Source organism: Budorcas taxicolor, chromosome 3 (assembly GCF_023091745.1).
Source record: "Budorcas taxicolor isolate Tak-1 chromosome 3, Takin1.1, whole genome shotgun sequence".
Lineage (NCBI taxonomy): Eukaryota > Metazoa > Chordata > Mammalia > Artiodactyla > Bovidae > Budorcas > Budorcas taxicolor.
The window spans coordinates 110,315,932-110,444,532 of NC_068912.1; the positions used below are offsets into that span (position 1 = coordinate 110,315,932).

Here is a 128,601-nt window from a genome sequence, read left to right on the forward strand (position 1 = left end):
TCCTTTAGGAAGCCTTCTAAATGAATATGTCTTCCCAAGTGGCTCAGTGGTAAAGAATCCTCCTGTCAATGCAGGACACGGAAAAGACACGGGTTCAATCCCTGGGTTGGGAAGATCCCCTGGAGCAGAAAATGGCAACTCGCTCAGTATCCTTACCTGGAAAATTCCATGGACCGAGGAGCCTGGCGGGCTGCAGTCTGTGGAGTCGCAAGAGAGTCAGACACGACTGAGCACGCACACGTGTGAACATGACTCGGGGTAACTAGACACAGAACCCAGGTAAAATGTGGAGAAGTCACATTACGATCAGTGAGTGATTTTGCTTATGGCTTCTGAGGAGAGGGATGTTCTTCATGGTTTGCTCTTCGGGGGCTCCTCAAAGTTTCCTGGTTGCAGACTCTATCCCCTTTCTTGTCCGGGACCTCCTCACTTTCTGAGACATGGAGGTGGGCATTGCCAATTGCCCACTCTCTGCAACACATGCACACATGTAGGGGCCTGGAATGTGCACAGGGTCCATATGCAGACGCTCCTGGACACACAGGGCACACAGCATGACAGAGACACTTATGAGAAACATACACGTGGGGACACAGGATGTATATTGACACGTAGGTATGCATGTTCAAACAGACACAGACTCACATTTGGCGTACTAGCCCTATTGCTCTTCTCACAGGCTTAAATCTTTCCCTCTCTTTTCAAAAAGTGAGTTTGCAATAGGAGTTTATGTTAAGAAAGGACTCAGGCCTGCCTCCTTTATTGTTAACACAGCCACCCTCCTGCCCACCTTTGACAGCCTTCTGCTCTTGGCCTGGTGGTTTGCAGGGTGGGGGAAATCAGGCACAAGGAGATACTCAGGCTCCACCTGGTGGTCAGACCTCACAACTGCAGCTCACGTGCCCCCTTCTCCCTTGCTGCTGAATTGATTACCAGGAGCAAGCAGTGTTACTTGGCAGCCTAGCCCTCCTCGCATTCCAGAGTCAAGAACTCTCTGACCAACCCTCACCAAAGTACAGACTCCAGTCTGCCTTGCATTTTGAACATTTCTGCAGGGTTTGTCTTCTCCACCACACGAGGGAGAGTATTTGGAGAGCAGGGAACAGGGGCAGTTGCCCTTGGCTTTGGGGTGCCCTTCCCTTCTCTTTTCACCTCCCCAGATGATCTCAGTCACTTCCGTCACTTTAAGGACTGCTGATCCCGCCAACTCCTGAATCTGTCACTTGCCCAGGCCTCTCGCCAAGCTCCAGACTGCAGAGAGACACTTCCCCCTGGATATCAGCAGTGCAAATCCACCATTTACCAAGATGAGCTTACATTTTGCACAAACCTGTTTTTCTCCCCATGACAGTGAATGGCCCCATTAGTCACTCACTGGCCCAGAACAGGAACCTGGGAGTCATCCTTTCTCTTCATCCCTCTTCACTTCCAGTTAATCACCAAGCCAATTAACTAACGCTGACCACCCTTACTTTCTCCACCCTCATGGCCACTAGCTTAATTCAGACTTACTACCTCCTCTCCAAGTTCTCTGCCTCAGTTGTCCCTCTTGCAGCCAAAGTCATCTTTCTACAACGCAAACAGAATCACACTCAATCTGCTAAAAAAATCTACAACCTCAGCATGATCCCACATCTAAGCTCCTTGACATGGCACACCAGAATTTGTTAAGATCTGGCCCTTGCCCATGGGTCCAACCTCATCATCCACCACTGCCCACTGTAGCAGTCATGACCTACTTGCAGTTCCCAAGCTCCTGTTCTTGTTTGTGCATCTGGCAAGCTCCTTCTCCCCTCAGGTCTTGCCACAGATAGCTCCTCTGAATTTTCCTGGACTCATTCAGCCAGGCTGAGGGGATCTCATATTCCAGCCACACTATACAGACCCCCTCACAGAAGCAACTGCTTACATCTTTAGGAGTTGCCCTTTGCCTTCTCTGTTTCCCCTCTAGACTTTAACCTGCTTGGCGGACAGGGTCTGACTTCATACTTTTCAGGGATTTCAGGGACTCCATGCCAAGGACATGACTTTGAGTACATTCAGTAGATAAATCAGTTTGTTATCTATGCACAGCCCACCACAGGTAGGTACTTAGAAAATACTCAATGAATGCTTGTAGGCTTGAGGGCCTAGGTGGAGAAGGGTCTGTAGAGTGTGGACCTGGGACTGGTCTGGCTCCAGCCTTACAGCTTTGGTTCCGGCCTGGGGAGGCAGTGGGTGCTCCAGTCCAGTCCCCAGTGAACCTCTCAGATCTTTCCCCTTCTCACTTGGCATACAATGGAAATGAACAGCTGGCTGCCTGAAAGTCACATTTGGCCTGCAGATGTTCTGTTGGGGTAGTGATGATTTAATTAAAAATATCAACATTCAAAATCAGATTTCACATTAAAAACAGATTTTTGACTTCTTTTTAAACACTGGAGGAGGTGACAGCTAACTTGGCAGCAACATGCTGGCCTGGAGGGGCAGCACTTCATTTGGACAAAAGAGCACAAGTTTCCCCTCGCCCATCCAGGCCTCACCACATCAACATGAGTTTGCCACCTGCTCTGCCACTGAAGGGTGTGGGCTGAGAAGTTGGATGGCCTGGATGGAGCCCTGGCTCTGGGACTTACTGGCTGCAACACTTTGAGCAAATCACCTCCCGGGCACCTGCTTTCTTAGAATCGGGATGACGCTTGCTTCATTGGATTCTTGGGGGAACTGAATGAGACGACACTTATGAACTGTGATTAGCAGGGCATGTGTGTTGTGAGCTGCTGGGGCCCGGAGGGAAGAAGGTGCAGGACAGACCACACAGGAGCCGTCTTGTCACCAATGAACATTTATTGAGTGTCCACATTGCACAGCTTTGAACTTGGTGATCACAGAACTCACTGGGGGAGGGAAGAGGGAAGCAAGGGGTCAGGCTGGGGTGGGGGTCCCCTGGGTTCGTAAGAAAGGTAGTCCCTGCTGGAGCCGCCAGTCGCGTCTCTCGGCAGAGAGCAATCATCAGCAGGGGTGGGAGTGGAAGCCAGGCACCACGATGGCGATGGGGTGCAGTCACTAGGGGAACATGCTCATTCTGGGAAAGCATCCTTCCGGCTCCTGGCTCCAGCCAGGCCAGATGGCACCGAGGGGACAGGGATCAGGTGCTCGGGTGTCCAAGCAGGGATAAGGACAGGCAAAATAAATAACTCCCCAGCCCCCACTGTCACTCTGCTGCAACACGACACAAAAGCTTAGAGACCAGGGCCCAAGGGCTCCTGGGTCTCCTCAAGGAAGCTCACATGGAAGGAGGTTTCCCGACCCCCCACCAGGCCTGTCTGCCCCAGGTTCCCCCGGAAGGTTGGGGCAGTTCAGACCCTGGGTCACTGAAATTGACAGGAAGAACTGCGATGTCAACGGCCTGAGCCTGCTCTCTGCCCAAGGGGGCCAAGGGCAAGAACCAAATGGCCAATTTAAAGGACGTGGACCTGGGAGGCCAGAGGGGCACCATAGTCTTGGGGAGCCCACGCCCTGGCCGGCAGGGCGCATGGGCCGAGGCAGCCAGCTCCTGCCAGCCCTGTCCCATTTGGGGGTCTCTCTCTTGCGAGGGAGCCAGACATCGGGCAAAATGACACCTAGTGCCCCCCCACTCTGGGGGCTGCTCCAACCTCCCCCGACCTGGCGGGGACAGCCACGCTGATTTCCAAGTCAATCCCTGCCCCGGAGTGGGCCCAGGGGGCGTGACGCAGGTTCCTTACACTTGAAGGGTGGGCGCCATGGCCTCACCCCTCGGAAAAGCCAGAAAGCTGGGGTGTTCGGGGGGGAAGTTTGGGGAGGGGGTCTAATTGGGGGGCTTCAGGGGAGATGCCTCCTCCCTCCTTCCCTCGCTGCCCACCCCCAGGTCTGTCCCCAGTGGATGCCCCCTCAGGGCTCAGCCAGGCACTGCTCCAGGGCGGCCATGCGGTAGTGGCTGGCAGTCTCCTCGCCGGCCTGCAGCCTCATGGCCTCCCGGCACAGCCGGTTGGCTCGTGCCAGCTCAACCAGGACTCCCTGATAGGCGGCCACCATCTCAGGCTTGACAGAGTTGGGGCTGACGCTGCCCAGCAGCTGCAGCAGCTCCTGGGGCCAGCGGGAGCGCAGGGCGGCAGGGGCCAGCCAGGGAAGCAGGGGCACACAGCCCGTGAAGGCCTGCATGCCCAGGAACCAGAGCTCCTGCAGATCCGCCCAGACGCCCTCGTAGTCGGGGGACAGGGCCAGCACTGCCTGCTCTGAGCCAGGCGTGGCCCGGGCCACGTGGGATTGCGACAAGAAGAGGATGGCGGCCGCAAAGAAACCTCGGGACGCGGGCGTCCCCTGCAGAGCTGGAAGGCAAGCAGGGAGGGGGGCATGAACCAGAGGAGCTGGCGGCCTCACCCAACCCCCCTGCCCTTCCCCCCTTCCCGGTGGGCACACTCAGGAACCTCCGAGGCGCAGCTTGGAGTCAGGCTGCCTGGGTTCAAACCCTACCTTCACGGTGGGACCTCAGGTAATTCACTTTCTGGGTCTGGTTTCTTCCCATGAGTAAAACGGGGCCAATCGTGCTAATCTTAGAACTCTTGGCATAAGAATGAAATGTAATAATCTTGGGACTCTACCTCGTGGTTGGACCCTGCTACAGTCTGAGTGGTGATGGGAGGTTCTGCTGGGCCAAGCCCTTCAGCAAATGAGGGGGGTGTGGCAATTTGATTCTTAGGCCAGAAGAAGGTGCCAGAGGGGACCACGGGCCTGGCTCACTGGCCCACAGGGCTACTATGCCCCTTGTACTGCAGATGCTCTCCCGAGGCTGTCGGGCTAACCAGCACTGGTTCTCTACTCAGGGGCTGTGGAGACGCAGCCTGGATCTGAGGGAGCTCCGGGCGAGAGGGTCGGGTGGGTTGGGGTGAGGCTCCTGATCCACTGGGACATGACCCTCTTCCAGCTGCCAGGCACCCTACTGGGGTCCCCCCGCACAGGGAACAGAGGCTGCTGAGGGTATGGACTCATTACACTCTGTTCCCAGGCATCTGTGCAGCTCCTCCAACCTGACAGATGGGGAAGAGGGAACAGGCGGGGACAGAGGGACCCAAGCAGACACCCACTGCCAAAGTGGGAGACACAGAGCGCTGGGAGGGGGCTGGAGCGGATGCGCCCCCAACCCGCACACAGCCAGAGTGAGGTGCGGGTGGGGAGGGAGGGACATGCTGAAAGAGCACTGAAGCCTGTCATGAGGGAGGTGAAGCGCTGAGCAGAGAAAAACCTCAATGGAGAGAAGTGGTGTTACTGACTCAGGGCCTGGGTGGGGGCGGCTCCACCTTGAAAACACGGAATTCAGATTCCTCAGGCTGCTGGGGGTTCCAGGTGCTTATGCCTTTGCCTGAGAGCAGGCCTGTACTTACACCCACCAGGCCTTGCCTTCAAAGTCTTTAGAAGGAAGAAGATGTTATTATCATTCGGGGAAGAAGGGTGGGGCGGGGCGGGGGATGGAGGTGCACTTCAGAGATTGATTGGAAAATTCTGTAAAACCATTTTCAACAAATGACTTGTGCCCAGAACACAGTCTGGTCTTCTGCGTCCACCCAGGCCTTCCATCTGTTCGGACTGGGTCCCCAGGGGCTTACCTGGAGAGGTGCTCAGGAGCCGGGCCATGAGGAGGCCCAGGGTAGCCACGTTGGCAGCCAGAAGCAGCCTCCCCTGCTGCTGAACTAGTGAAGGCAGCGACGCCATCAGGGTGTTCATCAGAGAAGTGAAGCAGGCATCCCGCCTGGGGAAAAAGGGAGGCAAAGACGGGAGGCAGGGGATGAGTGGACCCAGACCAAGCCCTGGGGCAACCTGAGCTCCCAGTTTCACCAGGCCAGGGTTTGGTAAGGAATTAGGCAGCATGGTGAACAGTTAACTGTGGGCCCCTTCTGCAGCATCTGGGCAGCAGAGACTGGGTTATGGCCGGAGCAGGTAGACATACACGCCCAGGGGGAGTTCCACACATGCCAAATCCCAGTATGGGGTGGCTCTCTCTATTCTGAGGCCCTTTCATTCTAACGTTAACAGGAACCCATGGGTCCAGGGAAGCAGAGGAGGCGACTGAGACTGCAGGCAAGCCTGGGCAGGGTCCCTGCTGCCTCCAACCTCCTCCCCAGCCTCACTTGATCAGCCCTGGTGCAGTGACCACGAGGTTGAGGAAAATGTGGCAGCAGGTCTGCAGGCCGATCTCCACACTGTCAGGCAGCACTGAGGTGTCGTGGCCGGGGGAGGTGAGCTCCCACTGCTGCAGGAAGTACTTGCACAGAAGGGAGGGGGCCCCCTCCTTGATCAGGATCTCCCGGGGCCCATCCTCGACGGTCAGGTGGCACCAGCCGGGCAAGAGGAGCCTGGGGGTGCAGAAGGGACAGAAATGTGGGGGGTGAGATGAAGGCACCAGGGTTCCCTTCGGGGGGGGCACCCCATCAAAGACGAACAAAAGTCGGGGAGAAGGAGAACACGTCCTTGTAGGCACTGTAGAAAGAACACAGACTTCGGAGTTGCACAGGCCTGGGCTCAAACCTGGGCTGTGAGTGTGGGCAAGTGACTGTAACCTCCGGGAATCTCAGTTTCCTCACCCTGAAGACGCGGATGAGACTCCTGGCCTAGGTGTGCTGGGAGGACCAAGTTTTGGTAAAGGGTGAAATAAAATGCCTGGCAGGCAGCGGATGCTTAATAAGCTGGAGTTCTCTCTCTACAGAACAATCTGGGCTTGGCAAGTGAGACTTAGGAAGCCCAGGTGTCCTGTGGGAACAATCCCCCTCTACTCTCCCCAAAAGAAATAATACCAAACCCCATGCCCCAGTCAGGAAGCCCAGTATAGCCGAGTTTGGGGAGAGAGGAGGTGTCCCTGTTACAACCCTTCCTTTAGAACATTCTGGCTCAACAGACCATAAGCACAAACTTACCGGAGCGCGTCCCCGGGCCAGGTGGGCCCCGGGGTGGTAGGGGAGATGGCCAGGGTGGCCACTTGCTGGGAAAGGTCGTTGGCTTCCTCGGCGTCCTCGTAGAGGGTCTTGGCATAGCGGACGAGGAAGGGCAGCAGCTGGCAGACCTCCTTGCGCAGGGACGAGGTCTCCTCGGCCAGCCAGGCACCCAGGATCCGCACGGAGGCAAACACAAAGGGCTCCTTCTGCTTCTCTGGCCCTACCTGTTACCAAAGGACCCCCCCTGAGATGGAGCAGAACCAGAGACCCCCCCCCCCTGGCCGGCCAGCCTAGGAATAACACAACTGGAAGGAAATTCTGGCCTGCAAGCCCTGCAAAGGCCGGCCCTATGGGCCCAGAACACAGCACATGGTTGGGACACAGCACATGGTTCACTCAACAGGGGCCCGGCACAGAGCAGGCCCTCCGCGCAGGCCTGCTGAGCCAACTGGACTCCAGAGGACACGGCCCTGCACTCACTGGCACTCAACCTCAAGGCGAGGACACCCATGGGTCCACGGCTAGATAAACACTCCCTCTCGGTCAACAGCCCGCTCTGACCAGGGGTGATCGCACATACCTCGTGAGGTGGGAGGTATGGGGGGGAGGCCAGGCCCCAGCTACTGTGGAAACTGGTGGCAGCGGTGCAAGTGGTGGGAGAGAAGCCCCGCTCTGGGCTAAGTCAGAAAGAATGGGGCCGTGAGGGAGCTTGGCCAGCTTGGCCGTGGTAGCTGGGAGGTCGGGGGGCTGGACTCTCGGACAGGAGCGGGGAGGGGTGTTGGGGGAGGTGATCGGATGGGAGTCGGGCAGGGAGGTCAGGAACTGGCAGCCGGGCTCCCGTTTGTGTGTGTGGGCTCCAGTTTGTGTGTGTACGTGTGTAAGACGACGCTGCAGCCTGAGCCAGGACAGGCTGCTTCACTTGAGTGTGTGTGGATCGGGGGGAGGGTTGTGAGTGGGAGGCCTCTGTGTTGTGTGTGCGTGTGTGTACTGTGATGTGAGTGCACATATGGTGTGTGGTGTGGTGCTTGTGTGGAGGCTCAGGGAGGGAAGGAGGGAGGGAGAGGGAGGCTCGCCACACACCACTCCCTGGAGTGCTGCAGGACCAGCCACACACCCAGGGCCGGGGTTCCCCTCCTGCTCTCCCTCTCCCTCGCTCTGGCTACCCGCTGCACAAGGCCCCCTCCCCCTCCACGGCCCCCTCACCCCCGCCCTCACCTGCTGCAGGTAGTGGATGACAGCCCCGATGGCCTCCTTCATGATGCTCACAAGCTGCACTTTCTGAGGCTCCTTAAGCAGCGACTGCTCACAGCGGGTGCATTCCTGGATCCCCAGCTCCATGAGGGCGTAGCAGGCGGTCACCACATCCTCTTTCACCTCTGTGCCCGTCTCCTCCAGTGCCAGCCGCACCTCCACGCATGCCAGGTTCACCAGCAGGGCCAGGAACTTGCTCCCGGAGCTGCCTGCTGGGATCCAGTCGGAGCCGCAGGCGTGTGCCAGGCGGGCGGCCAGCTTCAGTGCGGGGTTGCGCTGCCAGGAGCTCAGCTTGCTGCCCAGGATGCGTGCCAGCCCGGCCTGCAGATCCCGGAGGCACTCAGAGGGCACGGTTGTCGGGGGCAGAAAGAGGGGCAGCAGCTGGCAGAGCTCAAACTTGCTGGCATCCTCAGCTTTCTGGAAATCTTCGCTGAGGCCCCGCAAAACAGCCAGCAGGTCGGGCTCCGCCTCCTTCCAGCACTGTGTCTCAGCAGCAGCCAGCAGCCCCACCAGGAGTGCCAGGGCCTGGTCAAAGCCGTAGCCGTGCCCTAGGTACGCCTGACACAGGGCAGACACGGTGCCTCCAGCAATGAGGTGTCGCGGACCACGGGGGGTGCCTGCCACAGCTGTCAGGCACTGGTAGGTGTCATCGACCATGGAACGGCGGGCAGCATCATCAGGGTCCCCCCGGGCTGTGAGGAAGGTGCTAAGGATGGGGATCTTGTTCAGGACCTGGGGATGGGCGGCTAGTTCAGGGTCACTGCAGAAGCAGGCCAGCAGGGCCACGCCCAGGGCCCGGAGAACGTGGTCGGGGCAGCCATCCGGCGCCTCCTTGGTGGTCAGGAGTCGATTGGGAAAGGTGAAACCGACGGCATCAAAGATCCGCCGCCGAGTTTTGGCATCGATGTCACCTGCTTTGACTGCCTTGGTCACCTGCGGGAGGTATGTGCGATCAGCAGGATGGAAGGAAGGGCTGGCAAAGACTCTGCCCTGCACTCTGGGGGTGGACCATCAGCAGAACTAGGTTATGTAACAGGACTCACTCTGGGGTCAGGAAGCCTCCCAGAGATCACCTTATCCAGCTCCTTCCTTCTCCCCTGAGGCAGACAAGTGCGGCCTCTGGGATCCCTCCTCTAGGATCCTTGCAGAAGGAAGGTCCAGTCCTCCTCAACTGTTCTTTCTGCCATGTCGTTACCCTGTTAGCTGGAAAGTTCTTGATGTCTGAGCTAGAGGCCCAACATCTGAGTTGCAAGAGGTTGGAACTCAGTGTTTAAAATTCTCCAAGGACTTGGGGTCCCTCTCTAATCACTCCCTCGAGAAGTCTCTCATCCATTCCCGCCACCTTCTCAGGGGAAATGGCTCCTGTGTCTCGCCGCTCTGCCTGTCAAAACATTTCCCCTTACATTTCACCTAAACACCTCCTCTGCTGCAGTGTGAGCCCTTGACTCTGGAGCCGTCTCCCTGTTGCCATGGCAAACAAGCAGGCTGTACTCCCTCCTCCCTTCACCCCCCACACACCAGCCCCCCCTTCCCAGCACTGCAGCTCCTGTTCTGCTGTCCCCAGCTTGGGTTCTTCCAAGAGGGCTGAGCCCCAAACCAGCTCCTTCATCCCCAACCTACATACCCATTCTGGCCATCCCCAGGGACCCTTTCCCAGTCACTTCCAGTCCTGCGACTCTCTCCACCTCCAGAGCATGCATCCGCAGCCATCAAGTATTCTGCACTAGTTACTACCTGCTGCTGTTACCCTATGAGTCAGCTCCCATCTGCTCTGGGACGCCCCAAAGGGCAGACCCAGGCAGCCTCCTCCAAGGCTCCTAAGGGCTGCAAGCTTTCTTCACCCTTAGTTCCCCCTTTGCTCCCACATGCAGCGGGAGCAAAAATGAGTCCACAGGTACGTGCCTTGGACCTTCTTTGGTGCCTCTAGGTTTACCAGCGGCACCTACATATCCTTGGGGACTTGTTGACCCCATTCCTAGAGGGCCCAACCACCCAGCCCTTCCCACCTCCCAGCTGTCAGTCAGTTCCTTACTAGCAGCAGGGCTGCAAACTGCTCGCTGTCATTCTTGGCCTCACGGAGGGCTCCCAGGTAGCGCTCCAGGGTGGGGTTTCGGCTCTCTGCCTGGTTCAGAGCTGGCTCGCAATCCGAGGCCATGATGCCCGCCTTGCCCAACTGTGAACACAAGAGGGACTGAGCATCCCTCTGCAGAGGAGGGGTGGGGGTGGGAGTGGAGGAGGGAGGGAGGGATTAGCACAGAGGGAGGGGAGGATCAGGAGGGATGGACTCCTCAGGACTGACCTCCCGTGGGGGAGCCCCTTTAAGGGGCTGGACCCTCAAGTCCTTAGGGATGAAGAAGGGACCCTGGTCCAAGGTCACCTCTGGAAAGTGGGAGAGAAGGACCATGCATCCTGCTGCTCAGTTGGACAGCTCTCCTCAACAGTCTCCTGGGGGCGGGAAAGGGCTGGCCCCACTGCTCCGCTGCCCCCTGCACCAAAGGCCAGGTTTTGTTTCCCTCCACCAGGCGTACAAGGAAGGAGTGGTGAAGACGGACAGGGAGGAATGGAAACGTACATGGTGAAGTTCGATTATCCGGACTCAGGCTGACATGAGGGAAAAGGGCATGCTAGGTTTCCTTTCCCCTCCCTTCTTCAGAAGACACAGGACACAGGCTTCAGTAGAAGTGAGGGCGCAGGGCACTGACCCAGGGAAGGCTCAGAGGCCCCTCTGGGGGACGCCACCCCTCCAGCCAGGGCTCTCAGTCGCCCCCGCAGGCTCTGTGCCTCCTCTCCTTTCCCTCCCTCGGGCAAAAGCTGCAGCAGCAGCAGCAGCAGCAGCAGCAGCAGCAGCAGAATTAACCCCCTGCGCTCCCTCTCCTCACCCTCCCCATCCGGCTACCAGCCTGTGGATGCCTGCAGGGGCTGGAGAAGCAAGAAGGGGTCCCGGGTAGCTCCCAGGACAACGGGTAATCCAAAAGCCGGATAATCGAAGCGGGGCCGCTGAGATGGGGAGATGAGAAGGGGAGGAGGGTTTCTGGCGGTCACCACCTGTCCCGCCGCAGCCAGGTCACAACACGACATTGATGAAGTCACGACAGGGCGGCGATGAGATCACACTTCACGATGGCGCGGTGATGTCACGGAGAGATCACGGCAATACCACGACATGGGACAGCCCCCAAAGATGACAGGGCAAATTTTTTTTAAAAAAAGATATAGCTATATGTTGAGAAGGGCTGCGACAAAATGGAGTCTCGACAGGGCACGGTGATGTCGCGATAGGGTCCCCAGGGTGTGTCGGCATCGATCCGCGCCGGCTCGGAGCGGCCCCGGCTGGGATGGAGGGGAGGGCCTGAAGGGGGCTGAGCTCACCAGGCTGCGGCCCCGAGCGGCGAAGTCTTCTCCGAGCGCGATGCTCCGGGAGCCTGGGGCCGCTGCTCACGCCGCGTTGCCCACTCCAGGGGCCGGGGTGCTGCAGCTCCACCCCTACCCCCGCAGCGCTCTCGACCAATCCGCGGCGGCCTCACTCCAGGCTCCAGCCAATAGCACGGCTGGGCGCTAAGCCGTAGGGGGTGCTGCCGCTGCCGCCATCTTGCTTGTGGGTATTGCCCGAGTCTGGGGCCTGGGGCTCGCGCCCGGCGGGCGAAGGTGCACACCGCCTCTGGAGAGCAGGAGGCGACAGCCTGGGGACCCAGGTTCCTTCGCTCGTGCGTAGTTCGACCCTCCAGCACTGCCCCTCCTCCCACGCGGGCTCGCGGCTAGAATTGAGCTTCCGGGGGGGTGGGGGCCAGGAGGGCTTGTTTAGCATGGAGAGTGTGTTTCCGGGTTGAGACCGCGAGGTGGGAGGGGGCGGCGTTTCCGGCCATCGTCGCGGTCCAGGGCAGCTGAGGCGAGAGCGAGCTGTCCGGGTGGGGAGCCCGCGTTCGCTTCTTCCTTTTCCTCCTCCTCCGGGTGAGGGGAGCGGAGGTTGGGACCCCGACCCCATGGACCGGGAGGAGGCGGAGGCCGCCGAGAGCCGGGGTCCCGCTGTGTGGCCCTGAGCCCCGGTAGGTGGCCGGGGGCGGCTGGCTGCCGGGCCGAGGACCACGAGCCCATGGGAGGGGCGAGCGGGAAGGGCTATTTCTGGGGGTGCGCTGGCCGGGTGTTGGGACCCGGAGGTGGCGCTCCTGGCCCGGCTAGGACAGCCAGCTGCTTCTGGCTTTGCAGGTGCCGAGCTGGAGTCCCAGGCTGAGCCCTTTTTTGGGGGGGCCCGGGCCTGGTCCTGCTATTCCCTCCATCCCCTGACAGACAGACAGACCGACCGGCCCCGAGACGCTACTGGTCTCCTTCCTTCCTCGCCCCTAGTTACTGTCTCTGGTGTGTGTCCTCCCCACCAAGACAGCACGTTGATGCTGAATAAGGGGGGCGGGGCTGAGCACTACTTGTACATTACGTTGCGAAACCTGCCTTATTCAGGACACGGATAATTATGCCCCCCAGAGGGGTCCTATGGTGGTTGCAGTGAGCACAAAGGTGAAATGAAGGAAGTCGAGAGAAAAGCTTTGCTTCCGTTCACCTCACAGTGCTTGTGTCCAATTGACGACAGATGCAGTGGCACCCCACTCCAGTACTCTCGCCTGGAAAATCCCATGGACGGAGGAGCCTGGAAGGCTGCAGTCCATGGGGTCGCTGAGGGTCGGACACGACTGAGTGACTTCACCTTCACTTTTCACTTTCATGCATTGGAGAAGGAAATGGCAACCCACCCCAGTGTTCTTGCCTGGGGAATCCCAGGGACGGGGGAGCCTTTTAGGTTGCCGTCTCTGGGGTCGCACAGAGTTGGACACGACTGAAGTGACTTAGCAGCAGCAGCAGCAGTTAGTGAAGAGTATTAACTGACTCTCCTTGTGCTTTCTGATCTGATTAACAGACTGGAAGCTAGGGAACAAGTTGGAAGGATGACCTCCCAGAACAATCTGTTCATTTTTCCAGCTATTTGGGAAACAATGTCTGCAAATATAAGCAAAGCTATTCATGGCAGTCTGTTCTGTAACTTTCCTAAATATCTGAGACTTTTTTTTTTAAGAGCTTTATTCTTGATTACTCATACTAGCTGAATAGGCTGTTTCAGACGTGCTCTGTCGTTGTTCAAACATCTTATCGCTGGGTACATAAATGGAGTTCCACGTATGTAGCTGACAGACTGAACTATGATACATCCCCCATCAACCTGAAGTATTAAGTAAACATTACCCCCTGCTCTGTCTGAACAGCTGCTGCAACAGAGAGTGCTTTTATTTCGGGTGTACTTGTAACGCCCTAAATGCCAGAACTCTTGCTTGCTTTTCTAGATTTTCATTTGTCAAGTATTGTGGGGGTGTGTGTTCTCTCCCTGGGCTGTTTCCCTTTGATTCTGTAACAAGCCATTTGGATCTTAGTGTTGTGTTGTTGTTCCTGCCTCTGGTCAGCAAGGCTTTGACTGGACCCTAGCAGTGATTTGTGCCCTTAAGCAATTGTAGGTTTCAGAGGAAAGACTGATTGGGAGTTCACAAGAAAATAACTGCCTCTGTCTCCTGCACGATTTGTGAGACCTTGCCCTTCTCTAATCAGCTTGCCAATCCAGTGGTGTTTATTACTCCCATTTTCAAAACCTATTCATTTCTTTTATGCTTCTGTCGCCCACCTGCCACGCTATTGATGACAGGTGTTGAGTCACCTTGAATTTAAAATCCTTTTGTGGTAGGCAGTAACGTGTTGGGTGAGATTCATACACACACACTCACGTGCACATTCAGTCTTTCCATCTTGGGAGGCTAGGTTGCTGGATATACTTTCTAACTTAGGCTCCACTTCATAATCCCTTGAGCATGTGTCTGGCCTGCACACCTTTCTGTCCCCTTCCCCCTAACATACAATGACAAACCACTGGAAGTAGGAATGGATGGAAGTGAATGAGAAAGAGGATGTCCTTCAGGTGCTTAAGGCTCAGTGAACACTTTTTCTTGGGTGGGCTGTACCTTAGTTTGGCAGTTCTGTGTGCATGTTTGTCTATTTCCTGATATTGATAACCAACCTAGACAGTGCTGGGCTAGGATTGGGGGTTATCAGTCTGTGCCATTTTCTAGATGTGGATGACAGGTGCATATTTAGCACAGAAGAGTTTTGAATTGCTTTTTCAGAACTCAGTCAACCCTCATAATGCTGCCGACATTTATATAATAATTGATACAATATAGGGAAGTTGTGTAAGAAGAAACTGATGGAAAGTTATTTTTTTTTTCTTCTGAAAGGGACCTGTCATTCAACCTGTAGATTCTGGATGTCTAGTACAAAATAGGGGTTGTGTAAATACTTGTTGAGTGGATATATGAATTTAAGTCGGGAATTGCTAATGATTCTGAGGATCCTGGAGGTGACATCAAAGCGTAAACTGGATAGATTTTAAAGATAAGAGTGCTGGGGACAATAGAAAAGTGGAGAATGCCCGCCTTAGCTAATGACAGTTACACGGAAGCTTTCTAAACACATAGCTAGAAAAACCTCCGGATCAGTTCACCTGTGATGCGCCGAACTCTCCTCTTCACAGATAAGAAAACAGTATTTGGATGAAGTCACAAAGCTGTTAGCAGAGCTAGAACTGAAACTCAGATCTTTTTTTTCAGTTGGGTCCACTTTCCACTCTTTCACATAGATGATTAACTGTCAGATTAGAAAATAATGGAATATAAAGTGTTGCAGCTTTACAGTGGATTCATTTCATATCCCTTGCTATGTTTTTATCCTGATAATTACAGGCTATGTCAAAGCTCAAGTTTGAGGTTTATAGACAGGTATGAACAGTGAAAGACAAACTTGAAATTTCTCTTCTCCCTAATCTGTCACACTGTCTAGCACTCTGCATTTCGAGGAATCAATTATTAATTACTTGGCATATAATTTCTTCTTTTTCTGTCTTTCTAGTGGACTGGTTCTGCCTGTCTGGAAGGCCATGGAGAAGCTGGGAATCAAGCCAAGCCGTACTTCTTGGATTTTATCAAGATTTTGTTGGCAGACGTTTGTGAAGCAGTTCAAAAGCTTGTACCTGTTTTATATTTGCTTCTGCTTCAGTGCTCTGTGGTTGTCAACAGGTACCATTTTCTTTAATATTTAAGATTTTTTTAAAAGGGTACTTTGTGTGAGTCTGTCAGTTCATTTTAAAGACTAGTAAGAGCCAGAAGAGCTAATTGATAGAAATGGTCACCCTTTTGGTGAACACTTAGTTTGTTGGGTTTATTTTTTTGTCTGTTTTGTTTTAGACCAAAATTTAAATTGGGTTCTTTCTCTTTTTTTATTTTTTGGAAAAAAAAAAAAAAAATTTTTTTTTTGTCTTGTTGCCACGTGGCATTCAAGATTCTTAGTTCCCCGACTGAAGATGGAACCTGCGCCACCTGCAGTGGAAGCGCAGAGTCTTAACCACTGCACCCCGCCAGGGAAGTCCCTGGGTTCTTTCTCATAAAAGAGGATCGGCATGGTCATTTTGAGATTTCATGAAGATGTAATGAAAAGATAAAGGTTTCAGAGTTAGACCTGGGTCTGAGAGCTGGATGTTTCTTTCCACTTAATAACTACAAAACCTTGAGCAAGTTACCTATTGTCTGTAAGGAAGGATAAGACCTACGTCACAACTTGATTTAAAAGATAAAGTAATTAAAGCGTATAGTACAGTGCTATGAACATAAGTGATACTTTGCTTTCTTTCCTTTTCTGACAGAATCTACCCTCTATACTTAGAAGGAGAATATACCTTTTTCCATAGAAAGGGGTTACACTGATAGATTTTTAAAGTATGGTTTCCTTCTAGAGATTATTTCACCAGTCTTATACCTCTTGCCAGGAAAAAGTGCCAAAAAGGCTAAATTTCAAAAAGTAGCCCTTTTTTTCCTGTCTTCTTTCCTTTGGTTCTTTGTTGACATTGTTCCTTTTAGAGTATGGAAGTGAGAATGACTTGTGCGTATGCTGCTGTTCTGGGCAATGACCAAAAGACTTCTGTTGTAGAAACCACTGTCTGGGGCAATTAATCAGTCTTTTGATCCTATAATTACCAAGATTTCTATTGCTTTCCTAAAGGAGTTGGTGGCCATGATCTTGAGACTCAAATAATTACTGTATTTAGCAATTTCAGTGACATCAACTTTGGGGTTTTTGTTGTCTTGCAATGATGGTTGATGATTGCATAATTATAGCAGTGGAAATTGCATTTGACAGAAAGCTGACCTAAATATTTTTTACCCAGATGATGCTTTGCTGGGACAGCTAGCTATTTCAGGTCAACATTTTATGTAAGATTATTTGAATTAAATAAGTAACTGATTTACCATCATCAGAGTAGGAAAATCACATTTTTTGAAGTGCACCTATTGTATACCAGACCCCAGGTTATAGACATTATGTATTTAATTTAATCTTTACAGTAACCCTAAAACAGATTTATTTTTGAAATTAGGAAATTGAGGCCCAGGGAAGCAAAATGACTTGACTAAGGTCACACGGCAAGAGCACAGCAGAGCTAGGAATCTAAATGCAGGTTTTTCTGCTCTAGAGCTTATACTCTTTTTCTTCTGCTTTGCTGCCTTCCAACCACAGGTGATCTTTTAGAGGACCAAAGGCAGCTTTTTTTGCCCTGAACCAGAATGAACAGCTTGTTATTTGAGGGATTCTGAGTATAGGGGAGGAAGAAGCTTTTCTGAGTGTTTTTTTGTATTTTCCAAGCTAGTTAGTTAAACAGAGCGCTGCGGGTTCATTGGGCTAGTCTTTAGTATCCCTGGTGAGTCTGGTGCTTAAAAACAGCACCCTAAGGAACACATTGAGTATAAAGCTAAAGAGGTGGTACTTGGTAGGAGTGGCTCTGATGGGAATTAGATTGTACCAGTTCCATTTTAGAAAAGTTTGGAGCTCTTACCATGGAAGAACCAAGACCCATGTGTGTTCAGACTGAAAGAACGTGCAGGCAATATCTGACAGACAGGTTTTTTGTGTGTTTTAATTTATCAGAGCTCTTTTAGATCAATTTTTTAAAAAAGCACCATGTCCTAATAGCAAAAGTGAATAATAGACATAAATAAGAGTATCACAAATAAGGAATTAAAATGATTTTATAACATTAAAAAATGTTCATTCTCATTACTGACCAAAGAGCTGCAAAGTAAAATGAGAAATCCTTTTTAACCTATCGTATTGATGAAGATCAAAGTAGAAATACCTGGTGCTGCCAAGGGGTGATGTGGTTGCTCTCCTGTTGTGCTTTTGAATAGAGAACTTTTTGGCATAAATCAGGATCCTTAAAAAGTTCATGTTCTTTGACTTAGTAATTCCCCTTTTAGGAATTTACCTCAAGGACATATTTAGATGGTTGTGAATGAGAGCATCCATCCATACTCATTTATTCTGTGTTGGAAAACATTACTGCTACCTGCCCCACAACGGGAGTTTGGTGAAATTATGGCCTGTCCACATGGTGAAATATTATCTCACTTAAAAATTCACATTTTAAAAGAATGAGTACATGGAAAATGTTCCTGATGTTAAGCATGAAAAAACATGATACACAATTGCATATTCATGTTCAAAATTGCTGTCAGTTTTGTGAAAAGAAAAATATTTTTGTATAACAGAAAGTCTGAAATGATATATATATATATATATATATATGTATATTTGAGTAGTGGAATTATTATCTCTCTCTCTTTTTTTTTTTTTGACAGTGTAAACCCTAGCTTTATTGGTCCAGTTTTTCACAGTGAAGCCTCAGAACCAAAGGGCCAGCTAATGGTGAGGGAGAGTAGTATCTTGAGCCTTGCAGAGTCAGGGTTTGCAGGATACCCTCAGCCCAACACATGTTCGCTGCCCTGGCACCTGGGAGAAAAGAGGGAGGTGGCTCTCTGCAGGAGAGGTGGGGGTGTGGATACAGGGTCATGTAGTACAGGGCTCAGGGTCTGTTCTTCACAGTGGGCAATAGAAGGATCACATAAAGTTCTTTATTACAGACCTATGAAAAATGAGAGAATTATATATTTTATTCTCACTTGTTTGGGTTTCTTTTTCCTTCTTTGTCTTTTCACAAAACAGCAGCAGGAATGGAAATGCAGGAGGCAAATGAGCCAGGCACTAGTATTCCGATCAGAAGGGAAGAGGGAGACAGGACTAAACCGTTACTGCAGGCTGGCCCCAGGGCTCTGTCCCAGCATCCTTAGCGCAGGGCCAAAAGCCCTGGAGGGAGCAGACAGAGCCAGGGTTGGGGGGCAGGGGGGAGACGACTCTCTCAGCTGGGCAGCAGCCCTGTCCCTCAGGTGGCCACCCTGGCCTCTGTGTTTGGAGGCTTGGTCTCCAAAGCTTGGGACCAGACAGAGGGAGGAGGCAGGAAGGGCCAGCAAAGAAAGGCTGTGAGTTTTATCAGGGTTCCCCTGGGACCATGGGGCCTAGGTGGGCAGGGGCAGTCAGGATGCTTCCTGCTTGTCCGCTGGTCAGCTTCTTCAGGAGGGTCTCCAGCTCGTTCTCATCATTTGATGTCCACGAACTTGTCCACCACATCCCCATTCTTCCTGGCCAGGACGGTGGGCACAGCTGACACTGCCCATCGTGTTAGCCTACCCTACAACGAGGTCTGTGTGGTCATCAGTATCCACCTAGGCCATCCCCTCCTTCCTCTGCTGCTTGGTCACCACTTTCTCTAACCTTGGCCCCTGGATCTTGCAGGGACCACACCACGGTACATGGCAGTCCACAACCAGTGGTGTCTCTGTGTTGACAACTTGGTCTTGAAGGTCAGGTCCATCCTGGATGTTGGAGTTTGTATAGACACTGGTGGTGTCTGTCGACCAGGCGTAGCTGGGTGTTACTGTCAGGTTACTAGGACTGTGCTGTTGGGGTCTACAGTGCCCTGGAGGCGAGGGCTGCCCACCCATCCTCAGAGGGCTTCCCGGAGATGACAGGTCAGGAACCTCCGTAGGAGAAGCTGCTGAGCCATCTCCCTGCAGTGAGAGTGAAGGGATGCACAGCATAGCCCTCGCCACTGGTTATTACTCTTTATATTGATTCTTTTCTGTGTTTTCCAGGGTACATGTTAACTCTTCTTATAAGGTGGGGGTAGACCCTATTTGAAAATGCAACAACAAAACAATAGTAGCAAAGTCCTGTTGTTGGTAGCCTGAATCAGTATTTATCTACTTAAGAATTTGTTTGGTTTTTACCTGAGCTATTAAGTTTTCTCTGATAAAATACATTCCTGATGGTTTGTTGTTGTCTTTAGTTCATGGATTATAGAAATTATTTTTGAAAAACTAACCAAAAGAAAGCAGCTCTGCAGTTACTCATTCCCTTTCCTGTTTATCACTTAGCAGTTCCTTCGTCTCTGGGAGAACCCCAGGTGTGCATTGACTTACGTATAATGGGCTTCTTTTTTGTTTCCTTCTTGGGTTCAGTGCCGGAACCCAGTGCTAGGAAGCAGTGATAACAGTTTGATAAAAGATGCTCTGTGTTTTCCTCATGAGCCATTGAATCACTATTTTTCTAATGTTATTGTTAAATGGCTTAAAATAGCATTTTGGACGCGGGGATTATCAATATCTGGAGACAAATGTGAAGTGACCCCAAGAATTTGCAAAGTCCTGCGATAGTTTGTCAGCTTCTTGAGAGCTGAGATTTTGCCTGTGTTGCTTATGCCAGCTATTCCTAGCAAGTACCAAGGGCTTGGCATATCGTACATGCACCATAAGAGTATTTGTTGACTGAATAATAAATTAGCAATAAGGGAATTGTCCCTTGAAAACTAAACATTAAAATCATTAAACATTAAACATAAACTAATTAAACATTAAAATCAAAGTCTATCATTGGAGAGTGAAAGCTTAGAATGAACACAATCAGAGCAGAGATGTGTGAAGGCACTTTAAGGAGACGTAATGCCTTTGAGAACATCATGATCTGATTAAGATATTGACAAATAGTGTGAGTGAGTGATAGTTGCTTAGTTGTGTCTGACTGTTTGCGACCCCATGAACTATAGCCTGCCAGGCTCTTTTGTGTGGAATTGTCCAAGCAAGAATACTGGAGTTGGTTGCCATTTCCTTCTCCAGGGGATCTTTCCACCCAGGGATCGAATACGGGTCTCCTGCGTTGCAGGCAGATTCTTAACCATCTGAGCCACCATTCTTTACTATCTGAGCTAAGCCTACTATTAAGAGACATTTCTAAATATAAAGATGGGTCAACTTAAAAAGTATCAGCAGATGCATACTTGACTTTATCTTATAATCTGTAGACAATACATTAGAGTATGTAATGAATCCATACACCTTTTCCAAAGAAATACCTGAGACAGAAGTAGCGGTACAGTTATAAATGACAGTCATCAATCAGATGAAATAATTTAACTGAAGCTTATCTCTCTCAAAGAGATGGGAACTGGCCAAGTGGTCAGAATGGAAATACAATGTGCTTTTAACTTTGTGTGAAAAATAACGTTCAGTTTCATGTTGCTGTTTTTGCCAAATAAATCCCGTACTTCACATTACTGCCCGAATGCTTTATTAAAACTCCGCTTCTGGGCTTTGTTTTGGAATCTGTTACTTTTGTTGCCACCTCCGGATTGCTGTCCTCTGAAGCTTCTACTTTCCCGTTGTCCCCTGACACCTTGGCTGCCCTCGCGCTGTTCCCTGAAGCCTCTATTGCCTTCTCATTGTCCTCGGAAGTTGCAGTCTCCTTCCCGTGGTGCTTCTAGCTCTGGTTGCTCCGTGGCCTCCGAAAACTGCCAGGGGCGTGAATCTTGCTACTCCTCCTCTGCCTCTGTTGTCGGTGCAGTAGGCGCATCAAAGCAAACACCCTGCTTTCCTTTGAGAAAGACCGTCCCCTTCACTTTGAAATCAATATCCTCACCCAGTTGCTCTTTAAGTTCTTTCCAAGCATACCTAATGGTTGGCATTTCAACTCACAAACGTGTTAACCTTTTAACATATATAATAACAATTCAAAAATATGTTAACATTTAAAGGGCCAGAACCAGCCTTGGAAAGCTAAACCAAGATGAGTCATTGAGGCTAATATACACCTGAAGCTAACAGTTGGCTGTGAAAATGTTTACTGTTGTTCCCTTGCTTCTGGGAAATGGACTACAGAGTTAGTAAGTATTTAGAGTACAGAGAAAAAAGATTCAATTCAGAACCAGTTTTTTAGAACTTAGTAGGATTATGGTCCTGGACGAAGCACGAGGTCAGTAAAGATGAGGATGGTGCAGTTCCTGCCCCGGAAGAACGGCTCGTTTAACGAGGGGGATAGATGTATAAATGCTGTGACGTGGCAAGTGAAACGATGGAGGGGTGCAGGGCCCAGAGTGCTGCTGCAAGCAGGGACGCGTTCAGCTTGGAGAGGAGCGGCAGAGCTGAAGCCTTCTCTCCAGGGAAGCTGATGCCTGACAGAATGTTGAAGGTTGAATTTGAAGGCGATTCCCAGGCAATGGGATCGAAAGAGCAAAAGCACAAAAGTGTGAAACAGCTTAGTAAACAAGGAGACTCTGCGCAGATTAGTGTTGCTGAAATAAAAAGAGCAAAGCTGGAATGGTGACCTCTGAAGAGGTAGATGGTGGCCAGATGATGAAGGATCTTATATACCATAGAAAGCGGCTTTGATTTTAATTGTTTAAGGCAGATGGTCTACAAATTTTCTTGATTATGCACTCATATCCATAAAAAAGTTGAGGATGTGCTCCAATTTTTGTTTATACATTGTAAATAAGCACCATTGTGCTAAAGTCTTATGTTTATAAGAGATTCCAAAACAAAACCTTAATAAGATCAACTAAAAACAAATATTAATAGTTTTAATATTTTCTTTTCATAATTCCATAATTTGTCTTGTGTACCTCTGGTAAGCCAAAACTCTAGTTTGGAGAACATTGCCTTAGAAAATTGGGAGCTATTAAAACTTTGAGCAGAAGAGTAATACTGGTACATTCCTGGAACATTTTTGCTAAAATATAGAAGAATGGTAATGACGCAGATGGGAGAAAGATGGCAAGGGGAGGAAGATGAGGGCTAGAGGTAAGGATATCTGTTAGGAAGCTAATAAAATAGTCCAGGAGAAAACTGTCTTCAAGGAACCTCTCTCTCACTGGAAAGAGCAGTTTTACTTGGTACAAATCAGTAGATATTGGGCTAAATAGATAGGTAAAATTTAGGAGTTCTGTAGTGAGAGCTTAGAGGTATTTTTTAATTGAGGTATAATACCATTATTTAATTCCAGAACCTTTTATCTCCTAAAAGAAACCTCACACCTATTAGTAGCCATTCCCTATTTCCCCTCCTCTAACCTACTCTCCGACTCTAGGAGTTTGCCTTTTCTGGACATTTAATTAATTGGATTCATACAGTAAATGGCCTTTTATGTCTAGCTTCTTTCACTTAGGGCCATGTTTTCAAGATTCATGTTGTAACCTGTTTCGGTACCACTTTCCTTTTTACAGGTGAATAATATTTCAGGTATAGATTTTGTTGTATATAGTAGAGTTGCTGAATCATATGCTAACTGTTTAACTTTTTTTGTTTACTACGGCAGCTGCATCGTTTTACATTTCCACCAGCAGTATATGAGGGTTCCAAAACGTTTCTCCATGTCCTCACCAACGCTTGTTATTCTCTGTTTTTTTGTTTGTTGTAGTGGAGGTTGTTAAAGGTGAGAAAAATCAGGGAAGGCTTTGTGGAGGAAATGGAACTTGGCTTGGGCCTAATACGTATCCAGTTTGCCAACAGACAAACCGACACAGTAACAAACAAGGGTTAGTCAAACAACCAGATGGGTGCAGATCATTTATTTGTTTTATTTTTTTAATGATTGCTTATTCATTGCGCAGATATTTATTGAGCCGAGCATTGTTCTTTGTGAGGGATCTCTGGCCAGGTTCCTGGCTTCGTCTTTCCCAGCCAGGGAAGCTTTCTGAACAAGCATACTGCATTTGTTGTCTCTGTTTTCCCACCTCTGTTCTCTTCTGAACCAGTGAGGTCTGGCTTCTGCCTAAAGCCTGGCTTTTACCGAGGTAACCATGACCTCCCTAGCTTGACACCTTTACTTTTTACTTAACACCCCTGCTGCATTTGGCACCTCTGGCTGCTTTCTTGATGCCCTCTCCTCAGTTGCCTTAAGTTGCAACCATGCCTTTCTTTGTTCTCCTTTTAGCCGATGGATCGCTCTTTCTAATTATTCTTCCCTCAGTCTCTTCTCAGCTTGTCCCTTAAATGTTCTGTTCTTCAGGGTTCTGTTTCTGCTCTTTCTTGTGTGCCCACCCTGGACAATCTCATTTTTTCCCTTAGTTGTAACCTCTTTGCTCACTGCTCCCAAATCTATATGTGTTCATTCACTTCTCTGCTGGACCGCAGGCCATGTAGCCACCTGTGTGTCACCTATCTCCAACTGAATGTATCAAGACTGAACTCCTCATCTTTCACCCCTCTTCCTCCTTTATTCCCTGTAGCAGTACAAAGACCGTGTATGCCATGAGGCTCCTCCGTGAGATTTTCCTGGCAAGAACCCTGGAGTTGATTGCCGTTTCCTCCTGCAGGGTGTCTTCCCTGCCCAGGGATCAAATCCGTGTCTCCTGTGTCTCCTGCCTTGCAGGTGGGTTCTTTACCACTGAGCCACCAGGGAAGCCCCCAGTGCAAAGACCACCTCAGCTCGTTCTCCGAGGTATATGCGTCCCTGAGTCATTCTGTGCTCCCTTTTCTCCTCCACTTTCAACTCGCTGTTTGCAGAGTGCCATCTCGCGTTTCCACGTAGAGTGCTCTGTTCCTCTGCCTGTGCCGTTCCCATTCTGCCTGATGCGTTCTGATTCAGGTAAACATAAACTCCTCTCTGGTGCTTTCCCTGACGCCTCTGATTTGAGCTTTTTCTTTAGTGTTCTCATGTTCTCTATACATTGCTCTGTTTTTATGCCATATTGCACTGTGTGGTTTTAGGCTTTGAGAGGAGACGTTCAGAGTAGGTCTTGCCCTTGAATGTGGTCCTTCCTCCTAAAGGCCTTTCTAGTGCCGACTGGTATGTGTTGCTAGTGTGATTTCTTCACTTTGGCAGAGCCGGAGTTCTATAGCGCTCCTCATTCCTACCCCAGCACTGCGCGACCGCTAGTGTTTCTGTCTGCTCCTCATCGCCGCAGCACCTGCTATATGCGGGCCTTTGTGGGCCTCTGTGTCCCAGCCCTCAGCCTTTGGGATTTCCCTGTTCTCGCAGCTCCCTGTCCAGTGTCCCGCCACTCAGATCCCGGCCACACTCAGAGCTCGGCCGCTGGGCCTTGATGATACTCTGTACGGTTTGGGTCCCAGTTTTCTGTGCTGTGGTTGAGAAACTGTTCCTTAAAAGAGAACTGGGCAACTTTGGGGCTCACTTGAAGTTTCCCTTCTCCCAGGGATTGCAACCTTACACTCTTATCTCCTGATGGAAAGCAATTGTGTTAAGTACTCTGTCCAGTTTTATAGTTATTTATATAGATGATGAGTCTTGTACCAGCATGCTCCATCATAGCCAGGAGCAGAAGTCTGCTACACGTACTTATGTGTCTACTTCATGAAGCTGTCTTACTTATAATTAGTTACTTGATATATAACGTGTAGTAGGTAGCAATAAAGGTTTGTTGGGTTAGCCTAAAGATAATGTTTGAGATAGGACCACTTTGGAATATATATGTTAAGGAGAATCAATCTTTCCTATGCTGTTTTTTCAGTCTTGGTCCATTAAGTGGACACTTCACTTCCCAGGAAGATTATTTTTTTCTTTTCCCCCGACCTTTTCTGATTCTCTCCAGGAATGGAAAAGTGATTTTTCTGATTAGTGATACTGGAAAAGAATTCTGTTGTAGGGAATGGCTAATCTTCAGAATTTTCATGTGTTCTCTCCCTGCCATGCTCTAACTGGTCTGCCCATCGCAGGGCAGCCTATATTTGTCCAGTTGATAAGTTTTAATTCAGTGTAGGAAAGTATTAGGAAACGCATTTGTGATTGTATATCTAAGCTGTGTTCTCCAGGCACCTTATCCCTTATAAAGATATTTTGTTCTCCATGTACCTCTAACCGCCATGTTTTATTTTTTCAGTTAGTCCTAAACTCTGGGTGGGAGAGATTAATTATGACCCTCAACCCCCACAGAGGCTGCAGATGGGACTCAGGCAGCTTCTGGCTTAGCGAGAGGCCTTCCCCCACCGGTTGCCATCCCCATTTTGCTCTCATACCTGCTTGCATTTGCCCTCGGCGGACAGAAGGTGCCCAAGCTCACTTCCTCCTCTGCCCCCCTGTGTTCGTTGTGTTGTGCTTTGAGAGCTGTAGCTCCTGGTGTGCCAGTCAGACCAAGTGGTGTTTTTTTCCTTTAAGAGAATAATATATTTCTCTTTTTTATATTAGAGAAAAGCATTTTCAGGAGACTTTTTAGGTGGCACTATATTGCTGCCCTTCTTGTATCTACTGGGCACCTGATTTAAGGTGAATGACTAATGGACTATATACCTCATAGCAATGAGCCTTCAGCAGCAACTTTTTCCTGCCAAACTGTCCTATATTCTTAACTACATTGCAGTACAGGAAGATAGTAAATTATTAATCCTAAATCTGTCTCCTCAGATTATGATAATGACTTGAGTACATGGTAGCTGGGGGAAGGTAGGGTTTTCTGGCTGTTAACATAAACCATACAAGCTCTTTGATTCTAAAATTCAGCTAGCATTGAACAAGGCTGTGGCATCTTTTTACATCACAATTTAATTGACCTAAGTAAGACCAGTCAGAAATATCTTAAGTTAGCCTCTCTCCCCATGAAATGAAGTAATTGTCTCTTGCCTAAGTACTCCCCAGTAAAAGATAATCATCTTTTTTGTCTTTTTAACCTTTTATTTTGTATTGGGGTATAGCCAGTTAACAATGCTGTGATAGTTGCAGGTGAACAAAAGATAATCATCTTAAGTCCTCTCTCACTCGGAAAACTGTAAACCTGGTGGGTTCTATTTGCGCTTTGTGCAGACACAAACTTACTTCCTAACTTGTGTGACAAAGAGGGTTAAGAAAGTGGTATAATTAGGCAGTAAATCCACTTCAATTTAAAAACTGTTTTAAATTGACTCGCCTAGAAATTCCTCAGGGAGGAAATAATAAAATAGTGGAGGAATTTATAAAAACAGAATAACAAATACAGGACCAAAATATGGTCTTTTGGCTTATTTTGGAGGTTGTATAAAAGTCTTACTAATTGGAACAGCTTGCAATTCAAAGCACTGTGTGGAATGAGCAGGAACGTGATCAAAACTGTGTGTGTGGTTACTCTTTGGACATCTATACTTCAGTGAGTAGTGTTGACTAAAAAAGATGCACAGTGTGAGAATTGTGAGTTGTTTTATTTGGGGCAAAATGAAGACTGCCGCCTGGAAGGCAGCACGTCAGATAGGTCTGAGAGATTGCTCCAAAGAGGCATTGAGGGGAGAATCAATAATATATAAGATTTTGGTGAAGGGGGAGTTCAATGCAATCATGCACTTAACTTTACAAAAGGTTTTCCGCTGGTCAGGAGGAGCTTATGTCACCATGAAGGGTGCTTTTCTAGATATGAAGAGATGGAAGGATTGGGATCATAAATCAGTTCCTGAAAATATCTAATTATCTAAAGACCTGTTCCTCCAGTTTCCCTGGAGCAGAGTGCTTCCCTCTCCACCCTGAATTCCTCTCAGGGGTTGCTGGAAGTCAGCAGCTGCAGCAGCAACAGGACTCCTTCTCCACAGAGGCAGATGGCAAATGCCTCTGTTCAGCCTCTGGCACATGCTCTTGGCAAGTGCCAGCTGTAGCTGACAGTAGTGAAGGGTTTGGGTTAAAACGCACAGCTCTTGGTTTGAGGGCCTGCCCTTTGAACTTTCTTTCTCATCCTCCATCCAGGAACTGCCTTGAGAAAAGTCAGCCCATGTTGTTAAGATCTTTTAGCCGCTTTTGATTCCAGATAGTGCTGGATATGTTTTAGAGAGAAGTTGTAAGAATTGGTCTTGACCACCTACCTAGTTCATCCGCTGAGTAAGAATCAGGAGGCAGAGTGGTCAGGACCCTGGAGCATGGACTTGGGAGTCAGACAAGCCTGAATCTGAGTCCTGCTTCTCTTATATACTGGGTGGTATTACTGAAACTCACCTTTCATCAGGTTCTTCATCTACAAAACAAGAATGACAGTACCTCTGATACGGTTGTTAAGAAGATTAACTGAAATGTTCGTGCAAAGTGCTTAGCTTTCTCCCGGGTACATAAATAACAATTTAGCAAATGTTAGCAGTAGTCATTATGATATAATGACATAATAAACCCTGACTAGTTGGATTCTTGTCTCATCCCGAGATGACCCAGTAGGCGGTGGATTTGAGGTTTCTATTGGCTTCTTAAACCTCTAGTGGGACATCAGTCGCCACATTTTTTGAAGTATACTGTAGGCAGCTGGCCTTTCTGCATCGTCAGGAAAAGTAGGCCTCCATTCAGGCCTGAGGTTGGCTGAAGCCCATGACAAGGTGAACTGTTTGTATTTCCTATAACATAACCCTAAGGAGCAAGACTGGCTACTTGTTTGGTCCTTCAGTCAGGGATCCTTTTCCTCTGGAAGAGGGCTCTGCTCTGCTGGTCCTGAGCCCTGGTTCACTTCCCCCAACACTGATGATCTGCCCATGTTTGGCAAACTCTTGTGCTAGGCCAGGTTGGTTCTTGTAGTCAGGGCAGTGTTTTGCCTGGGGCTACTCCAATAGCATTTTTGGATTTTATGTCAGAAGTAGCTTGCAGAGTTAGTTCCTTCCTTCAAAACGTATTTATTGGGTGCCTGCCATCCTAGACATTAGAAATGCACTGGTGAGGAAGGCAGACATGGTCTCTGCCCTCTTGGAGTTTGCAGGCTAGTGATTCCTTGGCGATTACTAGGGAAAAGAAATTCTCTGACAGGGGTGATGTTACTGCTATCAAGGTTTCCTTCAAAGAGACTGAGGTCTCCCTAGGGTCTCAAGGTAAAATTCAATGACAAGAGAGACCCAGTTTTACTTGCAGAATCCCAAGAGACTAGAGAATGTGATGTCTCAGGCTGGTCTTAGTAGAGGAACCTTCTGCTGAGAATTATGTAGGTGAAGCCCCTGCCTATTAATACAGTATATCCAGCTTTCCTTTCAACCCAGCCCACTCTCTCCACCATTAATAACCCACATCCCTGAATAAGCAGTGAGGGTAGTTATCTGGAGATTACGAAAAAGTGTGACAGCTGCAGCCCTTGCTCCAATTTGGAAGTATATGTATGTCTTCTGGTGATTTCATGGGTATTAGATATACCCAACCAGTCAGCTCTTGAAAATCCTTTTTGCATCAGGTTTGTTACTAGGCTTTCAGGTGAACAGTCCCTGTGCAAGGGAAACACCACATCTTATTTATTCCTAAACTTGTCTGGTCAATCACAAAAGAAAACTGTAAAATACCCAGGTATGATAAGGAATTATGAATGTCCCTGAATGATGAATTAACAGGCCTTGTTCTAGCAGAAACAGAAGCAGAGAGGAATGCTAGCCAAGGCCTATCCAACTCCACCAGCTGCAGACTCTGCCCCTAAAGATGGATGCCCTGTGTGGCTCATCCCATTTCCTTTTTTAACACTCTCCTGGCAAATGACAGGAGTTTAGGAATGCTTTCTTTCTTCCAACTGGCTTAACGTTATACTTTGATTCTGATCCAGCAGCAATTTAAAATCAATGCTTATGGATTCTCTCACTTTTAGGTAATAAGGGGAATTACCAGTCCTGGAAGATGAGGCGCTTATACTGATTGGGTTTTACTTCTGTACTCTAATTTCAGATTTAGGCTTAAAACTTTGAAGGGACAGTCATTCTGCCTATTAAGAAAGAACTCTGTTTCTTCTTCTTGTTTTTTTGATACAATTCAGTGCTTATTGTCCTTAACTGAGGGCAACCTGAGTCAGCTGGAAGCTTATGGAAGTTGGCCTGGTAGAATGAGTGAGTGTTAATCAGAATAAATGAAGCAACCTTGTAGAGAGATGGTAAAGAGCCAGGTTCCACTTCAGAAAGTTGCATCCTGCTGGGTCAGTCTGGCTTTTGGCCTGAAGCAAAATAGCCCCCTGTGCTGAAGCACCGCCAAGTTGCTCTTCTAGCCGTGCATTCCCCTTCATCAGTCTCTCTAGCTGCTTGGTTTTTGTTTGATTTCTTTACCTGTTTCTTTTTTGATTATAAAAGTCATGCATGCTTAATGTAGAAAGTTTAGAAAATTATTATTCCAGATAGAAATAACTACTACCTGTGAACCCCATTGTGAACCTGCAGATGTGGTTTCAGGGACATCGCAGAGGAAGTTCTGTCTGTGAGGGCCTTGTTCGCCTTGCCCAGTCCCCACTTACTGGAGGCCCCCGTGGCCCCAGCCACCCCTGGACCTGACGGAGGGGGATTTTCTGCCCTTGTGGAGCCCCTGCCCCAGCCTGACAGAAGCTTCCGGCTCTTCCTTTCCTCCTCAGTTTTCAGAATTGCTCTCAGCTGTGCTCTCCAGAGTATGGTCATAAGCTGCACCCTGGCGTTTCTCATGATGCACTTTTCAGATAATGGGGTGAGTTTTCCTATGACCTCTTCTGTAAAAGGTTAAAGGGAGGGCTTGGTCCCTAAGCGCAGGTAGGTAGACCTAGAGCAGGCCGATTTGCCCAGGGTAGTCATGGCAGAAGAATAGGTTTCTGGCCTTTTCATGGGGAGTTTCGCTGACAAGCACACCCTCCTTTCCTTCCCCAAGCTGTCTGATTGAGCTGTTTCGCCCCCACTTCTTCATATTTCACGTGGGGGTTGCTGCCTTGGCAGCATGGCTGCCTCTGTCATTAGGGAGGAAGAGTAGAAGAGTGAAGGCCTCCACAGTGTGTTTTCAAGGGCTTTGTGTGTGTCTGTGGGGAGTGTGTGTATGTGAGAGAGAGCAGGAGGCCAAGGGGCATTTGGATATCTTAATTACCCTGCCTAGAATTAGTGTCACTTCGAAGCCACAGAGAAATATTGCCATTTTACAGATGAGCATAAGGAAAGGCTAGTCTCTGTGGCTAGATAGAGTCTGTACTAGATAATTGGGTAGGGAGGAATGTTGACCATTTTGCACCAGTTTTTATTTCTGTCTGTTGAATGTGAGAATTACAATCAACTTGAAAATGGAAGTATAGGAGAAAAATACCTATACACACACACACACATTTATATATATATATTTATGTGTGTATGTATGAAGGTATCATAAAAATGAAGTTATTGAGAGCCACACATCTGCAGTAAATAAAAACCAAACAATACCAAACAATATCTGAATGTCAGTACTACATAATGTTAATGACTCTAACTAGATTACACTGTTCTAATATACTTTTCTAATATTTGTGATATCTGGTGCTTTATATATATTGTTATACACTTACTGCATTTTTAATACTTCCCTAGGATGCTTAATTCAAATAATTAATGATAATATCTAGATGGTAAGTATATACTATAGATACATACAATTCATGTCAACAAGCGCTGTCCCTGGCTAAATAAAACCCACTTCCCTGCCATCGGAGTGTTCACACTATGGAGGCAAAGGAGGATGTAGAGACATAAGAAAGCATGACAAATTCCAGGATGTGTTGTGGGAGCACAAAGAGCAGAGCAGGGAAGAGCTGAACCCTGCTCTGTAGCGGGCTGGTGAGAGAAGTGACATTCTAATCCCTTTGACCTTCTCTTAGATCCGTTTGACGTGGCTTTTAACCTACAGAGCTCTTTCACTTCTCTGTTGCAGAGGAAAGGGTAAAGGGAAGAATATGTGCAGCTCTGTAAAGTCTAGAGATAGAGAATAAGAGCCCTAGGAAGATTATTTTTATTTCTGTACAGATACAGATAAGCTTTGGTTTAATTTAAATAAACTGGCTCTTAAAAATTCTAAGAATACTAACTACTCATACAGTTTTGCTTTCATTTACACACCGATGAGAAAGCATCTGTAGCTTTGCATTTTATTTGCTATAAGCAAAAAGTGGTTTGAGATATTTAAGAATCTGAAACTTGGTAGTATTGAGTCCTCGCATGTCCCATTTCAGCCCACTGCAGTTTTTTTTTTATGAGACTTACATAATACTCCAAAAAGAGAGATTTTTTTAATAGATAAATTGACATAAAATTTTCCTCTATTGGCCATATCTGCTGAAGTAACACTTCATGGTTTGCTATATTATTTCCTTATTTCTTCTCACGCTTACTGCTGTTTTATTTAATTTACATATCTCTGCTGCAACCCTCTAAATGACCTCTTTAAAAACAACAAAACCAGCCAGCAAAAAAAGAGAAAAAGGGAAAAAAAAGAAAAGAAAAGCAAAAAAAGAAAAAAAATCCCAAACCCACCAAAACCAAAAAAAACCTTCCCGTGAAACAAAACAGTGCTCTGATTCAAGGTTCATTGTGTGGGTTTCCAAAGAAGATTGGTATGATTGTGAATGCAAATCATTTATCAGCCCTGCAGTCAGAGACAGCAATCAGCTGCAGGTTCTTAACGATAACATCTACAAGTGGGCTGTATAGAGAATTTCTTGATTCTTGGCATCATATCCTGCAGCTTTTCTCTTTGGGAAAAAAAAAGTGTTTCTTCTTAAGACCACTTTTATTCACAGGCCGAAGTTTGTCTATTATCATTTGATACCTGTGCTTTTTGAGTATGAAGACAGTGTTACACAGAGAGATGTGGGCTCCTTCCCGCTGTGGCTTGGAGGCGTGCTCTCCTTGCTGACAGCATTCTCCAGAGTCTTTTAGTCATAAGGTGGTGGGAGAAAAAGCAAAGCAGGAGATTCTGAGTGTATGATACGCAGCAGTGTAACCCCCCGTTACAGTTTTTCTTAAATACATGGTTTAATCATTTGCCTTCAGTCTGCCTCTAAATATTATAAAGCTCCTGATGACTGGCTCTTTTCTAAGCAGGTGACTTTATGGTAGGAGAGCTATTTTCATCTATCCCAGGATTTCGATTCTTACTCTCACTTATGACTTGGTTGTGAAAATGGCTTTCAACTAAATCTTAACAGATACATCTTTTGAAACTTTATAGCAACCTTATCCAATTAATGCAAACTTTGACTTTTTAAAATGTATCAGGTAGAGACTAAAAGTGATAGAATTGTGGTAGACTGGTTTCCATTCACCTGGGTGACCAGAGCTAAAATGTGTCCTTTTCTTTTTCTTTTCATCATTACTCAGGTGAAGGGAAATTGAGTGGATCTAAATGTCATCGGTGATGGATGACTGTTTGCCTAGTTGAACTGGGAAGCTGTTCTCCACCGATGCTTTGCTCTGAAAGTTCCATGGTGAAAGCCTGTCTTGCCTTTAAGTGAAGTGGAGTGGTCTGAAATAGACAACTCAGGGAACTGGAAATCGGTTGGTCCTTTCATGAGGAAAGATTGCTTTGTGATTTGAAAAGATTTTTCAGTTCACTGTTTAGGCAGGAAAGGCTGTATTCCTAGCTGGTTATGTTAGATTCCATTATCTCTCTTTTAATCCATTTGGCTTTTTAGTTTTTCATTTTGCACGTCTCTCGTCATACCTGCCATTCATTGCTCTCCCCAATTTAATTCAAAAAGCTCTTTCTTATTTCTTAGTGAACTGAGAACGTTGGTTTTCTCTCCTATCCCTCCCTTCTTTTAGCTAAGGAAATGAAATAACGTTAAGAATCTGACTAAAACGTAAGTAATTCCATATTAGAACTGACATCTTTTGACAGATATTGTTAGTTAAGAAAATAACATGATTTTAAAAGTTTATCCAATATTTAAATTTAAAGATAATTCTTTTGCTCTGTCAACAAATACTGAGAACGCGCTACAAATACAGAGAATGTTCTGCAAGAGAACACACTGGTCATAGCAAACACCCTCTTCCAACAACACAAGAGAAGACTATACACATGGACATCACCAGATGGTCAGTACTGAAATCAGATTATATTCTTTGTAACCAAAGATGGAGAGGCTCTATACAGTCAGCAGAACAAGACCAGGAGCTGACTGTGGCTCAGATCATGAACTCCTTACTGCAAAATTCAGACTTAAATTGAAGAACGTTGGGAAAACCCCTAGGCCATTCAGGTATGATCTAAATCAAATCCTTTATGATTATACAGTGGAAGTGTCAAATAGATTCAAGGGATTAGATCTGATAGAATGCCTGAAGAACTGTGGACAGAGGTTTATAACATTGTACAGGAGGTGGTGATCAAAACCATCCCCAAGAAAACGACATGCAAAAAGGCAAAATGGTTGTCTGAGTAGGCCTTACAAATAGCTGAGAGAAAAGAAGTTAAAGGCAAAGGAGAAAAGGAAAGATACATGCATCTGAATGCAGAGTTCCAGAGAATAGCAAGGAGAGAAAAGAAAGCCTTTTTAAGTGAACAATACAAAGAAATGTAGGAAAACAATAGAATGGGAAAGGCTAGAGATCTCTTCAAGAAAATTAGAGATACAAAGGGAACATTTTATGCAAAGATGGGTACAGTAAAGGACAGAAACAGTATGGACCTAATAGAAGCCGAAGACATTAAGAAGAGGTGGTAAGAATACACAGAACTATACAAAAAAGATATTAATGACCCAGATAACCATGATGGTGTGATCACTCACCTAGAGCCAGGCATCGTGGAGTATGAAGTCAAGTGGGCCTTAGGAAGCATCACGAACAAGCTAGTGGAGGTGATGGAATTCCAGCTGAGCTGTTTCAAATCCTAAAAGATGCTGTTAAAGTGCTGCATTCAACATGCCAGCAAATTTGAAAAACGCAGCATTGGCCACAGGACTAGAAAAGGTGAGTTTTCATTGCAATCCCAAAGAAAGGCAATGCCAAAGAATGCTCAAACTACTGCACAATTGCACTCATCTCACATGCTAGTAAAGTAATGCTCAAAATCCTTCAAACTAGGCTTCAACAGTATGTGAATGGAGAGCTTCCAGATGTACAAAGCTGGATTTAGAAAAGGCAGAATAACCAGAGATCAAAATGCCAACATCCTTTGGATCATAGATAAAGCTGGAGAATTACAGAGAAACATCTACTTCTGCTTCATTGATTACAATAAAGTCTTTGATTGTGTGGATCACAACACACTGGAAAATTCTTCAAGAGATGGGAATTACCAGACCACCTTACCGGCCTCCTGAGAAACCTGTATGCAGGTCAAGAAGCAACAATAGAACCAGACAGGGAGCAAGAGATTGGTTCAAAATTGGGAAAGGAGTACGTGTATTGTCACCCTGCTTGTTTAACTTAAGTGCAGGGTACCTCGTGAAATGCCAGACTGGATGAAGCACAAGCTGGAATCAGGATTGGAGGAGGAATATCAATAACTTCAGATTTGCAGATGACATCACCCTTATGGCAGAAAGCAAAGAGGAATTAAAGAGCCTCTTGATGAAGGTGAAAGAGGAGAGTGAAAAAGCTGGCTTAAGACTCAACATTTAAGAAACTAAGATCATGGCATCCAGTCCCATCACTTCATGGCAAATAGATGGGGAAACAATGGAAACAATGACAGACTTTATGTTCCTGGGCCCCAAAATCACTGGGGACAGTGACTGCAGCCATGAAATTAAAAGACGCTTGTTCCTTGGAAGAAAAGCTACGACAAACCTAGACAGCATATTAAAAAGCAGACATTACTTTGCCTCCAAAGGTCCATATAGTCAAAGCTATGGTTTTCCCAGTAGTTGTGTACAATGTAAGAGCTGGACAATAAAAAAGGCTGAGTGCCAAAGAATTGATGCCTTTGAACTGTGGTTCTGGGGAAGTCTCTTGAGAGTCCCTTGGACTGCAAGGAGGTCATACCAGTCAATCCTAAAGGAAATCAGCCCCGAATATTCATTGGAAGGACTGATGCTGAAGCTGAAACTCCAATACTTTGGCCACCTGATGGGAAGAGCCGACTCATTGGTGAAGACCCTGATGCTAGAAGAGATTGAGGGCAGGAGGAGACGGGGACGACCGGGGATGAGATGGTGGGATGGCATCACCAACTGGATGGACATGGGTTCGAGTGGACTCCAGGAAGTGGTGAAGGACGGGGAGCCTGGTGTGCTGCTGTCCATGGGGTCGCAGAGTCAGGCATGACTGGGAGACTGGAGAAGAAATACAGAGGTAAAGGTGAAAATCCCAGCTCTTCAAGAGGGCAGAATGTTGAGGCAGACAAACGAATATGGTCCAGTGAGAGAAGTGCAATGGTAGAGATATATGCAGGCTATGCAGAAGAGAGGAGTCTTCGGTGAAGATTTCTAGGAAGACTTTCTGGAAGAAGTGGTGCCTGAGCTGAAATGAAGTGTAATAACAACAAAAGTAGTGGCAACTGATCATTACTGAGCTTTAATTACATGCCAGGCATTGTGTTAAGTATTTTGCATAGCTTATCTGCTTTTATATCTGTATTATAGCCGTGTTACCATTTCTGTTTTTACACATGAAACCAGGAAACTTGACCCAAGTTGACACAGCTAGTAAGTTGACTGGTTTGGTATTAAAACTCAAGCAGTCTTATTTCAGAGACCAAAACCTTAAGAATTGTGGGGTGGGGGTAAGAATATGGGTTAGATGGAACAAGGGTATTGATCTTGATAATAGGATTTTCTTCTGGTCATACAATTTTTAACATAATTTTCTGAGGTTTCTGTGTGAACATTCAGTCTCGCCTTGGAGACTGGATGTATTTTATTAAACCAAGATTGAATGAGGCAGATTTTCATAATTCTTTTAGCCTGGAAAGTATAATAATAGGTAGGTTAAAAGAACATTTCTCCCTTCTTTTGCCTGTAAATTTTCCCTCTTCTAAGGAGATGTTATGGTACTGTTTTTCTCTTTAGCAGTTTGCCACAATCTGGTACCTTTGAGCCTTCTTTATTGACAACCTTATAAAAGAGAATTTACTCTTCTAAGTATTCTTAACTAGGGAAGTGCTGAAAGGCTCCGGTTTTGTAATTGAGTCCTTGAAAGCTTGTTTTTCCTTCTAGCAGACTGTCTAGAGTTAATGTGAACAGTGGCTGGAAGGTACCTGGTGGGTAGCTAACTCCACGGAGAGTTTGTTTTTGATTAGAATGGTCTTTGGGGAAAATGGAAACGTTCCAGTTAAGGGAAAGGAGTCAGAATAGAGACACAAAGCCTATTGATTCTTCTTTAGCAGTAGTTTAGTTCCAGCAAATCACCTAAACCATGACATGAACAAACTGTGCTGTTAGCAGAGCTAGGCACACAGCAAAGGCAATGAATAGTAATTATTTTTCTTTTCTAAGGACTGCTTTGTGAAGCTACTGCTACCTTTCAATCTAACTGGTATGAATCGAGGAAAGAAGTATCGGCCCTTTTGAAAAGGAAGAGAGAGGGCAATGGTTATTACCCTGGCTTTTTCCAAACTTCACAATACCTGATTGCGCCCTTCAAAGGATTCAGTTACCTCCTCTGCCGTGCTTTCTGAATACGTTAACCCCCTGCAGGAGAGAACTGGTGTGCAGAGTGACACGGAACCATTTCTGTGTTTGTTTATTAGTGGGTGCGCAGGTGACAGACATGCTGGCAGTCAAGAGGAAAGTGGGGGCTGCCCCCTGCGGTGGTTTGTTTTGAACAGTTCCTGTGAGTTGTTTCGGGGATTGATAATATGCCTGCTTGTCTCGTGTTCACATGGCAGCCATATTGGCTGAGACCCACTGCTTCTGGTGATAGCTTCAGGAAGACAGATGGTGTGAAGCCATAGCTCAGTCACTGCCTGAAGCCCCAGATTTAAAGCTTTTACCTTGCTGCTCGGTAATAGTTCATTGTAGGTATAGTTATCAAAGGAAAGCATCGAATGGATTCTTGACCATATTATAAAATTGTGCGATTTCAAGAAAAGAATTTTAGTCTCAAAGGATGTTAAAAGTAAGTGCAAATTTTATCTATAAAATATGCTAATTATGTACAGTTTTCCACAGAAACTTGATTCCCCCTTAATTGCCCTCCCCCCCTTAATTCTGTCTTTTTGCAGCCCCTTGGACGACTATGTAGTCCATGGAATTCTCCAGGCTAGAGTACTGGAGTGGGTAGCCTTTCCCTTCTCCAGAGGATCTTCCCAACCCAAGAATCAAACCCATGTCTCCCGCATTGCAGGCAGATTCTTTACCAGCTGAGCCACAAAGGAAGCCCCCTTAGTTCCCAGGAGACTTTATCAGCTGCTCTTTTTTTTTCCTCAAATAAAACCAGTGGGGCATTCTCTTTACTTCCATTCCTACCATCTCAGCCCTTCCATTGGGATACTATTTCGTGAATTTGGTTCAAGTATGAACTTCCAAATGACCTTAACAGTATGGTTCCTGAGATACCAGTATTCTGTCTTTACTTCCCTTCTTGGTTGCCAGCCAGCAGTTTCCATGTTAGCTGGAGAAGTCAAGCTCAGTACCTGGGACTTAAGAATGCCAGAGGCAACAGCACTGTCTCTAAATATTTCCAGAGTTGTTCACAGTTTTCTAGAAGTATTTGATGAATTTCCTTCTGGCAATAATTCTTATATTCTATAGACTTTTCTACTCTGCTGGCTTGGAGTTATGAAACCTGGTCTAGATTTTCCGCCAGATTTACTAGAATTCTGTCTTGTGAGAGGTGGTAATGTTAAATAAGCATTGTTAGTTCCAGAGCCGCCTCTTTCGGGGACCCTCCGGGTAATTCACATGAGAGCTCTGCAGTCTTCTACTTTGTCATAACCTTAGAAAGAATAAAGTGATGGCTCTGTTTTCACCTTCGGTAGGCTTTCTATGTACTCCTGCCAACAGTGAGTTCTAGACTTTCCCAAAGGGTTTTCAGTCTAAGGTTCTACCAACTGTAAGCCCTTTTCCGTAAGGATTTAATATTACTTTTGTTTAGGCCCTGGGAGCAGAGCCAGGCTATGGCGGCGTGGGCAGGAGAGGAACTGATCTAAAATTGGAGCTTATTTTCATCTTACCTTTTATCCAAGTTACTTCTAGAATCCAATATTGACACTACCAGTGCTTCCCTGCTTCCGCCCCTGATGAATCCTTTATCTCAAGAGTAACAATAATGAAAACAATGAAAATGAAATCTCGGAGAGGTTAAGTTTCATTTCAGAGGTTAATGAAAATTAATAAATGATGAATCTAGAGCTGAAACTAGAACCCTTGCCTTTTAACCGTGTAAGATGATTAACCATCTTTTAACCATCTAAGAGGAAGAATTACGATCCACTGAATGAGTGAAAAAGAAATTATTCTCCATCCTTCATGTTTGTTACTGAGCCCATAATAGATCGAGGTTGAATAACATTTAATTTAAAAAAAAGACCCTCAAATTCCCACTAAGTGAACATATGAACTAACAGATCAGAGTACCTCCTTTTCTTTCTGGGAGCTATTGGGATTAATTGTTTTAGCAACACTGCAGCCAGCTCACTTCCCCCAGACCTCACCTGTCGGCAGTTCTTCCTGGTCACCATTGAAGATGTAAGTGCTTCTGACCATCTGGTCTCTCTCAGGTTCTATTCCTTTGAGCTAATACAGGGGATCAGTTTGTCAGATAAGACTCACAAGAATCAGAGACCTTACCCATTACTAAGTTTTAGTAATACTTTTAAGAGTACAGAAATCAAGGGGTGTAAGTGAAGTAGGGAGAGTCTGGAACATCCTCTACGATCCTGCTTCCCTCATTGGACATGTCCTCTCTAGCCCAGGATAGTGGATGAGATCTCTAACTGAGGCTTCCAGTCACCTCACAAAGCAGGGGGAGTGTTTGGATTATGAAACATTTCACTTTTATTCTACCAGATAGCATTATATAGCTTATGTGACATTCTTTGGGAATCCATGGAAGCAAAAGAAGGCCTTCGTAGGACAAACCAGTTTTGTATCCCCCTTACCCCCTGCTTTTATCTCCTCCTCTTTTAAGATCTTAGTTTAACCAGAGCTACGAGTGACAACCAGGGAATTAGAGTTTTTGCTACCTTCTCTTCGACCTTGTAACCTCCATAAATCCTCTTGGACCTGGAGTCTCAATGCATTTCTGTCTCCCCTACCTTCCATTGGTAAGATGCCCTCTGTTACTCGCCTCCAAGCTTGCACTGTTTTATCCTAAGGATGGATAGGCAGCCGTCCTGTCGTCATCATCAGTTTCTTAACTGTATTTTTCCATCTTCTTTTTTTCTCACTATGAAGTGCCTTAACTATTATGATTTGTGTGAATCTGACTCGACATTCCCACATAAATTCATGCTTTTCAGCTCACTGGCACTTAACCACCCCTCCCTTCCTAACTTTTTAACTGTGACAAGAAACCATTGAGTTACCAAACCCTGTCTATGCTCTAGCTTGTTAGTCAGGATATGGGATAGAGAGGATGTTCTGAGATCTGGCTTTCTCTTGGAGAAATACATATTTCTCCCTCTACCCTGCAGGCAGTGGTTGCTTACTCTCCCATATCCCATGTACCTCTGAGTTTGGAGGTGGAGCTGAGTCCTCACTGTCACTTCTTGAACATTACTCCTCCACTTCCGTGTAAAAACTTCTTCTCTTTGAGATTTATAACACTTCTTACCCCTAATCATTACTCATCTGTACCACCTGTCATTCACCCTCTTTCATTTATTGTAGCATATGGGCCTCATCTCTTTTCAAAGTCTTGCCATCAGCCTGGATGTCTTCAGTATGACCCTCTCAGTACCTAATTACCTGGTTTCTTAACCTGGCCACTTGACAGTTCATTTATTTGTTCATTATTTCAATATTTCCTCCATGCATACATGCATTTGTTTATGCATTCATTCAAAAAGGGTCTTTGATCACCTGTTGTTGCTGTTCAGTTGCTGAGTTGTGTCTGACTCTTTGCGAACCCATGGACTGCTGCACGCCAGGCTTCCCTGTCCTTCACCATCTCCCAGAGCGTGCCCACACTCAGGTCCATTGAGTTGGTGAGGCCTTCCAACCATCTTGTCCTCTCTGGTTCCCTTCTCCTCCTGCCCTCAATCTTTTCTAGCATCACGGTCTTTTCCATTGAGTTGGCTCTTTGCATCAGGTGGCCAAAGTATCGGAGCTTCCTGCAGCTTCAGCATCAGTCCTTCCAGTGAATATTCAGGGTTGATTTCCTTTAGGATTGACTGGTTTGGTCTCCTTGAAGTCCAAGGAAGTCTTAAGAGTCTTTGAAAGCATCAGTTCTTTGGCACTTAGCCTTTTTTATTGTCCAGCTCTCACATCTGTACAAGACTACTGGAAAAACCATAGCTTTGACTATATGGACTTTTGAAGGCAAAGTAATGTCTGCTTTTTAATATACTATCTAGGTTTGTCATAGCTTTCTTCTAGGGAACAAGCGTCTTTTAATTTAATGGCTGCAGTCACTGTCGCCAGTGATTTTGGAGCCCAGGAACATAAAATTTTTCACTGTTTCCATTGTTTCCCCATCTGTATGTCATGAAGTGATGGGACCAGATGCTGTGATCTTAGTTTTTTGAATGTTGAGCTTTAAGCCAGCTTTTTCACTCTCCTCTTTCATCTTCATCAAGAGGCTCTTTAATTCCTCTTCGCTTTCTGCCATAAGAGTGATGTCATCTGCATATCTGAGGTTATTGCTATTTCTCCCGGCAATCTTGATTCTAGTTTGTGATTCATCCAGCCCAGCATTTTGCATGATGTACTCTGCATAGAAGTTAAATAAACAGGGTGACAATATACAGCCTTGACACACTCCTTCCCAATTTGGAACCAGTCTGTTGTTCCACGTCCAGTTCTAACTGTTGGTTCCTGACCTGCATACAGGTTTCTCAGGAGGCAGGTCAGGTGGTCTGGTATTCCCATCTCTTTAAGAATTTTTCACAGTTTTTTCACCTACAAAGTAATTTTCTGAGTCTTCTGCTAGAATTGGAGATACAGTGGTGGGGGGTGGAGTGGTGGGGGGTGGGAAGAAGCCAGACATGGTCCTCTCATTCTGGAGCTTACAGAGAAGTTGTGGGGGAAAGACATTGAACAGATGAAGACACAAATAAATATAACTTTATAAGTTTTATAATTAGTTTGAGGCAAAGAGGCTACAGGGTCCAAAGGGTGTACTAAAGAGACTTGTCTTAGTGTGGGCGTGTCTCTGAGGAAATGGTGGTTGAACTGCATCCTCATATGAGGAGTTAACTGGTTAAAGAAGGGAGGCAAGGAAATTCTGAATAGAGGTGGCAGCATGTACAAAGCCAAGTTAGGAGAGGGAGTGTGGTGCATTTGAGGAGTGAATGAAGGATGGTTGTGGAACATGATGAAGGGGAGGGAGAGAGCATGATGTAAGGTGGGCTAAAAGGTAGGCAGGGTTCAGATCATGAGATGTTTTTAGGTTATGTTAAAGATTTTGGTTCATTCAAAGGGAGTGCAGCCATTGAAAATTTTATTTACTATTTTTAAATTTTATTTTCCCAAATATAGTACATACACATTGTAGAAATTCTAAAGGTATATATTCATATTTAGTGAACAAACAAGTTTCTCAGGTACCTAGTTTTCCCTCCTAAAAGCCACCATGCCAGTTTCTTGAATATTCTTCCAAAAATAGTCTACGCATGTATATGTGTGTGTATATATACATACACATATAAACTTTTCTTTTCCCCCCACACACAGATTGTGGCATACTATACACACTGCTCTACACCTTTCTTTCTCCACATAATGTTCTAATGTTTCCTGGATATCATTTCATATCATGACTATAGAGAGTGGCCTTATCCCAGCAACTGCATAAATCTTCCTCAGTTTACTTAACCAGTTCTCTGTTGAGGGATGTAAGTTATTCCAGTGTTTTTCATTCCAGACATCATACAGTGACTATTTTGATATCCTATCACATATTTGATAATATTTCTGATAAGTAAGCTCTAAAGTTAGTTACCTTTATTCTCTAAAGACTGAATTTCTTTCCTTCATAGCACTTATATTAGTTTGCAGTTCTGCATTTTTTATTATGTCTATTTAATCATTGTCTCCCCCATCTAAATTATAAGCTCCATCAAAGAAATGCCTAGCATGAAACGGACGCTCAATAATATTTGTTGAGGACTTCCTGGTGGTCCAGTGGGTAAGACTCTGAGCTTCCACTACAAGGGGTGCAGGTTCAATCCCTGGTCAGGGAACTAAGATCCCATATGTTGTGCAGTGTGGCAAAAAAAAAAATTGTTGAAGAGATGAAGGAATAATAATAATAGCTAGATGGGAAGTAAGTGTGCTTTTTTAGTTAAACCTTTTATACCAGACAGAAATAATTTGCATCTCTCTAAAAATCAGAGTCATTGGAACTTATCAGTCTCCTATTGTTAACATCCAAATTTAGGCTCTCAGTTCAGTTCATTTCAGTCGCTCAGTCGTGTCCGACTCTTTGCGACCCCATGAATCGCAGCACGCCAGGCCTCCCTGTCCATCACCAACTCCCGGAGTTCACTCAAACTCACATCCATCGAGTAGGTGATGCCATCCAGCCATCTCATCCTCTGTTGTCCCCTCTTCCTCCTGCCCCCAATCCCTCCCAGCATCAGGGTCTTTTCCAATGAGTCAACTCTTTGCGTGAGGTGGCCAAAGTACTGGAGTTTCAGCTTTAGCATCATTCCTTCCAAAGAACGCCCAGGGCTGATCTCCTTTAGAATGGACTGGTTGGATCTCCTTGCAGTCCAAGGGTCTCTCAAGAGTCTTCTCCAACACCACAGTTCAAAAGCATCAATTCTTCGGCACTCAGCCTTCTTCACAGTCCAACTCTCACATCCATACATGACTACTGGAAAAACCATAGCCTTGACTAGACGGACCTTTGTTGGCAAAATAATGTCTCTGCTTTTCAATATGCTATCTAGGTTGCTCATAACTTTTCTTCCAAGGAGTAAGCGTCTTTCAGTAATAAATAGTAATTCAAAAAAAGTGTATTGTCATACACCTGGGGTTGGCAAACTTTCTTAAAGGGCCAAATAGTAAATATTTTAGGCTTTATTAATATTGAGATAACTCTGTTGCAGCTACTTAACTCTGCCATTAGAACAAAAGCAGCTGTAGATAATAGATAAATAAATGAGTGTGAGTGACTATGTTCCAGTGAAAGTTTATTTACGATAATAGGCAGCAGCTAGAGTTGGCCCTTGGACCATAGTTGGTGCCACTCGTTTAATGAATCAGTAATGATAACCCTTCTTTAACTCCTGATGTTGTCAATTTGTGACTTCTCTTTTTTTTCTTTTGTCATCAGTCACACTAGAGCTTTACCAGTTTTATTGACCTTTCCGACAACTAGATTTGTGTTTCGTTGATTTTTCTCTATTGTTTTTTGTTTCTTTTCTGTTTCATTGGTTACTCTTTATTTTTTCCTTTCTCTGCTTATTTTGGATATAATTTACTCTTTTTTTTTTTCCTGTCTTTTATGATGAAAGCATAAGATCATTATTTTTCTCCCTGTTAAAGTTTGGCCTTTACTTTTCCAGATCTTTCTGAATGCATTTATCTACAAACAAAAAAGCTTCATTCTGAAGAATATAAGACCATAACACATAGATTTTCTGCACCTTGCTATTTTAACTTAACAAGGTATCATGGGGATATTTCTTCGGCTACATAAGGAACTCGACCTAATTCTTTTCACTTGCTGTTTAGTATTCTGCAGTAACTATTTCTATATTGATAGATGTTTAGGTTCTTCAAATATTTCACCAGTACAAACTACACTGAAATACTCACAAGTGGGAAATTCTCCAGGATAGAAGTACACAGAATACTTTTGTTAGATGTATAATTTATTGAATGTCTTCTCTTAATGCTCAGAAGGAATAAACTACTTCTGTGTGATTTACCACTTTAACTACATTTCATGATTCTTTCTTTGTTATAAATTTTCTTATGTTGTTTAAGGGCTGAACTTTGGGGGAAAAGTCTTTCCACATTAATCTTGTTTCTCTGGTATTGTTCTCTGATGTCCAATAAGAATTGAGCTCTTCCTATGGAATTTTCCACAGTCATTACATCAGTAAGGTTTGTTTTCACTGTGAGTCTTCTGATGTCCAGCAAAGGCTGTATATCTGAAAGATTTTCCACGTTTACTGCAGTGATGGGGTTTCTTTCTTTTATGCATTCTTTGATGGTTAATAAGAGTTGAGTTCTTCCTAAAGACTTTTCCACATTGATTATACCAGTATGGTTTCTCTTCAGTGTGGATTTTCTTATGTTCCAACACAGTTGTTATCCCTGAAAACTTTACCACCTTCATTACATATAAAAGGTCTTTCTCCACAACGTATTCTGTCCTGGTGAGTAAGGGCTACCTTCTGAGCATAGACTTTCTCACAGTCTTTACAGTAGTAAGGGTTTCTGACTGGTCTGAATTCTCTGATGACTTAAAAGAATAGAGTTCTTTCTGAAGCTTTTCCACATTCATTGCCTTTATAGGGTTTCTCTCTATAGTGAATTCCCTAATGATTAATAATGTTAAGTACATCTTTAAGAATTTCCCACATTCAGTACGTCTGTAAGGTTGTTTTCTTATGTGAATTTTATGATGATTAAAAGAAATGAACTGCTCATAATGTCTGTCACACATTCTTTATGTTTATGAGATTTTTCTGTCAGTATAATATCTCTGGTGCTTAATAAAGGAGAATTTATATTTGAAGACTTTCCTGCATTATAGTACTCTTTCTCTGTGGAACTTCTGTGCTTCTACTTCAAACCTGTATCAATTGTGACAGTTTTGTTTGCCCTTTCGGAGCGGACCCTTCAGAAGTATTTATTTTGCTTTAGGTCTGACATCTTTGTTTCAAACCATTATGCTTGTACTGCGTAGGTACCTGGTGGAGCTTCTCATACTTCCATCCAGGGCTTTACCCCTTGCTCCAGTTGGGCTGTTAATTTTGACTTGAGAGAGAGAGAAGCCCCACAACAACAGATACCTCTAGTTTTCCAGCATCATATACCCCTGTCCATGTTCATCGAATAGCATCTGGGAATCTTCATTCAATCTAAGTAAAGGCCACAACCACATCTCCAAATGTCAGTGGCCCCTGGATCTAGGCCCTTGGTAGTCTTGGAGCCGTCTGGCTTCTGAAGCACTCTTCCAGGCAAGGGGAGAAAGTTGTGCTTAGGCTGATAGTTCTGGAAGTTGGAAATCCTCAGTCAGGTGTTGGCTGGGCTGGTTCCTTCTGAATCTCTGGGTAGAATCCTCCTGTAGCTCCTCCTAGCTTCCGGTGGTCGCTGTCCGTCCTTGGCTTTTCTTGGCTTGCAGCTCTATCATTCCGTCTCTGCTTCTGTCATCACAGTGCATTCTCCATGTGTGTCTTTCTAGATCATTGATTTTAGACTTTTCTTCTTTTCTAAAATAAGCATGTAAAGCTATAAATGTCCCTCTGAACATTGCTTTAACTGTATCCCACACATTTTAGTATGTTGTGTTTTCAGTTTTATTCAGTTCAAAATGCTTTCTAAACTTTCATGGTTTCAACCTACACTTGGTGTAAATTAGTATTACACCAAGGGGGGCCACTATCCAGATGTCTGGAGCTCATTCTCCGTGTAGCTCCTTCTTTCTGGTAGTTTCTTGCTGCCACAGTCACCTTGAACTCTTGTTTCCTCAGCTGAGCAAGGCCTCTGTGCTCTGCTTAGGTTCTTCCCTGTTTCAGTCTGCAGCATGCCTGGTCTGTAAACAGAAAGCCAAAGTGATCACAGGGCTCACCCTTGTTTATTTCCTTGTTTATTTTCTTTCTCTCAGACCACATTGTTGTTCAGTGCCCCAAACCAATTGTTTTATATATATTTTTTGTCTAGTTTTCTAGTTTCTCAACAGTGGGAAGGCAAATTCTGTGGCAGTTTCTCCTTCAAGGACAGAAGTGGAGGTCACGGCACGTTAAAAAAATACTGGCTTACAGAAAAGTGCAGGTTATTTTCATTTTTGTGGATCTTTTCAGTGTATTAAATACGAGAGACTTTTTGTGAGAGGAATGATGGAAAGTTGATCTAAAAGTAACTGACAGTAGTTATTGATGTAACAATTTACTGATTTCAATAAACTGTGCACTCAGCTGTTACTGAGTCATACCATTGGTTATTGTGTGAGAAGGTGGATGAAGAAATGAGGGGCGTTTCTGTAGCTCTTGGTAGCCTCATTTTTAAAATAGTTTCTATTTATTCATCTTTTCTTAAGGAAGTTCTGTTTTTTCTGGCCTCTAAGTTGCCTTGTCTGACTTTAGGTTGGTGCCTGGGTTTCTTTTTTTAGAAGCACAGTGGTCGATTGGCTTCCATAGTGATTGACTCCATAATCCCCAAGCCTTCCGATTTTTCTCTTGTCTTTCAGTTGACTAGTATCCACATTTAGTGTTTCCTTTGGCTTTGGTGGATTATCCACTTGTTGCTTTAGGCAGTCGTAGCCCTTTTTCAGTTATGCGTGCCTGCAGACATGACTGTATATCGCTTCAGTGGTTTGATTCTACTACACATTTTCTATATGTAGTTCTACATTTCATGTTATAACCCCAGGCTGGGACTAGGGTGAAGAAAGAGGTGCCTAAGGTATGAAATATAAGGAGACATTCAGTCTCAGGGTGGGGTAAGCCAGCCCTGCGCTTACATGACTCTTAAGACTAAGCACTTCCTTAACACTTGTGCCCAAGGCATCTCCCTTGCCTCGCCTGGTTCTGGCCCTGTATAATCTTGACTTCTTAGAGGTGGCTCAGATGGTAAAGAATCTGCCTTTACCAGATTCGAGTAGCGCAGGAGTACTCGAGGAGTACTCCAGTGCAGGAGACCCAGGTTCGATCCCTGTGTTGGGAAGATCCCCTGGAGAAGTGCATGGCTACCCACTCCAGTATTGTTGCCTGGAAAGTTCCATGGACAAAGAAGCCTGTTGGCTGCAGTCCATGGGATTGCAAAGAGTCGAACACGACTGAATGACTAACACACACATTACCCTGACCATAGTTGGTTATAGACAACTATATAAGACCTTAAAATGAACTCTGTGTAAAAACTGTGATTTAGAACATGCTTTAACTTTATCTAAGAAAACAGAAATGAGGTAATATTTCAGGAAAACCAGTACCATGCCTGAAAAAATTCAGTGGCTCAAAAGTTTATCTATTAGCAACGTTAGCCAGAATTTTGGACCATGGTATCTAGGTTAACCATAGTAGGCCTCTGTTGTACTTCTGTTCCTTTATTTCTTATTATGACATAGCTTCTCATCAGGAAGTTCATGTAGCAGAATAAAATTTTTGGTAAACTTTACTACTGCTCTGATTAATGCTGTGAGGTGCAAAGCCAGCTGACTGTGACCAGCTGCTGATTAGAAAATGGGTGAACCTGCAGCCTGCAAGAGGTTGAGAGAACTCAGTCTGTGTTGCTACCAGTTCAGTGGAGGGGGAGTACTCCATCTTCTTCAGCTTCCTGCTCTTCTGGACCCATAATCTTCATACTGTCCCAGAGAAAGGCCTTGGGGGTGAGTGGGACCCTGCCCCCGTCCTTCAGCACACTGTCACCAGAAGAGCTCTGTTGTTTTTTTGTTTCATGAACTGGAGTACAGTGTAAAAGGTTTACATGCAAGGACTTACTGAGGAGGGCCAGCAGTGAGCGTGGAGCAATACTTCTACCAGCTAAAATATCCTGAGCCAAAAAACCTTTCTCTTTTGTGTTTTCTTTTCCACTTACCAGACAGATTTCCCACCCTCTTAAAAACCAGTCTTCAAAATAGCCTCCAATGTTGGTGTTCAGGACTCTTTACAGAGCTGGAGTCTCTGTTTTTATTTCATTTTAAAATGTTTCCATTCTTTGTTTTTAGATGCCAAGGAGAGCAGGTGCCAGTGGGTGAAGACACAGTTTGGCGTTGGCCTGAGATCCAGGGGAGAAAATCACCTCCGGCTCCTAGAAGGAACCCCTTCTCTCCAGTCATGTTGGGCTGCCTGCTGCCAGGACTCTGCCTGTCATGCCTTTTGGTGGTTAGAGGGGATGTGCATCCAGGCAGACTGCAGCAAGCCCCAGAGCTGCCAGGCTTTTAGGACACACTCTTCCAACTCAATGCTGGTGTTTTTCCAAAAATTCCAAATTGAAGATGATTTGGACTTTCTGCCTGAGGATGATGTACCACATATTTTGGGGCTAGATTGGAGCAGGGCATCTTGGAGGAGGTGGAGCCCACCCAGAACTCCACTCAGACCCACTTTATCGAGTGACCAGTGGAGCTTAATCAGAAAGCTTCGGAAGAGAGAGAATCCCAGTGAAGAAGTAGCTGCGGTGATACAGCCTTCTAAAACGAATGAACTAGGTGATGTAAACAGCACTGGCTCTGCAGAGGTAAGCATATCATGAATAAGGAGTGACTAGAGAACTGGTCTAATCTGCTCTTGCATTTGGCACACACGAGCTTTGAAGCTGTGCTCGTGGGCAGTGCTCATAGGCTGAGGAGTGTATGGACGCAGCTGCCTAGTGTCATCTTAGTAGGGGCTGCCCAGATGTTCCAGGGTGATTTGATCTTTAGAGATGTACACTCCATGCAGGGCTGACCATTGTTTTGTTTAAAGCAGAAAGCTGCTCATTATCTTGTCTAAGCTGGTTGTTGGCTACAGGTAAGTGCATTTGTGTGGGTGTTAGTCTCCACCAGCGATTCTGCAGTGTTTTCTGCCAGATTGCAAAACACTTGATTGATGCGGTTGCAGTCAAGTTCTCCTCCTCCTCTCCCATCTCCTGCTGGTAAACACTTTCCTTATGAGGTAATTTCTATTCCATTCTAAAGTAACCATCCTGGTGCTGCATAAGACCTGGACCTGCTGGTCTGGGGAGCCGGATGTGGCCATTAGCCAAGAGGCCTTGGATGAATTCTTACCAAGCTTTGTATGCTAAGGGAGATACTACCAGTAGAGTTTATTCTGCTTATTATGTTTCCTCATTGTTGATCTTCCTGGGCAAATGATTAAGAGGAATGACTCACCCGGTGCTCATTCTCCCTCAGTTGCTGTGACTTATTTTTGTCTGTGTTTTGTCCTGGTTGTCTCTATCAAGTTAAAGCCAGAGTGGGGAGGCTACTACATGCCAGACACTGTGTGCTAATCGTGGTGTTACGTCATTTTGTTTAATTTTCATAGCAATATTTCCAAGTATGTGTTATTAACCCCGTTTTCCTAGTGAGGAAACTGAGGTCCAAATAGGTTAAACAATTAGATCATGCAGCTAATGAACAGCAAAGCCTTTCAGTGTGGTTTTAGAGCTACAGTGTTAGGTTCAGTTTGCTCATAAACATTTATGGACTTTTATTATCATGTCAGGCTTCCCTCATAGCTCAGTTGGTAAAGAATCCGCCTGCAGTGCAGGAGACCCCGGTTCGATTCCAGGGTCTGGAAGATCCTCTGGAGAAGGGATACTCTCGAGTATTCTTGGGCTTCCCTGGTGGCTTAGCTGGTAAAGAATCCGCCTGCAGTGAGGGAGACCTGGGTTTGATCCCTGGGTTGGGAAGATCCCCTGGAGAAGGGAAAGGCTACCTACTCCAGTATTCTGGCCTGGAGAATGCCACAAACTGTCCATGGGATCACAGAGAGTCGGACATGACTGAGCGACTTTCACTTAACAGTGTCAGGCACTTTGCTAAGCTCTAGAGGTAAACAAGACATGATCTGTGCTCTCAGGAGTTTATAGTCTAGTGGTAACTCAGGCACGAAGATGGTGTTTACAATAGTGTATAATTTTTTTTTTTTTAAGAACCAACTTTTAAAATTTTATTTTATTATTATTTTCTTTTTTTTGACTGCTGGGTCTTCATTGCTACACATGGACTTTCTCTAGTTGCAGTGAGTGGGGGCTACTGTTTTTGTGGTGTGCAGGCTTCTCATTGCAGTGGTTTCTCTTGTTGCGGAAGCATGGGTTCTAAGGCACGTTGGCTCAGTAGCTGTGGCCCACGGGCCTCGCTGCCCTGCGGCAGGTGGGATCGTCCTAGACCAGGGATCAAACCTGTGTCCCTGGCATTGGCTGGTGGATTCCTAACCACTGGACCACTCGGGAAGTCCCCCAGTAGTGTATAATTATTACATAGATTTATCTATTGGGTTGACCAGAAAGTTTGTTTGGGTTTTTCTATAACATCCTATGGAAAAACCTGAATGAACTTTTGGCTAACCCAATACTACACAATAGGAACACAAAAGAAGAAGTGACCCTCTTGAGCAGGCAAGTGATGTGTATATTCAAGGAAGAGTTTGCAGAGGTGTTTAACTTATTTCTTAATGGATGTGTAGAATTTCACTTGGGGTTTAAAGGTTAAAAAAAAAAAATTCTGGAGAGAGGTCCGGTGTGTGCAGAGGTTTAGTCAGCACACGTTTACCGCATATTCACTGTCTGTAAGGCGGTGTACTAAAAGCAAGGCAGCGCAAGTGTTATATCAAATAAGATCCTGATTCCTGCCCTAATAGAGCTTACACTCTGGCAAGGAAAATAGGCATGACATTTATGACTATTAAATACTTATAACCTCAATGTACATTATAAGAAGGTAAGTAGAGTACTATAAGAACATCTAACAGGGACCTATTTAAGATTAAGGGGTAAAGTTAGGCCACCCTAAGTAAGGGAAGTTGAAGCTGAGATTGAAGTAGAAGTAGGAGTTAGGGAAAAAAAAAACAGGCAGAGTAATTCAGGCAGGAAGAATAACAGTTTCAAAGTTTGTTAGATGCCTTAGAAGATGGCAAGATCAAAAAGTTGAGAGAGACTGGTCTTGTTTGGCAGACAGAGCAAGAGACCTTTAGAGAAACAAGAGGCTTCAGAGGTGTTCAGTGCCTTGTTGCTGTTCAGTTGCTAAGTCATGTCCAGCTCTTGCGACCCCATGGACTGCAGCACACCAGGCTTCCCTGTCCTGTACTGTCTCCTAGAGTTTGCTCAGATTCACGTCCGTTGAGTCATTGATGCCATCCAACCATCTCATCCTCTGCTGCCTCTTCTCCTGCCTTCAGTCACCGAGCACCAAAGCTTTTTCAATGAGTTGGCTCTTTGCATCAGGTGGTCTAAGTATTGGAGCTTCACAATCAGTCCTTCCAGTGAATATTCAGGGTTGATTTCTTTTAGGATTGACTGGTTTGATCTCCTTGCTGTCCAAGAGACTCTCAAGAATCTTCTCTACCAGCACAATTCAAAAGCATCAATTCTTTGGCGCTCAGCCTTCTTTATGGTCCAGCTCTCACATCTGTACATGACTACTGTGAAAATCATAGCTTTGAGTGTATGGAACTTTGTTGGCAAAGTGATGTCTCTGCTTTTTAATATGCTGTCTAGGTTGGTCATAGCTTCCCTTCCAAGGAGTAAACGTCTTTCAGTTTCATGGCTGCAGTCATTGTCAGCAGTGGTTTCTGGAGCCCAAGAAAATAAAGTGAAAGTGAAAGTTGCTCAGTTGTGTCTGACTCTTTGTGACCCCATGAACTATACAGTCCATGGACTTCTCTGGGCCAGAATAGTGGAGTGGGTAGCCTTTCCCTTCTCCAGGGGATTTTCCCAACCCAGAGATCGAACCCAGTTGGTTCATTCTTTACCAACTGAACCACAAGGGAAGCAAGAAAATAAAATCTGTCACTGTTTCCACTTCTGTTTGACATGAAGTGATGGGACTGGATGCCATGATCTTCGTTTTTTGAATGTTGAGTTTTAAGCCAGCTTTTTCACTCTCCTCTTTCACCCTCATCAAGAGGCTCTTTAGTTCTTCTTCACTTCCTGCCATTAGCGTAGCATCTGAGGTTGTTGGTATTTCTCCCAGCAGTCTTGATTCTAGTTCGTGATTCAGCCCGGCGTTTCTCATGATGTACCCTGTGTATAAGTTAAATAAGGGGGACAGTACACAGCCTTGACGCACTCCTTTACCAGCTTTGTACCAGTCCTTTGCTCTATGTCCAGTTCTAACAGTTGCTTCTTGGCCTGCATACTCATTTCTCAGGAGACAGGTCAGGTGGTCTGGTATTCCCATCTCTTGAAGAATTTTCCACAGTTTGTTGTGATCCACACAGTCAAAGTCTTTAGTGTATTCAGTGAAGCAGAAGTGATGTTTTCCTAGAATTTCCTTGCTTTCTCTATGATCCAATGAACGTTGGCAATTTGAACTCTGGTTCCTCTGCCCTTTCTAAATCCAGTTTGTACAGCTGGAAGTTCTCGGTTCACATACTGCTGAAGTCTCGCTTGAAGGATTTTGAGCATAACCTTACTAGTGTGTGAAATGAATGCAGTTGTATGGTAGTTTGATCATTCTTTGGCATTGCCCTTCCTTGGGATTGGAAGAGCCAGCCTTCAGGCCTTCTTAAAATGTTAGTCTTTATCTTAACAGGGAATGAAATGGTCAGATGTGTTACTGTGTGATGAATAGAATGGAGAAGTGCAAGAAGTTCCATGGAGCAGTCAAGAAGGCGGCTCTTTGGGCAAGGGAACCATTGTCCTAAAGGAAGTTGAAGATATGGGAAAGAGGACAAAGACAGTTCTCCCTCAGGGCTGAGGATCTTAAACTTCCAACAGAATCGCTTGGAGGCCCTGTTAAAAACAGATTGCTGGGTCCCAGCTCCAAAGCTTCTGATTCACTTTGTTTAAAGTCGGGCCTGAGAATTTGCATTTCTACAGCTTCCCTGGTGCCTCAGATAGTAAAAAATCCGTCTGCACTATGGGAGACCTTGGTTCGATCCCTGGGTTGGGAAGATCCCCTGGAGGAGGGCATGGCAACCCACTCCAGTATTCATGCCTGGAGAATCCCATGGACAGAGGAGTCCGGCGGACTACAGCCCATGGGGTCGCAAAGAGTCGGACACCACTGAGTGACTAAGCACAAGTTCCTCATGTGCCAATGCTACTAGTCTGGGAACCACACTTAGAACCACTGCCTTATAGGGCTTCCCAGGTGGTGCTAGTGGTAAAGAACTCGTCTGCCAGTGCAGGAGATCTAAGAGACGTGGGTTCGATCCCCAGGTCAGGAAGATCCCCTGGAGGAGGGCATGGCAACCCACTCCAGTATTCTTGCCTGGAGAATCCCATGGACAGAGGAGCCTGGTGGGCTGCAGTCCGTGGGATCACAAAGAGTCGGACACGACTGAAGCGACTGAGCACAGCACAGCCTCATAGGGCAGGGGGTTAGAATACAGAGCACAGAGGACCAGATGAGCCTTACGCAGAAGGAGAGACGTCTCCTTCCCTGTGATAGGAGGAAGGAGTGAGTGGGCATAGGTGTGACTAAGGCGGACTGCTGGTTCGAGAGAAGGACATTGTGGTAGTTCTAACCTCATTCTTGTTTTTTCCTGAAGTGGAATAAATCATTTATTGAAAGTAGAATCAGGTAAGTGGAGTGGGGATGGGTGGGTAGTAGGCAGGTGAATGAGAGATCTGGAGAGAGTGGTAAAGGTCTGAAATGACCATTGATCGGGATAGGAGATGGTAAACAAGGTAAGGAAATAGAAAGATGGCTGGGTAGCCTTGAAGATGGAGAGCATGCATTTACAATCATAGTTGTATGATTCTCCTCAGGACCTCTCAGCAACCCTGTCAAGGAAAGGTTGATGGTTTGATTCATCCAAGATTAGAACTTTGCCAGTTTTGTAGGGAAGGAAATTGAGGCATGGAAATGGAGGTCATTGTCAAGAGAGTGGATAGAAGAGAGATAGATATAAGAAGAAAGGAAGAGAGGCAAAGGTGGGAGGGGTTGACAGAGGTTCAGTACAGGAGTCTGGCATTCAGAGATTTTGGTGATGGGAAACAGATACGGGGGACAGGTACATGTGCTGGAAGGACAGGAGGTAGTCCTGAGAATGGGGGATATTTGAATTTCAGATTTCAGAGGTGTAGAAGTTATGGTGATTACAAGGTCTAGGGTGAAGCTATGGAAGAGAGTTGTTGGGATGGAGCAGAGAAGAAATTTATTGGTGATAGGAGCTCAAAGAACATGTTGAATGAGTTATCCATGTAGACCTTGAGACCTTTAGTAAGGATGATGGGAATGATGATAACAGCAACAGTTAATGTTTACTGAGTACTTACTGTGTGTCAGGTACTCTTCTGAGCCTTTTACATGAATTAACCATTTTATCTATACAACAAATCCTATGACTTGCTGCTACCATTTTTTATTTTATAAATGAGGAAACTCGGGAAAAGAAAGGTTAGGGAACATGGCCAAGGCAGCATAGCTACTCTGTGGTAGTACCAAAACGTGAACACAGGCGGTCTCATTCTCTGCAGAGTCTGTCCTTTTACTCTTACTCTGGAGGCAAGGACTTGCAGTGAAGAGAAATTTTGAGAGCCAGATGTCAAAGCCATCAGTAATGTAGGAGTAATGAGTAACTTGAGAGATGACAGCTGTGATGAGAGTTGAAATGTAGTGCAGCAAGATAGCAGAGGGAAGAGGCTTTTACAGAGAAGATGAAAGAGTAATGATTTGCAAAGGGTGTTGAGAAGGGGAGCAAATAAAATAGCATCTCACCTTTAATCTTGAAGTATGGGAGAATAGGTAGCGATTGCATTGAAGATACATGGGAAACTGCATCCTTAGAGGCATGCAGACTTACCCTTAAGAATAGGTCAGAGGGGGCTTCCCTGGTGGTCCAAGGGGTAGGAAGGAAATCTGTCTTGCAATTCAGGGGACACCAGTTCGATCCCTGGTCTGGGAAGATCCCGCTTGCTGCGGAGTCTCTAAGCCTGTGTGCCGCAACTACTGAGCCAGTGCTCCACAACAAGAGAAACCACTGCAATGCGAAGCCTGGGCCCTGCAAGGAAGAATAACCCCCACTCGCTGCAACTAGAGAAAACTAAAAATTTAAAAAAGGAGATCAGGGATCACTTTATGAGCATGCGGCCTCTGCAGCCCTCGCACTGAGAGAGGCCTCGTTCTTGATTTAGTGTTCTGCTCTCATTATCGTGAGATTCTTAATTTTTGAACAAGTAAGCCGCATTTTCATTTTGTACCAGATCCTGAAAACTTAAATGTAGCCTGTCTTGCGAGAGGTTAGGGAACAAACTATGAAGGTACTGAGCATACTGGTGACTTTCTGATCGTGGAATAGAAATTCCAGACAATTCAGTGAAATTTTTGAAGAGAAAAAGAAGTTGGTTTTTAAAGGAGAGGAAGTGTAGATCGTTGTAGCAGTAACAGTCGTGGTCTGGTTAGTGTTTAACAACTAGGTCTTCCCCCATAAAACAAAGTCAAGTCATGAGTTGTAGACTTTTGCTAATTTATGTGGTGTAAATACTACCACCGTGACCAGTTTCAAACTAGAATATGAAGTCACTGAACACAGCATTGGCAGAGATGAACACAGTCAGCACACTACAGGATAACTATGATCCATAAAATTAGACAAGCAAAATTAGACTTATGGTAGATTTAGGCCTGACAGTCTACTGGAAGATGGTGAAAGCTCAAACTTAGGCCTTATAGAATTCAGGTATGTCATGGGGGGAGGATCCTGAAGTTGTGTTGGCTGGGGAGTTCTTTTTCTTATTGTTCACCAATCATAGACAGTGGTAATAAATTGCTGCTAGCCACCTGCCAGTGCAGGTAGACATAAGAGACGCAGGTTCAGGCCCTGGGTTGGGAAGATCCCCTGGAGGAGGGCACAGCAGCCCACTCCAGTATTCTTGCCCGGAGAATGCCATGGTCAGAGGAGCCTGGCGAGCTGTGGTCTACAGAGTGGCAAAGAGTAGGACACAGCTGAAGCGACTTAGCATGCATGCAAGCACAGACAGGATCTCAAGCTTTATGGTCTAACGTGGAGAGTGGGTGGACCTGGAGGGAAGAATACTGAGCTTGAACTTTGAAACCCTGGAAGTGGAAGTGGGCTTTGTGCAGTGTTACACAGAGACGTTACATAGTTTGGCATTACATGTTGGGAACTGAAAGCATTGTGAAAAAATGGGGAAAGTGAAGTCTTCAGATCCAGACAATGAGATTTGACCTTACACCATGCTTAGGAGTTTCAGTCTCATCCTGAAGGCCATGGATAGCTCTGGTGTAATATTGACTGCTGGTGGGGTGGTCTGATCACCTTGTGCATTCAGAATAGTTAACTGCTAGGCCTTTCTTTCAGAAGAGGACTTGGAATTCAAACTTCTGTTTAACATACTAGAGAGAGTAAGAGAAATGTGTGCACTGCAGATCTTCTAATTAGGGAAGACTGACTAGCAGCATTAGTTTTTAGTTTGTACTGTTTTCACTAGGGTAGGTCAAGCAAGTCTGCATCCAAAGGAGGAAGAAATTGTATGGTAAATTACTCTTTGCCTGAATGCGTACAGAATTGCAAAGGCCTGGGGTTGTCAATAGCATTTTTTCATTCTTTTGAAAATATGTACATATTGCATCCGAGAGTAGGTATTGTGAACTTTTAGCAATTCTAGAAGAGGAAAGGAATGCCATGAATTTATTCCCCTTTTTCACCTTAGAGAAGGAGAAGCTTGTACTGCTGGTTTAAGTACTTTATCCTTTCTATGTAATGAACCTCTGAATTGTTGGTGGGAGGAGCATGGAAGCTTGTTGACTGGGTACAGGAACATTTGCAGTGCAAGGAGTTCAGTCATTGGCAATTAACTGCTGCCAATCCTGCTTTCTGAAAGGAGAGTGTTCTCTTTGAGCCCTGGAAATAAAGGCCCAATTAGGTATCCCCACATGTAAGCTTTGACTTCAGAAGATCTGAGGTGCTCCTTTCTCTCTACCAGCACCATCTCCCCGTTTGTAGTCAATATTACACCTTTTCAACCCCTACAAGCAAGTGGCTTTCTGAAGAACACATGTCTGAGAAGGATAAGTGAGCCAAGCCCTTGGACACTTCTCTGCTGTCTTTTATCACCAAGGAAAGCTTGTGCTGACTCTACAGAAAGTCGGAACTTACCTCTTACCAGAAGATAGAGGCGTGGGGTGTGAGCAGCAGCAGCAGAGCCTTGCATAACCAAGGACAGAAACCCAAGCAGTTTTGTTTCCCCTCATCCATACTTTTGGTTTGGTTTGGTTTGTTTCTCAGGGTTTTCCACTTGGTTGCTTTCTCTTAGTTTTTGTTTTTAAATCTTTCCTTTAATCCTTTAGGCTTGTGAAATTTTTGCCAAGGGTTCTTTCATTCTTCTGGTTATTATTTCCTGACACATTTGGAATCTCTGAGGATCTAGTTTTCTCCAGCTCCTTATTCTCAGTTATCTGAGCAGCAGACACCAAAATTTTTATTAGCCCCAGGTGCCCTTCCTGGGGCTGGACCAGGGTTGTGGGTTTCTCACATCTTAGTGACCTAGGCCCTTCCCGTGTTGTCTGTGTGTATATGTTCACTAAACACATCCTTAACACCCCCCACCCTCCACCTTTTTAACCTTACCTGAGTGGCTTGTTGTATTGAGAGAAAAACTGGGCAGCCTGTTGCTTTGTTGTGAGTATCCAAGAATCCCTGTTAGGGCCTCCCTGGTGGCTCAGTGGTAAAGAATCTGCCTGCCAGTGCAGGAGACACAGTTCAGTCCCTGGTCCAGGGAGATCCCACATGTCGAGGAGCAGCTAAGCCCACGCACCGCCGCTGTTGAACCTGTGCTCTGGAGTCCGGGAGCAGCAGCTCCTGAGCCCACGCGCTGCAGCTGCCGAAGCCTGTGCGCCCTAGGGCCTGTGCTGCGCAACAGGAGGAGCCCCCGTTCACCGCAGCCAGAGAAAAGCTCCCAAGCAACAAAGACCCACACAGCCAAAGATGAATGCGTGACATTATTTTTAAAAATCCCTGTTACTGTATTTTTCCTTTTTAAAGGTATTAGTGCCTGATCCATAATACCTCTTCCTTATTCTTTTTTCCGCTATAACTGTACCCTTTCTCCTCTAATCTAAGTTCTGGTTCTTTTATCCGATTATCTGTTGTTGTTGTTTTTAATTGAACTATGGTTGATTTATTGTGTTAGCTTCAGGTGTACAGCAAAGTGAATTGGTTATGCATGTGTATGGATACATACTTTAAAGAATTCTTTTCCATTATAGTTTATTATAAGATACTGAATATAGTTCCCTGTGTTATACAGTGAATCCTTGTTGTTTGTCTCTTTTACACCGCCTCTTGAGAAATCTGAATGCAGGTCAGGAAGCAACAGTTAGAACTGGACATGGAACAACAGACTGGTTCCAAATAGGAAAAGGAGTACGTCAAGGCTGTAAATTGTCATCCTGCTTATTTAACTTACATGCAGAGTACATCATGAGAAACGCTGGACTGGAAGAAGCACAAGCTGGAATCAAGATTGCCGGGAGAAATATCAATAACCTCAGATATGCAGATGACACCACCCTTATGGTAGAAAGTGAAGAGGAGCTAAAAAACCTCTTGACGAAAGTGAAAGAGGAGAGCGAAAAAGTTGGCTTAAAGCTCAACATTCAGAAAACGAAGATCATGGTATCCGGTCCCATCACTCCATGGGAAATAGATGGGGAAACAGTGGAAACAGTGTCAAACTTTATTTTGTGGGCTCCAAAATCACTGCAGATGGTGACTGCAACCATGAAATTAAAAGACGCTTACTCCTTGGAAGAAAAGTTATGACCAACCTAGATAGCATATTCAAAAGCAGAGACATTACTTTGCTGACTAAGGTCCGTCTAGTCAAGGCTATGGTTTTTCCTGTGGTCGTGTATGGATGTGAGAGTTGGACTGTGAAGAAGGCTGAGCGCCGAAGAATTGATGCTTTTGAATTGTGGTGTTGGAGAAGACTCTTGAGAGTCCCGTGGACTGCAAGGAGATCTAACCAGTCCATTCTGAAGGAGATCAGCCCTGGGATTTCTTTGGAAGGAATGATGCTGAAGCTGAAGCTCCAGTACTTTGGCCACCTCATGCGAAGAGTTGACTCATTGGAAAAGACTCTGATGCTGGGAGGGATTGGGGGCAGGAGGAGAAGGGGACAACCAAGGATGAGATGGCTGGATGGCATCACTGACTTGATGGACGTGAGTCTGAGTGAACTCCGGGAGATGATGATGGACAGGGAGGCCTGGCGTACTGCAATTCATGGGGTCGCAAAGAGTCGGACACGACTGAGCGACTGTATTGAACTGAACTGGACTGAGTGTGCTTCTGTTAATCCCATACTCCCGATTTATCCTCCCCCACCCCCTTGCCACTTTCCTCTTTGGTAACCATAAATTTGTTTTCCATGTCTGTGAGTCTGTTTCTATTTTGTAAATAAGTTCATTTTTACTTTTTTGTTTGATTCCACATATGAATGATATAATTGTTTTTCTGTGTCTGACTTACTTTACATAGCATAATAAGCTCTAGGTTTCATCCATGTTGCTGCATATGGCATTGTTTCATTCTTTTTCATGGCTGAGTAATGTTCCATTGCTTTCCCAGTGGTAAAGAATCCACCTGTCAATGCAGGAGCTGCAGGAGACACATGGGTTCAATCCCTGGGTTGGGAAGATCCCCTGGAGTAGGAAATAGCAAATGGCAACCCACTCTAGTACTCTTGCCTGGAAAATTCTATGGATGGAGAGGCCTGGTAGGCTACAGTCCATGGGGTTGCAAACAGTCGCACATGACTGAGCGACTTCAATGTCAATGTCAATATTCTTGCCAGGATAATCCCATGGACAGAGGAGCCTGGTGGACTACAATCCGTGGGATCGCAAAGAGTTGGACATCACTGAGCACACATGTATGCATCCAGTATTCCATTGTGTGCGTGTCTATAAAGTGAAAGTGAAAGTGAAGTCGCTCAGTCGTGTCCTACTCTTTGCGACCCCATGGACTGTAGCCTACCAGATTTACACACCACATCCTCATCCATTCATCTATTGCTTCCATGTCTTGGCTGCTGTGAACAGTGCTGCTGTGAGCAGTTGGGGTGCGTGTATCTTTTCAATTAGCGCTTTTGTCTTTTCTAGATATATGGTATATATATAGATGTATATATTTCTAGATATATCATCCTGGATCTTACTGTAACTCTCTTTTTAATTTTTTGAGGAATCTGTTTTCCATGGTTGCTGCACCAGTTTACATTCTCACCAACAATGTCGGAAGGCTTCCTTTTCTCCATACCCTCCCAGGATTTATTATTTTAGACTTTTTGATGATGTCTATTTTGACTGTTGTGAAGTGGTACCTTATTGTAGTTTTGATTTGCATTTCTCTAACAATTGACTATGTGGAGCATGTTTTCATGTGCCTGTTGGCCATCTGTATCTTCTTTAGAAAAACGTCTATTTAGGTCTTCTGTCCATTTTTTGATTGGGTTGTTTGTTTTTTTTGATATTTAGCTGTATAAACTGTTCATGTATTTTGGAGATTAATCTCTTGTCAGTGGCTTCATTTGCAAGTATTTTGTCCCATTCTGTGGGTTGTCTTTTCATTTTGTTTATGGTTTCCTTGCTGTGCAGAAGCTTTTAAGTTTAATTAGTAGTATTTTTTTTTACTCTAGGAGGTGGATCCCAAAAGATCTTGCTGTGATTTATGTTAGAGTGTTCTGCCTATGCTTTCCTTTGAGAGTTTTATAGTATCCGGTCTTACATGATGTGATTTTTAAATGGAATTTTTTATATTTTCTGATATTTCATTATTAGTGTAAGGAAATGCAGCAGATTTCTACATAGTCTATATATCTTATATCCTGCTACCTTGCTGAATTCATTCATCAGTTCTAACAGTTTTTGTGTGGAGTCTTTATAGTTTTCTCAGCATATAGAGAGAGTGTCATGTCCCCTGCATACAGTGATAATTTTACTTCTTCCCTACTAATTTGGATACGTTTTCTTTCTTTTTCTTGTTTGATTGCTGTGGCTAGAACTTCCAGTACTATTAGAAGTTCTTGTCTTGTACCAGAATTTATTGGGAAGGCTTTCAGCTTTTCACTGTTAGGTATTGGGTTGGCTGTGGGTTTGTCCTAAGTGGCTTTTATTATGTTAAGATATATTTTCTTTATATCCTCTTTGGTAATAGTTTCTTTTATCATGAATGGATGTTGAGTTTTATCAAATGCTTTTTCTGCATCTATTGAGATGATCCTGTGGTTTTTGTCTTTGGTTGATGTGATTATCTGCTTTTTACTGTGTGAAATAAATTTGAAAATGTGTTTGTTGACTACTTTGTAAGTTAACTTATGAAGCAAGAAGTAAAGAGAGTTTTGTTGTGGCTCCATTATCAGCCTTTTGCTGATTGGCAGAACTTGAGCCATGGGGAAAACAGTCTCAAAACCAGCCATATCGAGAGATGATATGGGGTGGGAGATGGGATGGGGATTCAGGATTGGGAGCTTGTATACACCCGTGGTGGATTCATGTCAATGTATGGCAAAACCAATACAGTATTGTAAAGTAAAATAAAGTAAAAAAAAAAAACTAGCCATGTCTTAGTTAACACTCCTATCATCCCTCCCCATTTCTCCTTTCATGGATGGTCTTAGTTTCTCAAGGAGATTTTGAGAGCTATAACTTTGTAACTGACTATTAAAAAGATAAACCCTGCCATGTTCTAATCTCAGCTTTTGCTGAGAATTGGGTTGGGATGTGTCATTCAGCCCCCCTGGCTTTGCTACTGAGAGATATCTTTCCTCTGGTAGGATTTTTGTTAGTGACAATGGTAGTTTTTGTTTTAATATAGTTGTGTCTCAACTAAAAATGTGTTGTGGGCTGAATTTTTGTGAATCACTCTCTACTATTTAGTAGACATTAGTGTAGCATGTGTCTTATGAAGGAGAGCTCCTCCCTGGACTGTGGTGATACTACCTGGATAAGCATCAACATGCCGTGTATACACTGCAGGCTCCTGCTCAGAACAATTCTGCTTAGCTTATGATGGAGGATAGTTTTTGTCATTTTGAATTATGATATTAATCAGTGGGTCTGGCTTGCCCTGTGTGTAGAAGGTTGGCCCAGAGTAGAGGTGGGGAAGAAGGAAGAGGGAGAAGGGGGAGAGAAATGAAGGGATGGAGAAAAAGAGTATGAATAGAAACCTTTCGTTATTCTGAATAAAGCTTCCTTGAAGAAACAGCTGTTGACATCAGGGGCGTGATTTATGCAGTTGGGTTAGTTTCTATGATTTCTGTCGAGTACCAGAAAAAATTGCCCCAAGGAAACTGCCCCAGTCTCCCTGACCCTGTATCATCCCTAAAAATCTTTTGGCGTTACTTCATAGTTTCTGAAGTAAAATGATTTGTTCCCTATCTCCTTTTTCTGTTTCTTTAAAAATAAATAATAATAATAATGATAGTAAACTGCTTCTTTAAAAATAAAAATCTGCCTGCCTTACTGAGAAATACTTCTATGCTTCTACTTCTGGGAATCTCTTCTAAAGCAGTAATTCCTAGGTAAAGAAAGAGCTTCACACTCAACGGTGAGATAGTATTTATTTAATAAAAAAGTGGAAGCAGTCTCATGAGGGGAAAGGGATGTGCATCCAATAGTAATACATGTTTGGCCGGATGAATGACACTTCTGGTACCGCCTTCTATTTTCCACTCCAGCCACACTGAATAGAGTCTTTGCTCTTCTGTGGACACCATGCTACTGCAGCGAGCACGACACCATACTTTTTAAAAAAACAGCTTTATTGTCACATAATTGACACGATAAACTGTACATTCTTTTAATGGTTTGTTTGTTTATTTATTTATTGGCTGTGCTGCACAACTTGTGGGGTCTTAGTTCCCTGACCAGGGATTGAACCTATGCCCCTCTGCAGTGGAAGCATGGAGTCCTTAACCACTGGACCACCAGGGAATTCCCTAAACTGTGCATGTTAGACTGTGTAATTTGATTATTTTTAACATATATATATATACCCATAAAACCATCATTATAAAAATAGTTCATGAATATATCTGTTACCCCCAGAGTTTACTCCTGTCTTTCTTTTCCATTCCCTCCCTTATTCTAGGCAGCCACTGATCTGCTTTAGGTTATTATAGATTTTCTAGAGTTTTTAAATAGAATCATACATTATATTCTCTTCTTTTATTGAGGTGTAATTTACAATTTTATTGAGATATAATTTACATACCTTAAAGCTCATTCCTTGGAGAAGGAAATGGCAACCCACTCTGGTATTCTTGTCTGGAGAATCCCAGGGACAGAGGAGCCTGGTGAGCTGCCGTCTATGGGATCGCACAGAGTCGGACAGGACTGAAGCGACTTAGCAGCAGCAGCAGCAGCTCGTTCCTTTTAGGTGTACAGTTCAGTGATTTTAGTAAATGTAGAGAGCTGTATAGCTCCCTCTGTGGCTCAGTGGCTCAGTGGTAAGGAATCTGCCTGCTAATGCAAGAGACACAGGTTCGATTCCTGGGTTGGAAAGATTGCCTGGAGAAGGAGATGGCAACTCAGTCCAGTATTCTTGTCTGGGAAGTCCCACAGACAGAGGAGCCTGGAGACTACAGTCATGAGGTCCCAAAGAGTCGGACATAACTTAACAATTAAACCACAACAACACAGAGTTGTGCATGATCACCACAGCCAGTTAACATTTCCATGGCCCCAAAACTTCCCTGGTGCTCGTTTGCCCGAAACGAGCCACACTCCCTTGTGCGTCCCTGCTCCCTCTCCCAGCCCTGGCTGCCCACGGTTTGTGTAACTTTGCCTTTTCTGGGCTTCCGTGTGAACGGGGCCAGGCAACATGTGGTCCTCCCTTGGCGCAATGTCTCGATGTCCATCCTTGTTGTTTGTGTCAGTAGTTGGATTCTTTCTGTTACTGTATAGTGTCCCACTGTGTGGACATGTCATGATTTGTTTATCCACTTGTTGATGCACATTTGGGTTTTTCCAGATTTTGGCTATAGATAAAGCTGCTAGGAACATTTGTGTGGTCTTTGTATGAACATACGTTTAAATTTTTCTTGGGTAAATACCAGGGAGTGGAATAGCTGGGTCATATCATAGGTTCTGTATTTAATATTTTAAGAAAATTACCAAATTATTTCCCAAATAGTTGTACCATTTTACATTCCTATTAGTAATGTATGAAAGTTCTCATTCCTCTGCATTCTCACCATCACTTGGTATAAGTCTTTTTCATTTTAGATATGGTGAAAGAAAGTGAAGTCGCTCAGTCATGTCCGACTCTTTGGGACCCAATGGACTGTAGCCTACCAGTCTCCTCCATCCATGGGATTTTCCAGGCAAGAATACTGGAGTGGGGTGCCATTTAATAGATATGTAATAGTGTCTCATTATGGTTTTGTTTGCATTTCCCTAATTACTAATGGTGTTGAACATCTTTTCATGTTCATCTTTTCTTAGTTGCTATCCATATGTTTTTGGTAAAGTGTTCATGTTTTCCCCCGTTTAAAAAATTGGATTGTTTTCATATGTATATGTATATATAGACACACACATATGTGTATATATACACACACACACACACACATATATTTTGCATACAAGTAATTTATCAGATATGTGTTTTACAAATATTTTCTCAGTCTCTGGCTTGCTTTTCATTCTGTAAGCAGTGTTTTTAAAAAAAATTTTAAATGGAAATATCCTTGAACTGAAGAGCCTAGCGATTTTTTCAATGGATCATGCTTTTGATCTTCTATCTAAGAGAGGTTTCTCCTAAGTTTTCTTTCAAAAGTTTTATAGTTTTAGATTTTAAATTTAGGGCTGGAAAAGGATAGGAAATGGTTTCCTTCCCTCCTTTTGATCAGTCTGGCTAGATTTTCTTGAAGACAATCCTTGGTTTCATTTCTTTTTCTCTATTGCTTTCTCTTGTCTCTCATTGATTTTTGTTCGAATTTTTATTATTTCATTTCATTTTGTTCTAATTTTTTACTATTTCATGGCTGTTTAATTTGGATTTCATTTGCTCTTTTTTTCTAGTTTTTTAAGGTATAATCTGAAGTTGTTTATTTGAGACGTGCTTCTTTTTAATAGGGCTCTTCCCTGGTGGCTCAGATGGTAAAGTGTCTGCCTACAATGTGGGAGACCTGGGTTCGATCCCTGGGTTGTGAAGATCTCCTGGAGAAGGAAATGGCAACCCACTCCAGTACTCTTGCCTGGAAAATCCTATGGAGAGAGGAGCCTGGTAGGCTACCGTCCATGGGGTCACAAAGAGTCGGACATGACTGAGTGACTTCACTCACTCTTTTTAATAGGGCTTCCCTGGTGGCTCAGACTGTAAAGCGTCTGCCTGCAATGCGGGAGACCCAGGTTCGGTCCCCGGGTTGGGAAGATCCCCTGGAGAAGGAAATGGCAACCCACTCCAGTACTCTTGCCTAAAAAATTCCACGGATGGAGGAGTCTGATGGGCTACGGCAAAGAGTCGGACACGACTGAACGGCTTCGTTTCGTTTCGTTTTCGCTTCTTTTTAATATGGGCATTTAATATGGGCTATAAATTTCCATCTAAGTACAGTTTTAGCCACATCCTACAGATTTTGGTATTTGTGTTTACTGTTTCATTCAGTTCAGAATACTTTCAAATTTCCATTTTGCTTATTCCTTTCACTTTTGGATTATCTAGAATAGTATTATGTAGTTCCCAAATGTTTGGGGGATTTTCCAGATATTGTTGTACTGTTCCTTGTAATTTAGTGCTGTTGTAGCCAGTGAATGCTGTATGACTTAAATCTTTTTAAATTTATTAAGACTCTGTTTCAATGCTGAGAATACAGTCTATCTTGGTAAATGTTCCAAGTGCACTTGAAATGAATATGTATACTGCTGTTATTGTTGGGCAGCTGTTATATAAATGTCAGAACAGATTGGTTAGTGTGGTTCAGATCTCCTGTATCCTTATTTTCTATTAATTTCTATAAATTATTTAGAGAGAGAATGGAATATCACACTCCATTTTATAGATATATTTGTGTCTCCTAGTGTTAGATTAGCTTCTTGTACTTTGAAGTTCTGTTATAGATAAATAAATGTTTAGGATTATTGTGTCTTCTTGAGGAACTGACCCCTATCATTTATCCTCTTTATCTCTGTTAGTATTCTTTCCTCTTTTTTTTTTTGGTATAGTTTTTCTGTGTATTCTTGCCACCTTGCCTTAATATCTTCTGCTTCTGTTAGGTCCTTACTATTTCTGTCCTTTACTGTGCTCATCTTTGCACGAAATGTTCCTTTGGTATCATTAATTTTCTTGAAGAGATCTCTAGTCTCTCTTTTTTTTTGAAGAAAGCTGAGCGCTGAAGAATTGACGCTTTTGAACTGTGGTGTTGGAGAACACTCTTGAGAGTCCCTTGGACTGCAAGGAGATCCAACCAGTCCATCCTAAAGGAGATCAGTCCTGGGTGTTCTTTGGAAGGACTGATGCTAAAGCTGAAACTCCAGTATTTTGGCCACCTCATGCGAAGAGTTGACTCATTGGAAAAGACTCTGATGCTAGGATGGATTGAGGGGGGGAGGAGAAGGGGACAACAGAGGATGAGATGGCTGGATGGCATCACTGAATCGATGGACATGAGTTTGGGTGAACTCTGGGAATTGGTGATGGCCAGGGAGGCCTGGCGTGCTGCAATTCATGGGGTCGCAAAGACTTGGACACTCTGAGTGACTGAACTGAACTGCCTATTGATGGAGAAGATAAGAGGGTTATGGAAGCTTCCACCATAGTTTCAGTTCAGTTCAGTTCAGTTCAGTTCAGTTCAGTCACTCAGTCATGTCCGACTCTTTGCAACTCCATGAATCACAGCACGCCAGGCCTCCCTGTCCATCATCATCTCCCGGAGTTCACTCAGACTCACGTCCATCGAGTCCGTGATGCCATCCAGCCATCTCATCCTCGGTCGTCCCCTTCTCCTCCTGCCCCCAATCCCTCCCAGCATCAGGGTCTTTTCCAATGAGTCAACTCTTCACCTGAGGTGGCTAAAGTACTGGAGTTTCAGCTTTAGCATCATTTCTTCCAAAGAAATCCCAGGGTTGATCTCCTTCAGAATGGACTGGTTGGATCTCCTTGCAGTCCAAGGGACTCTCAAGAGTCTTCTCCAACACCACAGTTCAAAAGCATCCATTCTTCGGCGCTCAGCCTTCTTCACAGTGCAACTCTCACATCCATACATGACTACTGCAAAAACCATAGCCTTGACTAGACGGACCTTAGTCGGCAAAGTAATGTCTCTGCTTTTGAATATGCTATCTAGGTTGGTCATAACTTTTCTTCCAAGGAGTAAGCGTCTTTTAATTTCATGGTTGCAGTCACCATCTGCAGTGATTTTGGAGCCCACAAAATAAAGTTTGACACTGTTTCCACTGTTTCCCCATCTATTTCCCATGAAGTGATGGGGCCAGATGCCATGATCTTTGTTTTCTGAATGTTGAGCTTTAAGCCAACTTTTTCGCTCTCCTCTTTCAGTTTCATCAAGAGGCTTTTTAGCTCCTCTTCACTTTCTGCCATAAGGGTGGTGTCATCTGCATATCTGAGGTTATTGATATTTCTCCCGGCAATCTTGATTCCAGCTTGTGCTTCTTCCAGTCCAGCCTTTTTCATGATGTACTCTGCATATAAGTTAAAGAAGCAGGGTGACAATATACAGCCTTGACATACTTCTTTTCCTAGTTGGAACTAGTCTGTTGTTCCATGTCCAGTTCTAACTGTTGCTTCCTGACCTGCATACAGATTTCTCAAGGGGCAGGTCAGGAGGTCTGGTATTCCCATCTCTTTCAGAATTTTCCACAGTTGATTGTGATCCACACAGTCAAAGGCTTTGGCATAGTCAATAAAGCAGAAATAGATGTTTTTCTGGAACTCTCTTGCTTTTTCGATGATCCAGCAGATGTTGGCAATTTGATCTCTGGTTCCTCTGCCTTTTCTAAAACCAGCTTGAACATCAGGGAGTTCACGGTTCATGTATTGCTGAAGCCTGGCTTGGAGAGTTTTGAGCATTACTTTACTAGCCTGTGAGATGAGTGCAATTGTGCGGTAGTTTGAGCATTCTTTGGCATTGCCTTTCTTTGGGATTGGAATGGAAACTGACCTTTTCCAGTGCTGTGGCCACTGCTGAGTTTTCCAAATTTGCTGGCATATTGAGTGCAGCAGTTTCACAGCATCATCTTTCAGGATTTGAAACAGCTCAACTGGAATTCCATCACCTCCACTAGGTTTTTTCATAGTGATGCTTTCTAAGGCCCACTTGACTTCACATTCCAAGATGTCCGGCTCTAGATTAGTGACCACATCATCATGATTATCTTGGTCATGAAGATCTTTTTTGTACAGTTCTTCTGTGTATTCTTGCCACCCTAGTTTGGCCCCAGGTAAGTAACAGGGAGGGAACACAGCTCCACCCATCAACAGAAAATTGGATTAAAGATTTACAGAGCATGGCCTCACCCATCGGAAGAAGACCCAGTTTCCCTCTCAGTCAGTCTCTCCCAAAAGGAAACTGGGGGGCTACAGTCCATGGGTTGCAAAAGGCGGACATGACTGAGTGACACCGTTAAAGGATTCTTATAATTAAGCATATATATAATTAGCAATAAATGTTTCTAAGTATTTACTCAAGGTAAATTAAAATGTGTTTATGGAAACATTTGTATTCTAATATTTATCAGTTGAATTCAGTCGCTCAGTCGTGTCTGACTCTCTGCAACCCCATGAATCGCAGCACGCCAGGCCTCCCTGTCCATCTCCAACTCCTGTAGTTCACTCAAACTCATGTCCATTGAGTCAGTGATGCCATCCAGCCATCTCATCCTCTGTCGTCCCTCTCTCCTCCTGCCCCCAATCCCTCCCAGCATCAGAGTCTTTTCCAGTGAGTCAACTCTTCACATGAGGTGGCCAAAGTATTGGAGTTTTAGCTTAACATCATTTCTTCCAATGAACACCCAGCACTGATCTCCTTTAGAATGGACTGGTTGGATTTCCTTGCGGTCCAAGGGACTCTCAAGTGTCTTCTCCAACACCACAGTTCAAAAGCATCAATTCTTCGGCGCTCAGCCTTCTTCACAGTCCAACTCTCACATCCATACATGACTACTGCAAAAACCATAGCCTTGACTAGACGGACCTTAGTTGGCAAAGTAATGTCTCTGCTTTTGAATATATTATCTAGGTTGGTCATAACTTTTCTTCCAAGGAGTAAGCGTCTCTTAATTTCATGGCTGCAGTCACCATCTGCAGTGATTTTGGAGCCCACAAAATAAAGTCTGACACTGTTTCCACTGTTTCCCCATCTATTTCCCATGAAGTGATGGGACCAGATGCCATGATCTTTGTTTTCTGAATGTTGAGCTTTAAGCCAATTTTTTCACTCTCCTCTTCCACTTTCATCAAGAGGCTTTTTAGTTCCTCTTCACTTTCTACCATAAGGGTGGTGTCATCTGCATATCTGAGGTTATTGGTATTTCTCCTGGCAGTCTTGATTCCAGCTTGTGCTTCCTCCAGCCCAGTGTTTCTCATGATGTACTCTGCATATAAGTTAAAGAAGCAGGGTGACAATATACAGCCTTGACGTACTCCTTTTCCTATTTGGAACCAGTCTGTTGTTCATGTCCAGTTTTAACTGTTGCTTCCTGACCTGAATATAGGTTTCTCAAGAGGCAGGTCAGGTGGTCTGGTATTCCCATCTCTTTCAGAATTTTCCACAGTTGATTGTGATCCACACAGTCAAAGGCTTTGGCATAGTCAATAAAGCAGAAATAAATGTTTTTCTGGAACTCTCTTGCTTTTTCGATGATCCAGTGGATGTTGGCAATTCGATCCCTGGTTCCTCTGCCTTTTCTAAAACCAGCTTGAACATCTGAAAGTTCACAGTTCACGTATTGCTGAAGCCTGGCTTGGAGAGTTTTGAGCATTACTTTACTAGCCTGTGAGATGAGTGCAATTGTGCGGTAGTTTGAGCATTCTTTGGCATTGCTTTTCTTTGGGATTGGAATGGAAACTGACCTTTTCCAGTGCTGTGGCCACTGCTGAGTTTTCCAAATTTGCTGGCATATTGAGTGCAGCAGTTTCACAGCATCATCTTTCAGGATTTGGAATAGCTCAACTGGAATTCCATCACCTCCACTAGCTTTGTTTGTAGCGATGCTTTCTAAGGCCCACTTGACTTCACACTCTAGGATTTCTGGCTCTAGATGAGTGATCACACTATCATGATTATCTTGGTCATGAAGATCTTTTTTGTACAGTTCTTCTGTGTATTCTTGCCACCTTTTCTTAATATCTTCTGCTTCTGTTAGGTCCATACTATTTCTGTCCTTTATTGAGCCCATCTTTGCATGAAATGTTCCCTTGGTATCTCTAATTTTCTTGAAGTGATCTCTAGTCTAACATTTAGACCAGCTTTATTTATAAGAGCTGAGAACTGAAAACAACTTAAATCTCCCTCAGTAATGAATGAGTAACAAATTTTGGTGTTATCTCTGTATGGTGGACTGTGTGTGTGTGTGCATGTGCACGCGTGCGTGTGCTCAGTCGAATCTGACTCTTTGGAACGCTATGGACTGTAGTCTGCCAGGCTCCTCCGTCCATGAAATTTTCCAGGCAAGAATACTGGAATGGTTTCCGTTTCCTGTTCCAAGGGGTCTTCCTGACCCAGGGATTGAACCCTTGTCTTTTGCGTCTCCTGAATTATTAGCAGGGGCATGCTTTACCACTGTGCCACCTGGGAAGTGTGTTACTCGGTAATAAAAAGAGTGGTATGACATGATATGAATCTTAAAAATGTTCTGTTGAGGGGAAGCAGCCAGAAACAAAAATAGTTTGTATGTGATTCTTTTTATATGAAATTCTAAAAAAGCCCAAACTAGTTAATGGTGACAGAAACAAATCTGTGGTTGTCTGAGCCTAGAGATGGAGGCAGGAATTTACTGCAAAGGGCATGAACCAGCTTTTTTAAAAAAAATTTGGTTCAGATACAAAGCTGTGTTAGTTTCAGGGAGACCTGGGTTTAATCCCTGGTTTCAGAAGATTCCCTGGAGGAAGGCATGGCAACCCACTCTAGTATTCTTACCTGGCGAATCCCCATGGCCAGAGGAGTCTGGGGGGCTGTGGTCCATGGGGTCACAGTGACTGAGTGATTAAGCGCACCCACAGTCTCCTGTAGTGTGGCCCTTGAGTGTCTTTCCAGCCTACCTTCTGTTTCAACACCCTGCCTTTCACTTTGCTTATGCCCCTTGCTTCCCAACACTAGCCATGTCAATCTCATTTCTTTTGGCTATTCGCGTCTCTCCCTTCAGCCTCTTGTTTAGTTTACCCTTTAAAACTCATCTCAGGACTCTCTGCCTCCAGAAAGTCTTCATTTATTTATTAAACTATCCTTCTTCACATGCTTCCTCTCCAAGAAAGAGAAGTACTCTGACGGTGTTTCTCTGGTTCAGTCATAGCTCTTAAAGGTATAGTTACCATTTTGGCTTGTGTTTCTAGTCCCACTAGATTGTATACTTGCTGAGCACAGTCATTATATTTTATGTTTTGGATCCACAGGCCTGCTTTATAATAAGTGCTTAATATATATTTGTTGAAAGATTGAATATAAATGTTAAGTGAGAAAAGGAGGTAAACGTACACATGGAGCGATTATTACTGCTTTGTTTTAAGCAAAACTTTTTGCATAGAAAGAAAAATACTGGGAAGATTTATATCAATATTTTTTAATACCAATTTAGGTGGTAAGATTAATTTCTTTACTATTTTTGGCAGTTTTGAATTTTTCAAAAAAGCATTTAACTTGCAGTTATTTCATGAGACATTATCTTAAAAACTGACTGTATAACTTTGGCCGGTTCAAATAAATTTTTGCATTTCTCTAGGTCCACAGCACAGACACAATTTTTAATCCCTTAACCACAGACCTGAGTGTGAAGATTCCTGGTTGGTCCGATGTATCAGTTCAGCGTGAGGCATCAGAGGATCCCAGTGCGACTCCTAGCATTCAGCAAGCAAAAAGCCCTGAGAAAGTCCTGATTGCTCACCCTCTGCCGGTGGCTCCCTCCTACAGTTATGCCACCCCTACCCCGCAGGCCTCTTTCCAGAGCACCTCCACACCACACCCAGGTGAGCCCTTTGCTTCTCTCCTTGGAGATACGATGGGGAGATAGAGATTTTGATCAAAGTGTTCCCTTTTAGTGGGAAGAAAGGACAGAGGCATGACTTTTATTAATAAATACTGTAGATTAAAGAAATAATCCTATTAGTTAGTATCCCTGTAATTATAGTACATGGTCTCTCAATCATTTTTTTCAGTAAGCTCCAACCTATGGGGATTTATGAGGCTCTGTCTAGAGTAGAATTCCACTGCCTAGACTCAGTTAAATGATGATCAGGGAACCAAGCAGAGACACACTGGGAAGAAAGTTGGATCTGCACAACTGTTTGCCTTCTGAATGGCTGATCATAGGTCAGAACATTTGTGTCTCTGATTCTGATAGCGTCTTTATTTTCTCTTTAAAAATGCTTATTTAGGCCATACCACGTGGCTTCTGGGATCTTAGTTCCCTGACCAGGGATCATACCTGGGCGTCAGCAGTGAAAGTGCTAAGTCCTAACCAGTGGACCGCCAGACATTTCTGCATCTTTATTTTTAAAGCAGCTCATAGAGAGGAGATTTATATGGAGTGTTCCTTTAGCGGCAGGTCTGCTTCATAAATTCCATTCTGAGATATTAGGAGGAAATGGTAAATCAAGGAAACTAAGTTGATCTTTATCTCCTGAAAAAGTCAACAGGGTGAAGCAAAGCCAGTGAAAATGAATTTTTTTTTTGCCAGTTTTTAACTTCCTAAGGTTTCCTTTGGTGGTAATATAACGTGAAATCCAGGGTTTCAGTCCTGTGGCATTAAAATAATTTTTGTGTTCAGGCAGGAGGGTTGTGATTTTTGGTATAATTATGACAGATTTGGGCTGCGCTGTATTTTTGTCCATTATACTTTCTCTGAGTATAGTGGTTTCTTTTCTTTTTTCCTCTTTTGAAAAATTGCTTCAGCAGTTCTTCCACATCCTTGGGTGTCTAAATGCTGAAGTTTCCATAATGGATGGTTTCATTTCTCCCTTAGTTCAGTATTCCCAAGCAGACAGATAAATCTCAAATTTCATATTTGTGTAGGAAACCCTTTTCACCTCCCAGTCTTGGAATATGGATGAACCAGCCAGTTGTTTGCTTTAAGCTCTCTTAGTTCTTGGGTCTCATCCAAATGAACAATTATTGTTAGAGAAATAAGATTTATATAATCAGTGGTTCTCAAAAGCCTGTAAACATTTTTGAATGTTACAGCTGTGGAGGAGGGGTGCTACTGACATCTAGTTAGTTGGTAGTGACTGGATATACTGTTAGGGCTTCCCTTGTGGCTCAGACGGTAAAGCGTCTGCCTGCACTGCGGGAGACCCAGGTTCGGTACTACAGGGTGCAGGATACCCCCTCACCCTCAACACACACATGGATAATTGGTCTGTTGAGAAACTTTGACTTGTATGAAGTAGCTGGTGAATAGCAGAAAGATAGTATCTAATTATTAGCTGGTGTGGATGTTCCAAATGCAGAAGTAGTTAAGGAAGTAGATTAGTTTGAACTGAAATGGTCTGGAAAGATTTTTTTGGAAAGAAGACTGGCTTTTAAGCCAGAAACAAAGTACTGTACTTTGGTTGTAAGAATACACCCCAGTTGAAGAAAATAGTTTTAGCTATGTCCCCTAGCATAGACCATGGTTTCCACGGAGCCCAAGAGGGAAAATGAATATAGCTAGAGGCAGAATCAGGGGTAGGAAGGATGAGACGATGTAATCCAGTGATGATGGATCTCTTATGGATCTCTAGGAGTTTGGACTGAAGCACGAAGTGTGAGTGGGGGTCTTAAGTAGAAGAGTAAAATGGTGGGTGAGTATGTTAGAAAAATTTGGCAATAGGTGTTTTAGGAAGACAGAATGGATTAGAATAGGGAGAACTAGCAGAGGAAAGACCAATTAAGATTCTTGGAATTATCTAAGTCTGTGGTTATATCGGTTGAAATGGAAAGAAAATTAAGGCTGGCCCTGTGGTCAACATTTCTTTGAGGAACTTTATGTTTTTTATCAACATAAAGATGATGAAACAGAGCTAAATTCTATTTATTGAATTCTGTGAAAAGTACTATATAAGGAGGGCTTAGGGAAAGACTGTAGTTAAAATACAGTGGAGAAAAACTCAGAGAGAAAGGAAGAAAGTGGAATAATATGGTATAATAACCAAGAGTTTTTTAAGATGGAGGCAGTCAGCAGTATTAGATGCTACAGAGGTGAAGGTTGAGGGTTGAGAAACAGCTATTAGATTTGCTAAAAGCACTTTGTTGATGACCTCTGAAGATTCTTTTCAGTGAAAAAGTGGGGCAGAGTCACATTTCAAGGGATTAGAGCGTTGGTAAATAATGAAGAAATGAAGACAATAGCTGAAAATTGTTTATAGGAGAAACCTGACTACAAAAGAAAGGAGAGAAATAAGATAGTCTGGACCTAATATCTTATCTCATGTGTATTGACTTCCTTTCCAGTTATAAAGGAACTGGTGGTGTCTGCTGGAAACAGTGTTCAGATTACATTACCTAAGAATGAAGTTCAGTTAAATGCATTTGTTCTTCCAGAACCAGATGCAGGTAAAACATCCACTTAATTTGTATAGTGTTTTCATTTATAATGATATCTACATACATTTATTTATTCTGAAAGTCCTATGAGATTAGGATATAGCTTGCACATGTACAGATATTTATATGATATGCGAGGCAGTGTAATGTTTGGGATCATAAGCTTTGATATTAAGGCTGGATTCAAATCATAGCTCAGTCAGTCATTCTTGTTCAGTCTCCAAGTTGCATCTGACTCTCTGCGACCCCATGGACTGCAGCACGCCAGGCCTCCCTGTCCCTCACCATCTCCTGAAGTTTGCCCAAGTTCATGTCCATTGAATCAGTGATGCCATCCAACCATTTCATCCTCTGTTGCCCTCTTCTGCCTTCAATCTTTCCTAGCATCAGGTTCTTTCTAAGGAGTCAGCTGTTTGCCTCAAGTGGCCTAAGTATTGGAGCTTCAGCATCAATCCTTCCAATGAGTATTAAGGGTTGATTTCCTTTATGATTGACGAGTTTGATCTCCTTGCTGTCCAAGGGACTCTCAGGAGTCTTCTCCAGCACCGCAGGTCAAAAGCATCAATTCTTTGGCTTTCTGCCTTCTTTATAGTCCAACACTCAGATCTGTACATGACTACTGGAAAGACATAGACCTGACTGTATGGACCTTTGTTGGCAGAGTGATGCCTTTGCTTTTTAATACACGAAGTTTGTCATAGCTTTCCTGCCGAGAAGGAATCGTCTTCTAATTTCATGGCTGCAGTCACCATTTGCAGTGATTTTAGAGGCCAAGAAGAAAAAATCTGTCACTGCTTCCATCTTTTCACTTTCTGTTTGCCATGAAGTGATGGGACAGGATGCCATGATCTTAGTTTTTTAATATTGAGTTTTAAGCTGGCTTTTTCACTCTCCCCTTTCATGCTCATCAAAGGCTGTTTAGTTCCTTTTCACTTTCTGCCTTTAGAGTGGTGTCATCTGCATATCTCAGGTTGTTGATATTTCTCCCGGCAATCTTGATTCCAGCTTGTAACTCATCCAGTCTGGCATTTCTCGTGATGTGAGTTAAATAAACAGGGTGACAGTAAACAGCCTTGTCATACTCTTCTCAATTTTGAATCAGTCAGTTGTTCCATATAAGGTTGGTTCTTGACCTGCATACAGGTTTCTCAGTAGATAGGTAAGATGGTCTGGTGTTCCCATCCCTTTAAGTCATTAGCTGGATGATTTTAAGTCGATTATTTAACTTCTCTAAGTTTCCATTTCTTTCTTAGTAGAATGAAGATAGTAATCCCTACTTCATAAGGTTACTTTAGGGGTAAAATTAAGTGCTATATAAGGTACCTATATACCTTAGTGCCTAGCACATAGTGGATGCTCTTTAAATGTAGATTTCATTATGTCCATTTAAAAGAGGAATAAACTGAGACTCAGTTAACCTGTTTATTTTGGTCAAACAACTAGTAAGTAGCAGATACAGAACTTGTAGAGAAGTTATTCAAGAGTAGTGCTAAGATAGATTTGTCACAGAAAAAACTAAGCCCGATGTAATATACAATATTCAGATTTATAAAATTATAAATTAGGGGATTATTAACTTATTATTTAAGAAAACTTTTGTAATATGAGCATCCTTTCTCCTTTGAAGTATATGTTAGTATACCAAAGTTTGACTTACAAACACACATTTTCTCAAGACTGTCTGTGACATGAAGTGAAGCATACTTTGATGGAAAATGATTGCATTGGGTTTGTGTTACTCTCATTATAGTGTAGGTCAAGTAGCTAGTTATAAAGCTAGTTAAAAACAGAATGCCATACTCTATTCAGGATGGGGTCCTTCCATTTTAGGAACACATTTCTGGTACAGTATCCTTACTTTCTGGGCCTATTTATGCAAAAAGTACTTTTCCAGAACCTAAATGCCCTCCCTTTCTGTTCTGTATTTCTGCCCTCAAATCGAGTTTTCCTTATCAATTCGTTCTACCTTCCTATAGAGAAACATCTTCCTTTCCTATTCTGGTGATAAGGTGAATGGATTTGGTGGCCTTTGAAGATGCAAGTGAGGCAAGAACTGCTTTGAGCTACAGTTGCTTCCGCTCTTTTCTGAAAGATATCCCGGCTCTACTGTATTTTCTTTTCTTGCCCCTGTTTGCATAATGCCCTGTATGTGGGTGAGTTAACATCACTTTGTATTATCAGTCTTCCAAAACACACCAGTTCAAAAACAGATTCTTTCAACCCTCCTTTTCTCAGTTTCTTCAACCTTTATCTGGTGATACAGGAGATGGATGGTTTCAAGCTTTCAAAGGTTGGGGACAGTGAGGCAGGACCAGCTCTGCCTGTTCTTCATCCTCCTCGTCTTCTTTGGCAACCCTGAAGCACCTCTCAGGATCCCTCTGGGTTCAGAGGCATGGGTTGAAAACCACTGCCCTAAATCATTAAAACCAGCATTCTGTCCAACAGACCTACAGTCCGTTGTTCCTACCCTTGGGCAAATTCCTGTCTGTAAGGCATAACTCATCCCCCTGAGCTTTTCTGTCCTAGGAATATTGTCATATTTTGAAATCTGTGTTGCTAGCCTTAGATATGAGAAAATTGTCAGTTCCTAGTGTGAGTCTGTTTTCTGTGTGGAAAAATTTTTTCTAACTACAGTTCAAGAAATGTCATCTCTTAGCACCAGTCCTCCTTCTCCCACTTCTTTCCTGCTCCTCACCTCACCTGACTCTTCCATCTACATTTATTAGAGCTGCCTGGGGCTGACAATTGGCCAAAACAAAGCCAGTATTTTCTGGAGGAAGAAAGAGTAGAAGATCTTGTATCTCAGGCTTATAAAGTAAAATCTCATCTTGAGTCTGTTTGGAATTAAGTTCTATGTGTTAACTTTAACTTTTGAACTCATGAAATAAGAAAAAGATGATCATTCTCTGTAAGCATTTGAGGCTTTTTCTTCTTCCTTTTATTTTTCCCTTTTTGGGTAGTAACTTAAACCTTCCTACCAAATCTCATCCTTTCCTAGCCATTAAATGCATTTAGTTCCCAAAAATATTTAAGACCACTTGAACTGGGGAGGAATTGCACTTAGATACAGGAGTCTATGGTCACTCTAGGTAGTCAGATAGTCTAAGCTGCAAATGAGGACCATTTAATGCTTCATTTGATCTTAATTAATTTCAGTGGGGCCTGTTTTAAATGGGCCATCCCCTACCACCTTCTGCAGTGTGTTATTTAGCTCAGCAGGAATGAAGTAGCTCTTCTAACTCACCAGGGTGTGATGACCTCAGTGAGACGAGCATTGTTAGCACTCTGTAAAAAGCTATTTTTGAACCATGTTATTTAGAAGTCATTGCTGTTCTTTGTTGCAAAAGAAGTTTTGCAAGAAAATGGCCTTTGTTCCCAATGAGTTCATCCATAGTGGTTGGTAGGGCGTGTATTTTCACTGGATGCCACACCATGAGCAACTTGGTATATTAGGGGAGGATTGGTCCAAAGCAGGGTGGGTCTGGGGCAGGAATGAGCTTGGCTGCGGGGAGAGTGGAGGAAGCCCTAACTGGAGCCATCAGCAGAATCTGCCCTTCCTTTCAACAGAATGTTTGGTTTCCCTTTGGCTTTAGGGTGAAATCTTGAAAACTAAGATCTTATCAAGACTAGAAAAATTGTGTTATTGGCAGGCTATGTGGCTACCCTCTTCATGTGTAGGTTTGTGTTTTCATGATTTTTGTAACTGCCCTTCCATAGGAGAAACCTACACCTACGACTGGCAGTTGATTACTCATCCTAAAGACTATAGTGGAGAAATGGAAGGGGAACATTTCAAGATCCTGAAGCTGTCCAAGGTGAATTTGCCTCCTGTCATTTGCAGGGATGGGGTAGAGGTCTTGACCATTTTCTGAAATGTATAATATAGAACTTTCTGTCCACACTAAAGTTAGGAACAATCTTTAAGAAGTGAATCCTCCAAAAGCCTGGCTGGCTGACATCCAGTATTTGTTAGTGTATGATTCTCAATTTTTCATTTATGGTGAGAATATAAGCATAGTGGTGATAGCTGAAAATATACACTAAACAGCTTTTAAGGGTAACATAAGGATTTTAGAATTTGGGAGATAAGCTAGGTTATTTGTGGCCGTATGTCTGTGTAAATTGGCTCAGTCTTTTTTGGGATTCTGTATAGTTATTAAGAGCCATAAAAATGTTCATATTCTGTGGCCAAGCAATTTCTCTTTCTATCTGTCTGTCTTTCTTTTAACAACTGTTCATTGTACATTAGTTATGTGGCAAGAACTGGGGATTTACTAGTTACCAATGTGAGAGCTGGACTGTGAAGAAGGCAGAGCGCCAAAGAATTGATGCTTTTGAACTGTGGTGTTGGAGAAGACTCTTGAGAGTCCCTTGGACTGCGAGGAGATCCAACCAGTCCATCCTAAAGGAGACCAGTCCTGGGTGTTCATTAGAAGGACTGATGCTGAGGCTGAAATTCCAATACTTTGGCCATCTCATGCGAAGAGTTGACTCATTGGAAAAGACCCTGATGCTGGGAGGGATTTGGGACAGGAGGAGAAGGGGACGACAGAGGATGAGATGGCTGGATGGCATCACCGACTCGATGCACATGAGTTTGGGTGAACTCCGGGAGTTGGTGATGGACAGGGAGGCCTGGCGTGCTGCGATTCATGGGGTCGCAAAGAGTCGGACACGACTGAGTGACTGAACTGAACTGAATCATAATATTAACATTTATGGAAAGTAGAGTCGAGTAGGTGCTATTGACTGAAGCAGGTAAATAGAACAGGGATACGCTGGGTCAGTGTAGGGGGTATTGAAGCCCCAGGGAGTTAGAGTAGATTTCTTAAAAGAGTTGGCCTACTTGGGTCATGAAATGTGACTGGCTTACTGGATAAAGGGTGGAGTGGTAATATCCCAAACAGAGGAAGGAATGTGTCCACTGGGCCAAATGATAGAGAGAAATATGGGGAAAAGGGAATTATATGTGGTTCATCCTGACTGGACCCCATGGTGTGAGAAGAGCAGTGGCACAAATGAGTTGGAGAGATGTAGGGGCCAGATTGCACAGAGCCTTGTGTGCAAGAAGGAGGACTTTGATTCTTATCCAGAGGGAGCCTTTGAAAGGTTTTAAGCAGGTGAATGACATGTTCAGATTTTCAGTTTAGAGAAATCACCCTGACTGCAGATTGGAGGAGAGAAGACTGACACTAGGGACACGGTGCGGAATCTGTTGAGACATGTAGGTATGAGATTGATAATAGTCTGAGTGAAAAAAAGCAAAACAAATAGCATAAGCCTTGAAAGCCACCCATCGAGGGCTTTCCATGCGCTAGACACAGGGCTAATTGTTTTATGCAGTTATTTCATTTAATCTTCCTAACAACCCCAAGGCGTAGATATTAATATTTAGTATTAATTAAAGCTAAAAATTAGAAAAATAAAGTGGTTTGGTCTAAGTGCACAAGGCTATTAAATGATAAATTTGAACTGGAATTTTCCTTCTCTGAAGCCCATGCTCTTAACAACTGTGCTGTGATGAATGGTTAAAAACTAAGGTGATGAATAGTGTGAATAGAGAGAAGTGGGTGGATTTGAGAAATATTATGGAGGTCAATCTGGTGATCAGTTAGTTAATTGGATGGAGGTGTTGGGGAAGAGAGATCTAGGGTAATTTGAGCCTTTTGGCCTAGGAACTGGCTGGATGGTGGTGCATTTGTGACAGTATTCACCAAAGTGAGAAGTATAGAAAGAGGAGCAGGTTTGGAGGAGATTTGCAGACGATTAATTCATTTGGGGACAGAGTGAGTTTGAGGAACCTGTGAAACATTTGAGTGGAAGTGACCAGTAGGCCGCTGAGGGTGAGGGGCTAGAGATCAGGATGCAGGTCTGGGCTACAGAGAGAGCACACCAGCATCAAACAGGTGACAGCCAGAGCCATGGTAACAGAAAAATCATCCAGAGATTATAGAGAGTGAAGGGGTAAATGGCTTGCAGTTGGGATCCTGGGGAACACAGTCGTTAAAGGTATGGAAGGAAGAGGAAATGGGAGAGAGTGAGGAGTAGGCATAGAAGTGAAAGTCAAGGAAGGGGAGCCTCACAGGAAGAAGAAAGGGATCAGAAATGCTACATGCGTTCGATTAGCATGCACCCAAAGGCGATAATTCAAAAGAAAAAAATCATTTGCCTGAAAGATGTTCATCACAGCATTAGTTATAATATTTAAATTTGTGAAACAACTCAAATATCCAACAATGTGAAATGCTTATGTGAATTATGGCACATTTAGTCACGTACTATTCTGCAGCCATTAAAATGACTATTAAAGAGACTGTTCTAATGGGAAAAGTGTTCATGCTAAATGAATCGAAGAAAGAACAATAAAAAGTTTGATATATACTGCTGAAATAATGAGCTCCTTGAAGGTGGGGACCTTGCCTTATTCATCTCCAAACCCCAAGCCTAGAACAACGATATATAATGGTTCTCAATAAATGTTTGCTGAACAAATGAACTGTTTGTAGCTCTTTTTGTGTGTGTGTGTGGTAAAAGATTAGGAGGATATAAGAAAAATATGATTAATTGGGGTATTAGGACAATGGGATTGTGGGATTTTGTTGTTGTTATGTTCATACAGTTAGTAGAAATCAGGAGGGGAAAATATTCAGATATTTGAGAGCTGTTTGGTGTTTTTACAAAATATTTTTCTTTGCAGAGTTGATTGTTTTAATTTCATAACTGAAGTAGGATGGTTGGGCCCTTAATGTTCTTCTGAAAAGAAAATGGGAGTACAGAGATACTGAAATCCCTTCTGTTGTTCAGAGTCAGCTAGTAATAAGATTCGCATTAAAAGCTATGGGTTTTCAGTTTCTAATTCATTGTTTCATCTCTTTAGCTAGTTACTTTCTCCATTTTGGAAATGGTGCAAGAACAGGAATATGCAAGAATCAGCATTGAAAAATTTAGAAATACGTGTTATTTTAAATATAATTGCTGCTGTTTGTGGTTTTCTAAAAGATCTTCTCTCACTTCTGCAGCTCACTCCAGGCCTGTATGAATTCAAAGTGATTGTAGATGGTCAGAATGCTCACGGGGAAGGCTACGTGAATGTGACAGTGAAACCAGGTATGTTTCCCAGCCCCAGCCCTGTTTCCATTGCTCCCTCCCTCTGCAGGATTCTCAAGGAGATGGAGATTTAACTTTAAGGGTCTTAAATTCTCATTCCTTTTTGGTAATATGTTTACGTATTGGGCAGTTGCTAGTTCAGTGGAGTAAAAGGTTAGCCTGGCAAAGTGTATGTAGTTTGATTCTAATTGGCATACCTCGCTGGGCAGGATAAAGTTGGTCACATGGCCCACAGTGTTGTGTGGCCTATCTACTTGAGAATTACTTCTCCAAGTGGGTCATGCTGAGAGAGGACCATGTGTGGTAATTAAGAGACACAGGAAAGGCAGGGGCCTGGGAGAAGCAAGCATAAAGTGGCAGGCTCTGTCTGATCTCTTTCCAGAAATGTGGGCCTTTGCACACAGAATTCCTCCTTTAAACCCTGCCAGTCCTCTTTTACCTTGGAAGCCAAATCTCATCCTTCTTTTCAAGTGATCCGCTAGGGCTTGTCTTGTGGTTGAGCAGGTGAAGAATCCGCCTGCAGTGCGGGAGACCCGGGTTCAATGCCTGCATTGGGAAGATCCCCTGGAAAAGGGAAAGGCTGCCCACTCCAGTATTCTGGCCTGGAGAATTCCACGGACTGTATAGTCCATGGGGTTGCAAAGAGTCGGACCCGACTGAGTGACTTTCACTTTCATTGGTAGATTACAGTGCATTATCAAGGTACCTTGTTTCGCCTTTCCAGGAAAACTTGGGGGTAGTTGGAAAGTGTCACATACATTGGCACAGACTCTTGATACTGTTTTCTGTCTTTGTAGGTGAAGGGTATCTTTTCCTTCCTTGAACTTTGTAGCCAGAGTAATCCCTTCACCTTCTTAAAAATGTGTTAAGCGTAAAGACTGTTTGGTCATTTCTCAAAGAGGAGGCTGCTGGGTTTGTAGCTCACATTCATGAGAGTGGACTGAAGTGTGTTACCTTCCCAGCACTCAGGCCTAATAATCTCACACACAGTCAGCTCAGGGATGGTGGAAAAATCACTCATTATTTTTTTCACATAGTCTGTGCCAGGAGATAGTTTGCTTGACAAGCCCTTTATTGCACAAAGCTTGTTTGTTGTCCACCTCTATTCAGCTTGTCTGAAAGCAGTCAGTTGCTGCTATAGTCCTTACAATATACCAGTTAGTGCATGAGCATTGAAAGTATGCACAGCGCATGGCCTTAGCCATCGTCAGGTTTCCAAGAGGTTTTAACAATCCCAGGTGTCTTAGGTTAGAACGTCAGCTTGATCTTGTGACTTTCCCATTTGGCCGTGCTCAGCTATCCAGTTATGTAATGGAAACTGACATATAGTGCACTCAGATATGACTTGCTTCTCCTATGATACAACTTATGAAGCCCTTCTTCCAGTTTCTTGTGGGTCATGTTTTTGCAGAGCCCCGTAAGAATCGGCCTCCTGTTGCCATTGTGTCACCACAGTACCAGGAGATCTCTCTGCCGACCACTTCTACAGTCATTGACGGCAGCCGTGAGTACATGTCTCAGCATGATGTTTTAGAAGAGCATTCACTGTGTACTCTTGCAGCCAGCTGTGTCTGAATACTGTTTAGACCAGTCCTCTTGGCCATGCTAGGGAAGACCAACTATCTAAAGCAATCTATTAGGAAGTAAAAACTAGACAGGCCCTTTTTAAAATCCCCATGTGGCCCAACTAAAGTTATAGTTCTTCTCTGAGATGGTAAGAAAGTAGTGTTATTCATGCACTTAGCGTTATATTAATTGAAGCTTGCTGATTTTCAAATTTGCTTGCCTGGAATTGCCATTCTTAGTTATGAAAACAAAGCTCCTTCCTATCCGTCATGGCAGGATAAGTACCTGAGAGTCTTGACAAAGAGCTCTCACTTAGCCATCACTGCCTAACAAGATCCTTGTCAGTCTTCTGGAGGGACTCAGACTGTTCCCCCAACCTCTGCCTGGGTTCATTATTAACATTTTACCCTTCAGAGTAGTGTCACCCGATGGGTGACATGAGAGAATTTCTGGGTCTTGGCTGTGTGTGCACACAAGAGGTTCAGGCCTGTTACCTCGCCTGTCTTCGCCTGGCCTCTTTGAGACCCATCAAGGCCCAGTTACCCTGACTGTGTTGGCATCACCAGTGGTCTCTGGTGGAGGCAGTCCCTGCTTAGCAGAGGAGTCTCTAGCAAGGTTAAACTTTTCATGTAGATGCTTCTGGCAAGCAGAGGAGGCTGGAAGAGTAGCAGGCCAAGAAGAAGAGACAGACCAGAATGAAACACTTGTGTGAGTGATAGAAAGAGTTCACGGAGTACCATTTATTTTATATTTTTGAATAGGTCAAAGTTAAATGATATGTAAAGGTATACAGTGAAAAGAACCATTATCATCCCTTTCTCCCAACTGTCCAGTCTTCCTCCAGACAACCAATGGTATTATTTTATGCATCTTTCCAGAGATATTTTATGTGTTTATAAGAAAATATACAGTCTGTGACAACACATTACACACCCAGCTATGTACAATGCTTGTTTCTATATGTTGGAGAATTTTTCTGAATTAATACATGCAATACTTCTTCATTCTTTTTTTTCTTTTAATGATTACGTAACCTTCCATTATATGAATGTATAATTTCATTGTATAAATATATTCTTGTTTTCAGTCAATCTCTATTGATGACCATTTAAATTATTTTTGATTTGCTTTTAAAATAATATTACCATGAATAATCTTATAAGCATGATAGTTAACACAGATATTAAATGTTCTACAGATATATAACACAAGTGCAGGATTAAGTTCTTTGAAGAGGTATTGCAGGGGCAAAGATAAATTTTCCCAAATTGCTGTTTATAGAGGTTTCAATTTATGCTTCCACCATAACGTTATGAGGGGTCCTCTTCCCCCACACCTTTATCCATATAATCTGTTAGGAAATTTTGGTGTTTACCAATTAGCTAGGTTAAAAAGTTCTGTGCTACGTGTAAATTTCCTTTCCTTTTATTTTAAGTAGGTTGAGTATCACTTTTGATTTTACTTTTTATATAGTAGCATTTTAACCAGAGGTTGCCTGTGTTGGAGTCATTGGAAAACTACGCAGTGGAATATCCATAGAGAGGGAGAATGACCCAATAATCCTAGGAAAGAAACACTCGGGAGAGATAGTCTGTAATTTCATGAAGTTTTCCTAGTAGTTGGCCTGGTTTGTGTAAGCTGGATAAGTGCTGAGACCCAGTGCTCTCATGTAACTGCTATTTCTTTATGACCAAGAAAGCACTGATGATGATAAAATCGTCCAGTACCACTGGGAAGAACTTAAGGGACCTCTGAGAGAAAAGAAGATTTCTGAAGATACCGCCATATTAAAATTAAGTAAGCTCGTTCCTGGGAACTACACTTTCAGGTAAATTTGGATCCTTCAAGCTTACCATAGGCCATTTTTCGCCCCTTGTGAGTTTTACATTATTAAAAGAGTAACTCTGACAGATATCAAAATTCCCTATAGAGATGATTGATAATATAGCCTTTGGTTCCATTGGTTCTTTAAGCCATGTGGTAATTGTGGTCAAAACAGTGATAACTTTTTAGGGCAAAGGTCCTTGCATAATAGATCAGGATCCACACGGCTAATCCTTGTCAGAGTCATACTTGGCGTATATCCAAACCTTTTTATGGAATTTCTGTCATAAACTAGAAGGACCCATCTTCCTTTGCCTTTTCTCAGGAAAATTCTATAAGGAATCTACTCTCATCTCTTCCCTTTGGGAAATACTTCTTCAGCTTCTGATATCTCAAAATCCTTACTTTTGACTAATTATTCATTTGAATATAATTTGTAGGGTCTCTCTCTATTGGGGACTTTACAGAGAATATGATTCAGAGCCAGTTCTTTTGGGAACTAGCATTGACATACTAGATTGCGATTAGTGAGTATGAGGCTGATTCTAGAGTAATATTCCTTGTATTCTGCAAAGCACTTGTACTTGAGTGTCACACAAACACCATATGTACACTATACTATCCTTATTTTACCGCTGAGAAAAAAGAGGCTAGCTACTGACTTCTCTGAGGTCACACAGCTAGAGCTGAAATGCAGATTTTCTAACCCCCAGCGTCAGGGCTCATTCTCTCTGCTCATTGGCTTGACCTGTATGTGTTTTGTCTCTGCTTCCTTGAATGCTCTTCTCAGTCTTTCAGGGCTCTGCCTCTCTTTAAGGACCTCCTCCATTTTCAGCGAGGCTCTTGGAGATCCCTTCAGAGAGGAGCAGTCTCTATTCCCTGTTACACTCAGTATCTCGATGTGGTGCTCGCCACGGTGCAGCAGCTTGTTCACAGGTGTCTGTCCTCCCCCCTGGACCTGAGATTAGTCACATTTGAGACACTACCAGAGATGCAGCAAGGACCTAGCACAGCACCTGCCATATAAATAAATAAACGAGTCTGACTTATCAGCACTCTCACTGACTCCAGACTTCAAGTGAATGAAGGGTAGCTGCCATTGCAGCAACATAGGAGCCTTCTCATTGGCTTAAAATGGAAATACGAGTTGGTTTTTGCCTTGAATTTCTAATATAGAAACTTTAATATTTATGGAATTTAGCCTGGGCCATGTGATCCTTTTTGAAATAGTAACAAAAATAGCTACTGCTTTTTGCACACTTACTGTGTCTTTAGTACTGTTTGGAGCTCTTTGCACACAGTAGCTCATTTAATCCTTGTAACTGATATTATAATTATTCTTATTTTACGGATTAGGAAATACAGTCACAAAGAGGTTAAGTAACTTGCCCAAGGTCACATAGGCTGCTGACTCAAGTCTAAGCTTTTAACACAGCGTTATAACACTGTGTACCTGGAGCATTTCAGGAGAACGGGTTACTGGGTACAATTCTGTTTTTCCAAGCCTCAGTCCGTAAAATGATGGGATTGGGTTTGACTAGCATTAAGGTCCAATTTGTTTGATTCCACTTGCCTTTTCTTGTCCCCTGCTTTTACGTGGTGGTGGCCTCTTTCCCCAGCCCTGTGGTCAGCTGCTGTTTGATTCCAGGATTTTTACACACAAGCCGGGGACTGTCTAAGGTGAAAGTCAGAGTAATGGGCATTTGCCATTTTGCATCTGTCTATAACTTGCTTTTGTTCTGAAAGAGAAGACAAATAAGATGTTTAAAAAAAAAACTGAAAACAGGGAAACTGGAAAAAGAGGACAACTTACGTGGATTTTTCTTTTCCGAGTATTTGCTGATTTGTGTGTGATGTTTTTGTGCTCTTTTTCTCAAGGCTGTAATATCAGAAATCCCCTTAAGACCATAGGTAAAAAGTGAGATTGTGGGATTAAAAACCCACAGATGTCTGGCTCTTTCTGTGGCTGGTGGTGAGATTTAAACAAACGACATGTCTTTTATATGCTTTTCCTCTTTCTGTCAGCAAAATGGAAGGAGCCCAAACCTCCTTGCTTGCTTATGCTCACATTTTGAGGTGGCAAGAGAAGCTTTAGGCTGTTCAGCTGGAAGGCATCATTTAGGTAAAAGCCTGCTCTTATAAATGAACATTTTTTTTTTCTCTCGCAAATTCTCTTTCACACTGGCACAAACTGTGGGACTGTTGCGTAGGAGATTCATTTCCATCTCAGGCTCCCATCTTACTGGAGCCAGCCTTCCCGGTCCATCCTAGAGGCTGTCTGCCCAGGAAGTCCATTCTCGCGCTGTGTACACAGCCAAAACAGGATGATGGGAGGAGAGCCTGCTGCAGTCAGAGCTTGCTTTATTTAGTGTAGCATCTTTGAACCTCATAGGGATAGGAGCTGGGAATTACTGCTTCTTAAGGCTTGGTTCTGGGCTTTGGAGTCAGAGCACTGGGCTTGCACCTTGACTCACTATTTAGCTCTGGGCAGGTTTCTTAACCTCTTAAAGACTTGTATAATTGTGAGATTGATGATACCTCTTTCTGTATGGTTGTTGGGAGAGCCAGATCAGACAGTGCTTGGAAAGGTCCCAGCCATGGACACAGGTAGGCAGCAGAGTGAAACGGTGTAGAGATATATTGTCTAGATTTAGATCCTGACTCCACTGCTATCAAGCTTTCAAGCTTGGGCAAGTTACTTTTCCTCTCTCTGCCTTGGTCTCCTCTTGTGTATAGGGGTGAAATAAGGACAGTACTTTATAGAGCTGTTGTGAGGATTAAGTGAGATGCAAAGTGCTTAGAACAGTGCCTGCCACACAGTAAACTCTCAGTCAGTCTTAGCTTCTAGCATTATCCTAACTCTCCAAAAAGAGTGGGTTAGAATTGATTGCCACCTGGTAACCCTGCCACATTGCTGTTTCTTAGCCTTGAGTTCCAGTTCTTCCATGTTTATTCCTCTCTCTTTAAGCCCATCCCTGACAGTACTTCTCTCTCTGTCCTGACAGCTTGACTGTAGTAGACTCTGATGGAGCTACCAACTCTACCACTGCAAGCCTGACTGTGAACAAGGCTGTGGACTACCCCCCTGTGGCCAATGCAGGCCCCAACCAAGTGATCACTCTGCCCCAGAACTCCATCACCCTCTTCGGGAACCAGAGCACTGATGATCATGGCATCACCAGCTATGAGTGGTCGCTCAGCCCGAACAGCAAGGGGAAGGTGATGGAGATGCAGGTAGGAAGGAAGAGCACCTGTCTTTTCTTGCCCAGGGAAATTAGAGCTGCTGGACTGGGTCATCCATCCAAGGCTTATTTTTCTCCATCTTAATAACGAAAGTCAGATTAGTACATAGAACATTGATTTTTTTTTTTTTTAAGAAAGGTTACAGGGCCTTCAGTTAACCCATTAGCAAAAACTTTTATCTTAAATATTTAGTATTAGAGGAAAAGACTGATAGCTGTTCTTGGATAATTTCAGGGAGTCAAATTCTTTAGAAACTGCAAGGGTACAAACCGTTTTTTCTTTAATCAAATTTTTTTTGGCATATAGTTGCTTAACAATGTTGGGTTAGTTTCTGCTGAAGAGTGCACATTTTGAAAGCGAAAGTAAAAGTCGCTCAGTCATGTCCAACTCTTTGCGACCCCATGGACTATACAGTCTACAGAATTCTCCAGGCCAGAATGCTGGAGTGGTTAGCCTTCCCCTTCTCCAGGGGATCTTCCCAACCCAGGGATCGAACCCAGGGCTGTCTGCAGGTCACACTGCGTGCCTGCATTGTGGGAGACCTGGGTTTGATCTCTGGATTGGTAAGTTCCCCTGGAGGAGGGCATGGCAACCCACTCCAATATTCTTGCCTGGACAATTCCCATGAACAGAGGAGCCTGGTGGCCTACAGCCCGTGGGGTCGCAAAGAGTCAGACACGGCTGAGCGACTAAGCACGGCACAGCACATCTTAGTGAGCTCTGTGAAAAACTGGAGTAGATTGCCTGACTGGATTGTGAGCATCTTCTCTCTGAAGATATTGAAGAAGAGGCTAGGTCAGTCGACAGGCAGGTGACTAAGTGAAGAAAAGTGGATGTGGCAAACTGGACACCATAAGCCCCGACTAAGGGCTCAGCAGCCCCTCAAGTTGGACTGGTTGCTGCCACTTTGGAGTACGGTCCCAGGGTTGTCAGAGCCTCCAGCTTTTCAAGAGAAGACAAGTCTAGACTTTTACATGAAATTTTCCAACTTTTAAGACCCTAAGACCAAATAAAATGCCTGCAAGCTGGATTCAGCCCAGAGGCTGCTAGGTTTTGCCAACTGTTTTAGAAGTTCCTGCATTGGCAGTTGGCTCTAAATTATCTGTAATATCCCTTCTGACACTCAGGAGTCTTAGGTTTTCATGTTTGAGGCATGACTTAAAGCTCACGTTTCATCCGGCTTTAGTTTAAGTATTATATGAGGTTTCTCTGCTGTCGCAGAATCTGTTCAGACCTGTAAGGGGACAGCACAGCATTACAAAGTATCTTGAGTTGTTGCTGCCATGTTTTATTGAGGCAGCTTTGTTAAGCATCACACTTTGTTAGAACATTGTTTTTTAAATTGTGTTGTTTTGTTATATGTTTATGGTCTTTTTTTTGGCTTGAGTCATAGAAATGGATCTTGGTTATCTCTGTACATTTTCCTGTACTCCCTTCCCTCTTGAGCACTCTGACTTTATTTGAAACTGTTGCTATGTCAGAGGTTTATTCCCTTGAAGGGTCAAGCCTTTTTAACAAGATGTTCCAAAGTGTCTGGTTCAGTTCAGTTCAGTCGCTCAGTCGTGTCCGACTCTTTGTGACCCCATGAATCGCAGCACGCCAGGCCTCCCTGTCCATCATCATCTCCCGGAGTTCACTCAGACTCACGTCCATCGAGTCGGTGATGCCATCCAGCCATCTCATCCTGTCGTCCCCTTCTCCTCCTGCCCCCGATCCCTCCCAGCATCAAAGTCTTTTCCAATGAGTCAACTCTTCGCATGAGGTGGCTAAAGTACTGGAGCTTCAGCTTTAGCATCATTCCTTCCAAAAAAATCCCAGCGCTGATCTCCTTCAGAATGGACTGGTTGGATCTCCTTGCAGTCCAAGGGACTCTCAAGAGTCTTCTCCAACACCACACTTCAAAAGCATCAATTCTTCGGTGCTTAGCCTTCTTCACAGTCCAACACTCACATCCATACATGACTACTGGAAAAGCCATAGCCTTGACTAGACGGACCTTAGTCGGCAAAGTAATACCTCTGCTTTTGAATATGCTATCTAGGTTGGTCATAACTTTTCTTCCAAGGAGTAAGCGTCTTTTAATTTCATGGCTGCAGTCATGATCTGCAGTGATTTTGGAGCCCAAAAACATAAAGTCTGACACTGTTTCCACTGTTTTCCCATCTATTTCCCATGAAGTGATGGGACCAGATGCCATGATCTTTTCACTCTCCTCTTTCACTTTCATCAAGAGGCTTTTTAGTTCCTCTTCACTTTCTGCCATAAGGGTGGTGTCATCTGCATATCTGAGGTTATTGATATTTCTCCCGGCAAGCTTGATTCCAGCTTGTGTTTCTTCCAGTCCAGCGTTTCTCATGATGTACTCTGCATATGTTAAAAATAAGCAGGGTGACAATTTACAGCCCTGACGCACTCCTTTTCCTATTTGGAACCAGTCTGTTGTTCCATGTCCAGTTCTAACTGTTGCTTCCTGACCTGCAAACAGATTTCTCAAGAGGCAGGTCAGATGGTTTGGTATGCCCATCTCTTTCAGAATTTTCCACAGTTTATTGTGATCCACACAGTCAAAGGCTTTGGCATAGTCAATAAAACAGAAATAGATGTTTTTCTGGAACTCTCTTTTTCGATGATTCAGCGGATGTTGGCAATTTGATCTCTGGTTCCTCTGCCTTTTCTAAAACCAGCTTGAACATCAGGAAGTTCACGGTTCACGTATTGCTGAAGCCTGGCTTGGAGAATTTTGAGCATTACTTTACTAGCATGTGAAATGAGTGCAATTGTGCGGTAGTTTGAGCATTCTTTGGCATTGCCTTTCTTTGGGATTGGAATGAAGACTGACCTTTTCCAGTCCTGTGGCCACTGCTGAGTTTTCCAAATTTGTTGGCATATTGAGTGCAGCACTTTCACAGTGTCTGGTTGAGTATTCACCAATTGGGAGGTGGTGGCCCAGTACCAACCTAGGTTTAAAAAACTGGGTAGATGATGTAGACCAGAGAAGGATTTACCATATGATGTGATTTTGAGAGTCCACTTCTCTGTATTTATTCATTCAGGGGGTTAGGACACCGACCCTGCAGCTCTCTGCCATGCAAGAGGGAGACTATACTTACCAGCTCACGGTGACTGATACAATAGGGCAGCAGGCCACCGCTCAGGTGACTGTTATTGTGCAGCCTGGTAAGTTCTGACCTTGCGGCAGGCTCTTCTGTTGGCTGGTCCTTTGACCGTTGGGTGAGAAGAGGGCTTGGGTTCTGAGCTATATGAGGGTAGAAATGGGAGTTACCAATCTACCATCCCCCTGGCAACTTCGACTGTCCATTCCCCTGGTGCCTTCTTCATGGGTACAGAGAAAGAGCATTTCACAGCCTCATTTGTGCCCTTGCTCTTGGCTGGTTACTGTGCCTTCATGGGGAGCCAGCAGATTGTCTCTGCCATCCCCAATCCTACCATATCCTTTTTTTTTTTTGACCCACCTTAACAATTTGCAGGATCTCAGTTCCTCGACCAGGGATTGAACCCAGGCCACAGCAGTGAAATCCTAACAGACCTAGACCACTAGGGAACTCCTTCTACCATATCCTTTAAGGGCCAGCTTAAAGCCCACTTCCTCAAAAAAGCCCTGCCTTATCCCTCAGGCCCTTTCATTTAAAACTCCTGTAGCATTATACTTCAAATTTAGCATGGCGCTGTAACTTCATTATGTTCTGCCATGTTCTTTCAGAGTTGTTTTATACGTTTTGGTCTTATATTCTTCATCGTGAGCTCCCTGACCGTACCCTTACCTCCTGTAGTATCTGAAAGTTCTGTGGCTGGAGAGGCAGAGTCCTTGAGGCTTCCAGAACATATGTCCCAGTTGGTTCCTCTGTTTTCCCAGCTGGACTGCCTGCTTTTGACCTCCAAGTCTCTGTCTTCTAGAAAACAACAAGCCTCCACAGGCAGATGCAGGCCCAGATAAAGAGCTGACTCTTCCCGTGGATAGCACAACCCTGGATGGCAGCAAAAGCTCTGATGACCAGAAAATTATCTCATATCTTTGGGAAAAAACACAGTGAGTACTGACATGAAACCCTTGTGTTTGCAAAGGCACCAGACCTTTGAAGAGCTAGGTTTTACTTCCCTTTAAGAGTTTACTTTCTTATTAGCTTATCCAAGGGGGAATACTGAAAAGAAATGTTTGCAGTCCCAAACTTCAGCTGTAAGAAAATGATATAATTTTTATAAGAAAGAAAGAGAATGCTTACCATCAACTGTCCCCAGGTAGTACTTTGTGGTTCTAGTGCTTTTACAGGTGCAATCTGTCTGCTGAAATGCATAGTTTAATTACACTTGAGAGGCAGAATGGAAGGGGTAATGGAGCAGAAAAGTACCGTTGCTCAAAATTAACTGAGTAAGGCTGGCAGGGGGGATGGGGCAGAGCAGCTATTAAGGAGAATTGAAAATTCATCTACAAAATGAAAGCATTACTCTGTTATTGTTTCCTTGAAGACACCGGTTACCACTTAAGTTAGCCAGAGGCCAAAGGCAGTAACTAAAATACTACTAATTAAATTGGAATTTCCTAATCGAACCATTCCTGGTTCTCAGTTTGTTTCATTTCCTTTAAGCCATAACAAATGGAACTCAGATTATATGCAAGATTCCACAGGAAGCAAAAGAATTCCAAGAAAGAGTTAAAAGCATTCTCAGTTTCCAAAGATAGCAGCCAAAGGAGAGACTGGGTTTTTTGGTTTTGGTTTTGACTGGGATGTTAGAGATGGGTGGGTAAGGGCTGTAATTTGACTTACAAAGCACTTGACTTATGATTGGTGAGTTGGAGTCTAGAAATTATTTTGCTTAGCTTTTGTTGTCTAGAAATTATTTTGCTTAGCTTTTGTTGTCTAGAAATTATTTTGCTTAGCTTTTGTTTCTTTCTTTTAGAGAACCTAATTTTCCTCAACCTAGAATGTTTTAATTATAACCGTCTGTTGAAGACACAGCAGATAAAGCATTTATTTGAGTTTTATTGGTATTTACAGCAGAAGTAATGCTTAGCATGGCTTCTTGGAGGAGAATCTGTTTTAAGAGGGGTGGTGGGGGTCAGGGTTATACATTTAAAACAAGAGCAAAACCCTGCAAGTGTGTGGATTTCTCTGGCTGCCCCTCGGTGTTAGGAAGCTCTGAGGCTTTTGGCCCTGGAGCACCAGGGCTGTCTGCTGTGTGTAGTGAGTGTTGTGCCTGCATGTTGGCACAGAGCTCACTCCCCTGCTGCAGGCTCCTTGTGAGGCCACCGGGGACAAGGACAATATGGGCTTCTGGGTCCTCTGTGGCCCTTGTTTAGGAGCGGGAGGGAGTTTTGCTTATGCACCTGCTGTGCTAAGAAGAGGATGGTTTTTCCCTGAGTACTGTCTGTAGCCTTGGCCTATTTCCTCTCCCGGACTTTTCAGCAGGAGGAAATTTGACATGTGATTAAAAAATGCATTTTGCTTCTTTGCTGGCAAGAGCTGAACCAACTACTGGGCCAGAGATGCTTTTCAGAAACATGACTCTTAAATCATTCTTTTGATCAGAGACCTGCTCAGAGTACTTTCTTCCTTTTGCAAACTGGAACACCACAAAGTTTGGATGTTCTAGAAGCTCTCATAAAGGATAAGGCTAAATGTGTCTGAAAGCAGGTGAATGGAATTTTCTGATCAGCAGGTAGCTTGTATTTTTGGGGCCAGATGACACTCTGTCCAAATGGAATATTTTTAAACATGCCCTCTTGAGGTGAAGGAAACAATAGTTCATGTCTTAGCTGAGGCAGTAATTCTCTGCTCCTGCTGAGTCGGGGACAGGAGAACAGTAGACAGGTGCAACTCCTCCCTCGAGTTTCTCTTTGTCTAGGGGACCTGACGGGGTACAGCTCGAGAATGCTAACAGCAGTGTCGCCACTGTGACTGGGCTGCAAGTGGGAACCTACGTGTTCACCTTGACCGTCAGAGATGAGAGGAACCTGCAAAGCCAGAGCTCTGTGAATGTCATTGTCAAAGAAGGTATATCTCGCCGCCTTGGGTTGGTACAGCTGCCTCTGGGTCAGATAAAGAATCCATCATCTCTTGTTTGTTTGAAGAATTGATTAGAGAAGAAAGTTAGGGGTAAGGGCAGCTGGTATTTGCTTTTCTAAAACAGTCTTTGATTGAGTGGCTTTTAAGGTAAATTTTAGCTCATTGTTTTCCCTCCCTCCCTTCTTCCCTCCTCAGGTGAATAGGAAGAGAATTAAGGATTTTTCCCTTTGCATTTTTTTTTTTTTTTTTTTTTAAATTTTATTTTATTTTATTTTTCTAATTTTTGCATTTTTATTTTATCTCTGCTGCTAAGTCCCCGGGTCTCTGTAACTCTCCTGCTAGCTACAGTGACACCTGCTGTCCAACCTTAGAATGACTGCCCTGCGCTATTGCTGCCTATGCTCCTCCTGGGAGCCTGCACACTGAGGCCAGCTTAACAGGAGTGGCTTAGCCTTGCTCTGGTTTGCAGGCACGGTGATCAGTGATGGTCTTGGGAGAGGCCCATAAGCTGATGGTAGGAAAAACTATCAGATATGCAGATGACCCCCCCAATACAGTATCCTGAACTCAGTGAATAGAGAGCACACACTGAGTAAACAAAGCTGCAGGTAGGGCTCCGGGTAAGAAAAGTGTCTCTCTCCTTTTCCTCTATTAAAGTGCTAAGGAAGGAATCAAAAAAAGATGTTCAGAGAATAACATTTTAAGCCGCATTTTGAAGATAATATGTAGTATCAGCTGATGAAACCTGAACTTCAGGGCTTTAACCACGTTAGGCCTTTGTTTCCAGTCATCTTATGTCACCAAAGCAGAGAAATGGATCCCTTCCAGGGAGGCTGCTGTGAGGACCTTGGAGGAAACTGCACTTGCCTCTGCTGTGCAGAGTCGGGGAACATTTCTCTGGGCGGGACTGGAGCCACAGCCCTGTAGCACCGGTGGTGGTAACTCTGCACTGTTAATTGCTGGCATGGATAAGCACTTAAAACACTGCTTCAGTTGGGATGTTTTTGATGTTTAATTTCCTCACAAGCACTATGAAGAAACATTTCTTTTTTTCTGAATCATACATTTTTTTCAATGGTTTCTCTTTGTTTAGAAATGAACAAAGCACCTATAGCCAAGATAGCTGGGAATGTGGTGATTACCTTGCCCACGGACACAGCAGAGCTGGACGGCTCCAAGTCCTCAGATGACAAGGGAATAGTCAGCTACCTCTGGACTCGAGATGAGGGGAGCCCAGCAGCAGGGGTAAGTGTGCCAGGAGGCGGAGAGCTACACAGGTCAGGTGGTGAGATGAGGAGAGGAGTCTGAGTCAAGCACTCCAGGACCCGTTTTAACCAAGTAGTCTCTTGTGTCAAACCTGAATTGCTCTGAAATCAGGGAGATTGAATGGCTTGCCTAGGATCACCCCTCAAGCTTGTGTGGAACAGAACATGGTTCTGTTCTCTGATCCTCATCACTGCGGGTTGTGATGCCGTCACAGAACAGGAACTCAAAGCCGTCTACCCAGAGGGGGCTTAGCTATGACAGCGGCCGCTGACTCCCGTGAAAGGAGTGTGGCTTTGCTCTGCAGCACCGCCGTGTCGTTCCACCCCACAGGAGGTGTTAAATCGCTCTGATCACCACCCTGTCCTCTTTCTTTCCAACCTGGTCGAGGGAACCTACACGTTTCACCTGAAGGTGACTGACGCGAAGGGTGAGAGTGACGTAGACCGGACCACGGTGGAGGTGAAACCTGGTGAGTTCATTTAGTGAGGAGCCAGGGCAGAACTGCTGGATCAGCCCAGCAGGGCCTGGACCCTGAGACCCTTCCCCCAGCATGGACAGAGCCAGATGGCATATCCAGCTTTGAAACAATCTAGAATCCCCAAGCTAAGAACTCTGTAGAGACTCTCTGTTCCAGCAAGACCTCTCCTACGCACACAGAAATATGGACCTCCCCCTACTTAACTCAGATGGAGAAACAGAAACTCAGAGAGGGCAGGGCTTGCTCAGCTTCACACAGCCGTTGTGTCAGAGCCAGGCCTTTGGGCCCCTGTGCCAGCACTTTCTCCTCTCTGTGTGACTGATGACAGAGGGCTCAGGGTGCTTTGGGAATCTGAGCACAGGAATAACTTGAGTCATGATGTCTCATCAGCACCCAGCTGCAGAAAACAATTTATTTTTGTAAGTTGAGCCTCAGGCTTTATCTGACAACCCCCAGGGAAGGTAAAGTAACTGGTGTCCTTTACATTTTTCAGATTTGCAGAAACAAAATTTCTTTCTTAAATAGAACCATGTTTTTGTTTTGTTTCGAGGCTAATTTGGTATTAGGGAGGAAATGAGTACAGGGTGGGATAGAGTGTTATAAATTCCTGAGCATCTGATGAGAAGGTATAAACTCTCAACCTACTCTTTATTAGGATTAAGGCCAAGCTTATGTACAGATGTCTTAGAAGGGAAGGGATCTTGGCAGGTCTTCCAGTCCTTGCCCTACCTCTCTGAAGGACAACAGCCAAGACACGGTGAAGTCTCTGTGTTAAAAATCACATCACAGATAGTCTCTGATTATGTGAATGACACATCAGGACAGACAAATGATGCATCAAGTGTGAAGAAGGTATTCTGAATAGTCACTTTTAACTTCCACATTTGGAACAGTCTTTAGGGCATAATCAAAAGTAAGACATAATGGTCTCACAGTTCTAGAGTTGTGAAAACATTGTCCTGCTGTGATGCTGTTTTAAGGAAATCCGTGTTTCCTGGCTGCCTGGATTTCTTTCTTGTTTATGGTTTGCAAACCTATAGGGCAAGTGCATTCCCATTGGTAAGATTGTTGGCATGGAAAATTTCCTTCCCATTGTTGCATACAAAGTACAGCAGTCACTGAAAGTCAGATTGGATCAGGAGAGATTGCTGGACACCCACCACTTGGTCTGGAGAGTTCAGGAAAGCCAGCTGGGCAGAGACTTTTAGAACAAACGTTGAAGCGTTTCTCTTTTCCCCACTTCCTTCACTAAACCCCATGGATTTGAACTGGGCCCCAGCACATGTGTGGTATTTCTCAGGTTAGTGGAGAGACCAGGAATGCTTCAGAAGCTCTCCAAGCCAGCCCCAGATTGCTGGGCTCAGGACAAAGCAATGGGGAGTTCACCACGGGGCCTTTCCATTTTGAAGGAAGTCACTTGCATTTCTGAATGCTCTCACCCCGTTCTCTCCTGGGCCAGAGCGCAGGCACAGTGGCAGGTCTGTTAACTCTCCTGCTTCTGAAGCCATGACTGATCCCACGTGCTTTCCAGATCCCAGGAAAAACAGCCTGGTGGAGATCATCTTGGATGTCAACGTCAGTCAGCTAACTGAGAGGCTGAAGGGGATGTTCATCCGCCAGATTGGGGTCCTCCTGGGGGTGCTGGACTCCGACATCATTGTGCAAAAGATTCAGCCGTACACGGAGCAGAGGTAGCTGGGCATGAATGGGGGGAGACAAGGAAAGACCAGGGGTCCCCGGGCTTCTTGACTGAGCTGATAAAGTAGTGTGGGTAGATAGAGAAGAGTGGGCCCTCTGACCAGGAATCACTCATGGTGTTCATTTCTTTAACGAAGAAGAAATATACTCTTTTAGGACAGGTCATGTGCTCGGTGCTAGACACTGCATCAGGTTACAAGGTCAGAAGAGGGCCATGATGTTTGACAACCGTGTTCTAGGAGGGGAGATGATCAACTAAATATATAACATCAATACACAGTGGCTTTGACAGAAGGCCAGTTGGAAGCAGATAGGGTAGGGGGTCCCCAGAAAAAAAGAATCAGGCTTTTCTTAACTTAAGCCATTTTTGGCTTAAGCCATTTTGTGATGTAAACCTGGCTACCGTGCTTGCCCTTGAGGTCTCACTAATTAATGACCTTAAGGGAAGAAAGAATGCAGGAATGGGGAGTTCCCTGCTGGCCTAGTGGTTAGGATTCTAGGCTTTCTCCGCCATGGCCCAGGTTCAGTCCCTGGTTGGGGAACTGAGACCCCACGAATCATGCAGTGTGACAAAGCGGAGAAAGAATTCAGGACCCAGTGATTCTTCTCAGGCAAGAGAAGTAACAGTAGCAAAAATGATGAATCAGTTGTGAAGACTCCCAGTTCTGTTCCAGTGGTAAAGACAGCCTGAAGCCCTCATCCACCAGATCAACTGGAACCTAAGGAGAGATATTGACCTTTTCTGAGCCTCATGATTTCAATCAGCTAAAGCTTGGACTCTGTTGACCTATGTCCCAATTCTGTGCTGAATTCTCTGCTCAAGCCCCTTCATGAATGTGCATGTCCCCTTGGCTTAAAACTTCCCCAATTTTGCCATCTAGGGAGACACTGCTTTGGGAAAGATCCCCGGTGTTCTCCTCACTTGCCGCAAGTGATAAATTCTTTCTTCTCACCTTTGGCTTGGTTGTGTCTTTCGGCTCAATACCACCTAGAGGAGAGCCCAGTTTGGGGGTAACGCTATCATGGAGACACAGGCAAGGGAGTGATTATTTTTTCAGGAAAATTGGGATTGAGGTAGTTCAAAGATTTTCCAGAAGTAAAACTTACACTGATCAAGCATAGAAGGACAAGGAGGAAATTCGGTATAGGGGAACAGCATAAACAGTATTCCTGTGATGTGAATGTAGAGTTGGCTCTGGAAGAAGCCCATGGGTTCAGAGCACTTACCCGGCCCCAGGATGCGGTGGGCGGTAGGCCGGCTCTGTAGACTCAGGACAGTCATAAGCAGGCCAGGCAGGTCAGTTTGAATAGTTTGGGTGGGAGGACTCAGAAGTTAGTTTTGTATGTGAAGTTTTTGTTTATTTTTGAAACAAGGATATTCTTTTTTTTTTTTTTTAAGGGAGGTTGGTAGTGTGGAGGCTAAAACTAAAATAGGAAGAGACCAAAGACTTGTAGACAAATCAGGAAGCTTTTGGACTAGTCTAGGAAAAGGGTGCTAACACCGAATGAGGTAGTGGCTGTGGAAATGGCAGGAGATATGAGGAAATTAAAAGAACGTCAGAGTAAATCAATAGGGCTTGGTGACCCTTTTGGAATGAAACTGAATGAACCATCAAATATGAGAATTTTCGTTTGCGTGCCTGGATAGATGGTAGGTGCTGAGACTAGGGATACAGAAAGAACCAGTTTCAAAGAAAAGATAACGAGTTCAGTTTTGACTGTTGAATTTGGGGTGTCTTGGGCTTCCCTGGTAGCTCAGATGGTAAAGAATCTTGCCTGCAATGCAGGAGACCTGGGTTCAATCCCTGGGTTGGGAAGATCCCCTGGAGAAGGGAATGGTTACCCACTCTAGTACTCTTGCTTGGGAAATCCCATGGACAGAGGAGCCTGGTGGGCTACAGTCCATGGTGTTGCAAAGAGTTGGACATGATTGAGCGACTAAAAAATACTTCCACATGGGTTACATAACGAGATGCTTCATCAGGTAGTAGAATGTAGAGGTGGGAACCTGAGGTGGAAGGAAAGGCCAGAGATCAGGGGTCACTGGACAGGCAGCGTTAAAGCCATGAGGATTGATGGGTCACGCTGGGAGAGTGTCAAGAGGGCTGAGGACAGAGCTCTGGAGAACATCGGTATTCAAGAGGAAGGCAAAGAAAGAAGGGCCAGCGGAGGAGACTAAGGAACAGCGGTCAGAGAAGTGGGGGGAGAGCCAGATGGGAGCCGCCTGCTGGGAGTTAAGAGACAGGCTGGCAGTGAGGGGTGGTCTGCCAGAGGATTCAGGTGCCGCAGAGACAGGTGTGGTGAGCACGCAGAACAGGCTTTTGAGTTTGTGATCAGTAGCTCATCAGTACTCTAGTGAGATCATTTCACTTAGATGCTGGGAGCAAAGCTTTTTCATGGTTTGAGAATACAGAGATGGTATAATGCCTCTTTGAAGAGGCTGGTATTGAAACCAATATGGGAGACAAGCTCAAAAGAACACCTTTTAAAGGTAGGAAATACTTGAACATTTTTATAGACTGAGGGAAAGATGTAGAAGAGAAGTAGATGGTGGAGGTTGCCGGGGGAGGTAGTTCTGGGGGACTGGCTGTGGACAGAGCAGGAGCACCACTTCCTCTGGAGATGGGAGGAGAGGAGCAAAGATGTGCTCTTACAGGTGAGTTTGGAAGCAGAGAAGGACGACATTTGAAAGGGTTTCTCTAGTACCAACGTCCAGTTTCTCTGAAGCTGGAGGTAAGGCTGTCTGCTTCGAGGAGGTAAGCGTGAGGTGGACAGTCTGAGGAAAGTGGTGAAGCTTGAGAACACCCACTCCAGGAAGGGATGCTGGCTTTGAGCAGTATTGGGGTCTCACTCAAGGTTAGAGACAGGAAGTGAGAGCAGCGATTCCAGCTGCACAGTAGTATCATTTAGAGCTTTTATGAACATCCCATTACCTAAGCCTCACCCCCACAGATGATGGTTCCGTTGGTCTGGAGTAAGGTCTGGGCACCTAAATTTAAAAAACCCCCCAGATGAATCTAATACACAGTCAGGGTTCACTGGATTGGAGACAGCATGATGATTAGGACGTTCTTTTTAAGCTGTGCTTGGCAGCCTGGGAATAGGAATAGGAAGGTGGCTGCTGGATCGATCAAGCTGGTGGGAATTGGCTGGGACACAGCAGTGGCAAGACTCCAGTGAGAGTGCGGGTGAGAGCGTTGTGGAAGGGGTTGCTTGCAGACTTGCATCACTGCATCTGAGGCACAAGGAAGAGAGAAGCATCTGGGTTTCTGGTTTGGCCTTGATGGGCTTTGCTGAGGAATTCAGGAGGCGGATATGATTGGAAGGGGAGAGAGAGTGTTATTATGATGGGAAAGAGCATGGGCCTCTCGCCAGGCAGCCTGGCCTCTGTCAGTGGCAGCTTTGTGACAGTGGGCAGGTGACTCTCTCTCCAAACTCATCCTTCACCTGTAAAAATTCTGGCAGCCATTTTGAAGGCTTGGTGAAGATTATGTAAGATAATGTTTATGTAGTCCCTAACACATAATGAGTTGATTAATGATTATCATCAGTCTGTTTTGAACCATGCTGGGTTTGAGATGTCTGTGGTAGGTCTGGTGTAGATATTCTAGCAAGCATTTGTAGGTATAGATTTGGTCACTCAAGAGGGCCACGGGGAGAGGAGATAAAGCTTTGAGGGTTATCTGTGTATAGACGAAAATGGAAACTAAGTGTGAATCATTAGGTAACTAGGAGGAAATATGAGAAATGACTGCATCTTTTTAAATTAATCTGTATGGAGTATAGTTGCCGTGCAGTGTTGTGTAAGTTTCTGCTGTGCAGCAAATTGAATCAATTAAACATAAATCTGTATCCGCTCTTCTTTCTCTTTTTTAACGAATTCATGTTTAATTTGAGGATAATTGTTTTACAGTATTGTGTTGGTTTCTGCCATACATCAACATGAATCAGCCACAGGCATACAGATGTTCCCTCCCTCCCACCTCCCACCTCATCCCACCCCTCTAGGCACTCACAGTCCACTCTGTTTCGATTTCCTTCCTGTTTAGGTCACCAGAGAGCACTGAGTGGCGTTCCCTTGCTACACAGTAGGTTCTCGTTAGTTATCTATTTTACATGTAGTATGAGACATGACCACAAATCTTATGGAAAAGATTTGTTTCTTGATTCTGGAGTTCATAATACCCCATTTTTAGCCTCACTACTCAGTGAACTTTTAAAAGTCTTTTAGGAAAGGACTTCCCAAACTTTCATGTCATTCCACACATAGAAGATGATACTGTTTCTGTGACACTTTGAGATACACACACAGTTGGGATAAACAGACAATTATACTGAATGAAGCTGGTCCAGGCCCTCTGGGATACCCGGGTCCCACCCAGCCCCTGTGTGCAGTGGGGATCCTTACTGGGGGCGTACCTATGAACCCAGTGTGACCCACTGGTTGGGAGAGTTCAGTTTTGAGACTAACATGGAATCACAGAGCAGGTTGCCAAAAATGGAGGCCAAGGCTAGTGAATCGATTCCATGCCACCCAGAGGTGAGCTCAAACATTGGACAGAAGTTGACAGTCAGAAAGTAAACAGATCTGGACAGAGAATAACATGATCTTGTCCCAGCCACACCATCGTGTCAGACTTTTCTTGTTGCTGCCACAGTACTTATCATTTTGGCCATGTTTCGGCCTGCGGATGCTCTGATGCCGTGCAGCAGTTTACATTTTAGAAAACACTGTGCTTTGTCTTACAGAAAATCTAGGCACAAACCCAACATCACTACACTCTTAGCTGTTAAAAGGCTGAGAGCAGAATGTACCCAAAACTAAATCCCTGTGTTTCTGACCTCTGGTTACCTCTTGGAATAGGTCCTCTTGTTAATTAGGGCAGCTTAGGGCTTTTCTAAAAGCCTAGGCTTTGGAGTCAGGCATATCAGGGTTGGGATCTGGCTCTGCCATAATTACCTGTGTGACCTTGGGCAAGCTACTCGACCCCTCTGAGCCCCAGTGTTGTCCTCTGGAAAATGGAGATGGTGCTGGGCAGCCCCTCTCTCACTGACTTGCTGTGAGAGAAGGTGTGTAGTACTTAGCACAGTGTCTGGCACATACAGAAGGCACCTAGCAGTGGCAGCTCCATCCAGTTGACAGCGTCAGCTCATCCACACTGTTGCATGTCTCCGCAGCACCAAGATGGTATTTTTTGTTCAGAATGAGCCTCCTCACCAGATCTTCAAAGGCCATGAGGTGGCAGCGATGCTCAAGAGTGAGCTGCAGAAGCAAAAGACAGACTTTCTGATATTTAGAGCCCTGGAAATCAGCACTGTCAGTGAGTAATTGTGGGGAGTTGGGAATGAAAGCCTGCCCAGTGCCCACAGCTCACGTGTCATCCCTGCTGTCCTTGGGCTACATTTCTGGTTCTCTGGGAATAAGGAAATAATCACTTTCTTCCACTACCATTATCATGAAAGAGTCCCAACTCATTGCAGAGCTTCTTCACCTGGGTCCCTGGGCCCCTGAGACAGCGTTCAGAGGAGCTGTGAGTTCAAATGGGGGAAAAAAAATTAGTTACATCTTTGTTTTCATGAGCCTCTGACTGAAATTTACTTTTTTCCTCAGTCACAAAGTACTGTACATGTGACAGAACATGTGACTTTAAAGCAATAGAAATTCAGATAGTTTTGTATCATACCACTTGATGAAATAGCATTTCTATTCATCACTACTTCAAAATTATAACAGTTGTCAGACACTGTTATAATCTTATGACTTAATATTTTAATAAAGACATATACTATTATCTGTAAAGTTTTGTATTCTTAAATTCTTCAAAAACATGTTTAGTATAATTGCCTTCCTCTATAATACTATGTCTTCTATCTTGGCAATTAAGTTATTCTGAGAAGAAGGTCTGTGGGACATGGAAGGTTAAGAACTGCTGATACGGAAAACAGCAAGGGAGAACAGTCTGGGGCCTCTCTGACTGCTCCAGTTGTATTCAGCCATGATGGGGATAACGGGAGTGGTGCCAGCTGTGAAGGCCCTCGGGGGCAGGCCTGGCAGACACATCCCCGTAGGCGTGGGTCTGGGGGTCCCGTCCCGTCCTCGTGGGCCCCGGAAGGTGGTCCTCCTCCGGCGCTGACTCCTGTGGCCCTGCGCCCCTCTCCTGCTGCTTGCAGCGTGCCAGTTGAACTGCTCTGACCACGGCCACTGTGATTCATTCACCAAACGCTGTGTCTGTGACCCTTTTTGGATGGAGAATTTCATCAAGGTGCAGTTGAGGGATGGAGACAGCAACTGTGGTGAGTTTCCTGCTTTGTGCCAGCTGGTTTGGCATTGACTGTGGCTCTGAGTTGAGTGGGTGGGTGTTGGTGTTTCCAAGGCAGATGAGCAAGCAAGGAGAGGAACTTGTGTATTTGCTGTTTGCCGAGGACTTAATACTTCCTTCCTCCGCACTTGCTCAAGATTAGAGGGAAGCTCTGAGGCAGTTTTTTGTGGTTTTCTTTTTCTCTTGTTGTTTTCTGGCCATGCCTTGTGGCTTGTTGGATCTTTGTTTCTTAGTTCCCTGACCAGGGATTGAACCCAGGCCCCAGCAGTGAAAGTGGCAAGTCCTAACCGCCAGACCGCCAGGGAATTCCCCTGAAGTAGTTGCTTAAAACGAAACAAGCTTAAATCAGACCAACCACAAAATGCAGCATAAATCAGACCAGCTGTATGGCCTCCTGTCCTTTTGGAGTGCCTGTGTGCTCTCGCCCCATGGAAGCCATAGATTTCCATTCCCCTCTTTTCCTCTGTTGAAGCTCATTACAGCCTGCCCCACTGCCGCAGGGTCTCAGAGCCAAGCTCAGATTTCAGCTGCTTTTATCTCTAAGGTCTCATCTTCCCTGGGGAGCCCTGGGGACCATTTTGTTCACAGAGTTTCCTGTCCCAGCTGGGCAGCCCAGCCCTCTGTTCAGCCTCTCTCTCCACCGCCCTTACTATTCTGTTTTTCTTGGCAGAGTGGAGCGTGTTATATGTTATCATTGCTTCCTTTCTCATTATCGTTGCCTTGGGGATCCTGTCCTGGACTGTAATCTGTTGTTGTAAGAGGTAAGATGCACTTGCCCTGTAAATTTGTACAGGCTTCTAATTACGTATTTGTTCATTGGAGAGGTATCTGGCACCTTCTACGTGGGGGCACTGAGTCCTGGGACTTTCCCCTTACCATCTCTGTTACATGGCCTACCCACAGCATGCCCCAAAAAAGGTCTCCTTACCTTCTCATGCTCCTGAGGGAGTGAGTGGCTGTCACTGCAGTGATTTGCGACCTGGAAATCGTGGCTGTGGCTGAGTGGGCATTGGGAGGGCCTGGGGCATGGACCTGGCTTAACATCTATCTCTAGGGTGTGTGAGCTGTAGTACTCCACACCTCAGCCTCACCACTGTTCCCCGTGGATTCCTAATTTGTCTGTCTCCCCTTCGATTTGAGATTCATGTGCCTATGTTTTCTTGTACTTATAGACTTAGGTTAGCCATGATTAAATCTTTTGGGTTTTTTTCATTTAGTCTTCCTATCTAGTCTTATAATATTTGAGAGTAATACTTATTATGTTTCTCATTATTTGTAATAGGTGTCACTTCTGTGTTTACTCTGTGTCAAGTATCATGATGATATTTTATAGGTAATATCTTTTTTTATAGGCATAAAGAGCATTTTCTCAGGAAAATAATGTCATCCATCCAAGGATACACAGTTAGTAAGTTGCAGAGCTGAAATGCAACCTGCGATATAACCTTACAGTAAAACTTAGCAAAGTAAAAGAATTTTAAAAAATTCCCACCAATTCAGGACAACCACCATTAACAACATTGCTGGTTTAAGCTTTCCTCCACCTTCCACCCTTCAAGGATAGGGGCTTTGTTTTATTTACATTTTTAATCAAGCTGTCCAAGACAATGTTTCCTTTACCTTTTCCCAAGTTGATGAGGAGTATGTGAGTAACAAATCACAGTTGCTGCCTTTCCCAGCTGAGGAGTAAGGAGAAGCAGCTCTTCCCTTAAGCAGCATCCCTGGATCCGGGCTCCACGTGCAGAGTCTGGCTGTCGCCTGTGGGTGGCAACCTGAGCCTCACACAGACCCTCTTTCCTGAGCAGAGACAGGGATTGTGTTTTTCAGGCAAAAAGGAAAACCGAAGAGGAAAAGCAAGTACAAGATCCTGGATGCCACGGATCAGGAAAGCCTGGAACTGAAGCCAACGTCCCGAGCAGGTATGTTGGGAACCTCGGGAACTGGGTGCCGGGGCCACCCCGTAGTAGATGAAGGGCCGCCACCATCACCCTTCCCTCCCAACAGCTCTTTGTGCTGGAAAAGCACCTTGTCCCCTCCCTGATGAGGACCAGGGTCCACTTTGCCCTGTGGGGGCAGAACCTGCCTGTTGGACAAGCTTGGGCTCCAGGGCTCACTTCTCAGCCGCCCTTTCCCTGTGCTGAGGGGGCTCACCCTCTTGCTCTCCTTTGCCTGCTCATTTCTGCCTGGAGTTCAGCTTTTCAAGCTGCCCCTTGAGGTTGAGTTCAAGGACCTTGGTCTCTTTCTCCTGGTCAGTCTGTCCTTTCTGAGCAGACAGGGTGAGGCTGTGAAGAAGTCAAAGCTAGTGTCTGCCTGCTGGCCCTCCTCTCCAGCCAGCCTTCCCCTCCTGCGTTTTCCTCTCCCATGTTTGTCGGACAGATCTGCAGGCTCCGTGGCTGTCCTCGAGCCCGTGGAGGGCTGCTCCCTGCTGGCTCCAGGTGCACTGGGCTCATCTGTCAGAGCATTTCCAGCTGCACAAGCACGGAGACAGCGTTCGGTGATGGGGTTAGGAGGGCCGGGTCAGGTGCAGGGCTCTCCTTCCTGTCTGAGCTCGGTCATTGGTGAGGTTCCCTTTTACCATAGTGGCCCCAGGACAGGCCTTGTCCCCTTATGGGAGCTGGACTCTGTGTAGAGCAATTCCCAAACACTCTGAACGTAGACCTGGTTTTTTTTTACAACATGTTTGTTTAACATCTCTCATACTTAAAGCTTGATATTAGGAAGGCTGTAAGGGGACTGTGTAGCGTTCTCGGACGCAGGCTCTGCCCTCAGAATCTCACTGTAGTGAGGGAGGAGAGACATGAGATGAAAATAAAGGCTCGTAGGCAGTCCGGGTTGTCGGCAGCCGGGCAGCTCGGTTCCGGAGCACAGTGGGGCAGTGTCTGGAGGTGGGGCTGGCGAACCGCAGAAGTACCTCCAGGGCGCCCCAGAGATGCTGAGGGTGGCGGCCAGAGGGGAAAACGCTGCACAGCACCCTCCACGAGGTCGCCAGGGTGTCTGTCGCTGTGGCACGGTTGCTCTACGCCATGAAGTCCTTCCGGGGCTTTGGTCTGTTAGATGGTGGCCTTGGTGAGCCTGCGTCTTTGTGTGTTTGTGAGATCCTCCTCCTTGCTGATGTCTTTCTTTTCTAAACCAAATTCGTTGGTTCGTGTTTCTGTCCAGAAAGTACTTTCTCATCCAGCCCTTAACCTGCCAGTTAAAAGTCACGCTCTTCTTTCTCCCACGTGTTTGTTTTGGCATTTCTCTCACTGTATTATGTCAGTTATCTTATTGTTTGTCCCTTTACTAGTCAATAATACCCTTGAAGAAGGTAGGGACTGTATCTTATTCATCTGTGCATATGAATTAATACCACTGTGTACCAGGCCTAAGCCAGACATTGGTTATACTATGGTGAACTCAACAGATGATGCTTTTGTGTAGCTTATATCACGCAGACATTAAACAAACACATTTCACAAATACACAAAATGTGATAGTGGAAGGTATTTATAAAGAATAACATTGAAGCTGAGACCCCAGTGTCAACGAGAAGGAGAATGAGGCACACAGAGGCTCTGAGAAATAGGATTGCAGGCCAAGCTAGTTGATTGAAGGCCCAGCTGCCGGAAGGAGCAGGGGGCATTTGCGGAAGGTACAGTGAGTGGGGTGAGTGGCACAGGGCTGGACAGGTGAGCCGGGACGCTGCTGTGGGCTCCTTCTAGGAGTAGTCGGGAGAGTTAAGGAGATGTGAATGGTGCAGTTAGATTTATTTACGTTATAAAAAGACAACTGGCTGCCATGTGAAGGAGTTGGAGAGGAAACTGGATAGAACACTCTTGTGGTGGAGAGATGATGAGATAGAGAGGCGGAGTCCAGATACACTTGAGGGGAAGACTTGCTGAGGTTCATGATATGTTTTCAGAGGGGTGTGAGAGAAAAGGAGACGCAAAGGATGGTCCCCAAGCATCTTCTTTGAATGAGAAAGACTGGAGAAGAAATGCAGGGGAAGGTTGTTTGGTTTAGAACGGTTGTGAATGGGGTTGAGAAGTGAGGCTGGAAGATGGGTGGGGATGAGTTTATGGGAAGTTTTGAATGTCAGCTTAAGGATTTAGACATTTTTTCTGGTGGTGACAAAAGTGCTGGGTTAGGAAAATTAGTTCTGTGGTGTTTCATTCACTGAGGAGATTATAGGTGGAGGCCAGCAAGGAGGTTTTTGTGAGGAGGGGATGATGATGGCTTGAACAGCGTGGTGTCAGTGAACCGGAGGGGCAGGAAAGGTCCAGGCCGACTTCCAACCCGGGAGACAGACTGATAGCACTGAGGACAGAATTAGGACATTCGGTGCAGTTTCAGCAAGAGAAGAGGAGGATGGAGCGCAGCAGCGCAGGATTGGGTAGGAGTCTGCTGTATACTGGAGGCCGGCACCGCTGAGGAGGGCCACATCCCTCAGTGGGGAGAGAGGGGAGGGTCCATAGGAGAGCGCCAGGCGAGGGGCTGAGGAGAAGGAGGAGCGGCGTCCCCAGAGAGCGGTCAGGAGCAGTGGGGAGAGGGGTGAGGGGCTGAGGAGAGCGCCAGGCTGAGGAGCTGAGGAGGAGGAGGAGCGGCGTCCCCAGAGAGCGGTCGGGTGAGAATCGGTGACGGTGATGGCGGTGACAGTGCTGGAGAGGTTTCTGGGCACCTGAAGAGCTGGAGTAGATGGTGAGCGGACAGATGGCTGAAGTGGAAGTGCGGTCTGTTTAGGAAGTAGGTAGGTGGTGAGGAAACGGAGGCCCTGAGGAGTTAAAAGTCCTTCCGGAAGCTGGGTACCAATGAGCAGAGATTCAGGACTGTGTGGATGGGGTTTGGGAGTAGGTTTGTGGGCAGAGAGGCAGAAGATGGAGGTGAGGTTTCTGAGGGGGACGGCAGGCATAGAGGACTTGAGATCCCTCTCCTGAGCAGGAGCGGGGGACAACCAGGAGGAAGAGGCAATTTGGAAAGACAGGCTTGTGGGGAGAGGTAGGGGGACGCAGGTGGCCAGCCGCTCCCGGGTAACCCAGAGGCGAGGACAGACGAGGGTCGCAGGCCCTTCTCCCGGGGGCGGTGTCTAGCCAGGGAGGCGGCTTGAGGTGAGAGGCCCTTGGGTCTGGCGTGGGTCTGACCAGGCCAGCAGGCCTGGCTCTCGTTCTGGGCTCTGCGGCGGGGGAGTGGTCGCAGGCTGGATCAGAGCTGCCAGTGGGATGCGGCGAGTGGCTTCAGGACCTAAAGGGGTGCGGTCTGGAATGGAAGTTCAGCTTGAGGAAGAGTCAGTCTGTGGAGCCTGGCGTGTGTGGAAGTGAGCTGAAGTGGACACCATGCTGGGGTGCGGTGAGGCCGGAGGAAGAGTGGCAGGACGGGAGGGGCCCCTGCCTGTGCCAGGCCCGGGCTCGGAGCCCAGCCGCGGGGCGTGCTCTGCGGTCAGCACCTGTGGGGTGGGGTGTGATTTGGTTTTGTTCTGTTGAGTTTTTTCACAACTTTCTATTGCTTTTGGTCGAACCATATAAAATTACTGATAATTTGACTTTTGACCTAGAAGACAGCAGTTTTCGGTGATTCAGCCTGGTGTGTACAGAGAATGTGTTTCTTAAGTGAATGTGCCCGTGTGATCAGCCCCCCAGAAGCACCCACTGTGTGCTTCTCTGCAGCCACTGCCTCCCCCCAGTTGACATCTGGTGTCTTGGAGAAGCTGATATGAACAGAATCTTAGTGTGCGCCTCCTTTCACTCAGCATTGCATTTAGGACACTCACCCGTGTCCTTAGGGAGAGCCACAGCGTGCTCATTCCCATTGCTGTATAATTTCCTTTGTAGGAATACATTTGTCAGGCATGCTGTTGGGCATTTTGGCTGCCCTGGGGGCTGCTGCTGTAAACCTTCTGTGCCGGGGTCCAGCCCCCGCAGGATCTAGGGAAACCCGAAGAAGGAACAGCATCGGCGATTGATTTAGAGAGAGATAAGGAAAGAATGTTGAAGATAAGAAAATAAAGGAGAGAAAGAGGCTGATATTCCTTGGTTTACCTAGAGAACCAATAAAACTCCGAGACAACAAGTTTGCCCTGTTCACGGAGGCCACAGGTGCCCTCCCGGTCTCCCGAAGGAGTGAAGACGCAGAACGTCTTCCCTTTCAGGTCTTAAAAACCCGGGCAGATAAGTGAATGCAGGGAGCCCCTATGCTCCAAGGGATCAGCCTGGAAAAAAGAGGGAGAAGGAGAGAGGAAGAGAGAAAAAAATGAGAAGAAAAAACATGGGGTGACCAAGCTGCTTTGGTGAGCGAGGCCCAAAAGCTTTATTTTTCAAAAGGTACTTTTATATCTTGCCTTATACATAGAGGGAAATGAGAGATGTAAAGTCATACAGAGCCCAAACATTCCAGCAGTTTTGCCCTTATCGAAACCAGGATTTTTCCACAAATGATGTGTACAGTATCTTCTGGCCTTGGAGGCCTGTGAACATTTTATGACCCTCTTTTTATAAAGGCTGCTCAACCAGAAAACTTATTTTCCCTCAAAGTGTTTTTTCTTTATATTTCTAATCTGTGTCAGCCTCAGAAAATGCCAGAGTTAACATTTTTCACAGAGCAAAGGTGCAGTGAGTTACAAGAAAGAACCAATTAGCTCAAAAGTCTGATATGGTTAAATTCAAGGCTACACTTATTTTTCTTGCATTCTCACTATGTTAACTAATGCACTCCCAGGTGCACAGTGGAGAAGAGATACGGGAACTTAGCAACAAGCATTGGCCCAATAATGAAATCCTACACCAGCACCAGCACTACTCTAATAACTTTTAACTCTTTCAAAGGCTCTGTGTTTTAGGCTTTCCGTGCTTCTCACAGTTGGGAGGCTTTAAATAATCACATGCGTAACTGTAAGAGTCTGGATATACCTGTTGAGCAAGCTAGAATGCTAACAGAGGGGGTTTGATTTGAAATATTCCTCTCAAGTCCAGGAGACTTATTAGCTATAGCCCTAAGTTGACTTTCTCCAGAGAAAGGTGGTCAGGGTTAGCCCCCTGTTAATGTCAGAGGAGTTGGTGAAAGTCATGAAGTGGTAAAACAGATTCTGGTTTTGGGGCAGATGCTCGAGAAAGCCTAGGGAGCCCCTTGAGTTCTGATGCCTTGCTTAACAGTTCTCTTCCACACGACCTTGTCATGGGTGGGATCTCCCGTGGCGGCTCCCGGCACTTCTGGCCCATGTCCTTTGGTGGACAGATGTATGGATTTCTGTTAGGTGTAGACCTAGGAATGGAATTGCTGAGTCAGAGATGCGAGTGGTCAGCACCCGTTGATAGTACCAGTGTCCTCGCTTGTATTGCTTAGTGGATGAATTCCACTTAGTTCCCCAAGCAGAGCAGAGCTCACTTGTCATGAGAGGGCCTGGGGTGAGTGCTGTGCACTGCGGACCCAGAAACCCATCTCCACCTCAGGCTCCTGTCCTCCACACCTATGGCCCAGAAGGGCTTTGGGGAAGAAGAGAAGCTTCGAGTGCTTGGGTGCTGGGGGGAGAAAGCCCCCAAAGGGATACTTCATCTATAGGGCAAAGCAGAAGTTGTGAGACCCTTGACCCTCCCTGGTCTTGGTTCTTAGGTCAGCACTGTCCCCACCACACTGGAAAAGCCTGCAAAGCCGACCCTGCTTCTCTGCCGTCCTGAGAGTCAGTAGAAGGTGTGACTGTCTGCAGTCATGCGTCGGAACTGTGCCCCGAGATGGGCAAGCTGCATAAGCTTGCCTGCGCCCCAGAGCACACTCACAGGCAGACGGCACGCAGGCAGGGTCTGCGGGCATGAGGTTCCTGAGTGCCGGGCGTGGTCAGAGTCTCCATGCCCTCATCATTCACAGCCTTACGGCCCATCTGGCCAGGAAGGGGCAGAGTGGCTGATGGTCATCTCTGGAGCCTCTTTCAGTGTTTACTGGGGGTGGGACCCGGGGAGGGAGCGTGGCTGCGGGGAGTGAAGGTTCAAACGCGGCTCACCTGACTGGTCACCTTTTTAAGAAAGGAGGTAGGGTAGGTCCTGGGGGTGGACTGTGCCAGGCCCAGAGCACTGCCAAGCTGCACTCTCGAGGCTGGTGACCTGTACTCTAGTTCTGCCATCTCAGCCCGCCTTTGCTTGGAGTGGTATTTGCACCAGCCAGAGGGCACCCGTCTTGCTGCTGGGTGGGGTCCGCCCTGAAGTTATTACCTGACCTCGTGGTATGGTCTGGCCTCTGCAGCCTTAAGGACGAGCAGAGAAGGTAACTACGGTGACTTAAAGAATCTCAGGCATCTTTTCTGACCTCAGGTGTTTCTTACGGGTCCTTATTTGTGTGCTCTGACCAACTGATGCCCTGGGACAGTCCGTCCTCCTGTCCCTGCTTGGAGAGGCCTCTCCAAGCCACACGCCTGCTCTCCCACCGCTTGTTGCCACTCAGCGAAGCCAGAGTAAACATTTGCGCGGAGCACGGTGGTGTCTTCGGCGCCAGCAGCTGTGCAGGCACTTTCCATCCATGCTGAGCCAGGGTCGGCGAAGAAGCTCAGTCTCCAGAGCATCCGAGCTTGTTCCTTGTTTGCCTGCCTCCCACAGAACTCTTCCCTGTGCATGAAGGGACATGATAAAACACCCCACATTTAGGAGAGAGAAAAGAGCATGTTGTTGGGTGGACTGACCGAAGCTAATAGATGCTGGAGGCAGAGAATCTGCAGTGGACGCTGATCTGTGGGTCTGCAATGTACTCCCTGAGGCTTCGCTGCTTGTCTAGCCAGGCCTGGAGGACGCGGGTAGCCTCCTGCCCACAGGAGAGGACCATCCCGTCGCTCTGCTCCTCTTCGGGCTGGGGTGGGGGGCGCGGGGGGCGGCTCCCGGCTCCTGACGCCCGGCTCCTTGACTCCCTCGCAGGCATCAAACAGAAAGGCCCGGCACTGAGCAGCAGCCTGATGCGCTCGGAGTCCGAGCTGGACAGTGACGACGCCATCTTCACGTGGCCAGACCGAGAGAAGGGCAAGCTCCTGCACGGTCAGAACGGCTCTGTGCCCAACGGGCAGACTCCGCTGAAGGCCCGGAGCCCCCGCGAGGAGATCTTGTAGCCGCCTGGTCTGTCTCCTCAGGGTGGGGATTGGCAGTGCCAGGGTCCAGAGCATTGCCAGGCTGGTTCTCCTACCTCCCACATCGGAGGGCAGCTGTTCTCCCAACCTCTGCTGGCCACTCCATCCCAAAACCCTCAACCAGAGCCGCTGGTACTTGAATCCAGAGACATTCTCCGGGAACCCCTGAATGAAGCTGTGAACGAAGAGGTTTTCCTCTTTAAACCAGTCTGGTAGGTCCCTCAAAACGTCCTCACCTCAGGGCCTCCTTTTTTTGCACCTCTGTCCTGTTCCAAGGGTGGATACCGCAGCTCCTGGCTCCCTCTCCAGCTCCTTGTTGGCAGGACTGCTGCCGCCAGGGCACCTGCACAGCGAGGCCTGACTGCGTCCCCCACCCCTGGGAACAAAACCAAGCACCGCCAGCTCCTGGCCGCAGAAGCCTGCCTGCGAGCACATTCCTTGTTCTCTGCTTTGGGATGGAGCGTGCCCTCTCTCTCGGCCTGGAGGAAGTGGCACCCGCTCCTCACCCCCGATGGTGAGCTGGTAGTGCAGAAACAGTCTGCCGAGTAGGGGAGGGCTGGCTGCTACCGGAAAGGAGAGGCGCCCAGGCCGCGGGGCTGTTGGGTCACAGTAGCCAGACTGGACACAGGCTGCCACCCTTCTTCCTCCTGGCCACCCTGGCTGCTTCCAGAATCAGGCCCACACTCCCTGTGCCAAGGAGGCAGCCACAGACAGACTGGACTGTGTGGCCTGAGAGCGCACACGTGTGGCTGCCCCAGCACGGCCTGCTCCGTGTCCGTCTGTCCGAGTGTCTTCTCTCTGTCCCTGCATGTGTGGGTGTGTGTGTGTTAGAGTGAGTGCGTGTGCATCAACTCCTCCTAGGGCTTTTGGCTACTCGCAAGGCAACCTTGACCTGGAAAGACTTTGAGCTTGGTGGAACAGAGACTCTGAATCCCTCTGGCCCTGTTCCTCAACCATGAGGAACCGGTCCCTCCGCTGTGATGTCTGGGTGTTGAGGCGTGGGAGCTTTGGGGACGTGATTTTTAAAAAGAAACTTCGGTTTATACTGCTGTGCTACAGTCTGTCGTGAGATGATTAAACCTGCTGTTCAATTGCGTGCCTGCCTGCTGGGGGTGCTGCTTTGCGCTCGGGGCCCAGCCACTGTGCATTCCTGACGCCTCCACCGGGCCGGTCGGGGCCTGGCACCTGCACGTGGCCGCAGTGCTGGGCTTCTCTCTCAGTGGCAGCCTGGCCCCTCAGGCCAGCTGCTGCTCTTGTCTTTCAGGACGGGAGTTTTCTGCCGTTTCTTCAGCCTTTTGCGAACACAGAATTGATATATATATATGCACACAAACACCCCCCCCTCTCCTGCCCCTGTCTCTACCCCATGGACCAGCTGGGGACACACAGGGTCCTGACACCAAGGTGGGCCTTCAGGGGCCCTGGTCTTCCGCTTCCAAAGCAGTAGGGCTCAGCCCCTGCCCCCAGGACAGTGCCCAGCTGGAAGGACAGCTTGGTGAGCTCGGCAGGTGGATGGAGGCTGCTGTCCTGTCTCAGAGTCCCAGGAAAGGGAGGGGAGAGAAGGACCAGGGAGCTCTTTATCTCCCCGAGGCCCTGTGCACAGGTGAGGGTATTGGTGACGCCAGCTGAGGATACTGGTTCTGTTTTTACAGAAGCAGAGACGAAGCATCTGAGAAGTAACTCAGTCCACACACTGTCCGTGAAATGAATTGGAGCTGAGGCCCAGCAGAGGCTGGGCTTGGTCTAGAGCAGAGTCACCTTTAAAACACGGGTGGCTGGGCCCCACCACTGCATTTCTGACTGAGTGGGCCTGAGGGGAAACGAGAATCTGCCTTTCTAATGTGATCCCAGAGTGCTCCGCTGCTCTTCTGGGGACCACACTGTGAGACCCGCTGGTCTAGAATTGCACACTCTGGGGCTGGAAGAGGGGGCGGCAGCTGACCTGTCCTGAGCGAGGGCGAAGGAAGCTCGGAGGAGTGGGTGCTCGAATCTGCAGGGGGTGCTGGGGCTGGGATGTGCAGAGCCGACTGCACAGGAGCCGCTGGCGGGCGGGCGGTCAAGACTTGCTGAGGATGTTGTCCTAGAAGAGCTTTGAGGGATTCACAAAAGAGCTCCAGGACTTGATGACTTGCTGGCTTTTTCTGGTTTTCTTTGGGCCTCCTTTGCTACATCTTATTTATTTCACCCATGGCTCATTGAAGGATATATTTTTATCTCCGTTCCAGAGATGAATATAATAATTTTTCATTCATTCCCTACTCCCGCCAAAAAAGGGAACAAAACTGAGAAGCCAGTGCTGCTTTCCTGGCTTGGGGTCTTGCGTTGAGAAGACTGCTATGCCCCGTTCTTGCCTGACTCAAGAAAGAGGCAGAAATCCTCGGGCTGGCTTAGGGAGAGCGAGGCTACTTCCACATAACCTGTCACCCCAAAGAAACCCTCCTGAAATAACTGAGTTTCAGGAGCCTGGTAGCCCCTGCCTTGACCAAACTAAATACTCCTCCACCCTCAAAGACCTTCATCTTACATTTTCTACTTAGAATGGCCAGAGGGAGGCCAGTAGAGGGCATCCTCGCGTTTCTCAAAGCCCGCAGGTGCTGTGTGTGGAGAGGATCCTTAGTCACCAGGAAGCAACACTCAAGAAAACCCCACCAGGCTGGAAGGCTGTGGCGCTGGCCTGCCTTCTAAGGGAGGACAGTGGGGAAACTCTGGTTCTTCCAGCTTCCCTTCAGCCCATCTGCTCAGTGAAAGGAGCCAGAACAGGTGGTCACACACACCGAGAGTTGCTCTCTGAAGACAAATAGGTCTGGAAAGAAGTTGTGTGCCGTCAAAAGCCATGAGTCCTTGGGAAGGAGGGTTTGGGGAGCTTGGCTCAGGCCCGTGGCTCCTTTGCAGAATTTGTGTTGAGGTTCAGGGGTCCCTGTTTAGCCTCTGGTCAAACCCATGCCACCGCTGTAACCCCTTTCACCTACGTCACCCCCCAGTCTGTGGTTGGTGCTGATGGTGGCTACTTAATACCCAGTATCTCCAGTGCCAGAGCTGGGGCTGTCCACGCTCAGGCCTCCCACAGAGGCCCAGGTGGGGTGTGAGCCTCTGTGTCCAAGTGCTGCCAAACAGGTAAAGCCCCCTCCTCCTCCATCCTGGGGAGCTCTCTGAGTTGTCGGGTTTGACACTGGAGGTTAATTGATCAGGCCTTTTTGGTCACAAGGAACAAAACTAACGTTATCTTTCCTGGGGAGGCCAGCCTTCTATCCAGTTGTCAGCACAGATACGAAACTCTGGCTGGCAAGTTACGGCTGTGCCCTAGTATAACCTTCCGAGCTACACTCCAGGTCCCCCTCATCCCCACATGTCTAACAATCACATTCCTGTGTATTGACACGAGTGGTTCTCACTGGCTGCACATTAGAATAACCTGGGCAACTTCTCAAACATACCGATGCCTAGAACCCACACCTCACAAGCTACTGTGACTTAATTGATCTTTTATTAATTCTTCAGATAATTTGTGCATCCATACCATACCCTTGACAAGGGGGCAAACAGCCCTTAGCAGCGCAGCTCTAAAAGCTTTGCAAACCAGTTGGATTTGGTGACAAAGAAGGAAAGTACCCAGACACCCAGTTCCTATTCATCCTCAGGGAGAAGCCCTTGAAGTGGCGTGTGGTGGTCAGCAGTTTGCCACACCAGAGTCTGTTTCTGTGGCACGTAGCTCACTCCATCTCCAGCCTTCTGCACAGCATGGGCAGAAGAGAGGTTCCGTCTTCCACCCTGACCCATTAGAAACTTCTTTGTGACTCTCACTCCCTTCCTCCACCTGCCGGCCGGACGCAGAGGAGCCCTCGGGGAACTCTGCAGCCACGTAGAGACATCCAAGGTGGAGGCAGCCGGTTCCTGAACCGCGGTCTAGCAGATAGCTGCTCTGCCAGAGTGGACATTGGGTGGTGCTGAGAGAAATGAACTGTATTGTGCTAGCCAAAGCATTTTTTTTTTTTTAAGTGATGGCTGGTGTTAAGATTGTGGGCCTGGGCTTTCCTCTGTGACAGGCCTCCCTGGGCCTGAGTAAGCCACCAGGGTTGACAAAGGTGCCTCAGCCCGGGGCTCCGCGGCAGCCGTGTGGGCTCCAGGAGGGGCAGCTGGAGAGAGCTAAGGCCTGCGGCAGTCTTGGCCATACAGGTCTAGGTCACATGCTCTGGTTTTTGTTTGGTTGTTTTCTGAAGAGCAGACACTAACACTTCAGGTCCTCCCTTAGGACAAGGGCAACATGCTTCGCAATCTGGAGTCAGAGGCACGATTTCCTGTAGCGTGTAGTCTGGGAATTGGGGGGCATGGAGAGGAATAATCAGTAGCAGTCTGAAACTTAAACTTCCAGATCTGTATGTGGGGGAACTTCCCACCTGACTGTTGACAAGAGGTATCTCAGTTGTTAACCATATCTTGTAGCCCAGAAAACGGAAGAGATTTTCAAACACTTATTTCTATGATCAAAAAAACTTGAAAAGCCAGGACAAATCCAGTGCAAAAAGTATTTAATTCAAACTTTGTGCTGGAAATGACTACAGCATTTTACTATTCAACTGGAAATATGGTGTGGCCATATGGAGGAAAGTTGTTATCTTTGTAATCTGCAGGTAACCACTCACCCTGAATCTCTGAAGGAGTCCAATACCTGTAAGAAAAACAATGTCAATATATACTTGGAATAAGACCTGGGCTCCCAGTTTGAACTGTAGGGCCCCAAATGGGGAATCAAATCATGGGAATACCTGAGTCACATGATTTTCTTGGCATTTATTCATTGGCTACAGAAATTAAAGCATGAAAGCAGATTAAAGTGCCATCCCATTAGAGCAGTTTAAGCTTTTCCCCAGGCAATGCCCTCCAGCCTTCAGGTAGGTCCAAGCAGCCTAATAGCTCTCTCCCTCTAAAACCTGGGGTTACATCTGGGCCTGCAGGGTCCCACGTACCGCTTACATGGGACAGCATTCAGCCATCTGTCTCCCACTCACTTGGAAGTTCGTGAGGCTGTGGGGACACCTTACGTTTTATAACACTCTTCGTGGGCTGATTCTGTTACATGGAGACAGAACACAAGTCTCCATCACCTGTGCCTCAGACAGAGTCCCATGACCTGCACAGGCTCATCAGTGACTAACACCAGCGACGGGCAGCCATGGAGAAATCTCACCCCCGCTCTGTCCCTACCACAGCTCCAGAATCCCAAGCTACCTCTACCAAAAGCAGGAGTCACTTTTAAACATGGTTCTCTTTGGAACTATTACATGCCATATTCTTATTTGAAAAAGCAGTGTCCACTTCAGCACTCCAGAAACACCCGTGTCATCTTGCTCACTCATATCTAGTTCCTAGCACAGTGGCTGGTGTGCCCTTGAAAGTGTACCTGTGATGAACACAGAGATGAGCACAGGCTGACCAAGCCAGGGATGTGGAAGGGGTGGCTTCTCAAAGAAAATGCCAGCTGAAGAGGGGAGGAGGATCTAGTCACTGCTGAGGTGCGCTGACACTCCAGGGGAATCTGGCCTCGTAAGCTCTCAGGTAGTATTACTTGGGGGAAGAATAAAAATACGGAATTACTGAACAATGAATGACATTTAAGATAGGGGTAGGGTGGTAATTGAAAGTAATCTAAGGTCCTCTCATAGAAGGACAGTAAAAATGCCAGTTAACTTTAGAGTTTAAGTTAGCTGTTCATGTTAAAAATACTGAGAAAGCCACTAAGAATTCAGAACTAGAATATGTAACATCTAAACAAGAGGAAAGAAAAAAAAGGCCACACTTCAGTCAACCAAGCGGAAAGCCGGAATAGAGGCAAAACTGCAGCATTAAAGATCTGATCATTTAATGCACAGAAGTCAGATTGGATGTTAGAAGAACCACCACTACCACCTCCAAACAACAGTTAACGGATTGGATATAACTGTAAAACTATATTCACAAAACACACCTAAAATATAGCGTGAAAGTGAAAGTCGCTCAGTCGTGTCCAGCTCTTTGCGACCCCATGGACTATACAGTCTGCGGAGGTCTCCAGGCCAGAAGACTGGGGTGAGTAGCCTTTCTCTTCTCTAGGGATCTTCCCAACCCAGGTATCAAACCCAGGTCTCCCACATTGCAGGTGGATTCACACAAAGATTGAAAATAAAAGTCAGCAAAAATAATACTGGGGGCTTTGGTTCGTATGAAGACAATGAGGTAAAAACAGTACACGTTAGAAAGGAGCATAAATCTGAGGGACCACCACCAAAAACCAAACCAAGAAATCTCCCCAAATCCCGTAAGAACCCCTAGGACACCGGAGGTCATCAGAAACTGTAAAAGGACGTGGGACATCAGTGAGATGTCTACTCTTGGTGAACCCGAGACACAGCCAAGTCACTGGTGTGAGAGGCACACTGTTGAGTCAGCACAAAAGCTCTGCTGGGGTGAAGAGAGTGGGCTAGGCAGCTGCTCTTGGGATTAAAACTTTTTTCCCTCCAAAGCCCCAGCATTGGGAAATGACAATTAGGAATTGCTGCTTCTCCCCAAGGCTCTGAAAGGAATCTTAGAACAGTTGCTGGTGGAGTGGTTGACAGTGACCGTGAGGTACCTAGAGGCCATTACCTTCCCTTCAAAATTGGAAGGGACAGAATTGGCCTTGCTCGTTCCCCCAGTAAATACTACCAGGCAGGAGAGCAAGTGCTGTGAAGGGACATGAGCTCATAGGCCAAAAATATCCAAACCCTGGCCCCCATAGACAGCAAACCACAGAAACTGATTAACCAAGAGGTGAAAATAAAGCAAAGTAAATATACAGGGAAATATTAGCAATATGAAGCAGGAACAAGAACCAAGTGGAAATAGTAAGTATGGAAAATATAATGAATGGGATAGACACACACAGGTCAAAACCCATTAGCTGGAGTGTCATCTCGGGGTCTCTACCAAAAGGAAGCAGGAAGGGGTTAGAGGAGATGGATACACACACACAGCAGTACAATGGCAGAGTAGAAGTGCTGACCTCTGAATAAAGGGGAGTCTGAGAAGACAAGGAAATATTTGGAGAAATAATAATAGGTTGATGAGAATTAAAGATGAACTTATGCCATAAGAAAAATATGCCATAAACATTGTAGTAAGAGAATTAAGAGCATCTAAGAAAAAGAAAAATTCTGAAAGCTCCCAGAGAGAAATAGCAGATCAATGACAAAAGAACAAGAAACAGATTGACATCAGGTTTCTTAACAGTATCCTCAGGCAAAAAAAAGACAAATCATGTTTCCAAAATGCTGAAGGAGAAGAATGTAGTGGAACTCAATTTATAGCAAGACAAACTTAAACATGAAAGCAGAATAAAAAATATTCTCAGGGATACAAGGCTTCAAATATTTTTTCCAATAGATCCACTTAAAATGTACTTAGAAGAAGTGGTTAGATATGAGAAAGAGAGACTTCCCTGGTGGTGCAGTGGTTAAGAATCTGCCTGCCTGGAAGAGCCCAGATGCCACAGAGCAACCGAGCCTGTGCACCATAACCTCGAAAGCCCATGCGCCAGAGCCCACGGTCTGCAATGAGAAGCACGCACACTGCAGTGAAGGGGAACCCCCACTCGCCATAACTAGAGAAAGCCCTTGCACAGCAAAGACCCAAAAGTAAATAATTTTTTAAATTCTACAAAATATGAAAAGCAAATTTAGACATGGAAAGATATATAGGAAGTAAGAATGAGCAAATAAATTATTTGGCACAGTTTGTACAGATGGTTTCCAACTTAAAATGGTTTAAGATTTTTCAACTTTATGATGATGTAAAAATGATACAGATTCAGTAGAAACTATCAAATTTTGCATTTTTAAAAATTTATTTTGAAGATTTTTTAAAAATGTGGACAATTTTTAAAGTCTTTAGACTCTTACCATATTACTTGTTTTATGTTTTGGTTTTTTGGCCACAGAGTATGTGGGATCTTACCTCTCTGACCAGGGATTGATCCTGTACCCCATACTTTGGAAAGCGAAATCCTAGCCACTGGACCATCAAGGAAGTCACTCGAATTTTGAATTTTTATCTTTCCTGGGCTAGCAATATGTAGGATACCTGCTTGTGATGCTGGGCAGTGGCAGCAGCCGCAGCTCCCAGTTGCCACAGATCAGAAGGGTAAACAACCGATACATTGTAACTATTCTATATCTATACAACCCATCTGTTTCTTGCTTTCAGTACAGTATTAAATAAATTACATGAGATAGTCAACACTTTATTATAGAAGAGGCTTTGTGTACAACCCGCAGTGGCAAAGCAGTGAAGAATCCACCTGCAATGAAGGAGAAAACAGTTTGATCCCTGGGTCAGAAAGATTCCCTGGGGAAGGAAATGGCAACTCACTCCAATATTCTTGCCTGGGAAATCCCACGGACAGAGGAGCCCGGCAGGCTACAGTCCGTGGGGTAGCAAAGAGTCAGACATGACTTAGCAACTAAACAAAAACAAGAAAATGGTATTGCCCAGTTAATGCAGGCTAATTTAAGTGTTCTGGGCACCTTTAAGGTAGAATCGCTAAGCTATGATGTTGAGGTTAGGCGTGATAAATGCTTTCTTGACTTAAAATATTTTCAACTTACTGGGTTTATTGGGACATAACACAAGTTGAGGAAGATTGAGATGACGGGAAAAGAGGAAGGAGAAGGAAAGGAAAACAATGAAGTATATTAACAACCCAGAGCCAAAATTCTGAAAAGTATCAACATGGTAGGGTCGCAAAGACTAAATCTTATTAGAAGATTTAGATGACAGTCAAAGAAACCAAGGAGAAAAGAAGCATGTTTTAGTATCGAGTAACTCTTAAAGGGTTTATGGGTGTGAAAAAGGAGGCGGCGAGAAAGAGCCCTGAGGTATTGAACTCAAATTGGAAGAACTGATATGAACTCACAAGTTAAGAGAAATAGGTAGATGATAAATTGTTATATATGGTTATATAAGCGTATGTTGTTTCTACTGATTAAACCTAGGGAAATTTGAGTATCAAATTATAACAATAAAACAGGAATATATGAGACTATACTGATAGACATAAATGAGTAAAAAATACGAAGGGCTCAATATGAAGTCTCTTTTTAAAACCCCAAAATTTAGGACTAAAGCAACAGAAAAAAGAATAAGCAGCAAGGGAAAAAAACGGGAGAGGAAAAATAGTTATAAAATCAGAGATGGAAGAGAGAAGACTGACAAAACCAAGTGATGGTTCTTGGAAAAGATTTTTAAGATAGATAAGTCTGATCAAAAACAACAAATAACATACATGGGAGTCTCCATAAGGTTACCAGCTGATTTTCCAGCAGAAACTCTACAGGCCAAGAGAGAATGGCACAATATATTTAAAGTGATGAAGGGCAAAACCTACAACCAAGAATACTCTACCCAGCAGGGCTCTCATTCAGATTCAATGGAGAAATCAAAAGCTTTAAGAACAGCAAAAGCTAAGAGAATCCAGCACCAGCAAACCAACTTTACAACAAACACCAAAGGATCTTCTCTAGGCAGGAAAGAGACCATCAACTTAAAACAACTTTGTATACACACAGACTGCTGTATCAAAACCTCATGGGAATGGCAAACCAAAAACTGCAACACACACACACAGTGCCAAGGCAGTCACTCAAATCCCAAGAAAACAAGACGGGAAGAAAAAAGACCTACAGAAGCAAATCCAAAATAAGAAAACGTCAATAGGAACATGCATATCAATAATTACCTTAAATGTAAATGGATTAAATATTCCAACCGAAATATACAGGCTGGCTGAACATACACAAAAATAAGACCCATATATATGCTGTCTACAAGATGCCCACTTCAGAGCTAGGGACACATACAGGCTGAAAGTGAGGGGACAGAAAAAGGTATTCCATGAAAATAGAAACCAAAACAAAACTGGAGTAAGCAATACTCATTATGAGACAAAACAGATTAAAATCAACAGCGACTTTAACACCCCGCTTACACCAATGGACAGGTCATCCAGATAGAAACTAAGGACACAGGCCTAGAGTGACACATTGGACCAGATGAACTTCATCGGTATTTTTAGAGCTCTCCATCCGAAGGCAGCAGAATATACTTTATTCTCAAGGGCACACTGGGACATTCTCCAGGACATACCACACATTAGCCACAGATTAAACCTTGGTAAATTTAAGAAAACCAAAGTCACACCAAGCATCTTTTCCAACCACAATGCTATAAGATTACAAATAAATTACTGGGAAAAAACCTGAGACAACAATATGTTATTGAAAAACTAATGGATCGCCAAAGAAATTTTAAAAAATACACAGAGACAAAATGACAATGGAAACATGATGTTCGGAAACCTATGGGACACAGCAAAAGCAGCTGTAGGAGAGAAGTTTATAGCAATACAATCTTACTTCAGGATACACGAGAAATCTCAAAGAACATGACCTTACACCTAAAGCAACTGGAAAGAGAACAAACGAGCCCAAATTAGTAGCAGGAAAGAAATCATAAAGGTCAGAGCAGAAACAGATAAGAGATGAAGACGACAACAGAAAAGATCAATGAAAAGTTGGTTCTTTAAAAAGGTGAACAAAACTGATAAACTTTTAGCCAGACTCACCGAGAAAAAAAGGGAGAGGGTTCAAAGTCAATAAAGTTAGAAATGAAAAAGAAGTTACAACTGACACCACATAAGTATAAAGGATCATAAGAGCTACTACAAGCAACTATATGCCTATGAATCTGTGCATTTCTTCTAGGGGGACAAATTCATAGAAAGGTATAATCTTCCAAGACTAAACAAGAAATAAAATATATAAACAGACCAATAGGTACTGAAATTGAAACTGATTAAAATAGCTGCCAACAAACAAAAATTCAGGACCAGATGGCTTCACGGGCAAATTCTATAAAACATTTAGTTGGGGCATGTGGGATCTAGTTCTCAGACCAGGGATCTAACCTGGGTTCCCCACATTGGGAGTTAATGGAGTCTTAGCCACTGGGCCACCAGGAAGTCCCTCTATCAAACATTTACAGAAGAGTTAACACCTGTCCTTCTGAAACTCTTCCAAAAAACTGCACAGGAAGGAACACTCCCAAATTCATTCTGTGAGGCCAGCATCACCCTGGCAGCAAAACCAGACAAAGATAGCACAAAATAAGAAAATTACAGGCCATTATCACTGATGAACACAAATACAAAAATCTTCAACAAAATACTAGCAAATCAAATCCAACAATACATTAAAAGGATCATACACCATGACCAAGTGGGATTTATCCCAAGGATGCAAAGGTGTTTCAGTATCCACAAATAATGTGATACACCACATTAACAAACTGAAGAACAAAAACCATATGATCATCTCGAGAGTTGCAGAAAAGTTTTCTGATAAAAGTCAATATCGATTTATGATTAAAAAAACCCTCCAGAAATAATGCATAAAGAGAACATAACATAATTAAGGTCACATGACAAACCCACAGCATATGTAGTTTGTCAAACCCAGTTTCTCAACAGCGAAAAACTGAAAGCATGCCCTCTAAGATCGGGAAGAAGACAAAGACGTCCCCTTTCACCACTTTTATCCAACACAGTTCTGCAAGTTCTAGCAAGGCAACTGAAACAGAAATAAAAGCAATCCAAAGTGAAAAGAAGTAAAACCTTTCACTATTTGCAGATGACATGAGACTACACATAGGACATCCTAAACACGCGACCGGGAAGCCGCTAGAGCTCCTCACTGAGTTTGGTAGAGTCGCAAACTTGACAGCATACTCGTATACAGAAATAAAATTAACGCACAGAAATCTCTTGCATGACTACACACTGACGATAAAAGATGAGAAAGAGAAATTAATGAAACAATCTCATTTACCACTGCATCAAAAAGAATAAATACCTAGTAAAGACTTGTATTGAAAAAACTATGATACCGATGAAAGAAATCAAAGATGACACAAACAGTTGGAGAGATATACCATGTTCTTGGATTGGAAGAACCAGTATCAGCAAAACGACTATACTACCCAAAGCAATCTACAGAGTCAATGTCAAACTGACATTTTCCACAGAATTAGAGCAAAAAATTTTACAATTTGTACGGAAACACAAAAGACCTGAAATAGCCAAAGCCATCTTGAGAAAGAAAAGTGGGGCTGGAGGAATCAGGTTCCCTGACTTCAGACTACACTACAAAGCTACAGTAATCAGACAGCATGGGACTGACATAAAAACAGATATAGATCAACGGAACAGGGCAGCAAGGCCAGAGATAAACCCCCACACCTATGGTCTAGTCTAGGACAAAGGAAGCAAGAATGTACAATGGAGGAAAGACAGGCTTCAATAAATGGCTCTGGGAAAACTGGACAGCCACATGTAAAAGAATGAAATTAGAACACTCCCTAACACTGGAGACAAAAATAAACTCAAAATGGACTAAAGACTAAGTGTAAGGCTGAATACTATAAACCTCTTAGAGGAGAACATAGGCAGAACACTGACACAAACTGAAGCAAGATTTTTTTTGATTCATCTCATTATACTAATGAAAATGAAAACTAAAACAAATGAGACATAATTAAACTTAAAAGCTTTGCACAGCAAAGGAAATCATAAATAAAACCAAAAAATAGCCCACAGAATGGGAGAAAATGCTTGCATTTTCTCCAACAAGGGATCAATCTCCAAAGTATACAAACAGCACATGTGGCTCAGTAACAAAAAACAAAAACCCAGTCAAAAAAATGGGTGGAAGATCTAAATACACGTTGCTTCAAAGCAGATATACAGATGTTTAAAAAGCATAAGATGCTCAACATCACTATTACATGAACAGAGCTAGAGACTGTCATACTGAGTGATGTAAGTCAGACAAAGACAAATATATCACTTATACATGGGATCTTTAGAAATGGTATGAATGAACTTATTTACAAAACAGAAACAGAGGCACTGATGTGTAAAACAATCTTATGGTTACAATGGGGGAAAGGATAAATTGGGATATTAGGATTGACACACACATAGTATATAAAATAGAAAACTAATAAGGACCTAGGGCATAGTACAGGGAACTCTACTTAATACTCTGCAGTAATTTACATGGGAAAAGAATCTAAAAAGAAGTAGCTATATATGATTCACCTTGCTGTACAGCAGAAACTAAAACAACACTGTAAATTGACTATACTCCAATAAATTTTAAAAAGGCAGGTCAGGAAAAAACAAATGCAAACAAAATAAGAAATATAGAATGGAAGAAGGAATCATGAAACAGATGCTAATAAACCTGAACATAAAGATCAAACAGAAAATTACCAAAAAATCCAAATTGACGAGACATAAAAACTTGAGTAGATGAATGAGCATTAAATAAACCAAAATGGCATTAAATCAAAATCCCTTTAGAGGAATTTAAAAAACAATAAAATTCTATATGGACTTCCCTGGTGGTCCAATGGTTAATACATTGCACCTCCACTGCTGAGGGTGCAGGTTCCACCTGTGGTTGAGGAACTAAAATCCCGCATGTCACATGGCATGGCCAAAAAGTAGGAAAAAACATAATTTATTTTTTTTTATTATTTTTTTTGAAAAAAACTTTTATAGTTTGACTACACTTTCAAGAATATAAGTTCTATATAAGTTGTTCCACACACTGCAAAAATAAAACTTGCCTTTTTCTTTTTCTAACAGTGATTCCAAAATCAGATGAGAAATCAAAGAGAAAAATAGTCAAAAATAATTCAAAGAGAAAAAAATATAGTCACTTGTGACTATTGATGTAAAAACAGAACTGAATAAGATATTAGTTAGCCAAAATATGTAAACATAAGAGTTTATCCAAGGAATGTGCTTCACAACATTAATGAAGACAGAAAAGTAAGATGAGTATTTTAAAAATGCAAAAGGAAAAAAAGATGGCCTTTGGTAAGCTCAACGCTTATTTAAAATTTAAAGAAAAATTCAGGGCAAGCTAGGAATGGAAGGTATTCTTTTTACCTTGATAAAGGTTATATATCTAATCCTGTATATAAATAACATTAGGATTTCACCAAGGAGTGCAGGGATGATGGTTCAACATTAGAAAAATCCATCAAGGTATTTTGGCAAATGAATAAAGATAAAAATTGCATGGACATATATAATGAAAACAAACATATTTAATAATAATCATTTATTTAACAAGAGGAAAGGGTAAATGTCTTTGTAAAATCTACCAAACTTCTTTAAGTTAATGTCCAAGATTGACTCCAGAGTGGGTATACAGTTCTACATCTATTCTTGCAATATATAAGGGTTTTAATATCCCTATATCACCAGCGCCAGTTGACATTATCCTTTTTTTTTTCTTCTAATTTTGGCTAGTCTTAAAGATGTAAAGTGATAGTTCTTTAAAAAAAAATCTGTTGATTACTGATGAGTTTGAACACCTCTTCATGTATTTGCTTACCCTTTGGGGCTCCTCATCTATGAAATGTGGGCAGGAATCCCTTAGAAGAAATGGATTAGCCATCATAGTCAACAAAAGAGTCCAAACTACAGTACTTGGATGCAATCTCAAAAACAACATAATGATCTCTGTTTGTTTCCAAGGCAAACCATTCAATATCACAGTAATCCAAGGCTATGCCTCAACCAGTAATGCTGAAGAAGCTGAAGTTGAATAGTTCTATGAAGACCTACAAGAACTTCTAGAGCTATCACCCAAAAAAGACGTCCTTTTCATTATAGGGGACTGGAATGCAAAAGTATAAGTCAAGAAATACCTGGAGTAAAGGGCAAATTTGGCCTTGAAGTACAGAATGAAGCAGGGCCAAGAGAACGCACTGGTCATAGCAAACACCCTCTTCCAACAACACAAGAGAAGACTCTACACATGGACATCACCAGATGGTCAGTACCAAAGTCAGACTGATTATATTCTTTGCAGCCAAAGATGGAGAGGCTCTATACAGTCAGCAAAAACAAGACCAGGAGCTGACTGTGGCTCAGATCATGAACTCCTTCTTGCCAAATTCAGACTTAAATTGAAGAAAGTAGGGGAAACCACTAGACCACTCAGGTATGACCTAAATGAAATCTCTTACGATTATACAGTGTAAGTGAGAAATAGATTTAAGGGATTAGACCTGATAGACAGAGTGCCTGAAGAACTATGGACAGAGGTTCGTGACATTGTACAGGAGACAGGGATCAAGACCATCCCCAAGTAAAAGACATGCAAAAAGGCAAACCGGTTCTCTGAGGAGGCCTTACAAATAGCTGTGAAAAGAAGAGAAGCGAAAGGCAAGGGAGACAAGAAAAGATACACCCACTTGAATGCAGAGTTCCAAAGAATAGCAAAGAGATAAGAA

At 44.9% G+C, this 128,601-nt stretch overlaps 2 protein-coding genes across 8 annotated transcripts; one reads left to right on the plus strand and one right to left on the minus strand.

Annotated features, from left to right (window-relative positions):
• Positions 1-2,816: 2,816 nt before the first annotated feature.
• NCDN (neurochondrin) lies at positions 2,817-11,662 on the minus strand. 5 transcript variants are annotated; one of them, XM_052636700.1, is made up of 8 exons: positions 11,547-11,617; positions 11,223-11,290; positions 10,210-10,350; positions 8,142-9,110; positions 6,909-7,150; positions 6,126-6,350; positions 5,604-5,746; positions 2,817-4,328 (listed from the first exon to the last, which is right to left on the minus strand). In XM_052636700.1, exons 2-8 carry the CDS (start codon positions 11,253-11,255, stop codon positions 3,892-3,894), a joined length of 2,190 nt encoding a protein of 729 aa, XP_052492660.1. In that variant the 5' UTR covers positions 11,256-11,290; positions 11,547-11,617; the 3' UTR covers positions 2,817-3,891. The 5 variants fall into 5 exon arrangements, with proteins under 5 accessions (XP_052492660.1, XP_052492661.1, XP_052492658.1 ...); XM_052636701.1 differs by lacking the exon at positions 11,547-11,617 and adding an exon at positions 10,477-10,556 and having other exon boundaries at positions 11,223-11,534; XM_052636698.1 differs by lacking the exon at positions 11,547-11,617 and adding an exon at positions 10,477-10,663 and having other exon boundaries at positions 11,223-11,534.
• A 109-nt stretch (positions 11,663-11,771) lies between these two features.
• Positions 11,772-114,316, plus strand: KIAA0319L (KIAA0319 like). 3 transcript variants are annotated; one of them, XM_052636908.1, is made up of 21 exons: positions 11,772-11,881; positions 15,114-15,280; positions 47,990-48,501; positions 71,834-72,077; positions 74,539-74,640; positions 78,349-78,446; positions 81,651-81,738; positions 83,150-83,242; positions 85,000-85,132; positions 88,134-88,362; positions 91,425-91,548; positions 92,287-92,419; positions 94,234-94,382; positions 95,488-95,639; positions 95,991-96,129; positions 97,670-97,829; positions 103,015-103,157; positions 104,008-104,130; positions 104,827-104,917; positions 105,984-106,075; positions 113,021-114,316. In XM_052636908.1, exons 2-21 carry the CDS (start codon positions 15,142-15,144, stop codon positions 113,206-113,208), a joined length of 3,132 nt encoding a protein of 1,043 aa, XP_052492868.1. In that variant the 5' UTR covers positions 11,772-11,881; positions 15,114-15,141; the 3' UTR covers positions 113,209-114,316. The 3 variants fall into 3 exon arrangements, with proteins under 3 accessions (XP_052492868.1, XP_052492867.1, XP_052492869.1); XM_052636907.1 differs by lacking the exon at positions 11,772-11,881 and adding an exon at positions 12,048-12,220; XM_052636909.1 differs by lacking the exons at positions 11,772-11,881; positions 71,834-72,077; positions 74,539-74,640; positions 78,349-78,446 and adding an exon at positions 12,048-12,220.
• The last annotated feature ends 14,285 nt before the right edge of the window (positions 114,317-128,601 follow it).

What these genes read in the sequence shown, in the direction of transcription:
- NCDN (XM_052636698.1), bottom strand. Translation starts at nt 10,581, where the DNA reads ATGGTCCTTCTCTCCCACTTTCCAGAGGTGACCTTGGACCAGGGTCCC. An exon ending in AAGGGGCTCCCCCACGGGAG is followed by an intron (nt 10,351 to 10,476) that starts GTCAGTCCTGAG and finishes TTGTGTTCACAG; the next exon opens with TTGGGCAAGGCGGGCATCAT. An exon ending in AGTTTGCAGCCCTGCTGCTA is followed by an intron (nt 9,111 to 10,209) that starts GTAAGGAACTGA and finishes TACCTCCCGCAG; the next exon opens with GTGACCAAGGCAGTCAAAGC.
- KIAA0319L (XM_052636908.1), top strand. Translation starts at nt 15,142, where the DNA reads ATGGAGAAGCTGGGAATCAAGCCAAGCCGTACTTCTTGGATTTTATCA. An exon ending in CACCTCCACACCACACCCAG is followed by an intron (nt 72,078 to 74,538) that starts GTGAGCCCTTTG and finishes CTTCCTTTCCAG; the next exon opens with TTATAAAGGAACTGGTGGTG. An exon ending in GAATGTCATTGTCAAAGAAG is followed by an intron (nt 94,383 to 95,487) that starts GTATATCTCGCC and finishes CTCTTTGTTTAG; the next exon opens with AAATGAACAAAGCACCTATA.